Here is a 144,179-nt window from a genome sequence, read left to right as displayed (position 1 = left end):
TTTCTGTTTGCATTGGCAGAAAGTGGCCATATTCCAGATTTGAAACATCTGGCACTATCTCTTCTGAAAGCATGAATGAAAAGAAGGGCAATCCAAAACAGTCATGGGGGCTATGCTCCTCTGTCCTTGGAGTAGAACAGTGGGTCCCAGGCTCATTCTGGGTTCACATTATTAAACTGTAGATTCGGTTCAGCCTTAGATTCATGACTCAATATTCTAGGAAAACAGATTTCTGCTCATTTTAGAAAAGAACTTTCTCGTAACTGCATTTTGAGGAGGTAAACTTCATGCAAATTATCTGTAAGACTTCCTGTCTTCTCAATTTTTTTTTTTTACCAAATAGCCATTTAACTGGCCAAGGGATATCAAGAGAATGAACTTGAGAATATAAAAGTCGCATTTATTGGTTCTCACGAAGGAAGTTTAGCACAATATCCCAGAAGCTGATGCTTTAAATGTGCTTGGATAATAAAAATCCAAAGAGGAATGTTAAGACATTTTAGTCCTATTGCTAAGAGAGATTAACTTTGTTGTCTTGGACAAGATTCTTGGTTATTCTTTGACTTGATTTACCGAAATGTTATATAGTTATAAAAATCAATGGTTTTATCTCCCTTGTAGTAAATTACAATCTGAAAAATCCCCAAAACTGAAAAGGAAAACTGAGAGAAAGTACCCACTAGTCAAAAAAAGGAAAGAGGGAATTATTGAAGCACCTGGCAGCATTAAGCAATCATGACTCAAGGACCAGAGAAAATCACTGAGTCAAAAATGAACAATTTTTCACTTGAATAGACTTTTCCTGCTCTGTGGGCCTTGTTGTTTCACATTTCTAATCCTCTGAAATGTTACTGGATACATCAGATGGTGAGGATACAGATGTCACCAAGACACTGTGACCCCATTCTCATCTTGACCTATGTCCTAAAGTGCATTCAAAAGAGGGTGAGAGCTTGGTGTCTATACTTTGAAATGTGGCCTCTGTCTGGATTGATTTTTATGAGTGGCTCTTCTAAAGAAGATCCCAAAGAGACAGACCCTTTAGTGTTATTGAAGACATTTCTCTCTTCCAGAGCAAGTCTCTTAGCCTCTCTACATCTCAATGTTTTCATCTGTAAAATAAGAATAATATCACCTAACTTACTACAGTTGTAATGTTTAAGTGATAAGCTCAAGTAAGATAAAACAATTCTTGAAACCATGTTTTATGTTAGTGACATACTGCTGGCTACGTTAGTGACAGTAAATGCTATTACTACTTTTACATTCTCATCCATAGCCATAACTTGAACTTCCATGTGAACACCCATAATTCCCAATGACTGATCAGCCCTTCTGACCAAACTGCACTGTCACAGACTCTTCTGCCTCTCCATCCAAAATACTCAGTTCACAATTGTAACCCTCTCTATTTATTGAGTTCAATGTGTCTGTCCCAGCATATTCCCACAATTCTGCCCTGGCCAGGACTCTTCCTTTCTGTCCCCATTCACACCTCCTTTCTCTCTCTCCCCACCATCTGCAGCGGAGCACAATGACACATGCAATCCCATATCTATGTCTTGTCCATGCTGTTTCCCAAGCCTGGAATGCCCTTTTCTTGGTACACACAAATCCTATGCATTCTTCAAGGCCTTCAATTCCATTGCCCCTACAACTTTATCTTCTTGAGCTAACACATATCCATATCAATTTGGTACTATTTATAGCATCCTTATTTGTGTTTTCATTTGTTTTTCTGAATGAAAGTCTAATTTTCCTAACCAAGTTGGAGACTTCCTAAAAGTAGACTATGTCTAACGCTTCTTGCATATCTCCAACAGAGTCCCTCACCAAATCACACACAAACTGGGAACCCATAAGCACTACCTGACTTTAATCAAATCTCCAATTGAGTAAGTTCTTTCTGAAACAAGCTTAGAACATGCCACAAAAATGGCTACCGGAGTGGTAGAGATCATATTTGTAATTCACTAAAACCCCTCATAATATAACTACCACTTAATGACTTATCCCACGTGCTAGACCCCATACAAGGCCAGAACACAATTAATGCTCCCTGAAACCTACTACTATCTCCATTTTGCAGATGAAGAAACTTAGTATCTCAGTTAAGTAATCTTCCTCAGGAGATAGAACTTGAAGGCCATTACCTTCAAGCAGGTAGTTATACAGTTTTTCCTGCATTTAATTACATGCTGTATATACTCCTTTTATCCATCAGCAATGTAACAGAAACAGTCGGTCTTGTTTAATTTCTTATGTGAAATCTTTATAACTAGAAGTCACGAAATGGCAGTTCATGGCCAAATCTGGCCACCGAGGTTGTTTTGGCTCACACATTAAAAAAATATATATACTTTAATGGCAGACATTTTAAAGCTAATGATTTTACCTGAAAACCTGGATTCCTAGCTAACTTTGAGTGAATTAAATTTAGATCAAATATTTGATTATGAAAAAAATTAAGGTTCTAAAAAAAACAGGAATTGATACTTGCATACTCTTGGAACTGTGAAAGGCCTTTCTAATAAATATATGAAGTCCAAAGGTCATAAAAACTTTTGACATAAAAATTTAAAACACCTATATGGGAAAGAGAGAGGGAGAGAGAGGGAGAGAGAGAGGGAAAAAGGAAGAAGAGGAGAAGAAGAAAATGAGGACAAAAGACAAATTAGGAAACAAAATTTGCAATATGTATAGCAGACAAATGCTAAACTATCCCTAATATACAAGGAACTCATCAAAATCAGTAAGAAAATCATTAAATTCCCAACAGAAAGAGAAGACAGAATTAGGAATTCACAAAAGGAAAATACAAGTAGCTAAATAAACATATGAAAAGACGCTGAAACTTAATAACAATGAAAGAAATTCAAATCAAAACAACAAATGCAGTTTTCACCCATCACACTGGCACATGTTAAAAAGACTAATAAGATCCAGTCCTGGCAAAAGTGTAGGGAAATAGGCACTCTCCTACACTGATGGTGGAAATATAAAATGGTGCTATCTCATCGGAGGGCATTTGACAACAGTCCTTAAAATTTTTAATATGCCTTTCCTTTGACCTGACAATTCCGCTTCCAGGGATTTACTTTAGACACATTGCAAAGATGTGTGCATACAAATATTTATTGTAGAATATTTGTAAACAAATTTAAACGTCCAAATAAATAGAAATATTAGATAAATTATGGTATACCCATACAATGAAATACTAAGTAGTTCTACGGAAAAAGGAGATAAAGATATGAAAAGAATTATAAAAAAAAAAAAAAAAAGAAAGACAGACAAGAATTATAGAGTGTATTATTAGATGAAATGTTTGTGTGTATATTACAATCCTATTTTAAATAATTATATATTTATATGTGGGAAAAAGTCCAGAAGAATATACATAAACCATTAACAGCAATATTTTCTGGTGAGATTATTTTATACATTTCTGTATTGTTTGAACTTTTAACTAGGATATATTTCTTTTGTAAACTTCCTTCTCCACCACAAAAAAAAGTATAGATATATTTTATGGTTCCTTTAGTATCCACTTCTTCCTTATCTCTCTGTACGGAGTCATTCCAGGAGACCAGTATCAGGCCACGTGGAGAAGAAATTCTGTTCTTTTCTCTATTTCCCTCTCCATCCAAGGACCCCATGCACTTACAAATTTACCGTCCAGCAAACTGGTGGGGAAGAGGCTTTCTCCAGTCTTACATGCTCAGCCTTCACTTAGGCTCAAGGGGAATACAACCCAGTAGTATGTTCTTCAGGGACGAGCATAGTGTATGTCATGCAACCTTGGGTAAACTGCTTAATATTTCCTAACCTCATTTTCTTTCTCCATAAAGGAGTCATAATAGTGTCTACATTAGAGTGGCTTAGGGATTAAATGAGAATATAAATGGCTGGCATATGGTAAGCACCTGCTAAGTGGTAGTTGCTCTTATCATCACTATTATTATCAACTGTTCCTTTTAGGGTCAGGACTGTGCCTATGGTATTCACTGTACGTTTTATTTCATTCAGTTTTATACATAAATGGGCATCTAATAAATATTTCTTGACATGTATGGCCACAGAGCTCCAAATGATTCATGTTCATGTCAGTTCGAATGAATACTGAGTTATATTTTATAACTCAGATGGAGACTTATATTTTTCAGATGGAGACTCTGCTTTTACAGGCTGATCCTAAGAAATGTTGAACTTTTTCATTCAATCTAAGACTTCATACCAGAAATGCTAGAATTGCCCAGGACTGAGTAGCAGAGCTCTGAGAGTGAAGAGCTGGAATACAGAGAGGCAAAGGTAAATCTCTCTGCAGGCGGAGCAGCATAGAAGGGTAGAGAGGAAGAAACTGAGTTGCATAAACCCCAACCCAATCTTCCTTTCAGTTTACTCATCGTGATTTCACTAAAGATAAAAAGTAGACCTGTCTTTACTGACTAGCCTCCCCCAACTCCCCTGCCGCCCAAACAAAAATTAAACACAATCTTTTCAGGTTTGAAGTCTTAGAAGGTTTTTGTAGTTGATAATTCTTGTCAAAAGAATCTCAAAGAAAGATACAAGCAGTCTTAACAAGCCTCTTAAGAATTTGATTTAAAAAATATCTTCATGATTGTGTGCATGAGACACACCTTCTTGCATGACTAAAAAGATCTGTTACAGGGAAAAGAGATTGTTTTTGAGTGTGGGCAGGGGATTCCTGATATGATCAATCAAACCAGTAGAGTATGTTTTCTTGGATTTGTGATTTAAGTTGGAATTTCATTTCTTCCAGCGAATTTCCTTGCCTTTGTTGATTGCTTCTAATCTTAATGCCATTAAAAACTTGAGTTTTTTTTTTTTTAATATGATTCTGAATGTGGAAAAACAAATTGCTTGCTCATTCTCATTTTCAGTGATGGAAGGTATGAGTGCATTCATTGTGGTGCACACACCTCTCTTACTTTCAGGTTTTCCCTTGTTAAGATATGGAAAGTAATAAAGACAGTAATTTGAATAAAGGTGGGAAGACCAAGTCTTGGGCAAATTTCTCCACTGCTTTTGCTTAATTATCAAGTTGATGTGAATAAAAACTCCAGATTTTTAAGGTAAAATTAATACCAGGATTTCAGCATTTCTTTCCATTGTATCAACTCTCTAATCAACCTCCATCTTTCCCTCTTCAGAAGGGGAAATACATTTTTGTGGAAAAAAAAATCATTTTTTCGAGGGTTTAACTTCTAAAAACTCCATATCATGATCCTGTCAAAAACTGAGAGCTATGAATGAACTATGAATACTCCAGGGCAAAAGTCTGCATTTGATTTGAAGTAAACATATTTTTGGTTTTTTTTGTATGTGTATCTCAAAATTATTACAAATACCACCAGCACAAAAAATAACTGTTTGTTTTTGAATACATAATGCATGGTGGGTCCATTTAGTTTAATCCCCACATTCCACAGGTGAAGCAGCAGAGTGTGAAACAGCTCAAAAAGACTAGTGCACGGCACAGAGACACAGGGCACTGGAGTGAACTCTGTGGCTTGTTTCCCAAGCGCTGTGGCTTATCCTCCTCCACTAAGAAGGAGGCAGCTCAGTAGCGGCACTGATGGCAGGAGAAAGGTAGGCATTTGCTAAAGGCTTGGCTGGAAAAAAAGAATCTCTGCCACACTAGAAAATCTAGCCCAGAACCGTCCAAGAGGGCCAGGCAGACAGCGAGAGCTGAGGTCTAAAGATGGACTCAAATCAAAGAACCAGGAATCACGGGGCAAGAGCCAGTGAGTGGCACCAGTCAAAGAGGAGACCATCTGGATTAATTCCAAAGACCTGTGTGAATGGATCCTGCTTATTTAAGAGACCAGCGTAGGGCAAACAATCATATTAACTTCTACTTTTAAAAAGTATAAATATGCAACCTCATTTGAGCCCTAAATTACGGTGGACAATAATCTTAAAACTAACAGAAGGTGAATGAGCCCTTTCTTTCTGCTCATATAACCCATATGATTGGCTTTATCAGTTTAGAGGCTTTATCAGTCATAGTGCTAATTTTAGCAGTTAATTGTTTTAGCCCCACCTGCAAGTTATTAACAAGTCCAGTATCTCAATCTTGAGCCCTTCCCACTTCCTCAACCCTTAACTGACATGAATTGCCAAAAAAGCCAGGTGCCTACTCAGTTCAAAAAAAGTCAGTCTTGATTCCAAGCACTAGGTAGAAGAGACCCTTGCTTTGGCTGCTGCCATGGGTCCCACACAGGCCAAAGGACGTTGTCTCCTGGTGGACTGATGCTCTTGCTATCCCAGGCCATACCCAGGCTGAGGAGCTGCCATACTGGGCCTTAAGGAGAGAGACAGCCAGTCCACATGTTCACAGTCTTTGTTCCAAAGGCTGAGAGCTCTAGGCCACAGGGGGTCCCAGGAAGGCCTTCCAGCCTTAGCCATGTTGTACAGATCTCCTCCGTGCCCCCATGAATCCATCAGACCAGGTTCCTCATCTCTTACGGTATGCTCGCCTCTAGGCCATTATCCTTTCGAACTGCAGGAAAATCTGTCAGAACCATCCCAATCCATCAGGAAGTTTCTAATGAACTGACATTTAAAAGGCTTTCTACCTCCTTTTCTCCCAGGGCGTTGCTTGGCATCTATGCAAATTTACCTACCTTTTCTCCAGCAACCAGCCATGCACACCAAGGGGTCTTGAGAGATGTCTTACATTAGGATTCTGTTCCACCCTTCTCCTGGGGCAATGGGTGCCTGTGTACCTTTTGTTTGCCTAACCATTTGGGATCACTTAAATGACTATCCTGAAAAAGAAGACCCACGGTGCTCACCTACACCAGGGAAGTGCTGTCAGCTTTAAGCGCTGGCTGGAGTTCTTACATTTCTATCCCAGTAAGCACTTTGTTATACCTGGAACTCCAAATCTAAATTCATGGGAAGCAGAGTGGGTTTGGTACCGTATGCCACATTCATCTTGTAATTCAGGTGTGTCTGAGCATGTCTAGAAGGCTGGCAGGGTGGCCCACGATAGGTCTGTTTGCCTAAAGGACTGAAGAGCCTTCTGGGAAAGAAAGAACTCATCCAAACACACACAAGAGTCCACATCCTCAAGTTTGGCCCAAGAACAAAGGATCACAGTGGGCAATGGGGAGGGAAGAAAGTCAAGAGAGGGAGTAGACCAAGGTGTTTACTACTCAGATTGTCTTTCAATCCAACTCCCATGGACGTAATTCTATGTCCAAGGTGGAAAGGGTTGCAATAAAGCGTGAATAAAAACTAAAAGAGCTATTTCACTAAACTTTGTAGACCTTAAGAAACTCAAGGCAGCACTTTCCAGAGGAAATTCAGGAGACAAGACAGTTTTGTCCAGCATCACACAAATCAGAATTTTTGTCGAAGCCAATAGGACCTTGACAATATCGACAGCTTCAGGACACCACCACAGTGAGCCGGAGAAGAGGGCAGGAAGGAAAAGTGCCACGTGTGAGCAGAGAGTGAGTTAGCAAACACAAGTGACCTCCCTCCTGGCCTTTCAGAATCAGCCGGGAGGAATTTCTGTGTAGCAGGTAGAAGTGCAGCAAGAGAGATAATGTTTTGTGACTGTTCCTGTGCTTGTAACCCAGTCTGGGCTGGAAGACAAAGCCTAAAATACTGCTGAAGCGTGAAAGTTTGTTCCGTGGAAATGTGCCAGGTCTTCTGCATTCCATTTGCCTTCTATAGATAAAAATGTTTCAAAAACAATTTGACAGTAATCCTTATAAATGATAGCAGCTGCTTGGGGGCTGCAGGGAGGAGAAATCAATCTGGAAAATGGGCCTATATTGCTGGGTTAAAAATCAACCATTAGGAACGGAAAGATGACAATCATTTTGTCTTGCCCTTGGTAATACGTAGTCACGCTTGAGGCTCAAGGTTCTAACAGGTGCTCTCTGCTCCGAAATTTTTTACCATGTCGAAATGTCAACTTCTGGAAATATTTTCTTGCAAACTTCTCTTGAAAAGAGCCTGCACATCAAATCCTGAGCTTACGTGTTTTCATTGCTTATATGAAACCAAAGAATTTACCTATCTCTTTGTGATGATTTTGACCAATATTTTCCTTTTTTAAGAGCTGCTTGTTTGGGGATTTTGTTTTTTTTTGCTTTTTACTGAATAACCTTTTAGAAGATTCTCTACCTTTTCTTTATCTTATTTCTCTTTTATCTTTCTTTTGTAAGTGGAGGAGAGGAAGAAGAAACAGAAGAGTATCAGATATGAGGACTAACCAATGGTCTGTAAAGGGAAGGCTGAAACTGTTTTTCCCCCAAAAGAGAATACTCTTTATTGTTATTGTTATTATAAAGGTAATATTGCTTATGTCAAAAATTCAAAAAATAGATATAAAGGAAAAGTAAAAATTTACTATTCAGAAGATAATCTCTATTAATGTTCTAGTAAATGACTTACATGTGTCTCTCTATGTAGAATCATACATACAGACAGACAGAGAAGGAGAGAGAGTGCACAGGAGCCTTTCTAGGCCCTTCAAGAAAAGCCCAGTACTGCCCCTTGAACCAATGCCTAAACGTTGTCACCTAAGATAGGCAGACAGATAAGTAAACCTCGTGTTTCAAAATTACCCATAACGCAGCAGCTCCACAGATCAAATTAACCACACAGGATAGCCCTAAAGCTTGCTCAGGGAAATTGCCAGAACCACACTGTTATCTTGTTGCCAGAACGATTCAGAACATCTATGAGGAAACTCATAAACAATCGTTTTTGACGTACATAATCATCTGATAGGGACCACAGCTCCTGAGTGGCTCAAAATACCACAGAAGTGGGTGGGGAACAGTTCTACTCAGGAGAGTCCTTTAACTCATTTCCCTGTATCTGATAACTGCAGAAGGTCCAAGTTGTTTTAGTTTACCTTTATATTTGGAGAAGGCATCCCAGAGAGATTCTAATAAAACTTCTGGAATCCACGGGTTGCTGGTCTGCATCCAGGACAAACTGAGTTACTTTCCATCAAAGCAGGAATTTTAAAACAAAACAACATAAAATAAAACAAAAACTTTTATTAACAGGGGAAGAGGATTGGTGCTGGTATAATCCCCAACAAAGCTTTCAGTATAGGAGTGGTGTTCAATCTTAGTGGCAGAGTAGAAAGAGTTGGACTTTGGGGTCACATAGTTCTAAGTCAAATGCCACTCACTTTGAGCTGTGTAAGTCTATCTGATTCAATATTTGGGAGTAATAAGTACTTGTTTTTTTATCTGAAATGCAATTTTAACTGGTCATCCTGTATTTTTATTTGCTAAATCTGGTAACCCTACACTCACTCAATGTGTGTCAATGCACAAGCTACTTTCCTTCTCAGAATCTCCAGCTCTGTATATGTAAGGTACAGGATAACAATAACTAACTCACAGGTGATTGAGATGAACCTAGCATTCATTCAGTAGATATTTACTGACTGCCTACTGTGGAGAGGGCGCTGGCCTAGGCCAGGGAAATAGAGCCTGTCCTCCTGAAGATTACATTAATGGTTAACTGCACAATTGGTCACTTACCTTAAATTGTGATTAGCACAACAGAAAAGCAGAGGATGTTATGAGATGGAGATCTGTACCCTACAACTAGTCAGAGAAGCTTTCTCTGAAGAAATGACACTTTAACTTGGATGCATATATCCATATGTGTGTATTTATGGTACTCAAAACTCAGAATGTCCAAAACTGAACTCAGTATGCACCTTTCATCTCCTCCCCCAAACCTGTTTTTGTCCTAAGTCCTTATACTTCAGTTAAAGGGACACCACTCATAGGGTGCCCAGGCAAGAAACCTGGGAGTCATTCTGAACTCATTCCTGACACTCAGTCTCTATATCATTTCAATTATCAAGTTTTGCCAGTTTTATCTTCCAAACATTCCTCAAATCTGTACCCTATTCTCTGTCTGTACTATCACTGCCCTCGTTGTCTCTTGCATGGCTATTTTGATAGCTTCCTAACCAGTTAATAGGCTGCTAGTTCTGCTCCCTTTAAACCTATATTTTACACTTGAACTAGAAAAAGCTATTCTATTTCCCTGCTTAAAACATTTCAGCGACTTCCTTTTACCAAAAGTCCAAGCTCTATAACTTGGCAAATAGGGTCTTCATAAATCGGTTCCCACACAAGCCTACACTGTCTTGTATCAACATTTGTATCCTAGTAACACTGAACTACTTAGTTTCCCGCACATCGCATAATGTTTCCTGTCTATGCCTTTCTTCAATCTATAATCTCCGCCTGGTACTCTCTTCCCTCCTTAATCAACTCTAACTATCCTTCAAGACTGTGCTCTATTGTCCTCTCTTCCAGGAATTCTTCTCCAGAAGACTTCTCAATCACCTAAGAGTTATTGTTATCCTGAACCATACATATGTAGAGCTGGAAATGTGAGCTAAGTGTCAAGTGGATAGACCATGCCAGCGGCCTGCTAATTGCACTAACCCCACTGGGAAAGTCTCAGACTGTCTGATACCCCTTCTGAGAGAGGCTTTTTGGTCTGAGTCACCATATTTATTAACACAGGATTCACCACCATGTTTATGGTTGATTGCACCAGGAACAACCAGCAGATTCAAAGACAGTCATCAATAGACTGGCCCTTACCCACGAGGCCTGTCATATGAGTTCTACTTAACCTAGTACTGTGCTCAGCAGGAATGAGGATGGGCCAGTCTAGTCTGCATCACTCCCTTGGGGAGTTTGAACTGAGAACACTCAGCATCAGAACCAGCAGACAACAGTATGGATGGAAGCCAAGAGACACCGAAAGGGGGCAAGAAACAGAAGCCATAGTAGAGTAGAAGCCATGACTGAACAGAAGCTATAAGGAGATTAAGGTCAGTTAACTGTTAGCAGCAGAAGACATAAAAACAGAGATAAGAAGTAGCCTACCAGATGGAGGTTGGTCTGCTACGGAGCAGCTGATACCTGCTACTGAGAGAAAGATAAAATTGCTAGCCGCTGGAGTAAGCACTGTACCCTGAATGAGCTTTCCACGCCTGTTCTTGAGGTTTGACTGAGTAGCTGCAGGATGATGTTCAAGTCTTCATTAGACTGCAATGCCCAAGTGCTCCTGATATGCTGTATGCCCTTATCTCCTGAGGAAACCTACACACATTCCGTGCAACTTGGAAGGGCTGGAGTAACCCAGCACCCTTTGCTGGCTGTCCCAGCACTCTGAATAGCCTATGAGAGCCTATACATTTTCCCACTATAAGAATACTGATGGCAGTTCTGGTCCTACCCAAAAGGGCTCACCTGAGAAAAAAGGTGTCATTTCCAAAATGATAAAAGAGTCAAATCAGCAGTAAGATATAACAATTATAAGAATATAAAACGTAAGACAAAACTACTCTCATACCCTATTGGCGTATTTTAAATAAATACAGGTCTTTAGAGTACAATCTGACAATACCTATCAGGAACAGCCAGACACCTTACTATGGGTTGAATTGTGTCCCCCTAAAAAGATATGTTGAAGTCCTAACGCTGGCACCTGTGAATGTGACCTTATTTAGAAATAGGGTCTTTTCAGATGTAATTAGTTAAGATGAGATCATACTGGATCAGGGTGGGCCCTAAGTCCAATGACTGGTGTCCTTCAAGAAGGCCGTGTGCAGACACAGAGAAGAGAGTACCATGTGAACACAGAGGCAGAGACTAGAGTGATGTATCCTTACGCTGAGGAATTCCAAAGACTGCCAGCAACCACCAGAAGCTAGATGAGGGACAAGGAACAGATTCTTCCTCAGGCTTAACTCTGCCAAAATCTTGATTTTGGACATCTAAACTCTAGAATAATAAATTTTTGTTGTTTTAAGTCAACAAGTGGGTGGCATTTTGTTACAGCAGCGCTAGGAAACTCAACACACGTCCCAACCCCTAAACAAAAAGAAACCCATCTGGAGGAGCTTTTTCAAAGAAATGGTTTAAAATATGGAAGTATTTGTATCATGAACATGTCCATCATGGTGTTAATTATAAGTGGGAAAAAACAGGAAACAATAAAAAATACCGTAATCCGAAATGGCTAAGTAAATTATGCTCATGAAAACTATATATCATACAAAATGCTTTTGATGGTTAATTTTTTGTGTCAACTTGACTGGGCTGTGGGTGTACAGATATTTGCTGCCCGTTATTCTCAGTGTTGTCTGTGAGTGTGTTTCTGGATGAGATCAACCTTTGAATCAGTAGACTGAATAAAGCAGAATGCCCTCCCTAGTGTGACTTAGGCCTCATCCAATCAATTGACAACCTAAACAGGACAAAAAGGCTGAGTACGAGGGAACTCCTCCTGCCTGACTGCTTGCGTGGAACATTGGTCTGTTCCAGCCTTCAGACTTGGACGGAAACATTGGCTCTTCTTGGTCTCCAGCTTGCTGGCTGCAGCTCTTGGGACTTCCCAGCCTCAATAATTGGGTGAGCCAATTCTCTCTCTCTCTCTCATTCATTCACTTTATATAATATATATATTTATACATATAACGAATATATATATTCATACATATAACGAATATATATATTCTGTTTCTCCGGAGAGCCCTGATTAACACAATGCTTATGATGTAATGATTTGTGAAAAAAATTCCAGGAAAATTTTATGTACTGTATGATTACAGGTATGTAAACTATGGCAATCTAAAAGATTGGAAAGAGATATATAAATGTTATTAATGGTTAGGTCAGGTGAAGGCCTTAAAGGAGAATTTTATTTTCTCTTTTTCAAAATGTTAGTAATGTGTTCAGATTTCTCAGATAATTAAAAAAAACATTTTAAAATGGTCAACTGTATTATTATTGTCAAAAGACTAGATAGGATAATTTACATATGAAATTTCATAAAGAATGTGACAAACATTCATACTCTAGATTTTCCAAGCTTTATTATTTCTACTTCAATTCCTACATTGATGGACTATATTTTTCAAACTTTATGTTGAATATTTTGACTTAACTGACTGTCCATTGCTTCTTCTGAGGACCTATAAGAGATGAAGAAGTGTGGAAGATTTGAACTTTCCACTGAGGATACTGTCATTAGGAGCTAGGACAAAGTGTATCTCTCTTTGTGAAATACCGGTTCTATGAGCACAAGTCTATTTTGTTCATCATTGTTCCCAGCCCCTAACTCAGTTCCTGGCACATGGGGAGTGCTCAATAACTATTTGTGAGCTGAAAGAACAAATGAATAATTGAAGGAATGAACTTTAGATAATAAAAGCTGGGTGCCTCTCAGCCCATGCAGTATTTTTCTTAGATTAGGTTTTCTGATTTCACTGGTCTCTTTCTCTTTTCTTCCTTTACCTTCCTTTATGTCTCGGTTCCTATCTTTTTCCTCTACTTAGGATGATCTTCACTTTTATTTTAGCTATTCTTTTACGGTAAGTTGCCTCACAGAGTTTTGGAAAGTAGAGTGAATGTAAAATAAATAGTGTTTTAAAATAATTAATTGTAAGTACTAATTATTTTAAATTGTAAACTCTATGTTTAAGTACTAAGCTATATGGTACAATTAATTTTTTAAAACGTTATACCATAATAAACTAAAATCTCTTTGAGATCAGAAAACTGGCCTGATAATTCTTTATATGTTTTATAGCATTTGGCAGAGGACAGTGAACATTTCATATGCTTTATTTTATTTTTAATATACCTGCTATTTAAATGCTATAAATACTATTAAAATTGTTCAGAAAAAGTATGGATTATTATCAAGGAAATGATTAAATTTGATACAGTCATTTGATATTACAAAATCATTTTAAAAGATGTTTTAAAAATATTTATTTGCCTGAGAAAATAGTTATAATATAATGTTGGGTGAAAAAAGCAGAATACAAAATCATGTATACGGTTATCATCCCAACTTTGCCAGGGCCATGAACACACATAAATTGAGAGAGACAGAGAAAGAAGTGGGAGACTGGAAAGAATGCATCAAACTGATAGGACTAATAATTGCTGAACATATGGGACTACAGATAATTTTTGTCTTCCTTGTACTTTTTATATTTTTCAAAATCGCTACAATGAACATGCATTATTTTTTAATCAGGAGGAAAAAACCCATCACTTTAAAAACAAAAGCTCTGGACTCCACTGCTGGATACATGGGATTCAGAGGTGCATTTGTGTGAAAAGATCTGGGTTGGGCTCTTTCCAGAGACAGCAAAATAACATATTGACTTTCAAGATTTCCTTCCCTTTCCCCTTTGTAGCATCTTTAAGATTCATTCCTGAGATAACCTATTCAGGGATTCAGGAATCTGTTTTTAAATCAAGGACACCTGATTTTCTCTCCTGTACTAGATAGTACTGAGAGACTGTTAGGACACCAACAGCTGTTGAAGGATCCAGGAAACACACGGCTGCTTCTGCGTATAGCAAACAGATATATGCCCAGCACTGGGATGGAAAAAAAAAAAAAAAAAACCCTTATAAGAATTCTACCATTCCAAACAATCCATGCCTATTTTAAACTTACGTCTCTTGGCCAAAACCTGAAGTGTCTGGAGAAGAGCACAGGGCATCTTGGATATGTGTAAAAGGCTGTCACCACTTAGCTTCTTTGGCTCTGGACACTTCCAACTACGTAATCCTCATTGCCTTGGAAGCTGTATCTGTTCATAAGAGTTGTGTGTGGACTCTGATGTTGACTTTCTACCTGTATATGACTTCTCTGTATGAATGTCCACTTTCCAACAAAAAATGAAAATACATACCATTTTCCCTCAAGCTCCAGCTGTGAAAAACCATTAGCAAGTTCCCTAGACTCAGAAATCTAGAATAGTTTTCTATTTCTCTTTGCCTTAGAACAGGACTATTAGTGTGTGCATGTGATGCTGGTGGGCAGGGATGGAATTCCATGACAAGATTTACGAAGAAGGCTCAGAAGGAAAGTTGTTATGGAAGAGAGTGATGCTCTGTTCTGAAATAGAAAAGAATAAGAACTGAAGGCAACAAAAGACAATTACCTCTTATTTGCTGCCTTGGTTCCAAGTAGCTCTAGGATTCCAAGAGGGTTTGACTATTGCTGAGTCATGGAAGGGTTTCAATCTTTCCTCTCTGTTCAGAGTAGGGCTAGCTTGGGAATGGTGGAGGTATGGGAAGTAGGTCTTCCAGTCTTGCCCTATTCTGCATCCAGCTCTTAGATGCTGTGGGAACAAAGCAGGACTTAATGAAGGCCAAAATGAAGTCCCCTTTGCTATAATCCTTTTTCCCTCTACTGTAGCCTCTTCACACCCACTGTCCAGTGAAATATAGAGATAACAAGAGAGAAGATAAGAGAGTTGAAGCTAAGAAGAGGATAGCTCTTGAGGCTTAGGCAAGGAGGCAAGGTCCTCTCCAAAGTCTGTCAGAGCTTGCCAATCCTAAAAGAACAAAGGCAACTTTGGGGGGCAGAGGAGGAAAGGGAGGCTCAAAGAATCCCTTATTCCCCACATGGACACTGGGAGGAGTTATGAGAATAGATCATGTGGCTATTTATGGGGTAACAAGAAACAAGGTCCACCACAGCTTCCTGCAGCATCAATTGTGATTCAACTTCCCAATCAACTGGACTCCTATGGATGGGGACTCAGAAGCTGAGCTAAAAACCACAAGGTAGCAGGAGGCCATGGATAGCATACATTCTCCCAAGTCCAGGAGAGCTGTCACAGGTAGACTGCCTGAAGCATTCTGATAGCATGGGGCAGCTAGATTGGGCCTGTCTAGATCCTTATGCCTATCAGCAGATATAAACTCATTTCTAGCTTCTGGAAGAAAATAAATTACTCTGTACTAAACTGTATATGCTTACGTACTTTATCCAGTGGTCAGTATGCAGCAGACATTGTGTTTGGCTTACCCCGACCCCTTCTCCACAGTCACCTACCAGTTGGGGGTGGCCATGGGTCATTAGTTCTGGCTGATAGTATGTAAGTAAGATCACCCTTCCCTCTTCTTCCTGCTTAAAATATAAACTTGATATCTGGAATGCAGCGACCATTTTGTCACCATGAGTTGACAGATGTATATAAAAAAGGCTGAGAATCAGACATTAACCTTGACATTGTCAAGCTACTGAGCCAAAACAGCAAGTACATATGACCAGATTTCTTATATGACACAAATAATACCCTATTTTTTTTTAAGCCACTATATTGGGGGTTATGCTACTTTCAACCTTGAAGCTTTTCTAAATGATACAGGGAGTCTACCTAGCTTTATTGAATTATTAAAGTGTTAGTTGTCAACAATAACTTAAGCCAAAAGAGAGATAACAAATACATAGCTTTGTCAATCAATTTTTCTGCCAATATCTACTCATACATGCAGAAGGTCAGTGAAAGCCAATCACGATAAGACTATCGCCCTTGGAACTGGTTAACTGGGGGATGGGCAGGCCTAAGACAATTGAGATCAAGGACCTACTTGAGTTTCTCGGAAAAGGAGCTAGTTTCACTCTCCTGCTGGATATAAACAAGGAAGTGCATTATTCTAGTTGCTGCTGGCAGCCATATTATGTTCGTGAGAGTAACTAGTCTTAGTAGGAAGCCAACACTGTGGCAGCAGAGAATATGGATCCTTGATGACCTCTCTAAGGTGCTGAATCAGTTGGCTCTGGAGTCTACCCTACTTTTAGACTTCCTAATATACGAAATACATGTCATTGGTATGCAGGCCAATTCGAAGTAGGGCTTCTGTTACTTAAAGCTGGAGGTATCCTATCTGATACAGAGTTTGGTACATGCAACTAAAGTGCTACAAGTCTCAGACTCTAAAATGTGATGTGGAATTTGTCGAGTAGAGAATGTGGGAATAACGGCAACGGGCACCCTGATATTGTTCCTCACTGAGAGGTTCCAGAACCTTGCTTGGGAAAAAGTTGGTAAAACTCTTTTACCTTGGGGGCAGACATGCCTACTAAAGCTACAGTATCCAGGGAAATGATAGGAAAAATTAGAATGGATCAGCTGCTTCTTTCTGCCTTGGTAAAACTCTACAAGAAAGAGAGAAGTAGGGACTAAAGGTGGCCCATCTGATGGCAGAGAAAGAAGAAAACAAGAGAGGCCTTTTCTGTCTATGGCCTATAATCTAAGTTTGTTGAGAGTCCAATAATTTTGAGCTTTGCAGGCTGAAAACAGACAAACCAAAACAACACCAAAGATGTTTCTGCAGGGAGAAGGGAGAGTGGAGTATGCACATTCATAGAAAAGGTTTGAGAATCTCCCAGAAACTCTAGGCAGAATGATTGAAGATTTTTCCTTATTGAAGCCAATCCGAAAAGACTGGGAGAGGTGGCTGTTTCTTCAAATGTGCAGACACCAATGCAAAGCTATAAGAAACACAAAGATTCAGGGAAATATGACACAACCAAAGGAACAAAATATATCTCCAGTAACCAACCCTAAAGAAATGGAGATCTATGTTTTTCTTGACAAATAATTCAAAGTAATCATCTTAAAGAAGTTCAGTGAGTTACAAAAGAACACAGATAGACAACTACAGTAAGTCCCCAACATACGAACCTTCAAGTTGTGAACTTTCAAAGATGTGAACATGTTTTCGTGTGAATCATGTAAGTTAGTTCACTTGTCTGGCATACATTGTCAAGTGTGTGCATCCTCTACAAGTGGTTGTGCTTTTTTGTACTTTACTGTACACTACTGTATAGAGTACAATAGTACAGATGCTTTTTATTTCTTTTCCTTGCCTAATTGCTCTGGCTAGAATTTTCAGTACTATGTTGAATAGAAGTGGCAAGAGTGGGCATCCCTGCCATAGCTAATATCATACTCAACAGGATGTCTGGAAGCAAGTGTAAAAGCAGCAGTATATAGCTGATTGTGTTAGTTGGGTATGTAGGCTAACTCTGTTGGACTTACAAACAAATTGGACTTATGAACTCGCTCTCAGAATGGAACTCAATCGTATGTAGGGGGCTTACTGTAAATGAAACCAGGAAAACAATACCTGAAAACGTGAGAATATCAACAATGGTAAAAAAAAAACCAAAAAATAAAACTGTAAAAAAGAATCAAACAGAAATTCTGGAGCTCAAGAATTAGATAATTACACTGAAAAATTCAATACAGAGCTTCAGTATCAGACATGATCAAGTAGACGAATCAGTGAACCTGAAGACAAGTCATTTGAAATCACTCAGAGAAACACAAAGAAAAAATAATGAAAGAGTGAAGAAAGCCTAAGGAACCTATGGGACATCATCAAATGAACCTATATGCACATTACAGAGTATAAGAAGGAGAAGAGAAAAAACAGGGACAGAAAGCTTATTTAAAGAAATAATGAATAAATTTACCTCAACATAATAAAGGCCATATATGATAAGCCCATAACTAATATCATACTCAACAGTGAAAAACTGAAATCTTTTCCTCTAAGATCACTAACAAGACAAGGATGCCCACTCTTGCCACTTCTATTCAACATAGTACTGAAAGTTCTAGCCAGAGCAATTAGGCAAGGAAAAGAAATAAAAAGCATCTAAATAGGAAATGAAGAAGTAAAATTATCTCTCTTTGCAGATGACATAATATGTAGAAAACCCTAAACACTCCACAAAATAACCGTTAGAACTAATAAATTCATGAAAGTTGCAGGATACAAAATCGGCATACAAAAATCAGTTCCATTTCTATGCACTATCAATGAGCTATCTGAAAAAGAAATTAAGAAAAAAATCCCATTTACAATAGTGTCAAAAGGAATAAAATACTTAGGAATAAACTTAACCACAGAGGTGAAAGACTTGAAAACTACAGAACATTGGTAAAATAAATTAAAGAAGACACAAATAAATGAAAAGGCATTCTATTTTCATGGACTGGAAGACTTAATATTATTTAATGTCCACAGTATCCAAAGTGATCTATAGATTTAATGTTATCCCCATCAAAATCCCAATGACATTTTTTATAGAAATAGAAAAAAAATATTAAAATTCATTTGGAACCATTAAAGTCCCCAAATAGCTAAAGCAATCTTGAGAAAGAAGAACAAAGATGGAGCCATCATACTTCCTGATTTCAAAATATATTACAAAGCTACAGTAATTAAAACAGTATGATACTGGTATAAAGACAGACATATAAATCAATGGAACAGAATAGAAAGCCAAGAAATAAACCCACGCAAATACAATTACTTTTCAGCAAAGGTGCCAGTAATACACAATGGGGAAGAATAATCTTGTCAACAAATTATGTAGGGAAAACTGAATATCCACAGGCAAAAGAATGTGATTGGACCCTTATATTAAACCACATGCAAACATCAACTCAAAATGGATTAAAGACTTAAATGTAAGACCTGAAGCTGTAAAACTCCTAGAAGAAAACATAGAGGAAAAGCTTCTTGACACTGATCTTGGCAATGGTTTTTGGATACGACACCAATCGCACAGTCAACAAAAGCAAAAATTGACAAGTGGGACTACACCAAAACTAAAAAGCTTTTGCAAAGCAAAGAACAATCAGCAGAATGAAAGGCAACCTACAGAATGAGAGAAAATACCTGCAAACCATACACCTGATAAGGGGTTAATATCCAAAATATATAAGGAACTCCTACAACTCAATAATAATAAAACAAAACAATGCAATTAAAACACAAGCAAAAAACCTGAACAGACATTTCTTCAGAGAAGACCATACAAATGGCCAACATATAGGTAAAAAGAATCTCAACTAATTATTAGGGAATTGCAAATCAAAATCACAATTAGGTATCATCTCACACCTGTTAGGATGGTTATTATTTAAAAAAAAAGATAATAAATGATGGTTAGAATGTGGAGAAATTGAAACCCTTGTGCACCATTGGTGACAATGTAAAATGGTGTACTTGCTATGGAAAACAGTATGGTGGTTCCTCAAAAAATTAAAAATAAACTATCATATGATCCAGCAATTCCACCTCTGGGCATATGCAAAAGAGCTGAAATCAGGATACTGAAGAAATATCTGCATACTCATGTTCACTGCAGCATTATTCACAATAACCGAGATATGAAAAAAACCTAAATATCCATCAACAAATGAATGGATAAAGAAAATGTGGTGTATATATATATATATATATATATATATATATATATATATATATATATATATATATATATATATATATAAAATGGAGTATTATTCAACCTTAAAAAAGAAGGAAATCCTGCCATACGCAATAACATGGATGAATCTCGAGAACATTATGCTAAGTGAAATAACCCAGTTACAGAGGGATAAATACTGTACTACTCCACTTCTATGAGGCATCTAAAATAGTTAAACTCATAGGAACAGAGTAGAATGGTGGCTGTCAGGGGCTGGAGGGAGGGGGAAATGGGAAGTTGTTCAATGAGTATAAAGTTTAATTTGTGCAGGATGGGTAAGCTCTAGAGATCTGCCGTGCAACACAGTGCATACTGTTAACAATAATACACTGTGTGCTTAAAAATTTGTTAACAGGGTAGATCACGTGTTAAGTGTTATTACAGCAAAAAGGGGGGTATAACATATATGTTTATTACCTCGATTGTGGTGATGCTTTCATGGGTATTCCTATATCCAAACTCATCACACTGTATACACTAAATATGTGTGGTTTTTCTGCATATCAATTATGCCCCAATAAAGTTGTAAAAAAATAAGTTAGTAATTCCTGACAGCATTTGTATTCTTCAAAATTGGGTTCAGATATGGTTGAACTATCTCTTTAACATGGTCAACTATAAAATGTAAAATAAATTTTCCAATTTAATAAAGCGTTTGCTCATGAAACAATGCCCCTAGTTATGGAAGGTTTTTGCAGACAGAATTAAAATATGATGGCTATTTCTATGAATGTTAACTCATGGAATATCTAAATCTCTCTTATATGACATGGGTTTGTGGTTTCATCTTTGTTTTTCCATCTTAGATCTCATACTGACTTAAGATTGGGGAGAGTCGCTTTTTTCTTAGAAAGTGAATCTTTCTGAGGATGAACAACTTGAGTAGGGGGAATTGGGTTTACTCCCAAGCTCACTAATGTCAATTTCCCCCCGACCCTAGGCTCTCCTGCTATCTCTCTGGAGAAATAGAGGAAATATCATGTTGGATAATTTAGATTGAATAATAAAGTAAATTTTGAGAAAGTGGGAGCTTAACCAATTTCCACTAACTTAATTTAGTAAACTTAATGTCTTATCTACTCTGTGTAGTTACTGACTTATTTACAACTTGGCCAGACATTTTAAGCCCAGTATATATGGCCAAACAACACTGAAATCCAGTAGAATGGTTAGGAGATGGATATTTGAAGGAATGTAAAAGATTTTAGAATTTCTTGCCAAAATGCTACAAAGACTGCAGACATTCATGGGTGAAAGTAGATTATAAAAAATTGGTTTGCCTCTGTTTTGATGAAATGGAGACAGCATTTCAGCCTGGAAACACACTATTACAAAGAAGTGGGAAAGTAGTAAATGAGATTTCTCTCTGAAGCTATCATTCTTGTGTGTCACTGAAAGCACAAACTTTAGTCTATGTAAATTGAGCAATTTGAAAACAGGTCTCTTGGCAATGTTAATACAACCTTCGATTAATAAACATTATTCCCCTTTATCCATGAATCCAGTCTTATCAATCCACTCTGGAATTAGTGTTTTAGGAAATTATCAATAAAAATATTTTCAATATTATTTAAATTGTAAACTTCATGAATTCAAGAAAGAACAGGTATGAAAAAATAAACCCAAGGAGAAAGCTCACAACTGAAATGACTATTTGAGAAGTTTTCCTTTGACTATTATCTGCTCAGCAGGGCAGAAACGAGAGTCTCTCACTCAGCTCTCTGATTTAAGACAACAGCTCTTTTAGTTCTTTTTGGCCAGAAAATTAGCAAGAGGTAGATTAATAGAAAGTGCAAAGTTAGGGAATAGACTGTATGTCATACGAAATGGTTATGGTAATTGCGAAATAAAAACTTTATCTACCCCAGTATAAATACACATCACATTTTTTTCTCCAAATATATGGCATAATCACAAAGAGAAAACCATAAAAGCATGTCGTTTTCACCATAAAGAGTAGCATCAGGATGGAAGCGTTCCATGGAAAGCCCAACTTTTCCTCATTTCAGATTATAGATAAATATCAAAAGAAAAACATGGAACACACACTTGACTATACATAGCGTAAATGAACAAAGGGAGGATCTTTGCTTTTATATGACTCTCTCAAAACTGTTCAGAGGACAGATTCTTCTGCTCCCTTAGAATTCAGTCACTCATTTAGAGACGCAGTAACTCTTTCCATCCAGAATACTACAAAATACCCACTGAAGGGTGTTTTTGGCCTTCATGAGAAAAAAAAGTGAGTAATTTCCTTGCTTACCCATGATAAAATAGTTGTGTCAGCACTTCAGTAATCCACGTTTCTCCCCCACTCCAACGTTCCCTACCAAACTTTCAACACTCTTGCTGATTCCACATTATACGATAGCACTGCTTCATTGTGAATCTCTCAGTGACAAATAGCACATGGCAGATTTACATACAAACCTGACGCTGTACCTCCTGCTCACAAATCGGCAAATAAAATTCAGATTTTATTTTTATTGAGTTAATCAAGGCATTTCTCAAGGAAATGATATGTTGTCTTCCCAAGCTATGTTCAGGCTCCCTACAGAGTGTTTCTGCGAAAGTTTGATATGAGAAAACAAGTCATTTTTTTTTGGCTTAGCTCCTCCAATTTCTCCTCCATACTACTACTAGAGGAATCTTTATAAAATGGAAACATAAAATCTATCAATATCTTTCCAATGTACTCAGGAAACATCCTACTTCCTCAGAAAGGTTTACTGTAAATATTTATGGAGTGACATCTCTGTGTCAGATACTGTTACAGGCCCTGGGGGTAGTAATAGGCAAAACAACCAAACAAAAATCCCTGCCTTCACAGAGTTTACATTATAGTGGAAGGACACAGACTATATTTAATGAATAAACAAGAAAATAATGCAGTGTCCTGGAAGGCGATAATAAGCTGCAGAAGGGGAAAAAACAGGGAAGGGAGATAGCTAGCTCCTGGGAGATCAGTATCAGTAACATGAACAGAAAAGGTCTCTCTGAGAGGAAGATATACGAGAAAAGAATTGAAGAAGATGAGGGAAGTCAAGAGGATATTGGGGTAGAGAGCATTTCAAGCAGAGGGAACAGCAAACACAACGGCCCTGAAGCTGTCACAGGCTGTTTTGTTCAGGGAATAGAAAGGAGAACAGTGTGACTGGAGGTAAGAGAGAGGAGTGGAAGATGACATTATTGAGGTCAGACGAGGGGGCCTTGTAAGCCAATTAATAACTTTGGCTTTTACTTTCGGTGAGCCGAGAAGCCTCTTGAAGGTTTTGGTCAGCACGATGTAATTTGATTTAGATTTTAGAAAGATCATGTTGTCTCCTGTGTGAAAAGAGGCTTACAGTATAAGGGGCAAGAACTGGAAGAAGAGGCATCAATTAGGAAAATTATTGAAATATTCAAACGAAAGATAATAATGGCTTAGACTAGAGTGGTTGAGATAGCTGTGGCTTCAGTGGTGGATCAAGGATGAATTCTGAGGAAGAACCAACAAGATTTTTTGACAGATTGAATACGGGGTACAAGAGAAAGAAAACAAAGATGATTGCATAGTTTTTTGTTGTTGTTTTGAGCAGTTCATACTGTATGGAACTCCCATTAGCTAGTGAGAGGGAAAGCCATGGAATCACCTTTTCTGGAACTATTGCCACATTTCTATAGCATTGGTTGGTACAGTTATTCATACTAAAATATATTTTTCAAGCATTCAAATATACTGATGTGTTGGAGGATGCCATTTTCATTTACTACTCAAAGAGAAAGCATTACCACTTCTACAATATTCGGGACTTAATTAGGTTATGATAATTGGCAATAGGGGTAGTGATTGAATGCCATGTGTTATCTTTCACCATTTAACAATAAAGACAATTTAAAACTTTAGCCCATTTCATTTTTCTTAATTGTAATCATATAGTTGTTTTACATTACATTGGTTATATATGTAATTCTTAGAGATACATATAGTTTCATTTGAAGACACTATTTCAGTTTAGCCACAAACCAAAAGCATACTGCATATGTTTCAACCACAATTATGAAGCTAGCAAAAAATTTTTAACAGCTTTGAACTATAATTTACATACCATAAGTGTACATTTCAGTGGTTTTCAGTATATTCACAAAGTTGTGCAACCATCACCACTATCTAATTTTAGAACATTTTCATCATCCCCCAAAAGAAACTCCATAACCCCTTAGCAATCACTCCCCATTCTCCCTTATTCCAGCCTCTAGAAACTACTAATCTACTTTCTGACATGATGGATTTGCTTTTTCTGGACATTTCATATAAATAAAATCATACAATATTTGGCGTTTTGTGATCAGTTGCTTGAAATAAGCATAATGTTTTCAAGGTTCATCTATGTTGTAGACTGTATCAGTACTTCAGTATTTATTGCCAAATAATGTTCCACTGTGTGGGTATACCACATTTTATTTATCCATTCGTCAGCTGATCGGCATTTAGGTTGCTTCCACTTTTTGGTTATTTTGATTAATGCTGCTATGAACATTTGTGTACAAGTTTTTATGTAGATATATTCCCATTTTTCTTGAGCATATACCTAGGAGTGGAATTGTTGGGTCATATGGTACTCTAGTATTTTGAGGAGCTGCCAAACTGTTTTCCAAAGCAGCTGGACCATTACTTTACATTCCCACCAGCAATGCATCATGGTTCCAATTTCTTCACATCCTTGCAAACACATTATTGTCTTTTTTATTTCAGTTATACTAATTGGTATGAAGAGGCATCTCATTGTGGTTTTGGTTTGCTTTTCCCTAATGATTAATGATATTCAGTATCTTTTCATGTGCTCTTTTGGCCATGTATACATCTTTTTTGAAGAAATTTCAAATCATTTGGTCACTTTTAAATTGGGTTATTTGTCCTTTTATTGTTGAGTTGCAAGAGTTCTTTATACATTCTGGATATAAATCACTTACAAATGTATGATTTGCAATTATTTTCTCCCATTCTGTGGATCGTCTTTTCACTTTCTTTATGGTGTTCTTTGAAGCACAGAAGTTTTAAATTTCGATGAAGTATAATTTATTATATTCTTTTGTTGGTTTTGTTTTTAGTGACATAGCTAAGAAACCACTGTTTAATTCAAAGTCTAGAATATTTACCCCTATGTTTTATTCTATGAGTCTTGTAATTTGAGCTCTAAAATTTAGTTTTATGATACATTTTGAGTTAATGTCTGTATGTGGTATGACGTTGGGGTACAACTTCATTCTTTCACATGTAGAAATCCAGTTGTACCAGCACCAGCTGTTGAAAAGACTATTATTCTTCCTCCACTGAACTGTCTTGGCAACCTTGTCAAAAATCAATTGACTAAAAATCAAGAGTATATTTTGGAACTCTCAATTCTAGTCCATTGATCTCTATGTCTATTCTTATGCCAGTAGAAGCTAGCATAAATTTTATACTTGGCAAGTACCTACCTACCGGTCCCCTTGCATTTACTGTATTACATTGGAGCATCCCTATATATGTCTGTTTTTCTACTAAAATATAAAATTCTTTAGGCTAGGGATAGCAACCTATTTTTGTACTCTCATAGCCCATGATGATGTTCGATAATGTACCTTAAATATTTTGCAGTCAAAAAAAACCCCCAATAGGATTGTCTAATAAGAACAAGGCCTAATGTACTCATACAGTGCTGTTAGGGGCATAGAATGAGAAACCCAAAACAACAGTGACTTAAACAAGATATATTTCTCTCTCACATAAAACAATTCAGCAACTAGGCAATCAGAGTTGATTTGGTAGCTCCATGAAAATATTGGTATCCTAGCTCTCAGCTCTAACATCCCTAGAGTGTGGTTCCCTGTCTTTAGGTCCAGAAGAGTCGCTAGAGCGCTGCCATTATATCTGCATGGCCACACCTCATTGCAAAGGAAAACTAGGGAATGTGGTCTTTACTGGGGAGCGGTACTGTAACCAGCTAAAACTCAGGATTCTTATTCTAAGCAAGAAGGAAGAATAGATATTAGGAGAAAATTAGCATTCTCTACAACAGAAATAACAGGATAACTTTTTAAAATCCCTTTGTGCCTGAAGAAAGTAAGGTATTTAGGAAGCTCCAAAGTTAATTCAGTGTCTCATAGCTGCCCCTGTAGGAATGGACTGAGATACACCTGGGATGGATGTTGCTTGTTCTTCCTTTTTTCAGGCTCTGATGCCCTAGCCATCTGGGACCCTCATGTGGTCCTACCCTCACCATTGTGGTGTGGCACTTGAATTTATATTCCCTAGGAAATAGTATCATAACAATCTAAATTTAAATCATCCCTAAATGCCTAGTCAATCAAATTAAATTTCTTAGTGCTCCATTTCCCCCCAAACGTACTCTAGTGTAGAGAACAATGAATTAATATCTTGAAATCTAGGGAATACTAGGATTTCATTACATTTATTCTTCTAAGTAGTACATGAGCACGTCAAAAGAACTTTCAGTGATATTTCAACCACACAAAAGTAGTTCTAATAGTTGGGATTTTAACCACCACAGCCAGCATAGCCAACCACAGAGAGAACGCTGGATTAAAAGAGTGTATTATCTTGGATTACATAGTCTACCTGTGAGGTATAATAAAATACCTTTTCTCTTCTGTATATTCTACACAGAAAACATAAGTTACCTTTTGCCTCACCTCAAGAATATTCTTTGTACTTTTATGCTGCCTCTTACCATGTTTATAGGTAATTCTAGGTCAATGATTCTTCACTTATGGAAGAAGTAAAATTCTTAGGCATTATGTTACTACCTGCTATATTCAAAACACTTCATCATTACTCTGGTCCATGAAGCAGCCAACCTGCTGCTACTCCTTCTTTTAGGAACTGTACCTGCATCTTACCTGAGCGAGTATCCACCGCTGAGAATTCTTCATGGTTTTGCTTCCCCCCAAACATACCCAAACTCAGAATAAAAATTTAAGGATGCCCCTTATACCCACATCTAGGGTGCTTCCAGATGGTCCATGGGTTGCCCCAAGGGTTTACCCCCTCCCCTTAGGAAAGAAGGGATGCTAGAAATAACTGGGTTTTTGGTATACTCCATATTTTAATATTAGCTCAATGGTTTTGTAAGAACTGCCCTATACTGCTGACTCACAATGTGAGAAATCTATAAAAAGTGAGAGAGAGGAGGGGGGAATCTCAATTTCTCCAGGTTAATTTGCAGAGGAAAAGTGTTATTAATACAAATATTCTCAATGACTGTGTGCCTTCAGTATAGTTAGAAGCTTCCTCATATTTGTGAGCAAGGGCTGACATAATGATTGTCAACAAACTTACAAGATTTTCCTCCTAGGTTAAAGTAACCTCGTCTATTGGTGATGATTATGCCTCACAATTTATGAATCAGATTAAAACACCCCAGAGATTTGCCAGTGCCTGTAAGTTCCATAATACATTCTTACCCCATGGATGAAGTTTGCCAGAATTCTTAATAGGAAATAAATACAGATATATGTCTATATGTATACATACATACAAGTACACACACACACACACACACACACAGAAGTCTATGTGGGTTAATCTATAAACAACGTTTGGCCTAAGAGGTGAAATGAACTCTACCAGAATCCTAATATCATTTGGTGAGTAGCCAAGAATTATTTGCCTAATATTGTCAAAGATAGAGAAGAGAATTAAGAATAAATTACATATTTATAAATTTTAAAAAGTTATATGGGGACTTCCCTGGTGGCACAGTGGATAAGGATCCGCCTGCCAATGCAGGGGACCCGGGTTCGATCCCTGGTCTAGGAAGATGCCGCAGAGCAACTAAGCCCGTGCGCCACAACTACTGAGCCTGCAACCTAGAGCCTGCGAGCCACAACTACTGAAGCCCGCGCGGCAAGAGCCCATGCTCTGCAACAAGTGAAGCCACCGCAATGAGAAGCCCGCGCACCACAATGAAGAGTAGCCCCCGCTTGCTGCAACTAGAGAAAGCCTGCGCGCAGCGACGAAGACCCAAGGCAGCCAAAAATAAATAAATAATAAATAAAATAAATAAATTTAAAAAATAAAAAATAATAAAAATACAAAATTATATGAGGCAAGCTTGACTCTAAAATCAGCCACGTAAGTAACTACTTCTAGAATCTCTACCAGTATAAAAAGCCAAGTAACCATGAGGTGGTGTGAAAGCTTTCCTTTTGTTCCCTGTAACAGAAGATACAGATGCATCTTATTTACAGAGGCTGGCTCCTCCTTCCATTCGCTATGATTTGCATGAGTGAGGCCTGATACAGTGTTGATTTGTTTGACTCCCTCCTCTTCTCTAGCATTACTGTCTTCTATAATAATTTTTTTTTATTTGATCTGCAGACGTGTGAAGACATGCTCTCATTTGCTTTTGCTAAAATATCAAATTTGTTTCTATCTTAAACATTTGTAATGGAAATCTTTCCTAAAAATATTACATATACTCTGACTTCCTAAACAAAGCAGATTTTAACAAGGCAAAACATAATTTCAACATTTTTTGAAGAGGCAGGTCATCACTGTGAATATCAGTCATTATATTCTGCTATCATACAGGGTTATCGGCGTGCATGGGGGTTACTGGATACTAAACGTACTAAGGTTTCAGAAGGCTGTGCTTTTCTTTGGTCCCCATATTTCCTTCATTTTTAATACTTGTTTTCTGTATTTATAGTTACCTCCTATGCCTCATCCTTTTAAACTGTCAGCAATCATTTATTCTGTGGGCAGCCTGATTCCCACAATTGTTTCTAATCTAACCTGCTCTTGAAAACAAATAAAAAAGCTGGCTAGAACTGGGCCTAAAGAAAGCATGAGCATAGAGCAGAAATGTTAAAAACTTGGCACACAAGCCATGACTCCACATTCCAGAGCCCACTGCAGACTAAATATCCATGTGCACTTCTCCACTGAGAACAGAATTGTTCTCAATACAGCACTCCAAGCAGACACTGTTAATATTTCAGCACATCAGAGGACTTTTTAAAATTAACTTTCAGAGTTTTGGTTGTTTTAGAGGAATGAGGTTGTTTTTCAACTCAGATCAGGATAGGTCAATTTTGATGGTGAAGGATAGCAGAATATTTCACCCCAAAATACGCCCTTTTGGCCGTAAGAATTATTTTTAGTTGATTATTTTGAGAAACTACAGACACAGGAGCATCTCTGAAAACAGAGTAGAAGTTACCCTTTTGTAAGAGAGATCTACATTTATAAAGGAAATTTACTTTAGAGAGGGGTCTGTACCAGGAAGAAAGCTCTTACCAAAGATAACTTTTTTTTGGACTGTTCGTTTATCTGCTTTTATTTTAGTTTTTTTAACCCACTTTATTCCCAAAGATAACTTTCTAACTTGAGAGACTTATCTGCGTGGCAGGGCAACCTTTGCTTACCAAACATTTCCTCTTTTCACTTTCCCAAGAAACGCCTTACCCTCTTTGAAGCCCCAGACCCCTATCCAGTTCCTCAGCTCAGGATGGTATCTAAGCCTCAATCATCTGACTGCCTTTTGCGTCTCAGATCTTTATCTCCTGTAGGAGCCTCCTACAGGGCTCCTGTAGGTACATACGTATGTACTTAACAATTGTTTATTTTTTCTCCTATTAATCTGTCTTTTATTACAGGGTGGGGGGGTGTCTCAGCAGAGCACCTAGAAGGATAAAGGAAAAATGTTCCTCCTCTACAATGGACAGAGATCTCTTTAGACAGGACTGACATATTATGGAATAATATCTACATTATACTTTACCTCTAGTAACCCTATAGAATGATTAAAAATTATTTGGTTAATTAGATTTTACCTGAGTTTAATCTGGGCATTGCTGGAACGGTAAAAATTTCCACCTCTTTCTTTTTCAACCTTCATATTAGGCAGATTGATAAACCTGGATGATATCAAAACAGTGTGCAAAGCAAATGCCATCATTTAAAGAAATATCTTAGTAGAAAAGGGAGAGGGTGTAGCATACCAGAAACAGGTCATGGGACTACTCATTCATTCAAAGTTATCAGATTAGTGTTGTGTGCTTTCATTTATGCTATTTTGTCATTCACGCAAGAGTCCACTTAGGTCCATATTGTCATTTTAGAAATGAAAAAACAGGCTCAGAGAGGATAAGAAATTTGTTCAAGGTCACACAGCCAGTGAGTGATAAAGAGGACTGGCACTCAGGTCCACCTGATTCCCAATTCCAAATATGAAACTGAATGTATTAGTAAAACCTCCAACTGGCATACGTTTCACCATTCCCGCTCCTTTCTCCCTCTTGATCCACGCTTATTTGATAATATGGAAACTATGTAATTGGTACAGAAATATAGGCTTATACCACTGATAAGGAGTGCTAAATTGTTAAGAACTTTCTGAATAAGTATCAAAAGCCTTAAAATATTCATACACTTTGACACAGTAATTCCCATTCTAGGATTTTATCCTAAAAGGAAAATCAGAAATTTGCACAAATATTTATGTGCAAAAGAGTTTAGTGAATTACAGTACTATTCATAATTGTGAATGTTTGTAATTAATGTAAATTCCAATAATAAAATAGTCACACAACAGAATAAAAATAATGTTTTGGAATACTTAATATGTGAGATATTTATAACACACGATTAAGAGAAATAAGCATGTAAAACCATACCACAGAAAAAAGATCAGATGGACATAAAGACCAGTATGTGATAACAATAGTTATATCTACCTGGTAAGATTACAGTTGATTTTTAATTTTTTTCAGTTTCCTTTTATTTTCCAAATTTTCTATAATGAATATGTATTATTTTGTAATTAGATCATGTTACAATTTTTAAATAAAAAATCAGGTTATAATCTTTAAAAAAATATATTAGTTAGTGTTAAAAACAATACAACAGGCCCAAAATGGAATCGTTTATGCTAAGTCCCACATCACTAAACCAAGACTTAATTACAGTTTTGGCTCTCCCAGATATTCCAATCAAGAATTGCCTAATCAGCATAAATTAGGTAATCTGCCTGACAGACCCCTGCAATCCCCTAAAGGAAAGTAACCTTGCAGTAACCAATCCACTTTTTTGCCTAGTGTAACTTCCTTGCTCCCATTCCCTTCTGGCTATTTTCATTTTGTACAGCTCCCCAGAGTTCCCTTCTATCTGCTAGATTGGATGCTGCCTGATTCGAATTGACTTTTGCTCAAACTCTCAAAATTTTTAGTATGCCTCAGTTTATCTTTCAACATTAGGAATGATGGAACAATGGACTGTCAATGATACATCCAAAGCTTCTGTAGAAGAGGAAAGAACCAATAGTTAACAGAGAACTTAAATGTAAATAATAACTTTATTTTTACAATGATTTTAATGAAGGCATTTATCTCCACAGAGGAGAAAGCTAATATTTATTTGTAAGTTGCAAGTTTAATTCTTAATGTACAAAGAAAATAAAGGTCTTCATGAAATACATGCAGCCAGAAAATTTCTTTCCTTAACTATTTTGCTGTGAAATGAGATAAATGGATGTGAAAGTCCTTTATGAACTTGAAGTGCTTTACAAATCTATTACTATTACCATCAGAAGACTGTCATGTTCTACCTCTAGTAACTGCTGTGTGACTTGTCATAGGGATCATATATTTACACAAAAAATTATTTCCAAAGGTTGTGAAGATACTCCCAATTCTCATCACATTTAAGTAGTAAGCTGTCTCCTGGTTGACAAATGCAGACAATTGCCTTGTGTGATATCCCCACGTCAGCCTTAGAACACTGCACTCCTAAAAGGACAATGCAGCTTAAATCCACATTGGATACAATCATTTTCTTACTTTAGATATGGGAGAAGTGTCAGGAAACATCAAATGCTCCAGTGCTTTTAAAAGACCCCAGAAAGAGATTAAAAAACATGAGCAAAACCCAGCTTTTGTAGCTACTGTATGAATTCAGCTGCTCTAAATTCTTAGAAATCCTAAAGCTGCTCAGAGAAGGTGTTGGTTAAGTGAAGGTGGATGGTGGATGATGCCTCACTTGATTCATCAGCTATCACTGAGAATGAGTGAGATGGAAAATGGGCACAATTCATCTTTTTCTATGTAGCATAATGGGCCTATAATTTGGTATCACTATTTAACACAGGAAATACATAAGATTAGAGACGAGGAAGCCTTGGGTTTTTGCTCTAACTTCACCACTAATTTAAGAATGTGATCTTGGGTAAGTCACTTAACCTCTAAAAACATCAAATTTCTTATCAGCAAAGGTGACTCAATTAGATAATGAATTTGAAAACACTTTGCAAAATTAAAAGTACCAAGGAAATAATTCTTCCATTCCAAAAGCTTATGAACATCATTAAAATTTACCACACAGAAGAGCACACACAAACGAGACTTAACTGTGATCGACAGACAGATTTACAGAAGCGGTATCACATTAAGGAGGACCGCAGGTCTAATAAAGACAAACAATGGGCACCAACCTATGCCTGAGGAAATCTGGATTTTCACAGGAAACACAGAGCTCCTAGTGAAATGTTCTCTAGGTGGTATGGAGATGATCCAACAATATGTCCTAACTTCAAAAGGAGAGAACTGTATCTTGAAAAACCAAGAGGCCTTTAGAGAGACCGACAAGAGATGCATTAATACAGGCATCAAGCTCCAGATCAAATTAAAGTTTTACAGAGCTGTGAAAGAGGTCCAGAAAGAAGAAATTCTTGCAGGAGGTGGAGTCCTTGAAAGTTAGCTTTGATGGACAGATGATTAGGCAACTGACTGACCAACCTCTCTGGGAGGCAGCTTTAGCGACTTGGGCTATTCCTGAGTCTAAGAGGCAGACTCACAAACAATGCTAAGCAACTAAAAGAGCTTCTTATTGAATAGTAAAATTTATTTTCAAAGGGGAAGTAGGGGGTGTGACACATGTGGTAGTTAGCAGTCTACTACTGACTCTATCACCACTATAGCCAGAGAAGTCCGCTGATGCGGCAGACATGTTAGAAAGTGAAAGTTTGCCACAGCATACGATTGCCGTAGCTTTCTTCCCAAGCATTTCAAGAAAGAAGTTATAAGGCCAACTCCCATAATGATGCCTGTTACACAGTAAGGACAAGCCAGGGGCCTAGGAATTCAATTTTCCACAGGGTCCCGTCAATGTAGCCATATACTGACCCACTCTCTCATGGAAATAGCCGGAGAAATATAAATATCAAGACTATGAGCACATCACAGGCCTCACTGGAAAAGCCCCACACAGAAAAATGTGTGGGTGTGAATTTTTCCATTCTGGAAGGGTAAAGGCCTGAGCTGATGATGCTGGGATGAGACACTGAAGTCTTTAGAGAAGTGAAACAAGTGTAATAAAGTTGACACACAGATTACCAAATAGCCTTTCCCTTATAACTAATGTTAAATTTGTGGTTTTGATTTGAAAGGTACAGAGAGACATTCTGCAGTTTTTTAGAAAAAAAAAAAAAAAAAGGAAAAGATCATCATCATTGGTCTCTAATCTTTTCTAAAAGAAAAAATTATTTGTCTCTGATCTGGCTTTTTCTTCACTTTTTTCCCCTTGAGGAACTGTAACTCTTATTTTTAAATTTTAGGAAGATGTTTTATATTCTTCTGAATATTGCCTAATGCATAGATAAAAAGTACTGAAACATTTCTGTTCTTTTTATATACAATTAAGTGTTCCTTAGAATGTGTAACCTGGACTTCCCTGGCAGTCCAGTGGTTAAGACTCTGTGCTTCCACCGCAGGGGGCACGAGTTCAATCCCTGGTCGGGGAATTAAGACCCTGCATGCCTCGCAACGTGGCCAAAAGAAAAAAAAAAAGTAAATTATGCTCAAAGAATGTGTAACCTTTCCTGCCTACCCACCCTCATCTTAATCCTAAATTTACATATCTACATTTTAACCATGCTGTCAAAATTCGGTTTAAAGTCATGTTTCTTCTTCAAAATTCTTTATATTCACTTTTAAAAAAAATTAATTAATTAATTTGTTTATTTTTGGCTGTGTTGGGTCTTCGTTTCTGTGCGAGGGCTTTCTCTAGCTGCGGCGAGTGGGGGCCACTCTTCATCGCGGTGTGCGGGCCGATCACTGTCACAGCCTCTTTGGTTGCGGAGCAAGGTTCCAGATGCGCAGGCTCAGTAGTTTGTGGCTCACGGGCCCAGCTGCTCTGCAGCATGTGGGATCTTCCCAGACCAGGGCTCGAACCCGTGTCCCCTGCATTGGCAGGCAGATTCTCAACCACTGTGCCACCAGGGAAGCCCCTATATTCACTTTTCTTGAGGCAGCAATCACCTATTACCTGGGATTACACCTGTCTGTGTATGACTGCTCTATTACACGTCAGGTTGTTTGAGAAAGAACACAAATGGTAAGAATGTGGGCTTTGAAGTAAGAATATTCTGGTTTCAAATCTTGTTCTGCCCTAAACTGGCAGTAAGGGCTAAATAACCTAGAACAAATTATTTAACTTCTCTGATCTTCAGTTGTCTAATCTACAAAATGGTACCATCACTTCACAGGTAAGGCTTAAACTAGACTGTGTGCCTGTGCATTATTTTTTCTTTCTATATACCTGACAGCATAATAGGTGCTAGATAAATATCTGTTTAAAGAATAGACAAGAAATGAATAAGGTAGTAAGAACGGAGAAGTTACAAGAAATGTCTTTGAAGAAGGATTTCCTCAATTTTCCCCAGTTTAAATTAGCAGTATATATCTGTACCATCATTCAGGCAGTTAGTGCATTACACTGAGGACAAATGAACACAATCCTAAGTATCCTACCCGATATAATGACTACAAAAATATTGATCTGGTGTTATTTAATAACTATTTTTGTTACACTCATAGTGTTACAGATGCTTTAGAAGCTAAATCTAAATCTATTAAAGAGTGAAAACATAAAAAACTAGAAACTTGTGGATTGGTTTATATATGGCACACATAAAGTCTATTATAAAACTGGCATCAATACCCTTGGATTGAAACCCTTTTCTGAGTATTTGTTTGTCACAAGTTTTTTGCAGTACTTTATTTTTTCATAAAGGTGCTCCAAGAATTGTAATGGATACCCCTCTTGGTAACTTCTATTGATTGAGTTCTGGCTTCTGTATTTTAAGAGTCATGTTGGAATAACTGAGCCCAAATACCCCTGCTCTGAGGACTGCTCTCACTCCACAAGACACACACACACACACACACACACACACACACGCACACCCATACACATTCCATGGCTCACCATGGCCTCCTGGACTGCTTATTACCCTGCCTTCTGCACCCCCAGCCACAATAATTAGGCCAGTATTGGTACACCACGAGCTAGCCACATCACCTTTCTCCTAAAGAATGTATGAATGGTATCCAGAAATTCCAGTTAGTGAGCTTCCTATAAATAAACTTGGGGATCCCTATTGTTATGCTCATTTTCTGCCTTATATTTAAAGAAATATAAGCAATCTGTTCAACAGAGAGAGAGAAAGAAATGAAATGGACATAAGAGGGAGAAAAATATAAGAGCTCAGGTGGCCCCTGAGAGACTTGAGAAGAAGAAAAAGCATCCTTGATTCTGGCAACATTCCAACTCTCATTATATCCCCTTGATGCCCATCAAAAATAATAAAGGAGCAAAAATAAATCTGTAAAACAAATGACTAAAAAAAACTCCCATTAGCATTAGTAGTGCCCTTGTATGCAAACTCTTTTCTGAGTTTGTTTGTTAAACACCGTACCACTCAAAAAAAAAAAAAAAAAAAAAAAAAGGACAACAGACATTGAGATTTAAACAGATACAAGAAACATGTTAAAATTAAAACAGCATAAAACAGTGCCTCAAGCTCAGTATTTTATGTATTCTAATTTTAATACCTCTCTAGCTGATTGTATAAGAAGTAATCTAGCATGTTGTATGCATTAGCTCAGTCATCGTGGAGATAAAAAGGTAAAGCCATCCTGAAACAGGAAACCAATATTCTTCCTGTTTAATCAACAAATCTAAAAATTTATTCTTTTCAACTATTTATTCTTGCTCTTGTCCACCACAACATGGTGTTCCACACAGTTTTATGACAAAGAGAAATTTTTCATGAGCCTCTTTTGTATCCCCACCCCCTTAAAGAAAGAGGGAGGAAAAACTGTTTCACACAGAAGGCGTTAGTTGTATGAATTAGAACTGCCACCTTAGTGTGGGCTAATGTAACCAAGAGGGATTTCACCTACATCCATTCAGTCAGTTTATGGGGGTTTAAAGAAATTCCAAAGAGTCATCAGAAGAGGAAAAATAAAGGTAATGCTTTCTGCCACACAGGTAGAATCTTTGAAAGTATGTGTAATATGTAAAACATTTTGACACCCCCATCATATTTTTCCAGAATTAACAGTATAAATTGCTTCTCTTGTTCAAGAGCTTCCTATCAGCCTCTCTAATCACTACTCACAGTAACCTCAACTCCTGCCACAATGTACAAGATGCAACTCTTGTCTTGCATTGCACTAACTCTTGCACTTGTGGCAAACGGTGCACCTACTTCAAGCTCTACGGAGAACACAAAGGAACAAGTGAAGTCACTGCTGCTGGATTTACAGTTGCTTTTGAAGGAAATTAATGTAAGTTTATTCCCTTTCTTACTCAAATTATTACATTTAATTTTTCTAAGTGGAGTTTGTTTTTTTTAATAACAATCTGTTATGCTTTCTCAGAATTACGAGAACCTCAAGCTCTTCAGGATGCTCACATTTAACTTTTACATGCCCAAGAAGGTAAGTACAACTTTCTACATTCATTTACATTTTAATAGAATTGAAAGTAATGTGAAAATTTACACACTAACTGGATTAGTAGCACTTCATCTGAGAAGAATTAGTAACCTCAGCATCTTTTTTAAAAAAACCAAGTTTGATAATGGGCTTCTGAAAAATGGCTTTGCCAATATTTTTTTTTTATACGTACTTATGTGTGTTTTGGGGTAGAGGGAATGGGAAGAAAAGAATAATATTCTACTTTATTGCTTGGACAGTTTTAAAAAAGATTGTGTTGACCTACTGTTTTATTTAAAAATATAAAACTCTAGAGATACTTGATCATATCACTTTACCATTAAATTAGCAAAACTGGTATCAGAGGGCCCACATTAAAAAAAATCCTTTACTGTTTTAGGAAAGATTCCTAAGGATCTATCTTTGAGAGGCAGCATAGCAGTCATCCGTAGCACAGATTCTAGGGCAGATTATTTAAACTGAAATCTCAGCTCTGCCATGTCCAAGCTTTTGTAACCTTGGGCAAGTTACCCTCTTTGTGATTCAGATTCTTACTTACTTATGTAAATGATAATTATATATACTTCATATAGTTTTGTGAGGATTAAGGAGTAAATGTAAAGCACTCAGAACAGTATCTGGCATATGGTAAACACCATATAAGCATTAGTTATTAGAAGTAATAATAAAGACAAAATTCTTCCTGGAGAGTATAAAGTAAAATTTTGGACTTTCACATCTTTCATGTCAATAGACCTAGAGACTTCTGATGCTATATGACTTACGTTCCAAGACTAAAAGCTTCATTTGGTCGTTTGGGGATTCAGACAGTTAGCTAAGCATCACCTAAGCTCCTAGAGCTACGCCAGGCATGTAAAGTCTCCTAGTAGTCATGCCAGTCAACAGATAATGGGCGAAATCTGAGGCTAAAAAGAGCTTGTCCCTGGGTGAACAGCCCAGAAAAAAAATGGGATTTAAGGGTCATGAATGCAATCCCACTGACCCACTTCTTATAAATTTGAGGAAATTATACATCAAACTACCCCTTTAAAAGATAAAAAGGAGATAACTTAGAGATGCTCCTCCAACTTAATCAGAGTCACGTAACTCTTGCCTCCAGCAGCGTAAAGACACTAGACTGTTTTCTGAAGGAAAGAGCTCCAAGTTGTTCATGCCAAAAGCTTACGCCCTGAACTTGTAGAACTTATAGTAGCAAGTTTAAAGGGCGTTAGATGAAAATGTCATAAGATGTATGCGGTGTATTCCTACCTATCCCTTTAAAAAGTGTTCGAAAGATAACACCAGATGATGTGCATAATTTAGAGGGTGGTGGAATTCTTTGAAATCTAGCAGTTTCTAAATGACAAGGCAAAATCTATTTGAAACTAAAAGTAATGTGATAAACGCCACTCATTTGTTCATTTTACAACCATTCATGTTTGCAAAAGAATTTAGAGAGCTATAAAAACATTTAATTCAAAGGTTGTTATGCTAATGTTATAAAGAAAAAGAACTGAAATTTAACCCTGGCTCCACCTAGTCATATGGCCTCGGGGAAGACACTGAAATTCTGAGATTTAGTTTCCTTATTTGTAATATGGAGATAACACACTGCATTACCTATCTCAAAAGGTGGCTGTGAGACTTGGGCTTCTTTAGGACAAAACACTCTGAAATTATAATGTACCACAGAAGTTTGAAATATTATCATTATATATAGAAGGGTGTTATGTGTGTGTGTGTTTTTGTGTGTGTATATGTCTAAATTAGGAGGCCCATCCAAAAATCCTTCAAATATTGTAAGCTTTTACTTGATTTGGACAAATCATTTTTAAAAATGTATCTTAATGTACTTATTATAGAAAAGTAAAAAACTAAGATGCAGTTATATGTGCCTTGCTATATTGACCCATTACTAAATAGCTACAACTAACTAATCCATAAAATGTTGGAACTGTGACAGATGGCATCCAAGAGCTCCCTCTGTCCCTAACATTCTATGATTCTCAACTCTTAGATTATTAAATATTAGAATCATAGATTGTGATCCTATACTTCCACATTATGACTACTCTGGTTCTAATAATTTCTCTGCAGACTGGAAAAGAATTCAACCTATATTGGTGATTTACATTTGGGTGCAGAAATGTTGACTTTTTTGCAAAGCCAAATTAAGCTGAAATTAATGACTCATTATTTGTTAACTAACAGTTAATGCTAACTATGGGCAGCTGAACTCTCATTTTTCCAGTCTTATAATGTTGGTCCATCTTTATAGTAATGATGAAAACAGAGAGAATGGTAAAAACTATATACTGCCTCTGTTAATAAAATAAATTTTGATATTAACTTCTGATTCTGACCTTTAGTCAGGGCAAATTGACCTGATAATTACTTTTATTATTATTCAAGGCTACAGAATTGAAACATCTTCAGTGTCTAGCAGAAGAACTCAAGCCTCTGGAGGATGTGCTAAATGTTGCTCAAAGCAAAACCCAGAACTCGACAGATATCAAGGATTTAATGGACAATATCAATAGAATAGTTTTGACACTAAAGGTAAGCTATTACCTTATTTGCTCTCCTGGAAATAAAATAAATGGAAGGGCGTTTTAACGTGGTAAAACATTTTTGGTATTTGTGAAGTACTCATGCATTTTAAGTCCACTGTGAACATAACTCATTTTTATATTAGGTGGAGCTGGGAAGTGTAAGCTAGAGGGCTTCCACCTACCATCCATTCAGGGACAAGACCCCACTGCTGCACTCTGTCACCCCTCACATGAACACAAAATTGGGAGTGGAAGAAGACACTGAATTGAATTTCACAGAAAGCAGACAGGTTTCATTATATATTTTTTAATTCCTTCAGGTCATTTTCCAGAATAGCTAATTCTGATTACCTGAAAGACTTTTTAAATGAGATTTTCCTATCATCTGGTGGAAGAACCAAGAGATTTGTCTAAAAAAAAAAAATGGCAACCAGTAAAATGGCCAATGGACCAGATAATTAACTTTTTATTTAGAAGTAATACTCACTTTCAGGACCTCAAGTATTTTTAAATGCATAGGAAGCATGAAACATACAAGGAACTTGGGTGATGTGAGAAATTCATGGCTCTCTTTTCTCATCCATCTGCCAAAGTACAAAAATTCATGAATTAATAGATATCCTAAATAAACAGCATAATTTTAATTACAGTAGAACCAACTTTCTAAAAGTATGTAACTCTAGTTGTTTCCAAATAAGAGTCACTTTATTAGTAGACAGTCTCTTTCTATTTAATTTAAAAAAATACATTGAGATCAATGTCATCTACCCATTGATAGACTCAGTTTACCATCCATGCCAAGAATTTTGCTCTAAAATTCTTGACCAACATCAGAAAAACTCATTCTAAATTCTAGATGCAAAATTAATATAAAATTACATGAAAATCAGAAAAAGCAAGATACTTTAAAAAATCTAAACCCCCAAAAGGTTACAGTATTTAAATAATTATATGTAAGAGGGTATATAACACTGCAATAGTTTGTTTAAAGGGAATACTTTATCTCACTTGATTTATGTTTTCAGGATAGGAATTACTTAAAATCTGAAAAAGCCCCCTCTTTTAATCTCACCATATATCAAAATATTTTCTTCTTAGCTTGTCAGCCAGAGGCAGAGTTGAAACAGTTCCTATCAGCAGAGGAGGTTAATTTCTAAAAAGTCAGTCCACAAAATTTCTAATGTTTAGACTTCTAAAAATTGGGAAATTTATCTGCACTGATACTGAAGTGGGGTGGGATTCGTTATGAGTATTTTTGAAAATGTTCTTCATACAAATTTCCCCCCAAAGCTTATCCTAACTTACTCTGGGCTCGTTCCATCTTGCTTTGGGGAAACTATGAGGAGATTCACTCAAGCAGACTAATAGGAGATTTAAGGTTTAGAAATGAAGAAAGTATAATGTGCTTATCATTGTATACATGTAACCTATATTTAGATATAGATATAATTCGAGAGGAAAAGAGGCTTAACAACTTTAATTCTGCATGCAGCACTTAATGAAGTATTTGTCTAAAACTGTTTAAAAATGTTATTGTGCAAAATTCAGGAAAAAAAAATCTTGTGTTCATTAAGAGTGACAACTAACAAATGAGGAAAATTTTAGCTTTTATGTCACTATCACTGGGTATCATAGCATATAATTTTGGCACATCATTTTGATCATTTCAAGAAAATGTGAATGGTTAATATGTTTAACATACTTGAAAATAAAGGCCATAAGTCTATAAGACTTCAACTGAAAATAATTATATATAAGATAAACTACCCTGAACTAAAACAAAATTAAAATGTTTTCTTTTACAGGGATCTGAAACAAGATTCACATGTGAATATGACGATGAGACAGTAACCGCTGTAGAATTTCTGGAAAAATGGATTACCTTTTGTCAAAGCATCTACTCAACAATGACTTGATAATTAAGTGCCTCCCATTTTAAATGTATCAGGCTTTCTATTTATTTAAATATTTATATTTATTTTTTGATGTATGCTTTTCTACCTTTTGTAACTATTAGCCTTCAGATGATAAATATGGATCTTTTAAGATTCTTTTTGTAAGCCCTACGGGCTTAAATTATTTATCTTATTTATTTTTATGTTGAATTGTTAAAGATAATGTCTATATAGGTCAGTTAATAAAATTATTTAATAAAAACAAGCCCAGATATTTGTTATTCCGGGAATAGCACAGAGTGAGCACTAAAATATTTCTGAATTACTCATGTAAACTCACAAGATGGTTAAGATGCTTACAAAAGTCACTCTTCCCCTGAAGAGGTATGTGGAATACAGAAATGGGTTTCTCAAAGCTCTTGCTTTCTCCTTTCATGAGTTGATTAGACTCTTAATTCTAATCTGAGACTACCCCATCAAATTATACTATTTTCCTTCTCCAGGTCATGCCTTAAATTTAAATAAGATGCCAAAACAAAAACATTCTTGAAACCCTTTGTATAATTGGTGTGTCTTTCTATCCATTCTCCAACATCTTATACCTTGCTCTCTGCCCTCAGGAGGCTCACCTGTTTGACCTATATCAAAGCTCTCCCCTGCCCTTTGGCTTTCCATTGGGTCCTGCCACTGGGGAACCCTGGTAGGTTGTCTGAGGGACAGAAGAGATTCCCCTGACTTTCCCTATGGAGTAGCCACTGGATGGTTGTGCCTCTCGACCAAAGAACCCAGGTTTTCTCAAGGTGGCTCTCTTGAGACTTTTTCCTTCTGAGTTCTGCTAACCTTTCCCTCCACTCCTCCCTTCCAGCCTAAAGATGGTAGCACTTATACTATTACCAGCGCCAGGGTACTATACTATCCCTCGCAGTTTCCCTGTATGCTGACCACAGCTTTGTAAATTGTCTCTTTATTAGGTTCTCCTTGAATTATTCTGAGTATGCCATCTGTTTTCTGACTCAGACACAGTAGTTGTACCAGAAATAGCCCTAAGAAATAGATCCTCAAAATAGAATTCTGGGACCAGGTTGTTCATATATTCAAGGAATACAACAAAATAAGGACATGAGAAATCTATGGGATGTAGCATCCTGATTTTTCAAATTATCATCAGTGGTAGCACAGGATGAAATGCAGATAGAGAGCAAGATGTGAGATGAAATGACTGTGACATTTAATTGCTACAGCAGTAATAGTTATAAAAATTGTGATTATCACCTGTATTCTTCTGACGGTCTCAGACAGAGAATGAAGGGAAAAAATTAAAGTTATGAACACACAATTAAAGACATTCATGGGCAACCAGAAGTCCTCATTGGCAGTTGTGAAGGAGTTCATCTCTTGTAATCATAGGGCGTATATGGCAGAGAACAAAGCAAAGAGTCTGATGTAAGGTCTGCAAAGAGCTAGTGCCACTTAAAAGCTTAAGCCCTCCAGGTCTCCTACAGTAAGGATGGGGAAGGAGTGGGGCTCTGAGATATGGGATGTGGATGTTCTGCCAGACATAGAGACTGAGAACCTTAAACATCTGTCTTTCCTGTTGACAGAGGCAACTCCTTTTCTTTAATAGAATCCGTTCTGAGGAAAAACGACTCCTTTACTTAAAAACCTTCCAATGACTCACAAATTGAGGACAATTTTCCTCAGAACACACCTCTACCATCTTTCCTTGCCTCCATGTCTAAAATGGGAGTTAAGATCTCAACATTCTGGGGCAATGAGATACAAAGTGTTTAGACCAATGGGGATGAAAAATAAGTCATGTTTGGGCTACTTTAATTGTGATGAATGCAACTCCCTGGGACTCCGAATTTAATGATAACTTGCAAATGGCATTAACAGCTGGTTGAGTAAATGCTAGGACTCTACAGTGGCCTCTTTTAATGATGTTGAAATGCCAGAGCTTCTTGGTAGAAGATGGAGTCCAAAGGACCAGGGAACTGGAAATGCTGAAATGGATCCATTAGGTACAGTCTTCTCATCTTGCCCAGGAAGACTTTACGAAGTACACTGCTGAGAGGGACACTAGCATCCACCAGAGTTCTGTTGTGTTTTCATTAGGCCAGAAATGACAGACCGTGCTGCAATGGAACTGGTTTCCCTGATCTCACTGGGGAATAACGTAATCCTGGAATGATAAAGGCCAGGTGACAGCACTTAGCCCTCAAAGACAAAATGGAAGCAATCACCACAATAAACCACAGGGCAGAGTGCTAATCAAAGTGTTTTATCCAAAAAAGATCTTAAATGGTGGCTACCTGATTGCAAGATCCCTAAAAATTAGAAGATTCTAATTCTGTTGGGCAGAAATGAATTTTGAATCACCGTAATTGGAATTCATGACCTGTTCCAAGTTCCTGGATTTAAGCCACTTCATATACCTGGTATTCCTGCCTCAGAAGGGGGATGGATGCAGGATCCCTTGAAGGAAGGATCCTGTAATATGGCCACAGATATATACTGCAAAAATTTCCCCAAGCCATTTTGGAAGAGATATTTACCAGGGAGACAACTGGCTGAAGAATGGGAACTATCAAGATATTCTGGGGGCTATTAGATAATGGCCCTGAAGGACCCTATAATTCTGAAACTCCACTGTGAGGCACCAGTCAGAATGGGGACTTAGCCTGCTGGAAGATTAGTCCAAGTCCCTCTCAGGAGGGCCCAAAGGGATCACAGATCCTCCTGTAGCACACCCCCATAGTGGCCAAGGAGCTGCACTGTTCAGGACTCCCTTCAAGAGAACGTATTCTCCAGGGAGCAGAGTTGACTGACAGTCTCTAGCTATTGCCATTTGCATTTACATAACATGGGCAACAGAATACATTAACGGTCTTGTCCCAGGGATATATCAATTTTACTGCTCTCTATCCTAATTAGTCTGGACAGTACTTGATCATCTTACTATTTCAAAGAATATCATGCGGGTCCATTACATTGACGCTTTTATGCTAACTGGATTTGTTGACAAGTAACAAGTAGGAGTAGTGCCTGAGTAAGGCAAATGTGGGTTAGAAGAAGGGTGACAAGTTCAGGGATGTGTCACAAATATGAAGTTTCTAAGGGTCCAGTAGTTTCATGCATGTTAGGAGGTTCCTCTACAGTGGAGGGCAAGATGCTGTGCCTTGAAAGGCCAATTACAAAGAGGTACAAAGCTTGGCGAGCCTCTGGGATTTGAAAGAACGCTACATATGCTACTCTGACCCATTTTTGAAGGGTAACTCATAAGGCTGTCAGTTTTCAGTGAGGCCCACAGCAAGAAAGGGCTACACAGCAGGCCCAGGCCTCAATACAAATTCTTCAGCCACATGAAATTTATGACCCAGCCGACCCAGTGTTATTCAAAGTGTTTGTAATAGAGATGTTAAAAGCCTGTAGAAAGTCCCCAAAAGATAATGACCACACAGTCCTAGAGTTTTCAGAAAAGACCACACCCTACACTGCAGATAAGTCTCCATTTAAAAGCAGCTCCTGGCTTGTTACAAAACCCTGGTAGAGACAAATGTCTGACCATAGGACACCAAAAGATTATGCAACCTGAACTGCCCATCATGAACTAGTTATTAACTGATGTACTGAAACATAATATTGGGCAACAGAGCACATTTCACTACAAAATACAAGTGAATGGGTATAAACAGGTCCAAGAGGGACAAGTCAACTTTATCAGCAGGCAGTTTAGATTCTCATGGTATGTGGCTTAACCCCGCTCCCTCAGCCTACTCCTTCGGCTTCTTGCGGAGTTCCCTACTACAAGAGAGAAAATTGAGGGCCTGGTTCACAAATGGATCTGCACCAGATGTGGGTATCAGCCAGAATGGATGATCACAGAGTAATAACCCTATTCAGATTTGTACATTTGGTTACCCATTTCATACTGAAGGAGAAATAGACAGAGGTTTAGATCTAGAATAGACTGATTTATGGGAAGTGACACATGAGACTGCCAGATGATTGGGGGTATGAGAAAGAAAATGGAAAATTGGTGAGAGGGAGGTCTGAAAAAGATGTATGTGAATGGGCAGAGAATCTGAAGATATTAATGTCCCACTGTAAAGAAGGCTCTCATTATTCAGGTGGACAAGATGACCCTTCCTGAGGATGCCAGCCAGCCTCTTTCTCTGGTCAATCCAGTGCTTATTCAATAGGCTCATGAACAAAATGGCCACGGTAGCAAGTATGGAGATATGCATGAGCCCAACAAAACGGTCTTTCACTCACAAATACTGATCTGGCTACTGCCACTGCTGAGTGCCCAACCTCCCCAAAGCATAAGCCAATGCTGAGCTTTCAATATGGCACCATTTCCCTGAGGAACCAGCTGGGATTGATTATACTGGACCTCTTTCACTGGGGCATGAACAATGTTTTGTCCTCAAAAGGATAGATCCATGTTCTAAACACAGATTTTCCTTCTCTGCCTCAAGTGTTCTGCAGCACCACTGTTACTAGATTTACAGAATGCCTTATCCATCACAACACTGCCTCCAACCAAAGAATATAGTTTATGGCAAAAGAAGTGTGGCAATAGGATCATGAGCATGGATTTCACTTATCTCACTACATGCTCTATCATTCAGAGGCAACTGGCTTGGTAAGACAGTGAAGTGGCCTGTTGAAAGTTCAGTTATGAACCTGCTTGGAAACAGTATTATGAGGATCAAGTGCAGAATGCTCTATCTGTGTTAAATCAGCAGCCAAAATATGGTACAGTTTCCCCCAGAGCCAGAGTGCACAGGTCTGGGAATCAAGAAGTACAAGTAATGGTAAGCCATCTATTATACTAAATGACTCACATGAAAAATTTTTTTTACCTCCCATTAATAAAACCTTAGCTTGGTTAATTGGTCCTAGTGCTCAGTGAGACATGTGTCTACCAGGAACATTAACTTCTATCAGAAAACTGATTACCTGGGAGCTGAGACTACCTTTTGAGTATTTGGGGGCTTTTCATGCAGCTGAACCAACAGGTACATATTGTACTGGCAGAGTAGTTGATTTTGCTGACAAGGGGAAATTGAATTCCTGCTACAGAACAGACGTGACTGCTACACAATAGGTAACACTGTATTTGGAACCCAGGAAACTCAGCGGGGCACCTTTTAGCTCTCTCTTTCCAATTGTACTGATCAATGGAAAACCGTACCAATCCTCAAAATGCAAGAGCACCAAAGATTCAGATTCCATAGAATTGAGATCTGGAGTCTACCACCAGTCAAAGAATTCCGCCCAGCCAAAGTAATGGCAGAGGATAAAGGGGAACATGCAAAGAGTATTGAAAGAAGGCAGCTATGATTACCAACTTTCATGACTGTGAACTTTCATGACTACCAACTTTCTTGGCTATTGACCAGAGACCCAGGTAGTTATTTTACTTGTTTTTCTTTTTGGGACTTCATATAGTCTCACTTTCTTTATGTGAAAAACACTGGTGGTGTGCCTAATATTTTAAGTTTCAGGAACGTATCACTGAACGGAAATTACCCCACAATGATACCAAAATTGATGGAATTTCAAGTGTCTCCTTTGCTTGAGATACAAACTTTTCTCCCAAATGAAGAAAGTGAGTTTATGTTAAGGAACAAAGGAAAGGGGTGAACTGTGCCAGATATTTCCATTTTCCCCTTGACAACTTGACATCCTCTTTACCCTAAGCTGACTTACATACATTAATGTGCTTTCCTGCCTTCTGGTTTCTAGTTGAGTTTGGCCAAATCCCTGGTAAGAGTTGGATGAAGGATCACCTCAGGATGGCCTCAGGATGGCTGACCAAAGGTCATACACCTCTCAAAATAGCCCTTTCTTTATGACCCTGACCTTCATTTTTCTAGTAATCTCCTCCTCCCTTCAAGCCTAAGTGTGGTACCAGTTCCCCTGTGTGAGGACAGCAAGCAGCGCAGGCAGGTCTTACAGGTTATATTCCTCATGAGAAAGAATGTGGACAACAGACATCCTGGCTTTTTTGCTGAGAGTATTTTCCAAATTATGGCACAGGGAAATAGAACTCAAGTGGCAGACCTATGAGGAAATAAAAGTAGGAGTTCAGGGTTGTCAAAGTGAATGGGATTTGAGAAGCAAAACAGAGGGAACTGTGGAAAAGAACCCCATCCATATATCTACATACAAATTCCCTTCAAGGGTTGATCTGTCACCTGCACATGCATAGGTTATGACACCTTCCAACAACCAAAAGAAATGGCAGAGAAAAAGCAGGTATGAGGCAAATGAGCTGTGTGGTGCTGAGGAGACACAGACTGGAGTTTAAGCTCTGCCATGGGGGAAGGGTCTAGTAAACACATCAGGATTTAAGATAAGAGAAAAGAAGGGGCAAGGCCCTAGGTAAATGAGCCTTAGAATAAGGCCATCTGAAATAAACCAGCTCTCACAAAGCCTAAAACCAGGATTCAACACGATGAAAGGTATCCACCAGAGTCTACTTGCCTTCTCAAGACAACATAATCTGCTTTAAAGATAACATCATCAAATCCACATCCAGAGCCTTTACAATATTTCATCCACATGTGGCATCAAAAAATTATGAGGCATGCTAACACACACACACATTCAAAATTACGAGGTAAAAACCAATAAAAATCTTCAACGAAGAATTCAGATATAGGTATAAGTCACAGACTTCAAAATAACTGGTTAATATGTTGAAGAAAATAGGGCATTAGTTCTAAAATATAGATGAAACTATAATGAATTTTTGCAGAAAGTTGAAATATATTTTTAAAAAATCTAATGAACATTCTAGAACTGAGAAATACAGTATCTGAAATTAAGAAATCACTAGATGTGTTTAAAAGCATACTGGACATAGCAGAAGACTGGAATAGTGATCCAAAGACAGGCCAATAAAAAAATAACCAAACTGAAGACCAGAGGAAAAAAGGAAGTAGAAACAAAAAGAACATAAGAAACAAGTGGAACACAGCAAAAAGATCTAACATACAGGTAACTGGAATCATAAAAGGAAAGGGAAAAAAGAGGAATAAGCTATATTTGAAGGTATAAAGGCTAATAATTTTCATAAACAATTAAAAGACATTTACCTACAGATTAATGAAGCTCAGTAAAACCCAAGCAGGATAAATACAAAACAACAAAAAACACCCATACAAAACCCTCAAATCCACACCTAGGGAAATCACAGTCAAACTGTTGAAAAGCAAAGACAAAAAGCAGCCAGTGGGGAAAAAGGCAATGCCTTCAGCAGAACAATAATAAAATTGTTGGCTAATTTTTCAACAACACTTACGGAAGCTGGAAAACAATGGGATGACATATGGGTGATAAAACAAAACACATGATCATCTAGAATTCTCTTCAGAATTTGTTAGAAATTTAGGTGAAATAGACATTTCAGACAAAATTCTGAGAAAACTAGTCAAAAGCAGACCTGAACTATAAGTACTTCTAAAGGAACAACTTCAGGTTCAAGAGAATAATCCCAGATGGAAGCACACAACTGCAAAAAAAAGAAATGAGTACCACACTGGGTAAATAGTGGCTAATTAAGATGACAACATGTCTTGTGGCATTTTAACATATGTATAAGTAAAATATTTGACAGCAAAAGAACTAAGGGCAAAAGATAGTAAGTGGCATTAAAATGTTACATTAAAAACTTGCATTGTTTAGGAAGTGCTAAAAGAATAAAGTTTAAGTAGACTGTAGTAAGTCAAATTTGTGTATTATAACATACAGCAACCTCTAAAAGAATAGTATAACTAAAAAGTAATACAGGAGAAAATATAATATTAAAAATACACCTAAAATGATAAGATAAAAAGAATAAAGGGAAGCTATAGGAACAAAGAATGAGACAAACAGAAAACAAATAGCAAGAAGAAAGACTTAAACCAAATTCTATCAATAATCTCATTAAATATAAATGAACAAAAACTTCAATTAAAAAAAAAAGATTGTAAGATACAATAAAAACCAATCCCAATTAATGGATTGGGAGTTTGGGGTTAGCAGATGCAAACTATTATATACAGAATGGATAAACAGTAAGGTCCTACTGTACAGCACAGGGAACTATATTCACCATCCTGTGATAAACCATAATGGAAAAGAAAATAAAAAAGGAACGTTGGGCTTCCCTGGTGGTGCAGTGGTTGAGAATCTGCCTGCCAATGCAGGGGACACGCGTTCGAGCCCTGGTTTGGGAAGATCCCACATGCCATGGAGCGGCTGGGCCCGTGAGCCACAACTACTGAGCCTGCGCATCTGGAGCCTGTGCTCCGCTACAAGAGAGGCCGCGATAGTGAGAGGCCCACGCACCGCGACGAAGAGTGGCCCCCGCTTGCCACAACTAGAGAAAGCCCTTGCACAGAAACGAAGACCCAACACAGCCAAAAATAAAATAAATAATTTAATTAAGAAAATTTAAAAAAAAGGAACGTAAAAAACAAAGTTGATTCTAATATTTAAATTTTTAAAAAAGATATAAAGTAATATAAAAGTAATCATTTAGATATAAAAGATATAAAAGTAATCATTTTAATAAACATGTATTGACTACTTGTTTAAAAAAAACCCAACTATACACTGCTGTTTATTAAAAAAATACTTTAAATAAAAAGACAAAAAAGGTTAAATGTATAAGGATGAAAAGAAATTATAATACAAACACTAATCAAAAACAAACAAAAAAATCCCCCAAAATACAGAGGTAGCTTTATTAATTTTAAAAAGGGGACATTAAAGCAAGAGTTATAATCAGAGATAAAGAAGGGAATTTCATAATGATAAAAGAGTTCATTCCACAAGAAGATGTAACAATTCTAAATTTGATTCATCTAATAATTCCATAGCTTCAAAATATATAGAAGACTTCTGCTTCCAGCCTTGACAGTATAACTGGTACCAGACTAACCCTTCTCTTATAAATAAGCATTAAAGTGGGGCATTAAAGAACAAGCAGCAGAAAATGTGACACCTAAGGAACTGGCCATAATAAAAGGTAAGCCCTACACAGAGCAGAGCAACCTCACAGAGCTAAAGAATCAGAGAGTTTCAAGATTACTGAAGCAAATGAAATTTGTGGCACAGCATACTGGAAATAAGACAGAGGTACAGAGAAGGAGCTACAGAAACATGTAGAGAAAATTCATTCATTCACTCATTCATTCATTCATTCTTTTGCTGAATACTAAGCTGTGCCTATTTTAGGGGTGAGAGTCCACAAGACTGGACAAAGAGGAACTAAAAGGGAAAGAAATGTATACTGAAAAACTGTTACCTAAACAATCACTGAAACTTACATAGGATTAGAAGAAGCTCAAATTCCAACAACCCAGAGTACAGAAACCTTGTTGAAAAGCTTAGAAGCCCTAGAAAGTGCCTCAGAAGCTGGACTAATCTAGCCCTAGTGTAAAGGCTACTCTAAACTTGTCCTAATAAAGCTTAAAAGCAAGGCTTGAAAGACTCAAGATTATCCACAAATAAATTAATTCCATTCTAGAACAAAATTCAACACTGTCTAAAATAAGCCAACAAAATGCAGAAACTCAACAATGAAGCATCAATAATGTCCAGCACAAACCAAAACTGACCAGGCATGTGAAAAAGTAGGAAAAGGTGACCTACAACCAAGAGGAAAAAATAGCTCAATAGAAACAGAAAAAACATGACAGAGGCAATGGAATTAGCTATTATAAATATGTTTAAGACTTAAAAGACAAGCTGAACACAATGAGGAGACAAACAGGGAATCCAACAGAGAAATGGAAACTATAAAAATGAAAACTAAAACTGTTGGGGGGAGGAGAGAAGATGGTGGAAGAGTAAGACGCGGAGATCACCTTCCTTCCCACAGATACAGTAGAAATACATCTATACGTGGAACTGCTCCTACAGAACACCCACTGAACGCTGGCAGAAAACGTCCGACCTCCAAAAAGGCAAGAAACTCCCCCCGTACTTGGGTAGGGCAAAAGAAAAAAGAAATAACAGAGACAAAAGAATAGGGACAGCACCTGCACCAGTGGGAGGGAACCGTGAAGGAGGAAAGATTTCCACGCACTAGGAAGCCCCTTCGCGGGCAGAGACTGCGGGTTGCAGAGGGGGGAAGCTTCGGAGCCACGGAGGAGAGCGCAGCCACAGGTGTGCGGAGGGCAAAGCGGAGAGGTTCCCGCACGGAGGAGCGGTGCCGACCAGCACTCACCAGCCCGAGAGGCTCGTCTGCTCAGCCGCCGGGGCGGGCGGGGCTGGGAGCTGAGGCTCGGCTTCGGTCGGATCGCAGGGAGAGGACTGGGGCTGGCGGCGTGAACACAGCCTGAAGGGGTTAGCGCACCACAGCTGGCTGGGAGGGAGACCGGGAAAAGGTCTGCAGCTGCCGAAGAGGCAAGAGACTTTTTCTTGCCTCTTTGTTTCGCTGCGCGCAAGGAGAGGGGATTCAGAGCGTCGCCTAAACGAACTCCAGAGAAGGGCGCGAGCCGCGGCGATCAGCGCGGACCCCAGAGACGGGCGTGAGACGCTGGGGCTACTGCTGCCGCCTCCAAAAAGCCTGTGTGTGAGCACAGGTCACTCTCCACACCGCCCCTCCCGGTAGCTTGTGCAGCCCGCCACTGCCAGGGTCCCGTGATCCGGGGACAACTTCCCCGGGAGAACGCACGGCGCGCCTCAGGCTGGTGCAACGTCACGCTGGCCTCGGCCGCCGCAGGCTCGCCCCGCCTCCTCTGTACGGCTCGCTCCCCCCGGCCTGAGTGAGCCAGAGCCCCCGAAGCAGCTGCTCCTTTAACCCCGTTCTGTCTGGGCGGGGAATAGACGCCCTCAGGCGACCTACACGCAGAGGCGGGTCCAAATCCAAAGCTGAACCCCAGGAGCTGTGTGAACAGGGAAGAGAAGGGGAAATCTCTCCCAGCAGCCTCAGAAGCAGCGGATTAAAACTCCACAAACAACTTGATGTGCCTGCATCTGTTGAATACCTGAATAGACAACGAATCATCCCAAATTCAGGAGGTGGACTTTGGGAGCAGGATATATTAATTTTTCCCCTTTTCCTTTTTTTTGTGAGTGTATATGTATATGCTTCTGGGTGAGATTTTGTCTGTATAGCTTTGCTTTACAATAGCTTTATTTTACTTCACTATATTATAGCCTCTTTCTTTCTTTCTTTCTATTTTTTCTCCCTTTTACTCTGAGCCGTGTGGACGAAAGGCTCTTGGTGCTCCAGCCAGGCATCAGGGCCGTGCCTCTGAGGTGGGAGAGCCAACTTCAGGACACTGGTCCACAAGAGACCTCCCAGCTCCACGTAATACCAAACGGCAAAAATCTCTCAGAGATCTCCATCTCAACATCAAGACCCAGCAACACTCAATGACCAGCAAGCTACAGTGCTGAACACCCTATGCCAAACAACTAGCAAGACAGGAACACAGCCACATCCATTAGCAGAGAGGCTGCCTAAAATCATAATAAGGCCACAGACACCCCAAAATACACCACAAGACGTGGACGTGCCCACCAGAAAGACAAGATCCAGCCTCATCCACCAGAACTCAGGCACTAGTTCCCTCCACCAGGAAGCCTTCACAACCCACTGAACCAACCTTAGCCACTGGGGACAGATACCAAAAACAACGGGAACTACGAACCTGCAGCCTGTGAAAAGGAGACCCCAAACACAGTAAGATAAGCAAAATGAGACGACAGAAAAACACACAGCAGATGAAGGAACAGGGTCAAAACACACCAGACCTAACAAATGAAGAGGAAATAGGTAGTCTACCTGAAAAAGAATTCAGAATAATGATAGTAAGGATGATCCAAAATCTGGGAAATAGAATAGACAAAATGCAAGGAACATTTAACAAGGATGTAGAAGAACTAAAGAAGAACCAAGCAACGATGAAAAACACAATAAATGAAATTAAAAATACTCTAGATGGGATCAATAGCAGAATAACTGAGGCAGAAGAAAGGATAAGTGACCTGGAAGATAAAATGGTGGAAATAACTACTGCAGAGCAGGATAAAGAAAAAAGAATGAAAAGAACTGAGGACAGTCTCAGAGACCTCTGGGACAACATTAAACGCACCAACATTCGAATTATAGGGGTCCCAGAAGAAGAAGAGAAAAAGAAAGGGACTGAGAAAATATTTGAAGAGATTATAGTTGAAAACTTCCCTAATATGGGAAAGGAAATAGTTAACCAAGTCCTGGAAGCACAGAGAGTCCCATACAGGATAAACCCAAGGAGAAACACACCAAGACACATATTAATCAAACTGTCAAAAATTAAATATAAGGAAAACATATTAAAGGCAGCAAGGGAAAAAAAACAAATAACACACAAGGGAATCCCCATAAGGTTAACATCTGATCTTTCAGCAGAAACTCTGCAAGCCAGAAGGGAGTGGCAGGATATACTTAAAGTGATGAAAGGGAAGAAACTACAACCAAGATTACTCTACCCAGCAAGGATCTCATTCAGATTTGATGGAGAAATTAAAACCTTTACAGACAAGCAAAAGCTGAGAGAGTTCAGCACCACCAAACCAGCTTTACAACAAATGCTAAAGGAACTTCTCTAGGCAAGAAACACAAGAGAAGGAAAACACCTACAATAACAAACCCAAAACATTTAAGAAAATGGGAATAGGAACATACATATCGATAATTACCTTGAATGTAAATGGATTAAATGCTCCCACCAAAAGACACAGGCTGGCTGAATGGATACAAAAACAAGACCCATATATATGCTGTCTACAAGAGACCCACTTCAGACCTAGAGACACATACAGACTGAAAGTGAGGGGATGGAAAAAGATATTCCATGCAAATGGAAATCAAAAGAAAGCTGGAGTAGCCATTCTCATATCAGACAAAATAGACTTTAAAAGACTATTACAAGAGACAAAGAAGGACACTATATAATGATCAAGGGATCGATCCAAGAGGAAGGTATTACAATTGTAAATATTTATGCACCCAACATAGGAGCACCTCAATACATAAGGCAAATACTAACAGCCATAAAAGGGGAAATCGACAGCAACACAATCATAGTAGGGGACTTTAACACCCCACTTTCACCAATGGACAGATCATCCAAAATGAAAATAAATAAGGAAACACAAGCTTTAAATGATACATTAAACAAGATGGACTTAATTGATATTTATAGGACATTCCACCCAAAAACCCAGAATACACATTTTTCTCAAGTGCTCATGGAACATTCTCCAGGATAGATCATATCTTGGGTCACAAATCAAGCCTTGGTAAATTTAAGAAAATTGAAATCGTATCAAGTATCTTTTCCGACCACAACGCTATGAGACTAGATATCAATTACAGGAAAAGACCTGTAAAAAATACAAACACATGGAGGCTACACAATACACTACTTAATAACGAAGTGATCACTGAAGAAATCAAAGGGGAAATCAAAAAATACCTAGAAACAAATGACAATGGAGATACGACGACCCAAAACCTATGGGACGCAGCAAAAGCAGTGCTAAGAGGGAAGTTTATAGCAATACAAGCCTACCTCAAGAAACAGGAAACATCTCGAATAAACAACCTAACCTTGCACCTAAAGCAATTAGAGAAACAAGAACAAAAAACCCCCAAAGCCAGCAGAAGGAAAGAAATCATAAAGATTAGGTCAGAAATAAATGAAAAAGAAATGAAGGAAACAATAGCAAAAATCAATGAAACTAAAAGCTGGTTCTTTGAGAAGATAAACAAAATTGATAAACCATTAGCCAGACTCATCAAGAGAAAAAGGGAGAAGATTCAAATCAGTAGAATTAGAAATGAAAAAGGAGAAGTAACCACTGACACTGAAGAAATACAAAAGATCATGAGAGATTACTACAAGCAACTCTATGCCAATAAAATGGACAACCTGGAAGAAATGGACAGATTCTTAGAAATGCACAACCTGCCGAGACTGAACCAGGAAGAAATAGAAAATATGAACAGACCAATCACAAGCACTGAAATTGAAACTGTGATTAAAAACCTTCCAACAAACAAAAGCTCAGGACCAGATGGCTTCACAGGCGAATTCTATCAAACATTTAGAGAAGAGCTAACACCTATCCTTCTCAAACTCTTCCAAAATATTGCAGAGGGAGGAACACTCGCCAACTCATTCTACGAGGCCACCATCACCCTGATACCAAAACCACACAAAGATGTCACAAAGAAAGAAAACTACAGGCCAATATCGCTGATGAACATAGATGCAAAAATCCTCAACAAAATACTAGCAAACAGAATCCAACAGCACATTACAAGGATCATACACCATGATCAAGTGGGGTTTATCCCAGGAATGCAAGGATTCTTCAACATACGCAAATCAATCAATGTGATACACCATATTAACAAATTGAAGGAGAAAAACCATATGATCATCTCAATAGATGCAGAGAAAGCTTTCGACAAAATTCAACACCCATTTATGATAAAAGCCCTGCAGAAAGTAGGAATAGAGGGAACTTTCCTCAACATAATAAAGGCCATATATGACAAACCCACAGCCAACATTGTCCTCAATGGTGAAAAACTGAAACCATTTCCACTAAGATCAGGAACAAGACAAGGTTGCCCACTCTCACCACTATTATTCAACATAGTTTTGGAAGTGTTAGCCACAGCAATCAGAGAAGACAAAGAAATAAAACGAATCCAAATCGGAAAAGAAGAAGTAAAGCTGTCACTATTTGCAGATGACATGATACTATACATAGAGAATCCTAAAGATGCTACCAGAAAACTCCTAGAGCTAATCAATGAATTTGGTAAAGTAGCAGGATACAAAATTAATGCACAGAAATCTCTTGCATTTCTATACACTAATGACGAAAAATCTGAAAGTGAAATTAAGAAAACACTCCCGTTTACCACTGCAACAAAAAGAATAAAATATCTAGGAATAAACCTACCTAAGGAGACAAAAGACCTGTATGCAGAAAATTATAAGACACTGATGAAAGAAATTAAAGATGATACAAATAGATGGAGAGATATACCATGTTCCTGGATTGGAAGAATCAACATTGTGAAAATGACTCTACTACCCAAAGCAATCTACAGATTCAATGCAATCCCTATCAAACTACCACTGGCATTTTTCACAGAACTAGAACAAAAAATTTCACAATTTGTATGGAAACACAAAAGACCCCGAATAGCCAAAGCAATCTTGAGAACGAAAAATGGAGCTGGGGGAATCAGGCTCCCTGACTTCAGACTATATTACAAAGCTTCAGTAATCAAGACGGTTTGGTACTGGCACAAAAACAGAAATACAGATCAATGGAACAGGATAGAAAGCCCAGAGATAAACCCACACACATATCGTCACCTTATCTTTGATAAAGGAGGCAAGCATATACAGTGGAGAAAAGACAGCCTCTTCAATAAGTGGTGCTGGGAAAATTGGACAGCTACATGTAAAAGTATGAAATTAGAACACTCCCTGACACCATGTACAAAAATAAACTCAAAATGGATTAGAGACCTAAGTGTAAGGGCAGACACTATCAAACTCTTAGAGGAAAACATAGGCAGAACACTCTATGACATACATCACAGCAAGATTCTTTTTGACCCAGCTCCCAGAGAAATGGAAATAAGAACACAAATAAACAAATGGGACCTAATGAAACTTAAAAGCTTTTGCACAGCAAAGGAAACCATAAACAAGACCAAAAGACAACCCTCAGAATGGGAGAAAATATTTGCAAATGAAGCAACTGACAAAGGATTAATCTCCAAGATTTACAAGCAGCTCATGCAGCTCAATAACAAAAAAACGAACAACCCAATCCAAAAATGGGCAGAAGACTTGGGTAGACATTTCTACAAACAAGATATACAGATGGCCTACAGACACATGAAAGAATGCTCAACATCATTAATCATTAGAGAAATGCAAATCAAAACTACAATGAGATATCATCTCACACCAGTCAGAATGGCCATCATCAAAAAATCTAGGAACAATAAATGCTGGAGAGGGTGTGGAGGAAAGGGAACCCTCTTGCACTGTTGGTGGGAATGTAAATTGATACAGCCACTATGGAGAACGGTATGGAGGTTCCTTAAAAAACTACAAATAGAACTACCATACGACCCAGCAATCCCACTACTGGGCATATACCCTGAGAAAACCATAGGTCAAAAAGAGTCATGTACCAAAATGTTCATTGCAGCTCTATTTACAATAGCCAGGACATGGAAGCAACCTAAATGTCCATCGACAGATGAATGGATAAAGAAGATGTGGCACATATATACAATGGAATATTACTCAGCCATAAAAAGAAATGAAATGGAGGTATTTGTAATGAGGTGGATGGAGTTAAGAGTCTGTCATACAGAGTGAAGTAAGTCAGAAAGGGAAAAACAAATACAGTATGCTAACACATATATACGGAATCTAAGGGGAAAAAAAAGGCCATGAAGAACCTAGTGGCAAGACGGGAATAAAGACACAGACCTACTAGAGAATAGACTTGAGGATATGGGGAGGGGGTGGGGTGAGATGTGACAGGGGAAGAGAGTGTCATGGACATATATACGCTACCAAATGTAAAATAGATAACTAGTGGGAAGCAGCCGCATAGCACAGGGAGATCAGCTCGGTGCTTTGTGACCACCTAGAGGGGTGGGATGGGGAGGGTGGGAGGGAGGGAGATGCAAGAGGGAAGAGAAATGGGAACATATTGTATATGTATAACTGATTCACTTTGTTATAAAGCAGAAGCTAACACACCATTGTAAGGCAATTATACTTCAATAAAGATGTTTAAAAAACAAAAAAAAACAACAAAAAAAACTAAAACTGTTAAAAAAAACTATAAAAATGAACCAAAGTCCTAGAACAGAAATTCTATTAACTGAAAAATATATGAAATTAAAAATTCACCAGATGGGCTTAACAAGAGATTAGGCACTGAAGAAGATCAATGAACTTAAACATACTATCCTAGAGAAACTATGAAACTAGAGAACAAAGAAAAAAGTAAACAAACTCAATGATTGCTGGATAATATCAAGTGGTTTAACATATACATAAATAGGAATACCAGAAAAAGAGGGCAGGAAAAATTTTTAAAGAAATAGTGGTCTAAAATAATGGAAATTGAATCTATAATTTAAAACATTTCCATAGGGGGAGACCTTCAAGATGGCAGAGGAGACATGGAGATCGCCTTCCTCCCCACAAATACATCAAAAATACATCTACATGTGGAACAACTCCTACAGAACACCTACTGAACGCTGGCAGAAGACCTCAGACTTCCCACAAGTCAAGAAACTCCCCACGTACCTGGGTAGGGCAAAAGAAAAAAAGAAAAAACAGAGACAAAAGAATAGGGATGGGACCTGCACCAGTGGGAGGGAGCTGTGAAAGAAGGAAGGTTTCCACACACTAGGAAGCTCCTTCTCTGGTGGAGACGGGGGTGGCGGGGGAGAAGCTTCGGAGCCACGGAGGAGAGAGCAGCAACAGGGGTGCAGAGGGCAAAGTGGAGAGATTCCCGCACAGAGGATTGGTGCCGACCAGCACTCACCAGCCTGAGAGGCTTGTCTGCTCACCCGCTGGCCGGGGTGGGTGGGGCCTGGGAGCTGAGGCTCCGACTTCGAAGGTCAGATCCCAGGGAGAGGACTGGGGTTGGCTGCGTGAACACAGCCTGAAGGGGGCAAGTGCGCCACAGCTGGCTGGGAGGGAGTCTGGGAAAAAGTCTGGACCTGCCTAAAAGGCAAGGGACCATTGTTTCGGGGTGTGCGAGGAGAGGGGATTCAGAGCACCGCCTAAACAAGCTCCCGAGATGGGCAGGAGCCGTGGCTATCAGCACGGACACCAGAGAAGGGCATAAAATGCTAAGACTGCTGCTGCAAGAACAGGTCACTATCCACACCTCCCCTTCCGGGAGCCTGTGCAGCCCGCCACTGCCAGAGTCCTGTGATCCAGGGACAACTTCACCGGGAGAACACACGGCGCGCCTCAGGTTGGTGCAACATCACGCCGGCCTCTGCCGCTGCAGGCTCGCCCCGCATTCCATACCCCTCCCTCCCCCCGGCCTGAGTGAGCCAGATCCCCCAATCAGCTGCTCCTTTAAACCCGTCCTGTCTGGGCGGGAACAGACGCCCTCAGGCGACCTACACGAAGAGGTGGGTCCAAATCCAAAGCTGAACCCCGGGAGTTGTGCGAACAAAGAAGAGAAAGGGAAATTTCTCCCAGCAGCCTCAGGAGCAGCGGATTAAATCTCCACAATCAACTTGATGTACCCTGCATCTCTGGAATACCTCAATAGACAACGAATCATCCCAAAATTGAGGCGGTGGACTTTGGGAGCAACAATATATATATATTTTTCCTTTCTTTTTGTGAGTGTGTATGTGCATGCTTCTTTGTGTGATTTTGTCTTGTATAGCTTTGCTTTTACCATTTGTCCTAGGGTTCTGTCTGTTTCTTGTTTTTTTCTGTATCATTTTTAGTGTTTGTTATGATTGGTGGCTTTGTTTTTTGGTTTGGTTGCTCTCTTCTTTCATTTTTTAAAAATTTTCAATAATTATTTTTTACTATTTACTTTAATAACTTTATTTTATTTTTTTCTTTCTTTCTTTTTTTCTCTCTTTTCTTCTGAGCCATGTGGCTGACAGGGTCTTGGTGCTCCGGCCGTGTGTCAGGCCTGTGCCTCTGAGGTGGGAGAGCCGAGTTCAGGACATTGGTCCGCCAGAGATCTCCTGGCTCCACGTAATATTAAATGGTGAAAGCTCTCCCAGAGATCTCCATCTCAATGCTAAGACCCAGCTCCACTCAACGAACAGCAAGCTACAGTGCTGGACACCCTATACCAAACAACTGGCAGGACAGGAACACAACCTCACCCACTAGCGGAGAGGCTGCCTAAAATCATAATAAGGTCACAGACACCCCAAAACACATCAATGGAGGCAAGTACTGCCCACCAGAAAGACAAGATCCAGCCTCATCTGCCAGAACACAGGCACTAGTCCCCTCCACCAGGAAGCCTACACAACCCACTGAACCAACCTTAGCCACTGGGGGCAGACACCAAAAAAAAAGGGAACTAGGAACCTGCAGCCTGTGAAAAGTAGACCCAAACACAGTAAGTTCAGCAAAATGAGAAGACAGAGAAACACAGCAGATGAAGGAGCAAGGTAAAAACCCACCAGACCAAAGAAATGAAGAGGAAACAGGCAGTCTACCTGAAAAAGAATACAGAGTAATGATAGTAAAGATATCCAAAGTCTTGGAAATAGAACGGAGAAAATACAAGACATGTTTAACAGGACCTAGAAGAACTAAAGAGCAAACAATGATGAACAACAAAATAAATGAAATTAAAAATTCTCTAGAAGGAATCAATAGCAGAATAACTAAGGCAGAAGAACAAATAAGTGACCTGGAAGACAAAATAGTGGACATAACTACTGCAGAGCAGAATAAAGAAAAAAGAATGAAAAGAATTGAGGACAGTCTCAGAGACATCTGGGACAACATTAAACGCACCAACATTCGAATTAGAGGGGTCCCAGAAGAAGAAGAGAAAAAGAAAGGGACTGAGAAAATATTTGAAGAGATTATAGTTGAAAACTTCCCTAATATGGGAAAGGAAATAGTTAATCAAGTCCAGGAAGTGCAGAGAGTCCCATACAGGATAAATCCAAGGAGAAACATGCCAAGACACATATTATATCAAACTATCAAAAATTAAATACAAAGAAAAAATATTAAAAGCAACAAGGGAAAAACAACAAATAACATACAAGGGAATCCCCATAAGGTTAACAGCTGATCTTTCAGCAGAAACTCTGCAAGCCAGAAGGGACTGGCAGGACATTATTTAAAGTGATGAAAGGGAAGAAACTACAACCAAGGTTACTCTACCCAGCAAGGATCTCATTCAGATTCGACAGAGAAATTAAAACCTTTACAGACAAGCAAAAGCTAAGAGAATTCAGCACCACCAAACCAGCTTTACAACAAAGGCTAAAGGAACTTCTCTAGGCAGGAAACACAAGAGAAGGAAAAGACCTACAACAACAAACCCAAAACAATTAAGAAAATGGTAATAGGAACATACATATTGATAACTACCTTAAACGTAAATGGATTAAATGCTCCCACCAAAAGACACAGGCTGGCTGAATGGATACAGAAACAAGACCCATATATATGCTGTCTACAAGAGACCCACTTCAGACCTAGAGACACACACAGACTGAAAGTGAGGGGATGGAAAAAGATATTCCATGCAAATGGAAATCAAAAGAAAGCTGGAGTAGCAATTCTCAGACAAAATAGACTTTAAAATAAAGACTACTACAAGAGACAAAGAAGGACACTACATAATGATCAAGGGATCAATCTAAGAAGAAGATATAACAATTGTAAATATTTATGCACCCAACATAAGAGCACCTCAATACATAAGGCAAATACTAACAGCCATAAAAGGGGAAATCGACAGTAACACAGTCATAGTAGGGGACTTTAACACCCCACTTTCACCAATGGACAGACCATCCAAAATGAAAATTAATGAGGAAACACAAGCTTTAAATGACACACTAAACAAGATGGACTTAATTGATAATTACAGGACATTCCATCCAAAAACAAGAGAATACACTTTCTTCTCAAGTGTTCATGGAACATTCTCCAAGATAGATCATATCTTGGGTCACAAATCAAGCCTTGGTAAATTTAAGAAAATTAAAATCATATCAAGTAACTTTTCTGACCAAAACGCTATGAGACTAGATATCAATTACAGGAAAAAATCTGTAAAAAATACAAATACATGGAGGCTAAACAATACGATACTTAATAACCAAGAGATCACTGAAGAAATCAAAGAGGAAATCAGAAAATACCTGGAAGCAAATGACAATGAAAACACGACGACCCAAAACCTACGGGATGCAGCAAAAGCACTTCTAAGAGGGAAGTTTAGAGCAATACAATCCTAGCTCAAGAAACAGAAAACATCTCAAATAAACAACCTAACCTTACACCTAAAGCAATTAGAGAAACAAGAACAAAAAAACCCCAAAGTTAGCAGGAGGAAAGAAGTCATAAAGATCAGATCAGAAATAAATGAAAAAGAAATGAAGGAAACAATAGCAAAGATCAATAAAACTAAAAGCTGGTTCTTTCAGAAGATAAACAAAATTGGTAAACCATTAGCCAGACTCATCAAGAAAAAAAGGGAGAAGACTCAAATCAACAGAATTAGAAATGAAAAAGGAGAAGTAACAACTGACACTGCAGAAATACAAAGGATCACGAGAGATTACTACAAGCAACTATATGCCAATAAAATGGACAACCTGGAAGAAATGGACACATTCTTAGAAAAGCACAACCTTCGGAGACTGAACCAGGAAGAAATAGAAAATATAAACAGACCAATCACAAGCACTGAAACTGAGACTGTGATTAAAAATCTTCCAACAAAGAAAAGCCCAGGACCAGATGGCTTCACAGGCAAATTCTATCAAACATTTAGAGAAGGGCTAACACCTATCCTTCTCAAACTCTTCCAAAATACAGTAGAGGGAGGAACACTCCCAAACTCATTCTAGGAGGGCACCATCACCCTGATACCAAACCCAGACAAAGATGTCACAAAGAGAAAACTACAGGCCAATATCACAGATGAACACAGATGCAAAAATCCTCAACAGAATACTAGCAAACAGAATCCAACAGCACATTAAAAGGATCATACACCATGATCAAGTGGGGTTTATCCCGGGAATGCAAGGATTCTTCAGTATATGCAAATCAATCAATGTGATACACCATATTAACAAACTGAAGGATAAAAACATTATGATCATCTCAATAGATGCAGAAAAAGCTTTTGACAAAATTAAACATCCATTTATGATAAAAACCCTCCAGAAAGTAGGCATAGAGGGAACTTACCTCAACATAATAAAGGCCATATATGAGAAACCCACAGCCAACATCATTCTGAATGGTGAAAAACTGAAACCATTTCCACTAAGATCAGGAACAAGACAAGGTTGCCCACTCTCACCAGTATTATTCAACATAGTTTTGGAAGTTTTAGTCACAGCAATCAGAGAAGAAAAAGAAATAAAAGGAATAAATAAAGCTGTCAGTGTTTGCAGACGACATGATACTATACATAGAGAATCCTAAAGATGCTACCAGAAAACTACTAGAGCTAAACAATGAATCTGGTAAAGTAGCAGGATACAAAATGAATGCACAGAAATCTCTTGCATTCCTATACACTAATGATGAAAAATCTGAAAGAGAAATTAAGGAGACACTCCCATTTACCACTGCAACAAAAAGAATAAAATACCTAGGAATAAACCTACCTAAGGAGACAAAAGACCTGTGTGCAGAAAACTATAAGACACTGATGAAAGAAATTAAAGATGATACAAACAGATGGAGAGATATACCATGTTCTTGGATTGGAAGAATCAACACTGTGAAAATGACTCTACTACCCAAAGCAATCTACAGATTTAATGCAATCCCTATCAAACCACCAATGGAATTTTTCACAGAACTAGAACAAAAAAAATTTCACAATTTGTACGGAAATACAAAAGACCCCGAATAGCCAAAGCAATCTTGAGAAAGAAAAACAGAGCTGGAGGAATCAGGCTCCCAGACTTCAGACTATACTACAAAAAAGCTACAGTAATCAAGACACTATGGTACTGGCACAAAAACAGAAATATAGATCAATGGAACAGGATAGAAAGCCCAGAGGTAAACCCACACACATATGGTCACCTTATTTTTGATAAAGGAGGCAAGAATATACAGTGGAGAAAAGACAGCCTCTTCAATAAGTGGTGCTGGGAAAACTGGACAGCTACATGTAAAAGAATGAAATAAGAACACTCCCTAACAGCATACACAAAAATAAACTCAAAATGGATTAAAGACCTAAATGTAAGGCCAGACACCATAAAACTCTTAGGGGAAAACATAGGCAGAACCCTCTATGACATAAATCACAGCAAGATCCTTTTTGACCCACCTCCTAGAGAAATGGAAATAAAAACAAAAATAAACAAATGGGACCTAATGAAACTTAAAAGCTTTTGCACAGCAAAAGAAAGCATAAACAAGACAAAAAGACAGCCCTCAGAATGGGAGAAAATATTTGCAAATGAATCAACTGACAAAGGTCTAATCTCCAAAATTTACAAGCAGCTCATGCAGCTCAATATCAAAAAAACAAACAACCCAATCCAAAAATGGGCAGAAGACCTATACAGACATTTCTCCAAAGAAGATATACAGATTGCCAACAAACACATGAACGGATGCTCAACATCACTAATCATTAGAGAAATGCAAATCAAAACTACAATGAGGTATCACCTCACACCGGTAAGAATGGCCATCATCAAAAAATATACAAGCAATAAATGCTGGAGAGAGTGTGGAGAAAAGGGAACCCTCTTGCACTGTTGGTGGGAATGTAAATTGATACAGCCACTACGGAGAACAGTGTGGAGGTTCCTTAAAAAACTAAAAATAGAACTACCATACGACCAAGCGATCCCACTACTGAGCATATACCCTGAGAAAACCATAATTCAAAAAGAGTCATGTACCACAATGTTCATTGCAGCTCTATTTACAATAGCCAGGTCATGGAAGCAACCTAAATGCCCATTGACAGATGAATGTATAAAGAATATGTGGCACAATGGAATATTACTCAGCCACAAAAAGAAACGAAATTGAGTTATTTGTAGTGAGGTGGATGGACTTAGCGTGTTTCATACCGAGTGAAGTAAGTCAGGAAGAGAAAAACAAATACCGTACGCTAACACATATATATGGAATCTAAAAAAAAAAAAGGTTATGAAGAACCTAGGGGCAGGACAGGAATGATGACGCAGATATAGAGAATGGACCTGAGAACACGGGGACGGGGAAGGGCAAGCTGGGACGAAGTGAGAGAGTGGCATGAACTAATATATACGCTATTAGTGGCATGGACTAATATATACGCTATCTATGTAAAACAGCTAGCTAGTGGGAAGCAGCCGCATAGCACAGGGAGATCAGCTCGGTGATTTGTGACCACATAGAGGGGTGGGATAGGAAGGGTGGGAGGGAGACGCAAGAGGGAGGAGATATGGGGATATATGTATATGTATAACTGATTCACTTTGTTATAAAGCAGAAACTAACACACCATTGTAAAGCAATTATACTCCAACAAGGATGTTTAAAAAAAAAAAAAAATTCCCATAAAGATGGTCCAAAATAATGGAACTTGAATCTATAATTTAAAACATTCCCATAAAGGAAACTCCAGGCCTAAATCGCCTTTCTGTTATAGTCTTCCAAATATTAAAAAAAGAAATACTATCAATTTTACAGAAGCAATTTGAAAGAGTAGAAAAAGAAGGGACACTTCAAAAATCACTCTATTAGGCCAGCATAACGTTGACACCAAACTAACATTATAAGAAAGAGGAAATATAGGCCAATAACTCTGGTAAACATAATTGCAAAAAACAGAACTTTAGCAAATAAAAACCAATGTTATATATGAAAGGTAATATATGTGAAGAAATTGGATTTATTCCAGGAATGTAAAATGGGCTTGATGTTTTTTAAAAAATGTAATTAATTCATCATATACAGAGAAAAAACCAAATCGATATAGACTACATGAATCAACTCAATTGGTGTATAAAAATCAGTTAAGAAACTTAAGAATTAACGGCGCTCAGAAGACTAAAAATAGAAGGGAATTTCCTTAATCTGAGTATCTTTGTCACAAAACCACAGCCAATATGTTAATGATGAAATGTGGGACACCTTTCTCCTAAGTTTGGGACTAAGACAAGGGTGTCCATTACCATTTCTAGTCAATGGTATAGTGGAGGTTCTAACAAATGTAATAAGACAAGGAAAAGAAGTAAAAGATTAGAAGGGAAGAAGTAAAATTACTTTTCACAGATGTGACTGTACAAATAGAATGTCCAAAAGGATCCGCAACTACAAACTATTAGAATTAATGGGTGAACATAGTAAGATTAATAACAAGATTAATATACAAAAATGCCAAATGTGTTTTTATATGCCAGAATCAAACAGAGAATATTTTAAAACAATACCATTTGCAACAGCACCAAAATACATCAAATAACTGGGAATAAATGTCATGAAATATATATACCTCTATCTTGAAAAGAAACATTACTGAGAGAAATTAAGACCTAGATAAATGAAAGGATCTACCATGTTTGTGAATTTAAGACTCAGTGTAAGATGTTAATTCTCCCTAATTTGATCTACAGAGTTAACTCAATCTATTCAAAATTCCAGAAGATTTTAAACGTATATATGTTTGTGGTGGAGGGGTGGTATGAAACCAAAAAAGTGAAGCTTAAATTTACATGGAAATACAAAGAATGTAAACTAGCCAAGACATTCTTGAAGAAAAACAAAGCTGCAGGGCTCCTATTGCCAACTATCAAGACTTAGTAAAAAGCTCATAATAAATAAGCATGGTTGACATACGGACAGAGCAGAGGAAAAGAAAAAGTCTGACATATATAAGGTTACCTCAAATGTACAACTTAATTCAGTGGGGAAATAACAGTCTTTTCAATAAATGCTTCCCGGTTAACTAGATAGATTTAAAAAAAAAAAATCCTTGAGCATTATGTCTGAATAAAGGGAAAATAAGTGTTGATAGAATGAGGAGAAACTGATACCTCTGTGCACTGCTTGCGGGAATGCAAAGTGAGACAGCCATATTGGAAAACATGGTAGTTCCTCAAAAATTAAACACAGAATTACCATATGATCTAACAATTCCACTTCTAGGTATATGTCTAAAAGAATTGAAAGCAGGGACTCAAACGTACTTGTTCTCTCATGTTCAGAGCAGCATGAATTACTATAGCCCAAAGGCAGAAATAAGCCAAATATCTATCAACAGATGAGAGGATAAACAACAACAACAAAAAATGCAGTATACCCATACAATGGAATAATATTCGGCCTAAAAAGGTAACTCTGATATATGCTACAGCTTGAATGAACTTGAAAACACTATGCTAAGTGAAATAAACTGGACAAGACAGTACAAATATTTATGATTCCACTTATATGAGGTACCTAGAATAGGCAAAATCATACAGACAGAAAATAGGTGCGTGCTTACCTGTGGGTTGGGAGAAGGAGGGAGTGGGGAGTTACTGTTTAATGGGTATGGAGTTTCTGTTTAGAATGATACAAAAGTTCTGGAAATAGATAATGGTGATGGCTGCAAAACACTGTGAATGTACTTAATACCACTGAATTGTACACCTAAAAATGGTTAAAACAGCAAATTTTGTTATATATTTTATCACAATAAAAAATGCATTAATGTTCTCTGAATCTATAATAGCCAAAATTGGAAACAACCCAAATGGGTTCACCTTAATGGGTGAAGGGATAAACAAACTGTGGTAATATATAAAATGAAATATTATTCAGCAATAAAAAGAGAACAAACTATTGATACCCACAACAATCTGGACTGATCTCAAGGTCACTCTAATGAGTGAAAAAAGCCATTTTCCAAATATTATACTATATGATTTCACTAATATAACATTTCAAAATGACAAAATTATATACAGAGAGAGAACAGATTGCCAGATGTTGTAGGAGAAGGTTTGACTATAAAGCCTGAGGGAGTTCCCTTGTGGTGGTAGTTATATTAATGTATACATATGAAAATATTTCATAAAACTGTATACATCAAAAAGGAGTACATATAAAAACTGAAGTTCTGTGGTCTAGTTAATTATACTGTGCCTAAGTGCCTGGTTTTCATAATGTTCTATAATTATGTAAATGTACCACTGAAGGAAGGTGGGTGATGGGTACAAAGGACCTCTCTGTACTGTTTCTGCAACTTCTTATGAGCGTATAATTATTTCGAAAAAGGTTTTTAAAATTCTGAGAGAAAATAACTTTTAAGTTTTTTTAGTAAAAAAAAGAGTAACACATTAAACTTGGTGTCGTATACCTTCTTAATTCAGAAAGTCCTTGGCTTTTAAAAGTAGAAGTCATCTTAGTAAGTGCAGTTATACAGGAAGTGTAGTCATTAAAATTCTAGCAGTAAATGATCAAATAAGATAATTCATCTATAACAGCATATATCTAAGGGACTCAGAGATGCCCCCAGTTTCTGAAGTAGTAAATTTAGTTGTCTCTAGACGTGTCTACACATATCTGCATCTTTCATTCTTGGGAAAAAATATAAAAACTTAGTTTTCAATAAGTAAATATTTATTAACTAATTACTTAAAGTCACTGCCTAGGAGGCTATAAGAAAAAAATGAACAAATTTACAATTTAGTAACAGTGATAAGAAGTAAAGATAAATGTGTTAAGAGAGGGATGGATATATGGGAGTTCAGAGATAGGAAGGATATTTACAACTAGGAGGTTTCAGAGAAAATTTAATGGAAAAGTTACATTGGAGCTGTCCTTAAAATAGGAAGAATTTGGATAAAGATGGAGAGGAGAAGCTCCAATTCAAGACGGCAATGTAGCAAGTTCCTGAACTCACCTCCTCCCATGGACACACCTAATCTACAGCTATATATGGAATAATTTCCTCTGGAAACAAAACTAAAAACCAGCAAAACCAGTTTGCCCCTTCACATTGGGCAAATGAGAGGGACATCACATCAAAGTGGATAGGAAAGCCTAAGACACAATCTCACCATAAATCCCATCTACTGTGAGGTGACCCACAACCAGGAGGGAACTCAAAACCTGGAGCTTCTCACTAAGCAACAGAGGGCTCATAATACCACACACTGGACTCCAACTTTTAAGGCCAGCACCTGAGAAACAGTCCTCCAAACACCTGGCTTTGAAGACCAATGAGGCTTGCACCCATGAGACTTGGAGAGCTGTGTCAAACTGAGGGCTTGTATACAGACTCACCTGCCCCAGGGCCCAATGTAGAAGCAGTCCTTTGAAAAGTGCCCAGACTTTATGTAAAGGAGATTCATTTCCTAATTTTAAAGCACTGGTCTGAGGGGCAGGGGCCTGTTGGTATACTCTCCAGGAACAGAGGCTGGTGGGCACCATCTTCCTGCTTTCATTCTGCTTTGCTAAAGCCAGAGGGCACCATCTTCCCACTCACACTCTCCCTCTGCCGTGCTTCAGAACACCAGTATCTCCTGGAGGGGAGACTCTACACACACCTGCTGCCCTGGTTTTTTTTTTTGTTTTTTTTTTTTAAACATCTTTATTGGAGTATAATTGCTTTACAATGGTGTGTTTCTGATTTATAACAAAGTGAATCAGCTATACATATACATATATCCCCATATCTCCTCCCTCTTGCGTCTCCCTCCCACCCTCCCTATCCCACCCCTCTAGGTGGTCACAAAGCACTGAGCTGATCTCCCTGTGCTATGCGGCTGCTTCCCACTAGCTATCTATTTTATATTTGGTAGTGTATATATGTCCATGCCACTCTCTCACTTTGTTCACCCTGGTTTTTTTATATCTGGTGACCCAGTTTTTGTGGCTGCCACCCAGGGGATGCCCCTTGATCACCTGTCTCTAGAGACCAGGGGCCTGTATTCCTGTGTCTTACAGGACTGTAACAATCAGAGAGAGTTCTTGCAAGTCTATCACTCCCAGGGCACTGCGCATGTAGCAGACTGAAACACACCCCCACTCTTTCTGAGAAAGAGGCCTATTTCCTTGTCCATGAGCTTTAGTCTGAGGGTCAGGCTTCTGGTTTGACACACTTATAGGGACCTACAGAGTTGCTCTCAGAGAATGCCAGTGGATGCAATCTTCGTGCTCTCCCTCTACCTCACTTCAGCTCATTGGTATCTTATAGAAAGGAGCTTATAGCCTTCTCTGATGTTCTGGTTTTGTAACTGCTGCCCTGGACTGCCTGGCTCTGGTGGCCAGGGGGGCTTGCATTCTTGGGTACCACAGGACTGTAACACTGGAGAGACAGTTCTTGGCAGCCTCCCCCTCAGGGCACTACACAGACAGCAGACTGAAATACACGCCCAGACTTACTGTGAAAGAGGGACTTGCTAGTCGTGGACCTTTGGCCTTAGGGGCAGGCTTCAAGTTTGGCACACATCTAGAGGATATGAAGGTGCTCTCAGGGAACACAGGCTGGGAAAAATCATCTTTGCACTCTTCCTCTGCCTTGCCACCGTTCAACGGTACCTCCCAGAAAGGAGCTTATACACTTGTCTGAAGCCCTGATTTTTGTGAATGCTGACCAGGGGATACCTCCAGATTGTCTGGCTCAGGGGGACCAGTGGGGCTTAGGCTTGTGATCCCATAGAACTATATATATTTGTATACTTTAACAGCTGCTGCCTGAGGGTCTCGCTTCCAATCAACCTAGATTCTAGATGCTGAATTCTTCCCCTTTGGGACACGAGCTGGTCTTGGCACACCCTCAACTACTGGGAGCTATTAAAAATAAAAAAACACTGCTTGGACGATCAAGATCAAAACTCTTAACAAACATAACATATTAATATATGTAGAACAATTTAAACTACAACTCTCAAAATAATTCATTTAAAGATTTTAAATGGTAATACCAATCTTCCAGGAGTAGTATACCTTTTTAACCTCTACCATCATGTAACAATAAAAACTATAGCTTCTAAGAAAATAATCCAGATTTAAAATATCACAAAGAAAGGGAATTCAGGCTCAGCAGACTTTTTAACAACAGAAACATGTATGTTATTTCCAGGAACAAATACTGTTTTGGTAGTCAGGATGCTCCTTTGACACTACTAAAACTATTACACTAAACAAAAATACTTTTGACATCTATTATAACACAAGAAGTGACAGAGTAGAAAGTTGTATTTTAAATCAACTTAATTTATAGTATGTACCAGGATCAAAAGATTTCTAAAGAGGAAATTCGCATGCTTCCTGTTTACTTAACAATATTCTTTCTCCTTTCTCACATCAAAGAAAAGTTATCTTTATCTAGGAACCATCAATTTCAGCTCATTCTCAAAGAAAATAAACTTGCATTTGAAAGTCACAGTGATCGTTCATTAACTGTTATTATGAAGCTTGACAACACTCATATCCACTCTGCAACAATATTTTTAAAGTATCTGTACCTATTTCATGTACATATTATCCTTAAATTATTTTTCACAAGTTTCATCTAAGGCTTCCTTAAAATAATGCTCAGTCATGTCACTACCTCATGTGCAAAATGAAATATTATTATCTAAATATACCTCTCAACTAAAAAATTGTAAGTTCCTATAACAGATATAATTAAACGGCTATTCTACCTCAATAGGCAATGATGTAATACATGATCAACACCATCACATTTTTCGTTAAAAAGTTTAGAATACTGCTTTCTAACCTTTTTCAAACCATGGCACAGATAAGAAACTGGCATTACTGGACATGGGGGTAAATAACAGGCTGCCTAAGGACACAGTTGACTGTCCAGGCTTCAGTTGTCTCCGGGCCTGGGCTCAACTCCTTTCACAAGCACCCCCAAATCACAACTATTTACACAACAATCATCAATGAAAAAGACTGGAACCTACCAGAAAAGATCTTCTACAACTTAAGATGTAAAGAAGGAACCACAACAGGATGGGTAGGAGGGGCAGATTCACGATATAGTCAGGTCACATGCCTGGGTGGGCAACCACAGTGGCAGAGGTTCTCCCACAGGAGTGAGAGGTCCAAGCCCCACGTCAAACACCCCAACCCAGGAGTCCTGCACCAGGAAGATGAGCCCCCAAAGTATTTGGCTTTGAAAGGCAGTGGGACTTAATTTCGGGAGTCCCAGAGGACTGGGGGAAATAGAGATCTCACTTAAAGAGCACACACAAAATCTCACACACTCCAGGACAAAAGCAGTAATTTGATAGGAGCCTGGGTAAGACCTACCTGCTGCTCTTGGAGAGTCTCCTGGAGATGCAGGAGGCAAGTATGGCTCACCCTGGGGACACAGATGCTAGCAGCAGCCATGCTTGGGAGCTCCTTCTACCAAGTGACACTGGTGCTGGCGGGTGCCACTGTGGAATCATCCCTCTAGCTTATTAGCCCCAGGACCCAGCCCTGCCCTGGCCCAACAGCTGGTAGCTGCCAGTGCTGGAATGCTCTAGGCCAAGCAGTTAAGTGGACAGGGACACACCCTACCCCTCAGCATATAGGCTGCCTTAAGACCCACTGAGCCCACAGCTGCCTCTGGTCACAGCCCTGCACACCAGAGGGCCCAGGACCCAGCTCCACCTATCAGTGGGCAAGCACCAGCCCCAGAATCCCCTGGGCCCTGGCCATGCCCCCAGGAAGTCTGCTCTAGCCTCTGGATTAGCCTCACCTACCAGGCAAGAAAACCACAATCCTACAGCCTGTGGACCCAGCCTGCCATCAGCAGGCCAGACCCTGTCCTGGGACCAGCTGGGCAACAGCCTTACCCACTAGTAGGCCAGCACAAGCTTCAGGACACCCCAGACCCCTTACCAAACTGTGTCAGGAACCAGTCTCCCCCACCAGCCATCTGACACCAGCACTGGGACCCCTAGGTCCTGCAACCAGACTCCAGGTCCTGGCTCTGCCTGCCAGTAGTCCGGCTCTAACCCAAGGACCTTGTTTCACCCACTAGTGGGCAGGCAACAGCCTCAGAGTCTTCTGGACCCTGCCTCTGCCCACCAGTAAGGCAGCACTAGTCCTGAGGTTCCCTGCGGCTCTGCAGTCAGCCACCTCCTTGTGAGCCAGCCCCACCAACCAGCAGCCAGCAGCCTGTGCACAAGGCAAGACCTGGCAACCAACTGGGGACCAACAGAGCCTAAAAGACTGCCCACTAGTCAGGCCCTTCACAACGGAAGGACTCTGTAGCCCTCATAAAGGGAACCCCTAGAGATATAGTTCAGATGATGAGAGGGGAGTGTGTTGCTGGGATGCATAGGACGCCTCATACAAAGGGAACTTCTCTAAAGTCAGGAAACATAACTAATCTACCAGATACATAAAAATACAGATAGCAACTTAGGCAAACTGAGGTGACAGAGGACCATGTCCCAGAAGAAGAACTAAGTGAAGTGGAGTTAGGCAACCTACCCGAAGAAGAGTTGAGGGTAGGGATCGTAAAGATGATCAAACAACTTGGGAGAAGAATGGATGCATAGAGCGAGAAGTTCAAAGTTTTTAAAAAAGAGTTAGAAAATATAAAGAACCACCAAAAAGAGAAGAAAAATACAGCAACTGAAATGAAAAATACATCAGAAGACTAAATGATACAGAGGAATGGATCAGTGAGCTAGAAGACAGAGTAGTTAAAAATCATTGATACTGAATAGAAAAAAGAAAAAAGACTGAAAATAAGGACAGCTTAAGAGACCTCTGGGACAACATCAAGCACACTAATATTTGCATTATAGGGGGTCCCAAAAGAAGAAGAGAGGGAACGAAGCCGAGAATATACTTAAAGACATAATAGCTAAAAACTTCCCTAATCTGGGAAAGGAAACAGACATCCAAGTCCATAAAGCACAGAGAATCCCACACAGGATTAACCCAAAGAGGAAGACACCAAGACACACTGTAATTAAAATGGCAAAAATTAAAGGTAAAGAGAGAATATTAAAAGCAGCAAGGGAAAAGCAACAAATAACATATAAGGGAACTCCGATAAGGCTATCAGTTGACTTTTTAGCGGAAACTCTGCAAGCTAGAAGGGAGTGGCACAATATATTTTAAGTGATAAAAGGAAAGAACCTACAATCAAGAATACTCTACCTGGCAAGGCTCTCACTCAGATATGATGGACAGATCAGAAGTTTTACAGATAAGAAAAAGGTAAAAGAATTCAGTACCACCAAACCAGCTTTACCAAAATTGTTAAAGGAACTTCTTTAAGTGAAAAAGAAAAGGTCACAACTGGAAACAGGAACATTAAGAAATGAAAAAGCTCATCAGTTAAGGTAAACATACAGTAAACGTAAGAAATGATCCATACACAAAGCTAGTAGACAGGTTAAAAGACAGAAGTAGTAAAATCATCTATATCCACAATAAGCAGTTAATGGATACACAAAACAATTAGATGTAAAATATGATATAAAAGGCAGTAATCGTGATGGGAGGTGAGAACAAATGCAGAGTTATTAATATGCATTTGAAATTAAGAGACCAGCAACTTAACTTTGTTATAAAGCAGAAACTAACACACCATTGTAAAGCAATTATACTCCAATAAAGATGTTAAGAAAAAAAGACACCAGCAACTTAAAACCATCATGTATATATATAGATTGTTATATAAAAACTGCATGATAATCACAAACCAAAAATCTGTAATAGATACACATGCAAGAAAAGAAAAAGGAATTCAAATGTAACACTAAAGATAGTCATCAAATCACGAGAGAGCAAAAGAAATAACAGCAATAACCAATAACAGCAGCAAAATGAGACTGTGGGAAACTCTGCAAACAAAGAACCCAGTTTTTTCAAGATCTAAATTAAAAGAAAAAAATGAGAGGGCATCTACAGATTACGAGATACTTAACAAAAATTCGAATTTCAATACATGGATGTAATTTTGATCTTGATTCCAACAATATATACAACATTTATGAGATGAGAGAATTACTATTAATTCTTATGGTATACTAATTGAATTGTGGTTATACACACACAGGGGTGTGTGTGTGTGTGTGTGTGTGTGTGTATTAAAGAGCCCTCATATTTTACAGATACATATCAAAGTATTTCCAGATGAAATAACATGTCTGATATTTGCTCTAACATAATCTACTTTGGAGAGGTATATATGAAACAAGATTGTTTTAATAATCATGCCATGATTTATTAATACAGGTGTGATGGGTACTACTCTCTCTACTTCTGTATGTCTGAAATTTTCCATAAGTAAACAAAGAAAATGTTGTGAAATGCTGTTTTACTGTAGGTCACTTCCGTACACAAAATCTTTCAAGGACTCCCTTCTGCCTACCAAACTGAGAACATCTGCTAGACTCATTTCTCAAATCTTCCATCCAGTGTTCTATACTGGCCTCAAACACTGTAACATTTCCCCTCTAATCTTTGCTTCATAATTTCTAAGTGGAATGCATTCTCTCTCTCATTTCAACCTTCTAAATTTTACCCATCTTTCAGTGCTTGCTTCAGGTAACATAACAGAACCTTGGAGCCAAAAGAGGACTTTAAACTAGTTTCATGGGTTTTTGAACACTTTAGAAGTAGAGGTTTAGAAGTCTAAATTTAGAAGTTTGCTTTTCCCAACAGAACTTTAAAAATAAATGGAACTTTGAAGAAAATGTTTTTCCTGTATTGAAAAATAGCTTACCCCTAATCCTTCTACATAAAAGTATTTCATAATTATCTACCTTTCTTATAAAAATCTTTGAAAAATATCTGCCACAAATAACGTATTTATCATGCTTACAAATATTGTGTTCAGCATGCTTATAAATTAAATATTACATATGATTTATATTAAAAAGTTTGCTTTTCTTAAAGCAAAATATTTTGTACAACCCCAATACATTATATATAGAAGAGATAATAAGCATTTCCACTTCTGATGAAGGGCAGCCTGAAGTCCTTTCTATTAAGCTTCCAACCCTGAACAAAGAATAACAACCACAAGTACCAATTTCATCCTTGCAAAGATAAAAAACTGAGCTAAAAGAAATTAAATAATTTACAATTGTCAAGAGTCATAACAGCCAATGTTGGGTTTCACATCTATATCCTGCCCCTTCTGCTAAATGACTGCCTTCTACTAAATGCCATCTCCTTTACCCTTTATATAGCTTATCCCTCTCTAGAATATAATCTTTCTCTAAATCACAACACCATATGTAAGTTGACATAATACATACACAGAGACACTCAGTGACCACTTGTTGAATAAATAAGTGGCACTTACTAGATTCTGTCTATAAAACAGCTGGGTATATTTGTTTTACCTTACCCTTAAAATTAAAAATTTCTTGAGGAAATAAATTGTCTAACATATGACCTTTCACTAGTTAGGCAAAGCTTTCAGAGGCAAATATTAACCACTTGGTGCTCTTCCTTAATTTTGTGTCAGTCAAAAGCAAAATACCCACAAATGTGAAGAGCCAAGAGAAGATGAAAGGTGTTGTATTTTTAGAGGCAATTTACTATCAAAGAGAGGTAAAGTAATAGAAATAAAGGCTGGAAATTAGCTGTAGATGGAATCAACCCAGATAAGAGACTAAAATGATTTTAGAAGGAAATACCAATTTAGAGAAATAAGCACTAGATATCATCTAATTGATGGAAATGGAACGTATTAATAATACTATATTTATGTTGAACCACATGAAACTGCCCATATTTGACCATTTTTGACCTACTTCCCCCCCATAAAAATGGCAATTTCACATGGTTCAACCTACTGATAAGTATAAAATCTAGTCTACTGAAAGACATGTAAGTATGTCTTTCCAGAATGACTTCAATGTTCATCAACTAAACTCTACCATACTTTTAGAACAGACATAAAACAAATCCAAAAACACAAAAACCCTACATTAACCTTATCAGAGATTATAATAGTTCATATGGGTTGGAGTTGGAGTGAGACTTACTAATTTAATAAAGATCCAAGCTAAGAGGAACAAAGTCTGAGAGCCAATGTTTAATTCATCTGTGATTTAAACTAAGGAAGAGATCGAAGAGGCTAAAGTATGGCACAAACTCCCAACTTCAATAAAGATACATATCCTAACCCAAGAGTAACTAAACTTTTTCTTTCATCTAACTGTATAAACAAATACAAATATAAAGCTAAATAATCTTTTATTGATCTATTATTAGAAATCCCAACCAATCTAAATTATAAAGAATAACATTTGGATGGATCTTACAGAATACCTGAAAATAGGCAATCTTAAAGCATTTACGATAATCCTCTATTAATCAGAATAACTAATGTATCAAATTATTCCCTAACATGATTAATATTTTTCTGCATTTACATGTTCAGTTTGCATTCAAGAGCTTCTCTGACATGAGAAATGATGTTTTAGTTACTGTTTCTTACTATGGTTATTGGCAAATATTAGACATTCAAATGTCTGTTGATTTAATCAACAAATGAGTAAGAATTATTATTTATATTCTTGAATTCCAATTTTTAATTAAGAAAAAAACTTGAGTGAGATATCAGGACACAATGCTGAATATCTTTGCTGAACAAATAACTTTAAAGCAAAAACTTAAAAGAAAATGAATATTCTTTTAAATTACAAAAGGGTAATGGCTTTATAATGTCTATAAAAATAAATACAAAATAGCTAAATAATGAAGCAGGTAATTATTTTTTCAAAAACTAAAAAACATTTAAAACCCTAATGTTTCAACGTAAATTGACGTGAATATTTACAAAATTTCAGCAATCTCTGAACACTGCTGTTGCATGACTCTGATTTTAAAAGCCGAAAACCACCAGTATTTAAAAAAACAATTTAGTAGTCAAAACACACGAAAAAAAAAAAAAGATTTTTAACATGACAATGGATTGCTTAATTCACATACTAAATTGCTCTATACAGGGAGATTTCACAATCCAGGAGCCATAGCCATGCTGCTGTAGGTAGGATTTCAACAAAGTTTTAGCTTCTTGATAGGATCCAGACATATGCTACAGAAAGAAAAAAATATTGAATTATAGAATATAGGCAGAATTAGGCTTATGAAAAGTAAGTAGCCCTAATCTTCTTTCTTTAGTTTGACATTTTAAAAATTAAGAAAAATCTTTTTGATTTCCCATTTTCCTCAGTATTGTTTTTGAAACTAAAAATTTTCCTTCCCAACACTCCTAAAAGACAAGTTTTCTTCTTTAATTTTTAATTAGAAGAGTAATCATACTCATTACAGAAAACTTGAAAAATAGAGAAAACAGAAGTAAATAAAAATCACCTGTAATCCCCAAACTATAGATAACCATCATTAATATTTTGGTTTATTTCCTTTCATTATTTTTAAATGAACATACTTTAAAAAAAACAGCTATACTTAGGTAATATATGTATACCATAAATTCACCCACTAGTAAGTATTCAGTTTGATTTTTTTTTACTAAATTTATATATGTGTGCAACCATCACTGTCCAGTTGTAAAACAATTCCATCACCTGCAAAAAGTTCCATTGTGCTCTATATTTCCAGCCCCAGTCCTAGGCAATCAAGAATCTACTTTCTGTCTCTAGTTTTGCTTTTTCAAGAAATTTCATTAAAAGTGATTAACACAGCATGTACTCTTTTGTGTCAGATTTCCTTCGGTTAGCATACCATTTTCAGATTCATTCATGTTGTTTGATGTATCAGTTTGTTCCTCTTTATTGTTGATTAGTATTACATCATATGGATATACCACATTGTTTATGCATTCACCAGCTGATGAACATTTGAACTGTTTCCAGGTTTGGCTACTATAAATAATGATGCTGTGAACATTTATGTAGAGGCTTGTGTGGATATAAGTTTTTGTTTCTCCTGGATAGATACCAATGGAAGTGCTGGATCACATGGTAAGTATATGTTTGTCTCCATAACAAACTGCCAAACTGTTTTCCAAAGTGCTTTATACCATTTTAACATTCCCGTCAGCAGTGCAACAGGTTTCTAGTTTCTCCACAAAAACACCCGGTGTAGTTAGTCTTTTGGATTTTAGTAGGTGTGCAGTGGTATCTCACTGTGGTTTGATTTTGCATCTTCCTAATGAGTAATCAGGCTGAGTATCTTTTATATGTGTATTAGCCATTTGTATATATTATTTGCCACTTTGAAAAACTGGGTTGTTTGCCCACTTAATAATGAGTTATAAGAGTTCTTTATCTAGTCTAGATCTAAGAACTTTGTCAAGGGTATCATTTGCAAGTATTTTCTTCCATTCTGTGGCTTGTATCTTCGTTTTCTTAATCCAAGTTTTAAATTCTGGAATCCATCAATTTTTTTTTTTATGGATTGTGCTTTTGGTGTCATATCTAAGAAAAATTTGCCTAACCTAGGAAGACAAATGTTTCCTCACATTTTCTTTGGAAGTTTTTATAGTTTTTACTTCTTTTAGTTCTATGATCCATTTTGAAGTTTTTTTAAGACTGATATAAGTCTAAGTTAATTTTTTGGCTTGCCCACAGATACCCAACTGTTCCAGCACCATTTGTTGAAAAGATTGTTCTTTCTCCCATTAAATTACTTTGTACCTTTGTACAAAATCAATTGCTCCTAAGTGTGTGGGCGTATTTCTGGTCTCATTTTGTTCCATTGATCTATATGTCTATCATTACATCAATACATTGTCTTGATTACTGTGGCTTTATGGTAAGTTGTTGAAACTAGGTAGGGTAACTCTACCAATTTTGTTCTTTTAAAAAATTGTTTTGGTTCTTCTATGTTCTTTGGATTTTACGTAACAATTTTAGAATCAGCTTGTCAATTTCTACACAAAAGCTTACTGGGATTTTGATAGAACTTGCACTGAATCCATAGATTATTTAGGAGAGAAGTGACATTCTAAAAATACTGAGTTTTCCAACCTATGAAATGGTACATCTCTCCACTTACTTAGGTCTTTTTAAATTTCTCTCAGCAATGTTTCATCATTTTTGGTGTACAGGTATTACCTTCTTTTGTTAAATTTATTCCTAAGTTTATTTTTATGCTCCTGTGGATGAAATTTTTTTTCTCAAGTTTAATTCTGGAGTGTTCAGTCCTAGTATATAAATATACAATTTATTTTTCTATATTGTTCTTATACTGTGTGCTAAACTCACATGATATAGTTGTTTTTGGTAGATTCCACAGGATATTTTAGAAATAAGGACAGTTTTTCTACTTCCTTTCCAGTCTGGATGCCTTTTATTCCTTTTTCTTGCCTTGCTCCTCTACCTAGGACGTATAGATCATGCTGTCTAGAAGTGGTGAGAGCAATCCTTGGGGGAAGGGGAAACAGTATTCAGCCTTTCAGCATTGTCAGGTAACTGTAGTTTTTCATTGATGCCCTCTATCTGGTTGAGGACGTTCACTTCTATTTCTTATTTGTTCAGTGTTTTTATTGTGAATAGGTGTTGGATTTTGTCAAATGCATTATGTACATCTACTGAGATAAGTATGTGGGTTTTGAACTTGAATATATTCACATAATACATCAAATGATTTTCTGATGTTAAATCACCCTTGCATCCTGGAATAAACCTCCTTGGTCATGGTGTATAATCTGTTTTATATGTTGCTGGATTTGGTTTGTAAATATCTTACGAAGAATTTTTGCATTTATGTTCCTAAGAGATACTGATTTGTAGTTTTCACTTCCTGGATGTTTCTGCCCACTTTTGGTATCAGGGTTATTATACTGGCCTCATAAAATGAGTTGGGAAGCATTCTCTCCTCCTTTACTTTATTAAACAGTTTTTGTAGGATTTATGTTAATTTTTGCTGTTATGTTTGGTAAAATTCACCAGCGAAGCCATAACTGCACTGGTGCTTTTCTTTAAGTAAAGAATTTTAATTAATAATTCAATTTTTTTTTACTTTAGTTCAATTCAGATGTTCTGTTTAGTCAAGTTTTGTAAGTTGTCTTTCTAGGAATGCATGCATTTCATCTAACTTGTCTAATTTGTTGACAAAAGGTTGTTTATAGTATTTCCTTATAATTATTTTAGCTCTTTGGGGTCTTCAGTGACGACTCCTCTTTCATCAAGATTTTGGTCACTTGCGTTGTCTCTTATTTCTCAGTTATTTCTTAGTTCTTTAGTCTAGCTAAAGTATCATTTTTTTGGTTCATTTTTTTCAATGAACCAACTTTTGATTTCATTGATTTTTCTACTGATTTTCCTTTTATCTCATTAATTTCCAACCCATCCCATATTATTTCTTCTCTCTTTTTTTTTTTTAATTTGCTCTTCTAACTTCTTGAGGTGGAAGGTTAAATAACTGATTTTATGGTTCTCTTCCTTTCTAATATAAGCATTTAAAGCTATGCATTTCTAAGCATTGCTTTGATTGTATTCTCTAAATTTTAATATGTTGTATTTTCATTTTCATTCAGTTTGAGATATTTCTTAATTTCCCTTGTAATTTCTTCTTTGACTAGTGGATTAGAAGTTGTTTAATTTCCAAATGTATAATTATTTCTAGATTTCATTCTGTTGTTGATTTCTAATTTAATTCCATAGTAGTTAGAACATACTTTGTATGATTTTAATCCTTTTAAACTTATTGAGACTTGCTTTATGGCCTATATGGCCTATAGTGGAGAATGCCCCATGTGTATTTGAAAAGAATGTATATTCTGCTGTTGTGTATAGTGTTTAGTCTGGTTGGTTTGTAGTGTTATTCAAGCCTTCTATATTCTTACTGATTTTCTGTCTAGTTGAACTACCAATTACTGAGAGAGGAACATTAAAACCTCCAACTATAATTGTAGATTGTCCATTTCACCTTTAAATGCTGTCATTTTTTGCTTATGTATTTTTGGGTTCTGCTGTTATACCCATATACTTATATAATTGTTGTATGTTCCTAATGTATTAACCTTTTACCACTATAACACATTACCCTTTGTCTCTAGTAACATTGCTCATCTTGAAGTGTACTTGTTTGATATTAATATAAACACTCCAGCTCTCTTACTGCTATTGTTTGGCTGGTATGTCTTTTTTTTCCATCCTTTTACTTTCAATCTGTTTGTGTCTTTGAATTTAATGTGCCTCTTACAGACAGTATACAGTTGAATCTCGCTTTTTAGCCCAATCTGACAAATCTCCGTTTTTTTTCTGGAGCATTTAGAATATTCAAATTTAATGTAATTATTGATATAGTGGATTTATGTCTGCCATTTCACTTTATTTTCCAAGTCCTGTGTCCTTCATTTCTCTGCTTCTTTACTGCCTTCTAGTCCTTTTAAAAATGCATTTTTAGTACACCATTGTAATTCCTCTGTTGATGTTTTAGCTGTACTTTTCCAGCTATTCTCTTCATGGTTACTTTAGGAATTACAATATGCCTCTTTCTCTTACCATAGTCTGCTTCAGATTCATACTGACTTAATCCTGCCAATATACAGCAACTTTGTTCCAATATTGATCCATTTCTTTCTCTGTCCTTTATTATTGCCATTTATACTCCACTTACATACAATATAAAATTCAGTAATACAGTGCTAAAATAATTTTAAACAACTTTGGTTTTTTAAAGAAAATAAGAGAAAAAATACACACATCTTTTATATCTACCCACATAATTACTGTTTATAGTATTCTTTATTCCTTCCTGTATCATCTGGTATAATTTCTTCCAAGCCTCAAGGACTTCCTTTGGAATTCCTTCTAGAGAAGTTCTGCTAACAACAAATTTTCTTAATTTTTGTCTACCTGGCAACGTTTTTATTTTGCTTTTGTTTTTAAAGGAATCCTGTACCCATTAGCAGTCACTCCTCATTCTCTCCTCCCCACAGCCCCTGGAAATCAGTAATCTACTTTCTGTTTCTATGAATTTGCCTATTATAGACATTTCATATAAATGGAATCATACATGCAGCCTTTTGTGGCTGGCTTCTTTCACTTAACATTTTCAAGGTTGACCCACACTGTAGAATGTATCAGTACTTCAGAGTTCCTTTTACGGACGAATGGTAGTCCATAGTATGGACATGCCACATTTTGTTTATCCATTCATCAGTGGATGAACATTTGGATTGTTTCTACCTTTTCTGTATTATGAATACTGTTACAGACATTTATGTATAAGTTTTGGTGTAGATAAGTGTTTTCAACTCTTTTATGCATATACTTAGGAGTGAAATTCCTGGGTTACATGATAACTCATATTTAACTTTTTGAGGAACTGTTAAATTGTTTTCCAAAGTAGATGTACCATTTTATATTCCTATCAGCAATGCATGATAGTTCCAATTTTTTCACATTCTTGACAACACCTGTTAATGTCATTCTTTATTACAGCTATATCCTAATGTGTGTAAAGTAGTATATCACTGTGGTCTTCATTCGCATTTTCCTAATGACTATGTTGAACACCATATGCTTATTGGCCATTTTAAAATTTTCTTTGTGGAAATGTCTGTTCAAATCCTTTGCTCATTCAACAAATTTGGTCATCTGTCTTTTTATTATTGAGTTGCAAAAGTTTTTTGTGTATTCTGGATACAAGCCCCTTATTAAATATATGATTTGCAAATTTCCTAATGATAATTTTTGAAATGCAAAAGTTTTAATTTTAATGAAGTTTAAAATACTATTTTTTTTTCTTCTGGATTGTGTTTTTGTTATATCTAAGAAGGCTTTTTTCTTATTTAGGGATACACATATTTTCTCCTATGTTTTTCTCTGAGTTTTATAGTTTTAGCTCTTATGTAGGTCTATCCATTTTGAATTCATTTTTGTATATGGTATGACGTAGAAGTCCAAGTTCATTCTTTTCCATGGGGATATTCAGTTGTCCTAGGACTACTCACTGAAAAGACTGTTTTTTCCCACTGAATGATCTTGGCACTCTTGTTAAAAGTCAATTGACCATAATTGCCAGGGTTTACTTCTGGACTGTCAATTATATTTCATTGATCTATATGTTTATACTAATACCAGTATTATACTATCTTGATTATTATGGCTTTGTAGTATGCTTTGAAATCAAGAAGTGTGAATCCTCCAACTTTGTTCTTTTTCAAGATTGCTTTGGCTCTTCTGGGTTTGCTTCCATTACTGCTAATGAGAAATCAGCCTTAAAATGTATTGGTCTATGGTTGATAACTATTTTCTCTCTTGCTGCTTTCAAGATTTTCTCTTTGTCTCGGTCTTAAGCAGTTTGACTATGATGTATCTAGGTGTGAATCTTTATTTTTTTCTTTCTTGGGGTTTCTTGAGCTTCTTGGATCTGTTAATATTTTTCCTCAAATATGGGGATTTTTAAAAGTAATTTCTTCAAATGTTTTTCCTGATCCCTTTTCTCTCTCCTTTTCTTCCAGGATTCCTAGCATTGGGTTGGCCAAAAGGTTCATTTGGTTTTTTCCGTAAGATGGCTCTAGTATCACTTAGCTGTCTTTAACTTCATTCAAAACAATTTTGTTAGATTGTATGTGACAGCTGTCATATCACTGTGCATTTAAAAAAAGACTTATCAAAATTGGTGAATTTTTGTGTAGCCATTTTAATACTGAAGATGGAAGAAAAAAGCAACATTTTCAGCATATTATGCTTTATTATTTCAAGAAAGGTAAAACACAGCCAAAATGAACAAAAAGATTTGTGCAGTGTACAGAGAAGGTGCTGTGACTGATCAAACGTGTCAAAAGTGGTTTTTGAAGTGTGGTGCTGGAGATTTCTTGCTGGAGGATGCTCCACGGTCGGGTAGACCAGTTGAAGTTGACAGTGATCAAATCAAGACATTAACTGAGAACAATCAACGTTATACCACGTGGGAGACAGCCAACATACTCAAAATATCCAAATCAAGTGCTGAAAACCATTTGCACCAGCTTGGTTATGTTAATCACTTTGATATTTGGGTTCCACATAAGTTAAGCCAAAAAAAACCTTCTTGACTGTATTTCCACATGTGATTCTCTATTTAAGTGTAATGAAAACATTCCGTTTTTAAAACAAATTGTGACGGGTGATGAAAATTGTATACTGTACAATAATGTGGAACGGAAGAGATCGTGGGGCAAGTGAAATGAACCACCACCAACCACACCAAAGGTCGGTCTTCATCCAAAGAAGTTGATGTTGTGTATATGCTGGGATTGGAAGGGAGTCCTCCATTATGAGCTCCTTTCAGAAAACCAAACGATTAATTACAACAAGTACTGCGCCCAATTAGACCAACTGAAAGCGGCACTAGATGAAAAGCATCCAGAATTAGGCAACAGAAAATGCATCATCTTCCATCAGAATAACGCAAGACAGCATGTTTCCTTGATGACCAGGCAAAAGCTGTTACACCTTGGCTGGGAAGTTCTGATTCATCTGCTGTATTTACCAGACATTGTACCTTTGGATTTCCATTTATTTCGCTCTTTACAAAATTCTCTTAATGGAAAAAATTTCAATTCCCTGGAAGACTGTAAAAGGTACACAGAGCAGTTCTTTACTCGAAAAGAAAAAGTTTTGGGAAGATGGAATTATGAAGTTGCCTGAAAAATGGCAGAAGGTAGTGGAACAAAGGGTAAATACGTTGTTCAATCAAGTTCTTGGTGAAAATGAAAAATGTGTCTTTTATTTTTACTTAAAAAACGGAGGCAACCCAACATAAGTTGGTACACTTAATACTGTTCCACAAATCTTTGAAGCTCTGTTCATTTTTCTTTAACCTGTTTCATTCTGTCCTTTAAAATAATTTCTTTTGATCTATCTTCAAAGTCCACTGATATTTTTTCTGCAATCTCAAATGTACTGTTGAACCCATCTAGAGAATTATTCATTTCAGTTAGTATATATTGTTTCAATCCTAGCATATTCATTTGGGGTTTTTCTTTTTGTAGTTTCTATTTCTCTACCGAGAATACCTATTTACTGAAACATTGTTATATTTTCCTTTAATTACTTGAACATATTTATAATAGCTGCTTTGAAGCCTTTGCTATATTCAACATTGGGATCCACTCAGAACCAGTTTCTACTGAATGTTATTTTTCCTGAGTATAGGTTTTACTCTCCTGTTTTTTACATATTCCATAATTTTTGGTTGAAAGAGACTTTTTTAGATAATATATTGTAGCAACTCCGGATTCTGTTTTTGTTTTTTTTTTTTTTTTAAGTTTGCTGCAATTGTGAGATCTGTTTTCCCCATGGTGTGTATTGTCTCTTTCCAGTTTTGTTATGTTTTAGCCTGGCTTCCTAGTGGTTACCCTGTATCTGCAAAGCTTAGTGATAAACAAATAGCTTAGTGATAAGGAAAAGATTTCAGCAGACATTATGCTCAAACACCTTAAACCTAAAAGGCTTCCACCTTTTTCTGATCAATTCATTTGGGGAGGGGTGGGTGGTACAGTGTATTTAATGTTGCAGGCAGTTCTATTTCACACTTTCACTCTTTACTGGGTTCTCCTGAGTCTCCATTGCACATGAGTGTAATTTCTCAGTCAGCCAAGGATATATAGAGAATTTCTCTCAACCCTTCCATGGCTCTTTCACTTCCAAGATCTACCTGTTAAGTTACTAATTGGTATACCACTTGCCCCAAGGACTGCAACCTTGGGCCAGCGAAGTTACTGATTTTCTCCATTTTTTTCCTCTACCAGGTTTGGCACATTTAGCTGAAAAAATCACAAATTTTCACCCTCTGCCACAAATCAAGTTCATCCCCTCTTGCAGAAAATCTACTACTTTTGGTGGCATTCTCAATCTGATAAAACTACAGTTCTTGCCGTTCAAACTAGCAGAGAGGAAGGAGACAGAACAGGAACAGCTTTGGGCAAAGGTGCCACAAATTCTTGCTGTTCTTACCCAAAGTTCTAAAAGTTTTACAAGAATATACACTTTTCAGTGTGTTTTCTGCCTTTAGTTAATTACCAGAGTTGTGAAAAGGGGTTTTTTCCCCCGATAATTTTGTCCAGTTTTATATTTTTTACAGAGATGACTTGCAACCTCTTTATGCCCAAACCAGAAATTGTCTAGGTAAGCTTTTATACTTAAAAATGTTTGTATACACAAACAAACCTATAGTAAATATTAATTGCTTTACAGGATGAAATTATACAGTTTGAGTATTAAGATATTGGTGAAATTAAGAGACTTTCACATAATACTATATTATTACTGAAACTGAAATTAGGTTATCAAAAACAGTTTGTATTTAATAATTTGATAACATGGATACATCATATTATGAAATGGCTCAGGTCATAGTATGTTGAATGAAAAAATCAGATTAACAAGCATATATAATATAAGCTTAGTATTTTAAAATATATGCATACACAAAAATATAAATACATGACAAGAAACTGAAATAACATGCTTACATTACAAGATTAGGAGTATTATATTTGAGTAGTAGGTGGATTTACAAGTAATATTTCCCTTCTGTACTTAAAAAGAAAATTCTAAATTCTCTACTCAGACATGAATTATGTTTGTAATACTAAAAGAAGAATATATATTTTTAAAGATAGAAAAAGGCTATCTACATCACTTAAGCCCAAATCACAAACTCAAATTAAAGGTGTTTCACAATTTTAAGACAGGCAAGTTAATTTATATGAATATACTAATATATCATTTTAGAATACTTAAATACTATAGTTAACATAGTTAATATCATATACATAAGAAATTTTATTACCATTTTGTTCCTCTGGGTACGACAGTAGGTTTTGATCAATATTGTCAAAGTAGGTACACACCATACTGAGGTAGCTACTTTAAGGGGCAACTCTTATTTACATATCCAATTTCCAGCATGTTCACTTAAAAATTAATTTTACCACTACATGGCAATCTCTTATTTTCAGGAACTATTTACCCAACTTTTGCTATGTATCATCATCGTTATAAAATTACCACATTATTATTGTCTTAAATTTTTATTTCAGTGATTAGCTTCATTCCTTTAAAGACTTACCTTAGCTGCATGATATGTACTAGCTTCAAGTAAATCTTCTTTTTTAGCTTCTTTGGCAAGCAGGTTAAATCGACTTAACATTGCAGCCTTACAAAGACGACTTGCCATTGACACACCACTTTTAAATGGGGAACTGAAGTAGAAAAGAATGAAACATTCACTAATCATTATTCAGTGATTTATGTTGGCACTTGTAGGGATTAAAACCAACACAGAATCTACAAATATCTCAATTATGTGCAGTGTATATAGTGAAATTTTTTTACATAAAATTATTCTGAATATTTAACTTTCTGAAGCTAATTTCTTTTATGAAATTATAGTTTAAGTTATCAGAGTATTGCATTAAAAATTAAAGCAGAAGATTGATATTTGGAACATTTCTTTTGTTTGAAGCAAAATTAATCTATGGTGATCCAAATTAAAACAGTGGTTCTACCAAGGATTGACTAGAAGAGGGCATAGAAGTATTTTCTGAAATCAAGAAAATGTCCTGTATTCTGACTGAGGTAATGGTTACACAGGCATATATATATACATAAACTCATGAAATTGTACAGTACATTTCACTCTTTGTAAATTTTGACTCACTAAAAAAGTAAAATATACACACTCACCTCACCACTCTCCATATATATGTATGTATGTATGCACATGTAGATACGTATTCTATGTTTCTAATAGAAGTGGGTCCACAGATCATGAGCTTTCTTGCTATTGTAACTCTTTCCCTTCATTATATCTTCTCATTAGTTGTTCTTGTGATAGATTACAAAAATTGCCAAAATCCTTTATTCCTCCCTGTCTCCATGCTGTTTACAATGTAACTTTTCAGATTCTCCCATCACTAACTATGGTTGATTGCTCCTCCCCGTGAATTTGGGCTGGCCCTGTGACTTGTTTTGGTGAATAAAATAGACTACGTGCCAGTTCCAAGCCTGGGCCTCAAGAGGCTCTGTGTTCTCATTCTCTCAGGACCCCTTACTCTGCCATGTGAGCCTCCTAAGACTGGTCTACTAGAAGACGAGAGAACACATGGACCAGAGCCCAGCTGTCCCTCTAAGATCAGCCAAGATGCCCTACAGCTGACCTAGAGTGGACCCCAGACACATGGGAGAGCCCTACCAAATCTAGCTCAGTTGACCTAAGGACTTGAACAGCAATAAATGGCTGTTGTTTTAAGCAACTAAGTTTTGAGATAGTTTATATGCAGTAATAGTTAACATACATGCTTATTAATGAAATGTACTAATCTCTATATATTAATTTTCCACCATCATACCTTTTTTTGGTGGTGGTTTTTTAGATGATCCTCTTGGGCTTTTCAGGTATAAAATGATACCATATGCAAAGAGTCGTAATTTTACCTCCTCCTTTCCAATATTTTATATCTCTCATTTCTTTCTTTTGTTCAAATGCATTAAATAACATGTTAAATAACAGCAATAACAGTAAACAATCATGTCTTGTTTCAGATGTTAGTAGAAATGACTCTGAGATTTCATCATTAATCATGATGGCACTTTTGGACTAATAAAGATATATTTTACCCTTAACAAAAATATCTATTCCTTTTTTATTGAGTATCTTTATCTAGAATAGTTGTAGAGCTGTATTACATGTCTTCTTAGAATTTATAAAAATGAATATATGGTATTTTTCCCTAGGTCAATTAATATGACAAATTACATTACTACGAGTTTCTAATTTAGTATTATTTTCATTATGTTATTCTCACATTTCTAGAAAAAATGCCGTTTGGTATTATTGTATAAAATATATTATTTTAAGGTTCTGCTTCCTAATATTTTATTTAGCAATTTTGCTTGGATATAAAAGTGAGCTTGGTCTGTAACTTTTGTGGTAGGGGGGCAGCAATCTTCTATTAGGTTTAAGTATCAATGATACACTCGCTTCATAAAAGCATTTGAATGTTTTCTATCTTTTTAGATAGCATTGGAAGTTTCTGCTATTTAAAGGTTTATAAAATTAATCCGAACCACCTCAGAATGGTGCTTTCTTTGAAAAAGAGGTAGGGCACCTTCTTGGTAACTTTCTCAAGAAAATAATGTTAGATTTTTTTCCCTCTTCTGTACCAATTTTAGAAAAATTTTTTCCTAGAAATATATGCATTTCACCCAGATTTTCAAATATATTTGCATGGTAGAGCAAAGAAGTTTCTTATGACTTCCTTTAATTTTCTCTGTAATTACTCCCTTATCATTAGTATATATGAGATTACCTACTGATTTTTTTTTCACAGAATCAGTTTTTTTATGATCATTTCTAACTTCTTCAGTTCTCTAGCTCTTTAATTTACATTTCTAGTTTTATGAACTTCTTCATTCTGTTTATTTTCATTATTTGTTGCTATAAGCATCTAAAGAATTGGCTTTTCCATTCACTTTGCTTTAGCTATATATCCTACAAGTTCTGAAATGCAATGCACTAAACATCCTTGTTTTCTAAATATTCTAATATTTTCTAAATATTCTAAATATCCTGTATTCTAAATATTCTGTGGTTTCATTTTATATTTCCTCTTTGAGCCAAAAGTTGGAGAACTTCTTTTTCCCAATGAAAGTGGTTTTTAAATATTCTGATTTTGTTATTTACAGTTTGATTGCATCATAATCAGAGAACACTGTCTACATCACTTTTACTTCTTCGAATTTCAGGTTTTCTTTGTGGCCTAACATATGGTCAATTTTTGTTAATGTTCTGCAGGTTCTTGAAAAGCAGGTATATTTTATATTTTATGGTACAGAGTTTTAAAGAAATTAATCAAATCTACCTTATTGTTATTTAAGACTGTTATATTCTTGCTTATTGTTTTGTTTACTCAACCTACTATGAACTGAAAGGGGTGAATTATTGCCTCAACTCATAGTGTATTTCTATTTATCCTCTTATTTTCTGTAATTTCTGCCTTATGAAGGTTGATACTATGTTATTTGTTGCAGTTACTCAGAACTGTTCTTCTTCGTGGATTATATTGCTAAAGTGTTCTTTGCCTTATGTAATGCTTTGGGGATGAATAATCAGATCATATCTCCTTTCTTTGTGTTTGCAATCACCTGGCAAGCACTTAGCCATAATAAATGAGTTAAGCTCATTTTACATTAATTTCATCTTTGTTATACTATTATTTTGTTTTCAGTAAACAGTTTTTTTATTATTATTTTTTTGGCCTTGCCATGTGGCATATGGGGTATATTAGTTCCCTGACCAGGGATCAAACCCATGCCCCCCATATTGGAAGCATGGAGTCTTAACCACTGCAGCACCAGGGAAGCCCCTCAGTAAACAGTTTTTTAATGTCTTCCACAGAAGACCTGTTTTGTTTGTATGTGTGTAGTCTGTTATTAACAGAAATACACTTCTTTATGCTGACTCAATGCATAAGTAGTATAATTCATCCTAGTTGAAATAATCAATAGTATGCTTGACTGAGTTCATACCAAGAAACATTTGTATGTGATCTTAATTTAAGATTAATTTGTCTTTCACAAAGAAAGCAAATTTAGGCACTTAAACTTTTAACATTATTCATTACCACATTATAAATGTATGTTCACACCAAAAGGAGGATTTTAATTTTACCTGATAATCAATATCAGGGATATTACAAAGAAATGTCTAAAAGGCATAATGTATTATGGCTAAGAACAAAAGCTTTGTAAATAAAATCCCAGATCAGAATCCTAGTTGTGTCACTTAATAGTTGGGTGACTTTAAGCAAGATATTTAAACTAGCTTGAATCTCAGTTTCTTTACCTGTAAAAAAAAACAACAATATCACCTAACCCACAGGGTTTTTATAAGAAAGCAGTATAACATAGTACAATAGTTCTCACACTCAAGTGTACATAAATAATATTTGGGAAAGTCGTCAAAAATACAGATTCCGGAGCCCTAAATCCAGACATTCAGATTCAGTAGGAAAAACTGAATTTTTAAAACAAATACATTATATAATTCTAATGCTAATGATCACTAGAGAAACAAAGGATCTGGAGACTGATTTTGAATACTGGCTCCACCACTTACTACGTAACTTTGGTAAATTATAGAACTTCTCCAGGCCTGTGTTCTCATCAGGAAAAAAAAAGTTTTTTAATTAGTACAATGCCTGCAACATAGTCACACTTGATAACTATTATTATTATTAATCACAATTCAAAAAATTGTATTCAAAAAACAAGACAGTTTTTAAAAATCATATTAAAATGTATTGTTTTGCTTAATATGTGATTTTTGAAGAAATTAGTGACGCTAACCTTTCGGTGATCTTCCCACTTAGGCCATCCACGATCTCCAAAGAAATGTCCCCTTGTGCCCAATTCAGACTCAGGAATTTATATTCCAAGTTTGTTTGAAATGGATATGCAGAAGGTACTAAACTAATATGAGGTCTGTTGACCAAGTAAAACATTGGAAGTTTTGAAGTGAGTGCATCATCAACACGTTGCTTTATAGCAATTTCTAAGCCTCTAGTATCGCTGCAATTCCCATCACCTAGAAAGCAAAGCAAAAACAAAGTACTCAGAAGTTCAATATGAAAAGACTATACCGAAAAAAAGGATATAAATAAAAGTTTAATTGTAAATAGTTCACTTCTTTATCCTGTATCTTGCAACCTTCTCTTTCCTACTTCTACTCTTAGTAGCTACTTCTATACTCTTTACCAGAATCAAGACAAGGTAATAATAGTCAGAATTTCCATTCAAAAAAGAATTTTCCACAGGAAATAATGAATTGACATTCCAGTGAATAAAAGCAAAAAGCCAGACCTGACAAGAAACAAATCAGTACTTTTACAGGGTTCTGCCAGAGAGAACTGGCTCATTCTGTCTTGATTTCTAAGATTACAACATGAAACCAGCACATAATGTAGCAGATATATGTAGCTGAGAAATAGTTGGTTAAAGTATGTTATTTTTCCACATCTGAGAGCCACAGATTGCAACTGTTCCAATACCACATGGTTTAGTTTCACAACACGAAGTAATTAAAAGAATGACCATTTCTGATTATAACTGTGGCCAATGCCAAAAGCTTTGAGTTCTCAGTTAAAATTACTGTTGAAGAAGACAGCTCACTCAAGAAGATGATTAGTATAAAAAAATGGGCTGCATCAAACTTAAAACAGAAGTTAGGGAACAGTCATTCCTATTTAAAAATTAATAATTCCGAAGCAGATCTCTTTCCTCCTTAGAGGGTCTGAAGTTCTCACAACAAGAGAATCTTTATATACCACTAGACATATTTCACAGATAAAGTTTTGTTTTCACATCACTGGAACTGTTGAGATGGCTACGGGGCTTACACTCACTATGATTATTTGGGAACTAGAAAATGATGTAAAAAGAAAATGAGTTGCTTCTGACACTCTTTTTCTAAGCACTCCTTTGAATGTTCCAAATCAAGAGATACTGACTAATGCAGGCTAGTTAAGATATACTTAGACATAGGAAAAAAAGTTAAGAAGAAATAAGGTCTGTGGAATAGTCATTGTACCTATAATGAACAGAAAACATGGATTAAAAAAAAAATGTTACGTATTACACACTGTACTACAGACTAAATGTGTCCCCACAAAATTCATATACTGAAACCTGATCCCCAATGTGATGGTATTTGGAGGTGATGCCTTTGCAAGGTGATTAAGTTATGAGAGTCGGAGCTCTCATGAATGGAATTGGTGCCCTTATGATAAAAGAGCCCCTAACCCCTCCCACCGTAGGAGGAAATACTGAGAAGACAGTCATCTATGAAGCAGAAAGCAGGTCCTCAGCAGACACTGAATCTCTCAGCCCTTTGATCTTGAACTTCCCAGCCCCCAGAACCGTGAGAAATAAATTGTTTATTGTTTAATCCACCCAGTCTATGGTATTTTTTTGTTTTTTGGTAGCAGCCCAAACAGACTAAGACATACTGTAATAAGATAATGACATTGGTTGTGCCTAAAACAGCAAGATAACATTTGGAAAACGAAAACAAAAAAACCTACCAGTAACCCCACGTTAAGATTCTCTAAACATCAAATTGTTTCACCTAGATGTTTTAATGTGGTGGTATAAAATTTAATAGAAAAAAATCAAGTATATTAATATTTTATTACAAATTTTACTTTCTCCATTTATATATGTATGCTTTAATTATTAACTATATCTGAGGTATGATTTTGATTATATCTTGAGGCTAAATCTTGTTCCCAGGAAAATATATCTCTAAAATTATATCACATAATTTTGATTTGATTCATCTAAAATGATTTGAAATAATAACATAAAATTCAAAGATTAAAGGCAAAGGTTAAATCTTAGCAAAGACTATAGCAAACCTGACCTGAGAACTTTTCTGCATCAAAAGGTCTCAGTTGGGCTTGATATATATACACTAATATGTATAAAATGGATAACTAATAAGAACCTGCTGTATAAAAAAATAAATAAAATTAAATTAAAAAAAAAAAAAAAGAAAAGTTCTCAGGACCTTAGTCTACCGTAAGTTAATATAAGTGAATAGAAACAGCTGCTGAAACAGGTAATGAAGGCATACCTCAATTTATTGCACTTTGCTTTATTGCACTTTGCAGATATTATGATTTTTACAAATTGAAGGTTTCTGGCAACCCTGTGTTGTCAGATGATGTTTAGCCTTTTTCAGCAATAAAGTACTTTTACTTCTGATTCTTTTTTTTTTTTTTTTAATTTTTTTTAAATTAATTAATTTATTTTTTATTTTATGGCTGTGTTGGGTCTTCGTTTCTATGCGAGGGCTTTCTCTAGTTGTGGCAAGCGGGGGCCACTCTTCATCACGGTGCGCGGGCCTCTCACTATCGCGGCCTCTCTTTGTTGCGGAGCACAGGCTCCAGATGCGCAGGCTCAGTAATTGTGGCTCACGGGCCCAGTTGCTCCGCGGCATGTGGGATCTTCCCAGACCAGGGCTCGAACCCGTGTGCCCTGCATTGGCAGGCAGATTCTCAACCACTGCGCCACCAGGGAAGCCCCATAAAGTACTTTTAAATTAAGGTATGTACGCTTGCTTTTTTTTAGACATAACGCTATTGCACACTTAACAGACTATAGTATAGTGTAAACATAACTTTTACGTGCACTGGGAAACCAAAAACTTCATGTGACTCACTTTATTGTGATATTCACTTTATTGTGGTGGCCTGGAACTGAACCCACAATATCTTTGAGGTGTGCCCATACAAACTGAAGCTGCATTAATAAAAATACAGTCTCTAAGTCAAAGAATTCAGCATTATTATAGAACTATGCACTACTCATATCATATCTGAAACATCATATTTAGTCTGAGGCATTACATTTTAATACCGCCACCCACAAATTACAGAACGTCTAGAGAAAACAAATCATGCTCCTGTGAAACACAAATGATGTCTAGATAGGAGAAGACATGAAGGCAGAAGCGTCTTATCTTTGTATTCTTAATTCTCATTCTATATTTTATGTGAATGGTGCCCCTGAGAGTTATGTAACAGTGCACAGCACCTAGCGTATAGTAGGTGGCTCAATAAACACCTGATGAAAAAGGAACATAAAAGATTAGATTATCAGAGAGCAGTAATCATCAATTCTGGATACACATTAGAATCAGTAAGGATGGGGATATTAACACCAATGCCATTCCCATATTATTTTAAAAGCTATCCAGGTGAACCTGAAATGCAACAAGAGTAAAGAATAATAGTTAAAATTTATTTTTCAAGCATTCCAGGTGGCAGAATTAGTATTAAGAAGAAAAATAAAAGCACTTTAAAAAATAAAACATGCTGACTCAAAGCATTTATCCATGAAACATTTACTGACTTCCTGGTACAAACCAGACCAAGATGAGGGTCGCAAAGCACCTGCCTTTCAAGAGTGTCAAGTTTAACAGACACAATAGTGAGATTCTAGTCACTGGCTAGGCTCAGACAAAGCTGTCAAAGCTCAATTTAATACAAAAGGCAGAAGCATGAGAAGTTATGAAAACTGAGTATGAGTCCAGGCTCTGCCAGTAGGCAAACTGAATGATTTTGGGCATGTATTTTATTAACATTCTAAACCTCCTATTACTGACCTGAAAAAAAAAAAAAAAAGAAAGAAAGAAATGAACAACAGAATCTCTAAGGTTATCACATGCTTCTTAAAAGTTCATTAACTATGTTGAAAATAGATTCCTTCACTAAGAGGGAATCAGAATTTAGTATTCCCTATAATGGAACTGTGCAATTCAAATCAGCGTATGAAAAGGACTCCTGAATGGAAACACCTCTGGATAAACATTCTTGAGGTATTTATTCAGATAACTTTATCTTAACAGGATAACAAATTTGCAAATACACCTTAAAAAGCTTGAAAACTAATATAAATCCAGCTCTTTTAATAACCAAGCAAAATGATTGTTTTTCCAGATTACTCTGGATTATTTTCTATACAAATAATAGTGCCTTTTTACACTGCAAGCTTAACACCTTTTTCTTAAAAAAGAAAGACTATCACCATAAAATGACAAAATGAATTATCTGAGAACATCTACAGTATAAAATTAGTTTCCGAAAACTTTCTGAAAAATTAAATGAAGTCTTATAATAATCTCTCCATTTTTAATTGATCTATTAAAATAACTTAGGTTTTTAAGAATCAAAATAAAGAATTGCAAAAGATTTCATAAGACTTAAGAGAAAAGGGGACAAGGTCATTATCATCAAATAATTAGATTTAATCTGTATTGTCATTTAGTTCAGAATTAAAGGGAAACAAATTTCAATTCTAAACAGTAATTTTTAAAAACAATTGGAGCAATCAATAATGGAATAGATTGTCTTTAAATCTTATACTCCACATTACTGGATCCTTTTAAGGTAGGGTTAGATGATCCTCTATCAGAAATGGCATAAAAAGAGTTTGTGAAGACATACAGATGGCCACGAGGCACATGAAAAGATGCTCAACATCGCTAATTATTAGAGAAATGCAAATCAAAACTACAATGAGATATCACCTCACACCAGTCAAAATGGCCATCATCAAAAAATGGGAATTGTGATTAAAAATCTTCCAAACAAACAAAAGTCCAGGACCAGATGGCTTCACGGGTGAATTCTATCAAACATTTAGAGAAGAGCTAACACCCATCCTTCTCAAACTCTTCCAAAATATTGCAGAGGAAGGAACACTCCCAAACTCATTCTATGAGGCCACCATCACCCTGATACCAAAACCAGACAAAGACACTACAAAAAAAGAGAATTACAGACCAATATCACTGATGAATATAGATGCAAAAATCCTCAACAAAATACTAGCAAACAGAATCCAACAACACATTAAAAGGATCATACACCACGATTAAGTGGGATTTATCCCAGGGATGCAAGGATTCTTCAATATACGCAAATCAATCAATGTGATACACCATATTAACAAATTGAAGAATAAAAACCATATGATCATCTCAATAGATGCAGAAAAAGCTTTTGACAAAATTCAACACCCATTTATGATAAAAACTCTACAGAAAGTGGGCATAGAGGGAACCTACCTCAACATAATAAAGGCCATATATGACAAACCCACAGCAAACATCATTCTCAACGGTGAAAAACTGAAAGCATTTCCTCTAAGATCAGGAACAAGACAAGGATGTCCACTTTCACCACTATTATTCAACATAGTTCTGGAAGTCCTAGCCACAGCAATCAGAGAAGAAAAAGAAATAAAAGGAATACAAATTGGAAAAGAAGAAGTAAAACTGTCACTGTTTGCAGATGACATGATACTATACATAGAGAATCCTAAAACTACCACCAGAAAACTGCTAGAGCTAATTAATGAATTTGGTAAAGTTGCAGGATACAAAATTGATGCACAGAAATCTCTTGCATTCCTATACACTACTGATGAAAAATCTGAAAGAGAAATTATGGAAACACTCCCATTTACCATTGCAACAAAAAGAATAAAATACCTAGGAATAAACCTACCTAGGGAGACAAAAGACCTGTATGCAGAAAACTATAAGACACTAATGAAAGAAATTAAAGATGATACCAACAGATGGAGAGATATACCATGTTCTTGGATTGGAAGAATCAACATTGTGAAAATGACTATACTACCCAAAGCAATCTACAGATTCAATGCAATCCCTATCGAATTACCAATGGCATTTTTTACGGAACTAGAACAAATCATCTTAAAATTTGTATGGAGACACAAAAGACCCCGAATAGCCAAAGCAGTCTTGAGGCAAAAAAATGGAGCTGGAGGAATCAGACTCCCTGACTTCAGACTATACTACAAAGCTACAGTAATCAAGACAATATGGTACTGGCACAAAAATAGAAACATAGATCAATGGAACAAGATAGAAAGCCCAGAGATAAACCCACGCACCTATGGTCAACTAATCTATGACAAAGGAGGCAAAGATATACAATGGAGAAAAGACAGTCTCTTCAGTAAGTGGTGCTGGGAAAACTGGACAGCTACATGTAAAAGAATGAAATTAGAATACTCCCTAACACCATACACAAAAATAAACTCCAAATGGATTAGAGACCTAAATGTAAGACTGGACACTATAAAACTCTCAGAGGAAAACATAGGAAGAACACTCTTTGACATAAATCACAGCAAGATCTTTTTTGATCCACCTCCTAGAGTAATGGAAATAAAAACAAAAATAAACAAATGGGACCTAATGAAACTTCAAAGCTTTTGCACAGCAAAGGAAACCATAAACAAGACGAAAAGACAACCCTCAGAATGGGAGAAAATATTTGCAAACCAATCAACAGACAAAGGATTAATCTCCAAAATATATGAACAGCTCATTCAGCTCAATATTAAAGAAACAAACACCCCAATCCAAAAATGGGCAGAAGACCTAAATAGACATTTCTCCAAAGGAGACATACAGAAGGCCAAAAGGTACATGAAAAGATGCTCAACATCACTAATTATTAGAGAAATGAAAATCAAAACTACAATGAGGTATCACCTCACACCAGTTAGAATGGGCATCATCAGAAAATCTACAAACAACAAATGCTGGAGAGGGTGTGGAGAAAAGGGAACCCTCTTGCACTGTTGGTGGGAATGTAAATTGATACAGCCACTATGGAGAACAATATGGAGGTTCCTTAAAAAACTAAAAATAGAATTACCATATGACCCAGCAATCCCACTACTGGGCATATACCCAGAGAAAACCGTAATTCAAAAAGACACATGCACCCCAATGTTCATTGCAGCACTATTTACAATAGCCAGGTCATGGAAGCAACCTAAATGCCCATCAACAGACGAATGGATAAAGAAGTAGGGTACATATATACAATGGAATATTACTCAGCCATAAAAAGGAATGAAATTGAGTCATTTGTTGAGACGTGGATGGATCTAGAGACTGTCATACAGAGTGAAGTAAGTCAGAAAGAGAAAAACCAATATCGTATATTAACACATGTATGTGGAACCTAGAAAAATGGTACAGATGAACCAGGTTGCAGGGCAGAAGTTGAGACACAGATGTAGAGAACAAACATATGGACACCAAGGGGGGAAAACTGCGATGGGGTGGGGATGGTGGTGTGCTGAATTGGGCGATTGGGATTGACATGTATACAGTGATGTGTATAAAATTGATGACTGATTAAAAAAAAAAGAAAAAAAAAGAGTTTGCATAATAAGTGATAAGCTGTACTACACGACTAGTTCAATAAACTCTTAAGATTCTTTTAGCTGTACATATCACACTTTTAAGTATACAGACACTTTGAGTATTTCTCAAAGTGAGCCATTCACATCATCTGTATCAGAATCATCTGGTGGTGCTCTTTTAAAACATATATTCCTGGGGCTATCCTCCAGACATACAGTAGAGATCTTAAGAGGCTGAGAAATCTGCATTTTTAGCAAACATTAAAATCTGTTTAGGTTATGCCAGAGAGAACACCAATTAATTAACTTTAGATATGTCCCATAAAGATGCAAAGAAAGAGAGCAGAAGCAATTTTACCAAGTTTTATAGTATTTTTATTGCTACCTAGTATTCCTACTGCTACGTGCAAGATGACAGGCAAAATGATGAGATCTAATTTTTAAGCCCCTGTCCAAACCACTAAATACTAAATAATTCTAAAAGAATCTATTTAAGATTCTACCCTTTTAAGAAACTAAATATAGTACGGAGTTATGTCATACAAAAGACAAACTGTAAAATATCTTTCTTCACGAAAGTCAAAGAAAGCCTTGCATGCCAAACTTGTGACTCTAGAGAATGCAGACATTTATTAGACATTTATCAAGAACAAAAATAGCCTTTCCTAAAGAAGATTGAGAAAAGTTTGAAATGTCTGACAGAGTATCTGAACTGACTAAAAGAAAACATCATAAAGCATAATTTTGGTATCCAAATTAAATCTAAGAAATAAATCATCTACTAGAATAAATATTTGGAAAAAGAGTTAGAAATAACCACTTTTTAGGGTGTGAGCAAACAGGCACTCTCAAATATTGCTAGTGAGAATATGATTTGGAGGGTAACTTGGTAATAGTTTTCAAAATTGCAAATGCATACCTCTTTGACCTGCAACTCTACTTCTAGGAATTCATTTTATAGATATATTTTACATGTGCCAATAACAAATGTAATAAGGTCATGATTCATGATAGTATTTGGTAGCTGCAAAAGATTAAAAACAATCTAAAGTTCCATCAGCCCACAACTGGTTAAATAAATTATAATACGTTTGTACAAAGAAATACCCTAGAGTTATGAATTATAATAATGAAAAATTCTTCATATACTCATATGGAAAAATTTCCAAGACACTTTGTTAAGTGAAAAGAGCAAGGTGCAGAAAAGTATGAATTGTATGATCCCACTGGTGTAAAATACAAAAAAAGTATGCATTTACTTTTATAAGCATAAATTATCTTTGGAAAGAAAAACAAACTAGTAACAATGGATGCCACAGAGGTAAAATGGGTTCCCAGGGCACTAGGATAGAAGGAAGACTTCACTGAATACCCTTTTGAATCTTTTGAATTGTGAACCAAGTAATAGGCTTCCTAAAAAAGAAAATAAGCTTAATATTAGAAAAATAAATAACTATTATTTCCTTTTTATCATTTATTAAAGCCAAACCAAACAAAAATGGCAAGAAAATACAATATTTTGTGTATACATGGAACTGAAAAAATACTGTCTATAGGAGAAATTCCTAAAGAAATGGGTATAAAATATATAGAACAACAGCAACAAAAAACCACAAGGATAAAAGAAACAGCACTTTCTAAAAGTAAAACTACTACTCATGTGAGGATCCAAAGCTTGCATATGGGCCATCATTACCAAAAATTAGCAGTAAACAAAGAACACCCAAGTAATGGTAGTATTTAAATTGTTTCCCAAGGGTAACTGAAGCTTTGAAACTCGTAGGGCTTTATGAAAACTATAGAATTGAGTGCCCAAAATGTCTGTCAGTGGGATAATATCTGGAAAACCATTCAAATATAAATACAGCATTCTATAATAGCCCCTACCAAAGAAAGAAATAAATTACTAGTTCACATTACTTGTGTTCTAGTTACTTCCCACTCACTTCACAAATCAAAAGGATCCAAATCATAACCAAATGTATAAAAAAAGCATAAAAGTAAGAAAGAACCAAAATGGGCATTTAATATTTTTTAGTTCAGGAATAACTAAATATAAGCTTTTAAATTTGATAGGTTCAAAGAAGCATCTTCTTCCAAAAGAAAGGGAAAAATCGAATACTGTACAAAAGTATACATTTAAGACAGAATACATGTAATTGCCTAATGTAAAATATTAATTCTTATTAGCCTCCTGATAAGATGGCAAAAGTCATATTATACTAAATGTGATGACCAGTTACCATGAAATGAAAACCTCAACAAAACAGTGGATCTGAATTTTACCTTAAGTAAAGCTTCATGCATGCAAATTCTGATTTTACACTGGTAAATAAAATATAGTGAAATGACTTAGTGAAAGAGGCCAAGAGGTACTGTAATCCGACTCACCAACAAGTATATTGTTGATATAAACTGGCTGTATAAACTGACTCAGCAATGCTCCCTGTACACCAAGCACTCCCCATCTCGTCAGTTTGTCACTTGAGGCCATGCTGCTTACTCTATTAACAACATCTGCAGGGCAGTAGACAGTCAGATGAATTTTGCCTTCAACAGCCACATGGAGACTCAGCTCTTCATTGGCTTCAAATGCAGACACAGAATGTGGATTAAGACGCCTAGAGAAAGAAAAGAAAGTTTCTTCCTTTAAAAACCAAAGCCCCGAGCTCATCTCCCTGTGCTATGCGGCCACCTAGAGGGGTGGGATAGGGAGGGTGGGAGGGAGACGCAAGAGGGAGGAGATATGGGGATATATGTATATGTATAACTGATTCACTTTGTTATGAAGCAGAAACTAACACACCATTGTAAAGCAATTATACTCCAATAAAGATGTTAAAAAAAAAAACAAAAAAAAAAAACCCCAAAGCCGACAAAGTAAAATCTGCATGTACCTAAGAACTGTGCTCAAACGTATTTAACTTGCCAGTGTACATTTAATTCCAGTAACAGAAATAGATGCAAACCCAAAGCAAGGTAGGATGGAGTGACTTCGTTCCACAAAATTAAAACCAAACAGAAATTAACCATATTTAGAGCTTCCAGCAAGGATAAATTTCATATTATTGCCATTCTTTGTGTCCCTTAAAATCAAATGAAAACCTAATTTTTGTCCCTGCCATAGTTTGTGAGTTATTTCCTTTCTCCATATGAAAATTTTTAAACACTACAAAATTAGAGAATGAAAAAAAGAAAACTGAAAATTTATATTCAAGATTCACCTCCAATAAAATATGTTAAAACAATAAAATCTAAAATTATTTTTCTTGAGGTTTCTCTCAAGAGAAACACTCACTCTTGCTTTCAAAGGTGTTACGGGGAGGCTTTTAAACAAACTATAAACCGCAGTTATCTCTAGATGGTTGGACTTGAAGTGAATTTTACTTTCTTTTTGTGTTTGCCTGTGTTGTTCAAACTTCATGCTAACTGATGCTACCCATTCATCAAGATAATGAAGTTTTGGCCACAGACTTACCAGAAGAATAGACTGCATTCCTTAACTCTTGTGTTAGTATGTGAAGAGTGTATAAATCCATACTTGCTAAAGTTTATGAAGTATTACAACTAGAAAGGAATAGAAGATTTTCAACAGCATCAAAAGGAGAGCGGTGAAGTACATGGAATATTTAAGTAGTAGTAATGGATCAGACTGAGTGGAGGGGAAGGAGAAAGAATTTGTGGTCTCTTGCAGCCTACAAATAACCTCAAGGCTGGAGGAAGAATATGGATAGATATGAATATACTTGCTCTTTTGCTGTATGGATTCAGAATGCATGATATGGCCATCCTAGATGCTTTTAAAAACAGCTTCCATAATACTTACAATTGTGACTTAATCTGGGCTGATCCTTTAGGCAACTGGTTCATATAGAGATAAATGTTGATATTCTGCTTGAGAGTGAGTAGATTAGAAGCTGGTTCTGTACAAAATATTGATTTTTCCATCATAGCAGGATTTTTGCTGTAGAAGAGTAGAAGTTGTCTATAAAAGTACCTAAAATTAATGAGACAGAACTTTATCAAGTAAGAAAATTTAAAAATGAAGTATCTTAAACAAACATTATATTCATGTTATGAACAATGTCCCTATATGTCAAAAGTTTTGATATTGATAGGAACTTGTAAAATAATCTCAGCCTTACTTAATGAAGAATTAAATCCCTTGAGAAGTTTTCAGTTCGAGCCCAGTCTGCCCGGTGATCTGCCTTAAAGCATCATTCCTCGACTACCACTCCACTCTCATTTCACATTAAAGTACTCAACTATCATTTTCTGCAAAAGACCCATTTCTCTACTGATTCCTCCCTTCTTTCTTAGACAGCTCTGCTCCCAGCCTCCTAGGTGAAATATCAATTTTCTGCTTTACTTCTATTTTCCCTTCCATGACAAAACAGGCAGACAAACAACAACTGTGGTTCCCGCTGCTTAGTGGTTCTGAAGACAAAAACACAAGAGCGTAGGAATAACATAACAAAGCCTGTAAGTTAAATTAAGAAGTGAAATAGATTTCCTGAAAGACAACTACTAATCAAATCAGAGGACAAATACTATTTTGCTTATTTAAAAAACCATGATTTTAATCCTATCATCAGAAATATATAATAAAATATTAAGCACCAGTATAAATGACAGTGCCAACCAAGCATGACAAGAAATAAACACAAAAGAGGTAGTTTTAAAGGGGTCAAATAATTCACTAAGCACCAAGGGGGATGGGAGGACAATGAGTTGCATTACCTTCACGGACTTCCCAAAAGCTTTCCTTTTAAGATTACAGGATTCTTTTCTTATTATTAGAGATATATACTTAAGTTTTTCAGATAAAATAATATGTCTAAATTTGTTTTAAAATACTCCAGCAAAAAAACACCACCAGCAAAAAGTGAGGGTGCATAAATTAAATAAGAACAACAGAATCCTAATAACTGGATATGCTAATAATTGGATATGATCATTGGGTATTGGTATCAGAATGCTGACAACTGAATGATGGAATTAATTATGATTCTCACTTTTGTTTGAAAAATTTGATTAAAAATGTTTTATAAAAAGTAAAACTTAATGACTTAAGAGAACAAAAGCTGGTAAATACTGCAGGAGGTAATGCTCATTTCCCACTTTTCATGTTTTTACAGAAAAGGAATTCCAAAGAGTAACATTCTTGGTTTATTTCTCTACTATCTGCTACTTATGCCTCTTATAAGGAGCAGAGTGACTGATAAGTTTGGAAAAAGAAACTAGGCATCCTCACTTCAGCCCCTTTCTCTCTTTCTCTCTGATATCTGCCAGCCTAAAAAATACTTTATCGACACTCTGCTATATGGTAAACTTTGTCCAGACCTCATGAGTGGAAACTCATTGATTTCTGCTTTTGGATAAGTATGGCTAATTCAGGGGTGAAATATTACCAAGCATACTTGGTCCAGATCTAAAGCTATACTCTCTAATTACTTTTATCAGTAATAAAGACAGTATTTTTATCTTAAAAAAAGGTTGTATGACTCTTAAAACTGAGTTCATAAGGTCTTGATAATAGAAGCCACTAAAATTCATAGGCTAGACACTGAAATTACTATAAGGTTTCCAAAAGTGACATGAAAATATCAGATGGCTTGGATAAGTAAGAGACTGCCATACCCTTGGCTCAATGATGAGTAAAATTCCATTTGTAAATAAAGACATATATATGTGATTGCTTTTGGCTAAGTGCATTAATATTTGATGGCATTAAATATATTTGTTAAATATTAACAGATATATTTATATATATTTAATATATTTAATTAAATATATTTGTTACCTTACCTAAGGAGAGATCTCCTTGCCGTAACAACAGCGTGAGTATCGTGCAACACTCTTCCATTTGGCTTAATGCACTGACTATAATTGTATTCACCTGTGCCTATAGCTACAACTTCGTGCTGTCCAGCTGAAAGAAAAGGTTAACAGTAGCAGGTTATTTTTACCTTCCTCTTCCCTATGTTCAACCTCCACCTCTTTCTTACCATTTTTTTTCCCATTTATATTCAACAAACTTTTATTTGAGCATCTAGTAAATGCCTGGTACAAAAAGAGAGTAGGTTAAATGAATTAATTATACCAGTAGTTCAATGAAGAAGTCTACCTTACTATTTTAAAGTTAGTAAAATATATTGACCAAAAAGTTGGAAAAGTAATTCTACAATTTCAAATAAGAGTTTGAGAGTCTTCTAAGAAGCAAAATTTAAAAAATACTTCAATAATATCTCAACTTAAAAGGCAGATTTTTATATTATACTTTGTCTACATTTCTCCTACAATCAATAGAATCATTTTTTGCTGTACCCCATTTGAGATTTCTTTGAAACTCTATGCTCAGAAGATAGTTTTTTCCTTTCACCTCCTAACTGTGTGGCCTTTCTATACCCTAGTCGCTAGATCGTTGTTCTTTTTTCTCTAAATATTCTTCTCTGAATACCTATCTCACGCTATTTTACCTCTGTGTCGATGATTTCAGAAAATCTCTAGTCTTAGTCTTTCAAAGTTCAGTTCCACATTAGCAACTACCTAAGAAAGGACTTCCATTAATTCCACAAAAATTGTTGCGGTCCTACCAAATACTAGGCAGTGAAATAGATGCTAGGAATAAAACACTGAACAAGACAGACCTTCATGAAGCTTCTAATAGGAGAGAAGAAAAAGACTAAAACCACAAATTGTAATAAAAGCTTTGAAGGAAACAGATACACGGCTAATTTAAAGAATATTAGGAGGAAAGATTACCTCATGAAGACCAGTTGCAGAATCCCTCCTTATGAAACTGAAATTTAAGTTTCATTATGAGGAGTGAGCAGCATTAAGGAGCAGGGTAAAGGATATTCCAGTAATGTCCAAGAAGCTGAATTAGGGGGTCTGTTACAGTAGTCCAGGTCAGAGATAATGACTTAAGACTCAAATGATGGAGGTTAAATGAAAAAAAAAAAAAAAAGATCAGATCTGAGATAGAGTTTGAGGATATAATAAACAGGACTTGAAGATAAATTTTAAGTTGTTAGGGGAAGGGATAAATAATGGATGACTTAGATTTTTAGCATGTGGATGGATGCCATTTACTGAGATAAAGGAAGCTGGAGGAGTAGGATTAGATGAGAAAAGTAAAAATGTTCTATTATCTCTAATGTATTGGGTTGGCCAAAAAGTTCTAGTATGGGCGTGGGGGATGGGGTGATATAAGGGAATCATATAGTGTCAGTGTAAGTTCTGGAATGGTGATGTATGTTCTGAGTTATAATGGGCAGTAGTGTAGCCAAGAGCTCAGCTTCTTTCTCTGTAACTCAAACTGCAATGTTTCAGGGAGATACTAGAGTTTGATAATGTAGGAAAAAGAGGGAATAACCAAAAGAAGAAATACACGAAGATGTAAGAGGAAATGGCAGGGAAGCCTACCCTGTCCTCCACTGGGCTCACAGCCACCACACAGGGTCTGGTCTTACAGCCAACTGGGTCAGGGGCCAGCCCTGCCTACCCGCATGCCCAGAGTAGTAGGCCCCACCACAACAGAAGGGCACACACATTCCAAATAGAGGGCACCTCTAGAGTATACAGCCCTGGTGACCAGAGAAGAATGTGTTGCTGGGCCCCATAGGATGTTTCCTACAAAAGGCTACTTCTCCAAGAGGGGGAAATGTAACTGAACTACCTAACACATAGAAATGAACACATAGAGAATTGGGCAATACGAAGAGACAGAGAATTATGTTCCAAACGAAGGAATAAGATATAACCTCACAAAAAGAACTAAATGAAGTGGAGATAAGCAATCTATTTGATTAAAGAGTTCAAGATAATGATCATAAACATGTTCACTGAAAACAGGAGAAGAATGGATGAACACAGAGGTAGAAAATATAAAGAACCACCAAACAGAGCTGAGGAATTCAATAACTAAAATTAAAAATACACTAAAAAAAATCAACAGAAGATTAGCTAGTACAGAGGAATGAATCAGTGATCTGGAAGACAGAGTGGTGGAAATCACCTAAGCTAAAGAGAAAAAAAAAAGAATTTAAAAAATGAGGATAGTGTAAGACACCTCTGAAACAATACCAAGCATACTAACATGTGCATTATAGGGGTCCCAGAAGGAGAAGAGAGACAGAAAGGGGCAGAGAACTTATTTGAAGAAATAGTAGCTAAAAACTTCTCTAACCTGGGGAAGAAAATAGAAATCCAGGTCCAGGAGTCATACAGTCCCAAAAAGATGAACTGAAAGAGGTTCAAACCAAGACACATTATAATTAAAAAGGCAAATATTAAAGATAAAGGAAGAGAATAGCAGAAAGAGAAAGGCAACTAGTTACATACAAGGGAACTCCTATAAGACTTTGAGCTGACTGTTCAGCAGAAACTTTGCAGGCCAGAAGGGAGTGGCACAATATATTCAAAGCAATGAAAGGAAAAAAACCTACAATGAAAGGAAAAAACCTACAGTAGAGGATACTCTACCTGACCAGGTTATCATTTAGATTTGAAGGAAAGCAAAGATTTTACAGATAAGCAAAAGCTAAAACAGTTCAGCACCACAAAATCAGCTTTACAAGAAATGTTAAAGGGACTGCTCTAAACAGAAAAGATCACAATTAGAAATATGAAAATTACGAAAGGAAAAAGTTCACTGGTAAAGGCAAACATACAGTAAAGTTGATAGATCAGCCACTTATAAAATTAGTAGGAAGGTTAAAAAACAAAAGCAGTAAAATCATCTATAGCCACAACAAGTAGTTAAGGGATACACACGCCAAAAAGATGTAAAATACATTAACCTTTGGGGGGAGTAAAAATACAGGGTGATAAGAATGCATTTGAACTTGAGAGATCATCAACTTAAAATAATCACTCATATATATATATATATATATATATATATATATACACATATATATATATATATATACACCTTATGGTAGACATAAACGAAAAACCTATAATACAGATGCACACACAAAAGAGGGAAAGGAATCCAAACACAACCACTAAAGACAGTCATCAAATCACAAGGGAAGAGAGCAAAAGAAGAAAGGGACAAAAAAGAACTACAAAAATAACCTGAAAACAAGTTAACAAAATGGTAATAAGTATATATCTATCAATAATTACTTTAAATGTAAATGAACTAAAAGCTCCAATCAAAAGACATAAAGTGGCTGAATAAGAAAACAAGATCCACATACATACTGCCTACAAGAGACTCACTTCAGATCTAAAGACACACACAGATTGAAAGTGAAGGGGACAAAGGTATTCCATGCAAACAGAATGAAAAGAAAGCTGGAATAGCAATACTTATTATCAGACAAAACAGACTTTAAAATAAAGACAGTAAAAAGACAAAAGAGGACACTACACAATGATAAAGGGATCAATCCTAAAAGTATATATAACAATTGTAAATGTAAAGCACTCAACATAGGAGGACCTAGATATATAAAGCAAATATTAATAAACGTAACAGGAGAAATTGACAATAATACAGTAATAGTAGGGGACTACACCCCACTTACATCAATGGCCAGACCATCCAGACACAAAATCAATTAGAAAACGTCGGTTTTGGATGACACATCAGACCAGATGGAATTAAACATATATGGAACATTTCATTCAAAAGAGCAGAATACACATTCTTTTCAAGTGCACATGGAACATTCTCCAGGACAGATCACATGTTATGCCACAAAATAAGTCTCAGTAAATTTAAGAATACTGAAATCATATAAGGCATCTTTTCCGACCACAACGCTATGAAAGTGGAAATCAATCACAAGAAAAAAAAGCACAAAAAAACACAAACAGGTGGAGTCTAAACAACATGCTACTAAACAATCAATGGATCACTGAAGATATCAAAAAGGAAATAAAAAAATACCGGGACACAAATGAAACTGCAAGCACAATGACCCAAAACCTATGGGATATAGCAAAAGCATATGTAAGAAGGAAATTAAAGCAAGTCTACTTCAGGGCTTCCCTGGTGGTGCAGTGGTTTAGAATCCACCTGCCAATGCAGGGGACACTGGTTTGAGCCCTGGTCTGGGAAGATCCCACATGCCATAGAGCAACTAAGCCTGTGTGCCACAACTACTGAGCCTGAACGCTAGAGCCCGTGAGCCAGAACCACCGAGCCTGTGTGCCACAACTACTGAAGCCCGCACACCTAAAGCCCATGCTCCGCAACAAGAGAAGCCACTGCAATGAGAAGCCCATACACTGCAATGAAGAGTAGCCCCCACTCGACGCAACTAGAGAGGGCTGGAGTGCAGCAACAAAGACCCAATGCAGCCATACATACATACATACATAAAATAAAACTATAAAACTTCTAAAAAAATTAGAAAAAAACAAGTCTACTTCAGGAAACAAGAAAAATCTCAAATAAATCATCTAACCTTACCCCTAAAAGAACAAGAAAAATAGATATAACCAAAACCTAAAGATAGAAGAAAAGAAATCATAAAGACCAGAGCAGAAATAAATGAAATAGAGACTAAAAAAAAAAAACAATAGAAAAGATCAATGAAACTAAGAGTTGGTTCTCTGAAAAGAAACAAAATTGACAAACCTTTAGCCAGATACATCAAGAAAAAGAGAGAAGGCCCACATAAATAAAACTGGAAATGAAAAAAGGGAAGTTACAACTGGCAGCACAGAAATACCAAGAATCATAAGCGATTACTCTGAACAATTACATGCCAATAAAATGAACAACCTACAAGAAACAGATAAATTCCTAGAAACATACAATCTCCCAAGACTGAACCAGGAAGAAACAGAAAATATGAACAGACCAATTACTAGTAATGAAATGGAATCAGTAATTAAAAAACTCCCAACATACAAAAGTCCAGGACCAGACGGCTTCACAGGTGACTTCCACCAAACATTCAGAGAAGAGTTAATACCTATTCTTCTCAAACCATTCCAAAAAATTGAAGAGGAGGGGTCACTTCCAAACTCATTCTATAAGGCCAGCATTACCCTGATACCAAAACCAGACAAAGATACCACAAAAAAAGAAAATTACAGACAAATACGCCTAAACACAGATGCAAAAAAATCTTCAGCTAAATATTAGCAAACCAAATTCAACAATACATTGAAAGAAGGATCATACACCATAATCAAGTGGGATTTATTCCGGGGATGCTAGGATGGTTTAATATACACAAATCAATCAATGTGACACACCACATTAACAAACTGAAAATTAAAAAGCATATGATCATCTCAATAGATGCAGAAAAAGCTTTCAGCAAAATTCAACATCCATTTATGATTAAAAAAATAAACTCTCAACAAAGTGGGTAGCAACGGAACATACCTCAACATAATAAAGGCCATATATGACAAACCCACAGCCAACATCGTACTCAATGGTGAAAAGCTGAAAGCATTTCTTCTTATATCAGAGGAATAAGATAAGGATACCCACCCTCACTACTTTTATTCAACACAGTATTGGAAGCCCTAGCCACAGCAATCAGACAAGAAAAAGAAATAAAAGGAAAACAAATTGGATCAGAAGAAGGAAAACTGTCACTGTTTGCAGATGACATACTAAATATAGAAATCCTTAAAGACTCCACCAAAAAACTATTACAACTAATAAATGAATTCAGTAAAGTTGCATGATACAAAATTAATATATAGAAATCTACTGCATTTCTATACACTAATAATGAACTATCAAAAAGACAAATTAAAAAAGCAATCCCATTTAAAATTGCATCAGAAAGAATAAAATACATAGGAATAAATCTAACCAAGGAAGTAAAAGACATACTTAGAAAACTGTAAAACGTTAATGAAAGAATTGAAGTTGACAACAAATAAATGGAAAGATATACCGTGCTCAAGGACTGGAAGAAGTAATATTCTTAAAATGACCATACTACCCAAGGCAATCTACAGACTCAATGCAATCCCTATCAAAATATCAACAGCATTTTTCACAGAACTGGAACAAGTAATTGTACAATCTGTATGGAAACACAAAAACACCCAAATAGCCAAAGTGATCTTGAGAGAGAATGAGAAAGCATGGAGGTATCATGCTCCATGATTTCTAACTAAAGTTGACCCTTGAACAATCATATATATCTTCTCCCCACCTAGGTCACAACAAATCCTTAAGAATAAGAACCAAATATCAAGTTGTTTTTATATCATCTATAATATCTTATTCAGAGATGAATATAAAATTCAAACGTGTTTAATGAATGATCAATCTAGAACATTACAGGATAAATAAAAGATAAAATGTAATTGGAATCACATCATAATATTCACAGGAAAAAACATAGATTCATGATTTTTCACTTTAATCTTTTATTCTTTGAAAGTGAAGAAAATATGTTAATTTTTATAGAGTCCCTCTCAATATTTGTTATAATGAGGTTAGATTTCAAGCTGGTAGTGACTCCAACACAGTTACTGATTAAAATATTAGGTTATTTTACCATTCTGCAGTTCTCTATTGGTTCCTGTTCAGTATACTTTATCTCTACCTTTGAGAATCTTTGTGTTTAATGACCCACACCTACTAGAAAAGGCCACTTCAAATAAATGCAGCACCACTGTCAACAGGGGCAAAGATAGTTAATTAAAATATTACTATAGCATAGTTCAGATCATTAAGTTACTTAATAGTTTTTGTACAAATGAACACATCCCAAGTACTTGCACTTACCTCTTTCAATTATAAAAGCAGCTAATGAGTTGCTACATTTCAGATACTCTGAATGATTAGAAATTAGTTGATAAAATGTTTCTTTAACAATCTGTGAAATCTTTGCGAACTGAATATGTCTCCCTTCTAGAAAAAAAAATCAAATGCAACATGAATTTGAGGAACACTGTGCTTTCTCCCAGAGGTCTCTATTATTCCTCTTATAACCTTTCAATTGAATGAGTTAATTTATAGAGATATGTAAGCAAATTTATAATTTATGTCATGATTGAGATTTTAAAGTATTCCATTCTAAAAGAACACAAGTTATTGAGCTTTTTGGATAGATTCTTGTAAAAAGATGTGCAAGTATTACATATTAGAGGATTACTAATTTATAATTGATAAAACATTCAAAAGTCACACAGGACACAAGACAATTCTCTGTTGTATGGGACTGTCCCACATTGCCTGACAAGCAACATCTCAATGAATGCCAGCAGTCTTCCCCAATCATTGTGACAATCAAAATATACTCCTAAGTATTTGCCCCACTGAGAACCACTGCAAAGCACTAAACACTTAGACTCTTGATATAGTTCCACGTTCCCACTAAAAAAAAAGTCCCAAACTTTGAAAGGAGATAGTCTGAAGTAATCAGGATTACCATAGAACAGTTATAACCAAGAATATACATCAAAAGTCACCCATGGACCTTTTAAAAAAACTGAAAGACTTGAGGTTCTGAGATAGGGCCCTGACCATCTGTTGCTTTGTGTATGTATGCTTGTATATCCCCAGGGAAGAATCATTATTCTAGAGAATGAGAGGTTGCAGAATCACGTAATATAGTATTTCTCAAAGTTTAGTTGTTTACTAAACACTGATAGTTCCCGTTAGTTGCATGATAGTTGCTAAGTAGTCTATCAAGTGGTTCGCAGTCCATTATATCTTCAGAAGAAAAAAGTAAATGAAACAATTTTGCTCTCATACCTTGCATATATATGAATTGTATAACTATATTTTTCACAGAAATTCTTTTTACCTGCTTAATAATTATATTAAAAAGGCACATAAATGATAAAAATTTAACGTTAGTAGTCTCAGATAATACAACTCATTTCAGCTAGGCCATTTACAAGTTTTTACTTATATTCGTCAAACTTGAATTTTTCTTTGTTAATACTGTTTAATGCTCTTTAGCAAAAACATGTAAAGTCACATCAACAAAGAGTTAAAGAACATCATAAACACAATCAGAAGAATGAACTACTTGCTATATTCTTTTATCTAACCACAAAGCATACAATGCGAAGGTGCAAATTATTATAATTGCATGCTAGCATATATTTCATTTAATTTAGTAAAACTACCGTGTGGTGTAAAAATTAGCTTTTGGTGTTTATGCGGTAAAAATATGACTGAGAAGCACTCAACAACTTGGCTCAGCTTATTACCAAAAACTTATGATACAGGAGAAGCATATTCATTTGATGATATTATAAAGTGAAACGTTTTTTTCCCACTGTAACAGCAATATAAGAGATGTACATTCAGAAGTCTCCCTCTCCAAATGCAACCACTATTACCAGTATGGATATTTTGATAAACAAAAAATACATCTAAACATACTCTACTTTAAAAAATAAAAACTGGGGCATGCTAAAATCCACTTTGCATTTACTGTAAGTTCCCTACATACGAACCTTCAAGTTGTGAACTTTCAAAGATGTGAACATGTTTTCGTGTGAATCATGTAAGTTAGTTCACGTGTCTGTCATTACATTGTCACATGTGTGCATCCTCTACAAGTGGTTGTGCTTTTGTGTACTTTACTGTACAGTACTGTATACAGTAGTACAGTATCTTTATTTCAAGCCTAGGATGCCTGGAAGCAAGTATAAAAGCAGCGGTGATGCAGCTGATACTACTGTACTTTTCAAGGTACTGTATAGTAAGATTAAAAATGTTTTATTTTTTGTGTTTGTTTTTTATGTATTATTTGTGTGAAAAGTATTATAAACCTATTACAGTACAGTACTATATAGCCGATTGTGTTATTTGGGTACCTAGGCTAACTTTGTTGGACTTATGAACAAACTGGACTTACAAACATGCTCTCGGAATGGAACTCGTTTGTATGTAAGGGACTTACTGTACTTGGTCTTGGGCATCATTCAGAGGTAGATATTAGTGCTACCCTCCTTCTTCTTAATGGTTCCACAGAATGAATGCACTGTAATTTATTTAATCATGTCCTATATAGTTAGCAATTATTTTGTGCAATGATATAGAACAGAAAAATACACTGCAATTAGTACTGACAGATCAAGAATTATGTGTGTGGCAAGAGAATATTTTGCTGCATATTAAAAACGTTGCACCTGAATATCATAAAGAATGTTTGGAAGTTAACAACATACTGATATAGCTCTTGATCTTAACTGATGTTGAAGGAAATAACAAATGTTGTGAATATAATCAAATCTTAGTTACTAAATGTATCTCTTACTAGCATGCATATGAAGGAATAAGGAGCAAGTGCAATACTATTTTTCCTATACATGTGCGCTGGTTGCTGAGGAAATAAAATGTTCTCCTAAACTATTGGAAGTGAAGGGTGACATAAAAACATGACATACATGATGCTAACACCATTTCTTTGATTTCCAGTCGCTAATTTCAAGTGATCTTTAGTATCATAAGTAACCTGAACCTATCTTCAGAGCCAAAATATCACTATATTAAATGAAGATACACTCCAGTAAAAATATGGCAAAGTAGACAGGCTGCGAAATGGTGATGCCCTCCGTAACTAGCCCAACAGGACCTGTTCAGATTTTTATGTATCTCAAATCTTTTTTTCTTCAAAAGTGATAACATCCAACTCCCGTGTTTACCTATAAGCCTGATAATGATGTCTGTTCTCCGTTTCCTGACTAAACGAAAACTGTCAATTTTTAACTTTTTAACTCTTTACCTGAGCCTACCAAACCTGACTCTACTAATGTATTTCCTTAAACATACGGTTAACCACATACTCTTTCTTCCGCATAGATTGATCTGTTTTCTCAGGGTAACAGTAGTCTATATTATTTGCCAACCCTGGATTCTTTCTAACTATTCATTAAAAATGTCCACAGAGGCTGAAAAGAAAGACTAGAGTCCCTTCTCATATTAAGAAATCATTGCTGTTGGACTGATCACTCACTGTCCTTCTGTTCATCAATTCCTATGACTGTTAGGGTAAATGACTATATTTGACTGACTACGTTTAACTATTGGTAGACTTTGCCTTTTGAATGCGCCTATTTTCCCTGGTCTGGTCGTTTTACTCCAAACAAGCACACAAATGGAGCTTTTTTCTGTCTCAGAAAGACAATGGAAAACCAAACCTGAAAAGGCATAAATCCTAATCCTCAGACCTGGAAAAGACAAAGAAAGAAACGCTGTTCTTCACTTTAGTTGTACAAATACTCTAAACTTTAAAGTCTGAAGTGTTACTACTATGTAGGCAATGTAGAAATTAAGGATAATTTCCTGCCTTTCAGGGGATTCACAATCTAATGGGAAAAGTATATAATAATCCACATAATGTTGAATATAATAAAATGTTAAAATAATAGTAGTTACTATTTAGTGAGCACCTACTGTGTGCCAGGCACTGATCAAGTTTTTTTTTACATGCATAATTTAATCCTCACAATAATCCTATGAGATAATTATTATTGTAGCCATTTTATAGATAGAGAAATTAAGGTGCACAGAGAGGTAACTGGTCCTAGGTCACATAACTAGTAATTTCAATTGCAGTTGTAGTTTTCTTTGGGCTTGAGTGACAAATAACTAACATTAAAAGAAAGTGAATAGATTACTTGAAATGAATACCCCAACCATCAAGCACCAGAAAGCCACTGGATTTCATTAATGACCTGCCCACTGAAGCAAAGAGTTCTCAAAAAAGCAGTTATATGATATTGATAAGCCATCTCTTTATAGGAAAAAAACCACTTCTTCAATAGTTCCTCTCCAATTTTATTATTTCTCTCATTTTTAGCAGAGTATGGAAGGAAATACTCATCTTTGAAGAAGTGTGACAGGTTTGAATAATAAAATACTAATGTACATTTTCATACCTATGCATATTTTAATTATATGCTGTTATAATTTTTAATTGGGTTAATCTTCTTTAAAATTTATCATAGGGCTTCCCTGGTGGCGCAGTGGTTGAGAATCTGCCTGCCAATGCAGGGGACACGGATTCCAGCCCTGGTCTGGGAAGATCCCACATGCCGCAGAGCAACTAGGCCCATGAGCCACAACTACTGAGCCTGCGCGTCTGGAGCCTGTGCTCCGCACCAAGAGAGGCCGCGACAGTGAGAGGCCCGCGCACCACGACGAAGAGTGGCCCCCGCTCGCCGCAACTAGAGAAAGCCCTCGCACAGAAACGAAGACCCAACACAGCCAAAAATAAATAAATAAATTAATTAATTAAAAAAAAAATTATAATAAAGGACTTTCCTACCATAATGTACTTTTGAAACATATACTGGTTCAGGTGAAACAATAGGTTCTGCAGGGATAGGAGGGGGACCTATAAATAAAACAAAAACATAAGGAAAAATGAAACATCAAATGTTCCAAAGAGCAGGTATCATACTACTCTGTAATAAAACAGCAATCCAAGAATGATTATCTTTTCTGTATACTTCTGCCAACTCTAGGCCATCTATTATCCATTAGCTCAGCCTTGCTAAATGTCTTTCCTATATTGAAATCAATTCTACAAACACCAAATACTTTTCTGGGTTCCCTATTTTTATGCTACTATATAGCTTGCTTTGTAATAGATTCAACATTCTGAAAATCGGTTAAAATGAAACCCTGTTCTAAATGCTTATGAACAATTTTACATTTACAATAATACTAGGTAAAACATTTAAACTTAATATTCTACCAAAAATTTAGTAAGTAAAAATTATCATTTTAATGCTATTTTATCAGAGTAGTTTGTAGGGGAATACTTCATTCAAAGTTTTCTAAGCTTTCAGTCCCATTCTTTGCAATAGCTTTCCAATTTGGTTCCCAAGTTGGGAAATCCACGAAAAACAAGAAAAGAACATGACACTAAACTAAAGGGATGACAAAAGATCAGGAAAGCTTAAATGAGAAGGGTTCAGGAGCAAAGGTTCAACTAAAGTAGTCAATATCTCTCAAGAAATCATTCATAAAGACAAAGAAAGAAAATAGAACTGCTACTCTGGACCTCATTTTGAGTAAAATGAGAAACTGGTTGTAACACAGAAATTAGCAAAGAAAGACTGACACTGTCATCTTGGGGTTCACATTAGTTAAGTAAATGTTGACTATAGTTAGATATATACACTCTGGACTTTAAATAAGCAGAACTTTAAAAACTCAGAGAAAGATTTGTTTCCATCTATTCAGTGAGGATCAAGTGAAATGAAAACTAAAGATATTAAATCCTGTTTATCAAGCACAAATGCTTTCAATAAATAAGAAAATGTGACTGTACAAGTTGGTCTGCATTTTGAAACACCATATACAGACAGAATAATCTTGAAAAAGATGAACAAAGTTGGAGGACTCACACTTCCTGATTTCAAAACTTAATTACAAAAGTTACATTAATCAAAACAGTGTGGCAATGGCATAAAGACAGACACTTATAGATCTATGAAATAGAATCGAGAGCGCAGAAATAAATCCTTACAAAGGTGGTCAAATGATTCTCAACAAAAGTGTCAATACCATTCAGTAGGGGAAAGGACAGTCTTTTCTACAAATGATGCTGGAAAAACTAGATGATATCCACATGCAAAAGAATGAAGTTGGACCCTCAGCTAACCCTATATACAAAAATTAACACAATATGGATCAAAGACCCAAACATAAGAGCTACAACTATAAAACTCTTAGAAGAAAACATGGGCAAAAAGCTTCATGACATTGGATTTGGCAATGATTTCTTGGATCTGATGAAAGGCACAGGAAACAAAAAAAATAGGCAAATTGGACATTTTCAAAATTGAAAACTTCTGTGACTCAAAGGCCACTATTAACAGAGTAAAAATGCAAATCACAAAAGAGGAGCAAATATTTTAAAATCACATATCTGATAAGTGATTGTTATCCAGAATACACAGAAGACTCCTAAAACTCAAAAGAAAACCAAACAACCCAATTCAAAAATGGGCAAAGGACACAAGTATGACATTTCTCTAAAGAAGATATACAAGTGGGCAATAAGCACATGAAAAAAATGGTCAACATCACTAATAATTAGGGAAAGCAAATCAAAATCACAATGAGACATGATATCACACCCATTAGGATGGCTACTATCAAAAAAAATGAATAGCAAGTGTTGACAAGGATGTGGAAAAATTAGAACCCTTGTGCACTGCGGGTGGAATGTAAAATGGGGCAGCCATTATGGTAAACAATATGGCAGTTCTTCAAAAAAATTAAATACAAAATTACCATATGACCCAGCAATTCCACTGCTGGGTATAAAACCCGAACAATTGAAAGCAGGGTGTCAAAGAGATATTTGTACACCCAATGTTCATAGCAGCATTATTTACAATAGTCAAAAGGAGAAGCAACCCAAATGTCCATCAACAGATGAATGGATAAACAATATGTGGTATACACATACAATAGAATTATTATTCAGCCTTAAAAAGGAAGGAAATTCTGACGCATGCCACAACATGGACAAACTGGCTAAGTGAAATAATCCAGTCACAAAAGAAACACATACTGTATGATTCTACTTAAATGAGGTACCTAGAGTAGTCAAATTCATATAGACAGAAAGTAGAATGGTAATTGCCATGGGCTTGGTGGAGGGGGGAATGGGGGTAACTGTTTAATGAGTATAGAATTTCAGTTTTGCAAGATGAATAGTTATGGATATTGGATGCACAAAAAAGTGAATGTACTTAACACTACTGAACTGTACACTTAAAACGGTTAACTTGGTAATTTTTATGTTTTAAATACATGCATTACAAAAAGTTTACATTACTTTTACCACATTATTAAATGATTTTTTAAGGGATATTGAACTAAAATAAACACAGAGCCAGATTCTTAAATCACTGTGTCAAAAAGTGTTTAAAAAAAAAAAAAAAGTGTTAGATTTTCAAAACCTAACATAATATCATTAATCATACTGCTCTTGAAAAGAGAGCAAAAAAGTATTCATATGGTTAACAAAAAACTAAGAATATACTTTCAAAAACACCATGTACAATACATGAAAGAAGATATACATGAAATATAATTCTGATGAGTTCAGAATTTTGAAAAAATTAAAAATAAGTTTTTAAAATTTTACATTATAAATAGGGAGAAGGAGACTAGAAAAACAACTATAACATTAACAGCAAAGAAAAGAAATAAATACTCAATACTTATCTTCCATATCCCTTCACAAGAAAAATAAATAGTTAAGCTCAGTTGTCTAGGACAAACATTTTAAAGAAAACGTAGTTCATTATAAGGGAAAAGATGACCTAATTGAATTATTTCCAGGCTCTATGCCAAGAGAAAACCTTTTATTAAAGAACTCTTAGTCATCATTAAGGCACTATTGGAACTTTTTGAGAAAACAATGGTGAATATAAAAGTGGCATCAGTGGAGATGGGAAAATGTTACTTTAATTTTCACAAAAAGGGAAAAGATAAATGTTTAGAAACTAAAAATTGTGGCCCACAGGGCAAAAGATTTGCTAGCTGTAGATAAACATTTTGAAAACCCTTAGGGGAAATGCATTTTTCATGAGAAGCCAATCATAAATATCATTTTCTGATAATTAAATTAGATGCATGGGAAATTCTGTAGATATATTTTAACTTGATTTCAACGAAGTCTTTTAGTTCCTTGAGGGTAGAGAATAGGTCTTACTTGATTCTAGATTCCTAGTATTTACCACAGTCCCTGGAAGTTATCACAGTCCTAGTATTTACCATAGCACATCCTCAAAACATAGATTTATTGATTCAAATGCATGTGACGGTTGGAAAGAAACGGGGAAAATATTGCTGGGGACATACCTAGGTGGGTTGATAGCTTATAAAATAATCACATATAAAGAATTTCCATTGATAAACTGCCAGCATGGATAAGACACCAAAATTATCATACCCAGCCCTAAAAAATTAATTAATAAATCTAAAAAATAGTGAACAGAAATATGAAAATTAACAAAATACTTTCCTAAGTACTTATTTAATCCAAACTATGACAAACTATCACTATTTTGAAAACAATGAGAAAGACTACACATCAAAACTTAATAATGGTTTTAATTAAACAACAGAAAAATTAAAATATATGGAATAAGAACTGAACTTAAAGAACAAAATGACTTTAAGGAAAGTATTACAAGAGAAATATTAAAATTAATAGGTTATAAACAAACAAAAAAAGCCCAGTCATACGGTGATTTGAATTTAACTAGAATTTATTGTCACTGTTTAAATCAAATTTAAATGTTTTTCTTTACTAAAGTTGCCTCATTTATAGCTAAACCAAAATGTAATCTAACATGAATGAATACTGACAAAAACTGGTTACTATGCTAACATATATATTCCTCAAATTGATTAATATTTAATAAGAACCACTGTCATTTGATTATGTTACTGTTCACCAGGCACTGGTTATAAGCTTTGCATCCATTATTTACTGAATCCTAATGACAGCCATAGTAGGTATCTATCCTTGTCTCCATTTTTCAAATGATGAAACTTAGGCTTAGGAGGCAAACAACTTGTCTTGTCCAGGGTCAATACTCAATCCTGAGCGATCTAATTGTGGAGTTTACACTCTCAACCTATTTGCTATGTTACCTTAGGCCCTTATTTTCTCAACTAACCCTACCATTACCGAATTTAACATAGGCAAACTTAACAAAAATTGCATTAAAAACCTCTACGTGTGAAGTGCACAGTGTTAAGTTCATAATAAGAATCCAGTAAGTTACAGAGAAAGCTAAGTTTCAGGACTCAAACCCATCTACAATCTGACAAGTTGTCAGACAGTTCAGCAACATGTTTACATCTCTGGTGTTGAAATATACAAGAGCATTTTAACTACTATTAAATAAGTCAGCAATCAGCAATGGAAGAAAATTATTCAAATCCTGCTACTTCTATCTTGTAGTTGCCAAGTAACTCTTCATTAACATAAATCTTTCAGGTGACTCTTTCTGGAAAATGATACACTTTAAAAACACTACTTTATAATCAAGAATATTTACCTGATGTTTCTGAAATTCTTGGTTCAGTTTCAGCCAATTGTAGAAGCTCATCAAGAGCTAATTTTGCTGCATTTGATCTAGACTCCTTTTTATTTTGTCCCAGTCCAGTCTTGTATTGAATACCATCCACCACAGCACAAAAAGCAAAATATGGTCCCAAAACATTACCTTGAAAAATAACTCAGAATGAATGTTGTAATACTTCACAGTATGATCTTGCAAAAGATGTCTGTGACATAGGAAAACATCCCAGTACAACTGCAGAAAACTATCTCAGCCTATCAGTTATTCTGCAGAGCCAATACAGGTTAAAAGTAAAGCGGAGTGGGCCCCTGAACTAGTTCTGAGGAATCCTTCAAGCAGCCAGTTTGGCTCCAGATTCAGCATGAACAATAGGGCCAGCTTAGAGTACATGTCACACACAGAGTGACAGTGCCTTGTATAATGCCTGGCAATGGTAAGCATCCCAATATCTATCTAATGACCAATGAGAGGGAAGATGTGGAGCCTCTGGCAACATGTCTCTTCTTTCGAACTTCAACACCAATGAAGTTGAACAACTCCTACCCTCTGAGTGCCCTGATACTCTTATAAGCTCCGGAACAGAAGGAATCCCTTTGAAGAAATCTTACGTTTCTATCAGGGAGTCACAATAAGCAATCCAACCCATCATAGCCTTACGGTGTGTGTGGGGGATTTACAAGGAAAACCAAACAGTAAATAATAATAAAAAAAGATATGCTAAAGAACTAAACTGTCCAGTCATCCAAAATTACCGGAAAAATTACCTTTACACAGTTACATTTACCTAGTTTTCATATTTGCCTGATGAAAAATGAAATGGAACCATCTTCTAAATTTACAAGCCAAAGATTTTTCTGGTTCAAGTTTTACTCGGTATTCAGACTACAGGAGGCCTTTTTAAGTCTCCATTCCGGTTACAAATGGCTACATACAGTGTCACTCCATATAAGCCTCATTATTATTGTATTATCTTGTTTTCTTACATATTCCATTAACTGCTGGGTTTTTCTTTAAGATGTACATCAAGATTTTAGAAGCAACTCCAGACTGCATCAGGGTAAACTGTTTTCCTCCTAACATCTATGACCTCAGTTTCCCAAATTCCTTCCTTCATGATCACCTGGGTTCCAATCCAAATTTAGTAAACTTGAGACTACTTTATATTTTTAACAAGTGGCCCAGATGATTCTTATTTGTGAGATATTATGTGTCAAATTTGTTAATAAGTACTCTGCGTCAGAGTGCTGAGACTTTTAAGCTTCATCCTGTTTCTACCCCAAGTTCTCAAACTTGATCATCATCTAAATCCATACTAAAGAGCTTGTTAAAAAATACTGACACTCTGGTTTTTCTACCAAATCTACTGAATCAGATTATTCAGCTAGTACTATGCACATAAAATGAACACCATTAACAATCACTAGATTGTGTTTTTGAGTTTTTGCTTGGTTCAACGAAGAGCTGCCCTGATAAGTTTTTTTCATACTGTGACCAATAGTTTACATTTTCCAAGGGCAGTTTGAGAAGAACGGCAGAAAGCTAACTAATTACACCAAAATTCAGTCCATAGTATTGATCACATGAAGTTATCCAACTTACAGTGATAGGACCTAGGAAAACTTCACTTCATTATTAAGACCTATTTTTGTCACCTGTTAATTTTCCTAATCACTAGTCATAAGGTTAAGAAATCAGAAACCTCTTTCTATCTTTTACTAATCTGTACTCCTGTAGCCTTCCACAGGCCCAATCTGCTAACAGATTCTTTTGGCAGGGGACAGTTTAACAGAGAATGGAGAAATTTAGTCACAGACAAGTCTGCAGACAGAGAATCAATCAGGTAACTACTATTTTCCCTTATACTTTATAAAAATTAGGTTCTGAAGTATAAATTGCAGAAGCCAAATTTGATTATAATTTTTGTTAGGCATCATCATCACAGAATACTCATAAAATCATCAGAGTCCAAATATTCAACATCCCTACAAAAGTATATTTATGCTATAAGAAGTACTTACACTTGAAAGTAATCTACAAGGCTGATGAGATTTCCGTTAAACTAGCCATACACAAAAAATTAAAATTTAGTGATTTTAGAACTTTTGTATGAGTAAATTTAGAGGCTCAAAAGGCTAAAGAAGGGCTTCCCTGATGGCGCAGTGGTTGAGAGTCTGCCTGCCAATGCAAGGGACACGGGTTCGAGCCCTGGTCTGGGAAGATCCCACGTCACGGAGTGGCTGGGCCTGTGAGCCACAATTGCTGAGCCTGCGCGTCTGGAGCCTGTGCTCTGCAACAAGAGAGGCCGCGATAGTGAGAGGCCCGCGCACCGCGATGAGGAGTGGTCCCCGCTTGCCACAACTGGGGAAGGCCCTCGCACAGAAACGAAGACCCAGCACAGCCATAAATAATAAATAAATAAAAATTAAAAAAAAAAAAAGGCTAAAGCAGTATGAACATAAAAATTTCTTAAGTACCCTTGTCAAGACATACTAGCAATCATCTAATGCCGACATTAGGCAAATAAACAAGATAATCAAATTTTGTACCACTTATATACTCTGTTTTCAATAGGAAAATATTTTCTAGCACTGGAACAACCAGATACAACTTCGCACTTGCCTGCTGTTACTGTTTCCTTAAGGTCAAGCTGAACCCGCTGCATTTGCGCAAACTGATGCAAGGCTGATACAGGATTTATCTCTCCACGCTTGTATTTCATTATAAATTCCTTAGATATTTTTTTCGGAGGAAGGAGAGAATTTGAAATAGATGAAAGACCTTTGGAGAGCAATGGTTCTGGAAAATTACCTAAAAATAAATGTTTACGCTTGTCAACTTGGTTAAATTAAAAAGAATAAAACAAGCAAAAGCACCAAACACTTTCCTAAAATGGAAGGTGTTCCAGACACATTTAGTCACATGTGTTTTTCATTAACAATGAGTTTCTACTACTAAAGAAGTGTAACCTGTTATTGTATATATCTTTTAGAGTACTAAGACTATTTTGCAAAGTGCTATCATTGTCATATAATTAAGTGATATCAAAGAATCCTAGAATTTCAGTGATGTCAAGGTCTTCAGAGGCTCTCTAAGCCAGTTTTACCCATGATGTCACTAAGGCCTAAAATGTATTAAGACAGATGTGGGACTAGAACCTAGTTTCTGCTTCCCATTCACTATTTCATATTACCTTTCACGTTGAATTCAATCAAATTTTTAGTGTGTCTGTCCCTGCTTTACACTTAACACTCTGCTAAGTGATATGTGGAATAGAAACCAGTATAAATCCAGTCCTCTCTCCTGAAGGGAATGACACAGCCTCACCTCAAAAAGGCAAGACACACTGGAAGTGGTTGTACACCCAAGTGGTAAAGAACAATTAAGTCAGTAGCCAGGGGAAGGATTTCTACTGTGCTGGGAGTCAAATCCAAGTTTCAGTTGGGACATGGCCACAGGTAAATGGATATATATCCAGGAAACATTTAAACTGGGGGCTCAACAAAACTAACTGGCCATCTCAGAATCTTAAAGAACATAGGCGTTATTACAAGTGTAAAAGAGTTTGTACCCGTCACTTGCGTAACCTTGGATGCCATGTTCGACAGGCTGTAACTTTCCGAGGAACACCCTGTGGGTGTGGTTACCGTTTGGGCTGATGGCTGAACTGGCAAGTTCTTTTTCAGCATCTGGGCAAAGCTGGGGACCCGAGAACTCTGAAACCAGTCATCGTGGCCAGACATTTTCTCACCTACAAATTGGAAGAAAATTGTCAGAAGACAAAAAAAAAAAAGTACTACGTAAGCTAAAAATACTCTGAAATAAAAACCAACCACATTCCCATAAGCGGCCTTTATACACACTCACATGACAAGCGCTAAACCTCTAACTGACGTCACGACTGCTCTGTGCCTACACTTTTACGGGTGACATAACTGTCTCTCCTAAATCCCTCCCCAAAGCACTGCTACAAGGAGGAAAGAAGGGACGAGGTGGTCGGTGGTGAAAAGCCCTTCCTCGGGTGTCAGGGAAAACAACAACAACAAAAAGAATACATTTGAGACCCGCAGCGGCCCGCCCGTTGGCGGCCTCCCAAATCCCAGCCCAACTCCCACCCACCAAAATTGTCCTTCTAACCCTGCTGGCCAGACCCCTCCGGCGGGCAGCTCTGACCGAGCCGCAGGCCGGGGGCTCGCCGGCCGGCCGCCGCCGATGCCATGGCTTCTTCCTCCCTGCCTCAACCTCTCACTTCAGACCGCTCCGCCTGACAACCAGGCAGCCAGGGCTGCGTCTTTCAAAAGGCGGCCTCGCGGCGTCCCTGCAGGCCCGGGACCGACGCCCCCGCGCCCTGCCTCATCCAATCACCAACCGTCTCCTAGGCCCGCGCTTCCGCCCCCTGCGTCTGTGCCTGTGCCTGCGCCTGCGCATGCCCGCCGCGCTCCACGGCTTGCATCGCCAAGCGTCGGGACGCCGTGGAACGTCGTGCACGTTTAAGGCCGCGGGATGTGCGCCCCGCTCTCCGAGAGAAAGTGGGTAACCAGGCCCCCTGGCCGCCTTGACTGCTGGAGCACGCCGGTAACGTCGAGCAGTTCGGCCCCTTCACTCTCCTGCTCGACGCCCTCTACGCACACCTGCCCCCTACCCACTCCATCCTGACAGAGCACTGGAATGGGGCCTCCTTATCTAGGGTCCTTGGAGGCAGTCCTAGGGCTACCTGTGTGTGTGGGTAGTTTAAAGGAAACCCTTCGCTTTGTCCCCAGTTATACTCTGAGAAGGTCCGTGTGGACAGGGTTTGGCCTCACGGTGTCTTTATTGTTTACAGGAAAAAAACCACCCTGGACTCTTGCAGAAGCTTCACATGGGGCCAAGCCAGGAACAATCCTGAAAACAGGTATGGCAAACCCAGTGTACCTGTCCTCAATTCTTTGCTCTTGTGAAAATTGAAGGAGGCTCTGGTGGAGGTGTTGCTGAGAGACCGTTGAAAATATTTTAACTAGTATTTTACTAAACGAGTTTTGGCATGTAACTCATGGAATTGAGTGAGAGTGTTATAACAAAATTTAAATGCCCCTCTACTTCTTTACGTGGGAAAGGCTTCTCGAGGGTTAAATCACTTTAAAAGAAAATAGAAAAAATAACAGAATTGATGGTGTGCTACCTCATTATAGCAAGAAGTAATATCCATCCACAAATACATGGGTTAATTGGGAGAAAAAACAGCATCATTTCTCTCATTAAGTAGTGCATTTTCAATAAAAGCAGCATATTCTTTAGTGGTTATCAAAATGTGTTGATTATGACGTTTTGATCAAGTGCTCGTTGATAACTGTAATGATAACTCAGTCTAGGTTATTTTTCCTTTAATATTTAGAAACTTTTGCTTACAGGAGATTAAAAAGTTCAAATGTTGCCAAGAAGTGTGCCAAGGATGGTGAATAAAACTTCTAAGTACAAAAATATATAATTACATTAGGATCAATTTGAGTAAGGACACGGAGTGGAAATAGAAGCTAAAGAAGTAAAAGGAATGGTTAAAAATGACTCTTAAACATAAAGCATATGTATGTAATGTTTTATTTTGAAATAATTTTAGATTTACAGAACACTTGTAAAGATAGAGTTCCTCTATACTCTTCCATCCAGTTACCCCTAGTGTTAACATCTTACATAGCATAGTACATTTATCAAAACTAAGCAATTCACATTGGTACAAAACTACTAACTGTACTATATACTTTATTCGGATTTCATCAGGTTTTTAATTAATGTCCACATTCAACCCAGGATACCGCATTGCACTTAGCAGTCATGTCTCTTTTGTCTTCTGTGGTTTATGGTAGTTTCTCAGTCTTTCCTTGTTTTTTATGACTTTGATCCTTTTGAAGAGTACCAGTTGGATATTTTGTAGAATGGCCCTCAATTTACATTTGCCTGATGTTTTCTCATGCTTAAACAAGAGTTAAGGATATTTGGTAAGACTACTATGGAGGTGAAGTGCGCATCTTGTGGCATATCAAGGAGTACATGATATCAGCAACTATTAGTGGTGATGTTAACCTTGACGACTTCGTTAAGGTTGTGTCTGTCAGGTTTCTCCACTCTGAAGTTACTATTTTCCCTTTTCTGTACTCTGTTAGAAGGAAGTCCAGCATACACACGAGGGGAGGGAAATAGAGATACACCTCCTGGAGAGAGGAGTATCACAGTTTGTAGACATATGTTAAAACCACCATGTTAATAAATATTTTGAGGGAGATAATTTGAGGCTATGCAAATATCCTGTTTCACCCTGGAGTTTGACTAATTTTCATTTTGCCTGAAGGAGTTATTACTGCGGTATTCTTTTTTTTTTAAATAAGTTTTCTCAGTTAAATTTCTTCTTTTTTTATTAAAATATAATTGATACATAACATTATATTAGTTTCAGGTGTAAAACATATGATTTAGGGCTTCCCTGGTGACACAGTGGTTAAGAATCTGCCTGCCAATGCAGGGGACACGGGTTCAAGCCCTGGTCCGGGAAGATCCCACATGTCACGGAGCATCTAAGCCCGTGCGCCACAACTACTGAGCCTGTGCTCTAGAGCCCACGTGCCAGAACTCCTGAACCTGCGAGCCACAGTTACTGAAGCCTGTGAGCCTAGAACCCGTGCTCTGCAACAAGAGAAGCCACCGCAGTGAGAAGCCTGTGCACTGCAACGAAGGCCCAACACAGCCAAAAATAAATAAATTTATTAAAAAAAATACGATTTAGTGTATGTATATATTGCAGGTTGATCACCACAACAAGTCTAGTTAACATCACCACATACAGTTATAAATATTTTGTTTGTGATAAGAACTTTTAAGATCTACTATCTTAGCAAATATTGTGCATAACATCCCCAGGACTTATAACTGGAAGTTTGTACCTTTGACATCCCCACCCCTTGCCTCTGGCAACCACCCATCTGTACTCTGAATCTATTACTTCATTTTTTAAAAATTCTATATGTAAGTGAGATCATACAATATCTGTATTTCTCTGTCTTATTTCCCTTAGCATAATGCCTTCAAGGTCGATCCATATTGTTGCAAATGGCAAGATTTCCTTCTTTCTATGGGTGAATAATATTCAGTTGTGTGTATGTATTCATATGTGTGAGTGTGTGTGTGTGTATATATATATATATATATATATATATAATCTTTATCCATTTTACCATTGATGGACAGTTAGGTTGTTTCATGTCTTGGCTATTGTAAATAATGCTGCAGTGAACGTGGGGGTGCAGATATCTTTTCCAGTTACTTTATTCATTTCCTTAAGATAAATACCCAGTGGTGGAAATGCTAGATCATATGGTAGTTCTATGTTTAATTTTTTGTGGAACCTGTATACTGTTTTCCATTACCAGTGAAGGAATTTACATTCCCATTAACAGTGTATGGGAGTTCCCTTTTTCTCCACATCTTCACCTGGTATTTCTTTCTTTTTTTTTTTTTTTATTGGGGTATTGTTGTCTTACAATGTTGTGTTAGTTTCTACTGTACAGTGAAGTGGAGTTCCCTGTGCTATACAGCAGGTTCTCATCAGTTATCTATTTTACATATATTAGTGTATATATGTTAATCCCAATCTCCCAATTCATCCAACCCCCCGCATACCCCCTTGGTGTCCATACGTTTGTTCTCTACATCTATTCACCTGTCATTTCTTGTCTTTTAAATAATAGCTGTTATCAGATGTGAAGTAGTATTTCATTGTGGTTTTGATTTGCATTTCCTTGATGATTAGTGATGTTGAGCGTGTTTTCATGTACCCGTTGGCCATTTGTATACATTCTTTGGGGAAAATGTGTGTTCAAATCTTCTTCCCATTTTAAAAATCAGATTGTATGGGGTTTTGATATTGAGTTTTATGATCTCTTTATATATTTTGATATTAACCCCTTATCAGATATACAATTTGCAATTTTTCCCCTTTCCATAGGTTGCTTTTTCATTTTGTTAATGGTTTCCTTTCCTGTGCAGAAACTTTTTAGTTGAATATAGTCTCACTTGTTTATTTTTGCTTTTGTTGCCTTTGCTTTTGGTGTCAAATTCAAAAAATCATTACCAAGACCAAAGTCAAGGAGCTTACCACCTATGTTTTCTACTAGGAGTTTTATGGTTTCCAGTCTTATGTTCAAGTCTTTAATCCTTTTTGAGTTTATTTTTGTGTATGGTGTGAGATACTGGTCTAGCTTTATTTTTTTGCATGTGGCTGTCCAGTTTTATTGGAGAGACTAACCATTGTATATTCTTGGCTTTTTTATCATAAATTAATTGACCATATATGCGTGGGTTTATTTGTGGGCTCTCTGCTCTATTCTGTTGATCTGTGTGTCTGTTTTGTGCCAGTACCATACTGTTTTGACTACTGTAGTTTATTGTGTAGTTTGAAATCAAGAAGCATGATGCCTCTGGCTTTGTTCTGTCTCAAGATTGCTTTGGGTATTTGGGATCTTTTGTTGTTCCATACAAATTTTAGTATTGTTTGTTCTATTTCTTTGAAAAAATGCCATTGGAAATTTGAGAGGGATTGCACTGAATCTGTAGATTGCTTTGGGTAGTATGGACATATAAACAATATTAATTTTTCCAACCCATGAGAATGGAATGTTTTTCCATTTATTTGTGTCATCTTCAGTTTCTTTCATCAGCGTCTTACAGTTTTCAGTGTACAAGTTTTTCAGCTTCTTGGATAATTTCTTCCTAGGTATTTTACTCTTTTTTGATGCAATTGTAAATGGGATTGTTTTCTTAATTTCCCTTTCTGATAGTTCTTTTTTTTTAAATTTATTTATTTTATTTTTATTTTTGGCTGTGTTATATCTTCGTTGCTGCGCACAGGCTTTTCTCTAGTTGCGGCGAGCGGGGGCTACTCTTCGTTGCGGTGCGCGGGCTTCTCATTGTGGTGGCTTCTCTTGTTGTGCAGCATGGGCTCTAGGCATGCGGGCTTCAGTAGTTGCAGCACGCAGGCTCAGTAGTTGTGGCTCATGGGCTCTAGAGCACAGGCTCAGTAGTTGTGATGCATGGGCTTAGTTGCTCTGTGGCATGTGGGATCTTCCCGGACCAGGGCTTGAACCCGTGTCCCCTGCATTGGCAGGCAGATTCTTAACCACTGCACCACCAGGGAAGCCCCTGATAGTTCTTTATTAGTGTATATAAATGCACCAGATTTTTGTATGCTGATTTTGTATCCTGCAACTTCACTGAATTTGTAAATTTGGTCTAAGTCTTTAGGGTTTTCTATTTGTAATATGTCATTTGCAAATAGAGATCGTTTTAATTCTTTCATTCCAATTTGGATGCCTTTCATTTATTTTTATTGCCTCTAGCTAGGACTTCCAATACTATGTTGAATAAAAGTGGTAAGAGTGGGCGTCCTTGTCTTGTTCTTCATCTTAGAGGAAAACCTTTGAGCTTTTCACTGTTGAATATCATGTTACCTGTGGGCTTGTCATAAATGGCTTTTATTATCTTGAGGTATGTTCCCTCTATACCCAATTTGTTGAGAGTTTTTATCATAAATGGATGTTGAATTCTGCATATATTGAGACAATTATATTTATTCTTCTTTTTGTTAACTTGATATATCACATGGATTGATTTGCAGATGTTGAACCATCCTTGCATCCCTGTAATAAATCCCACCTGATCATGGTGCATGACCCTTCTTTTAATGTATTGTTGAATTCAGTTTGCTAATATTTTGTTGACGGTTTTTACTTCTGTGCTGATCAGGAATATTGACCTATTATTTTCTTTTCTTGTGCTGTCCTTGTCTGGTTTTGGTGTCAGGGTAGTGCTGGCCTCATAAAATGAGTTTCGGGATATTCCTTCCTCTTGCATTTTTGGGAAGAGATTGAGAAGGATTGGTATTAATTCTTTTTAAATGTTTGGTGGAATTCCCCAGTGAAGCTGTCTGGTCCTGGACTTTTGTCTGTTGGGAGGTTTTTGATTATTGATTCAGTCTCCTTACTAGTAATTGGTCTGTTCATATTTTCTACTTCTTCCTGATTCAGTCTTGGTAGGTTGTGTGTTTCCAGGAATTTATTTCTCCTAGGTGGTTCAATTTGTTGGTGTATAATTGTTCATAGTAGTAGCTTAGGATCACTTGTATTTCTGTAGTATCAGTTGTAATGTCTCCTCTTTCATTTATGATTTTATTTATTTGAGTCTTCTCTTTTTTTCTTGTTGACTCTAGCTAAAGGTTTTTCGATTTTGTTTATCTTTTCAGAGAGCCAGCTGTTAGTTTCACTGATCCTTTCTATTGTCTTTTTTTCCTCTTCCAGTTTTATTGAGATATAACTGGTATCCAGCACTGTATGAGTTTAAGGTGTACAGCATAATGATTTGACTTATATATGTCATGAAATGATTATCACTATAGGTTTATTGAACATCCATCATCTATATAGATATGAAATTAAAGAAAGAGAAAAAAATGTTTTCCTGTGATGAGAACTCAGAATTTACTCTCTTAACAACTTTCATACATAACATACAGCAGTGTTAATTATATTTATCATGTTGTACTTTACATCCCTAGTACTTATTTATCTTATAACTTGAGGTTTCTACCTTTTGACTGCCTTCGTCCAATTCCTCCTCCTCCTAATCCCTACTTCTGGTAACTATGAGTCTGGTCTCCTTTTCTATGAGTTTATTTGTTTTTGAAGTATAATTGACCAACAACATTGTGTTAGTTCCTGTTACAGAACATAGTGATTTGATCTTTCTACACAGTTCAAAATAATCACCACAATAAATCTAGTTACGATCTGTTACCGTAAAAAGATACTACAGAGTTATAGACTGTATTCCCCACACTATACATTTCATAACCTGTGACTCATTTATTTTACAACTGGAAGTTTGTACCTCTTAATCTCCCTCATTTATTTTTTTCCACCCCCTCCAGCCCCCCTCCGGCCCCCCTCCCACCTGGCAACCACCTGTTTGTTCTCTATATCTGTAACTATGTTGAGCTGCATTCCACAGGCCTGCAAGCCTTGTAATTGCCTAGCCTCAAGACTGAAGAAAGAGCCCATAGACAGCGATAGCGGCATTGGTGGTTTATTGGATAGGAGATCTTACACATCTGAAGCAAGGAGTTCCTGGAGCAGCACTCCACCATATATGGCAGACAGCAGGCAGGTCATAGCAGCTGTCATCGCTACTAGGGGAAGAGGGAGGTTACTAGTTGTAGGTGGAATTGACGTCAGGTTGGCTTATTGGTTACCAGGAAAACCAGCAAAGGGGCATGTCCCTCATAACCCCTTTGATAAACTAGGAGGGCAGAGCCTTTCTGATCTAAAGGTTAGAACAATCACTGTCTGAGGCTGGGGGCAACCATGTAGGCAGTTACTGATTAGGCTCTATGAATGAGAGAGAAGGTTAGTCATTTGAGTAGCATGTAGATAGAACACGTACTGGTTGAGCAAGGGATGTACAGAGAGCAAGAGAATCTCCATCTTGAGTGGCCTGATGGTATATTCTGTTTCTGTTATGTTTATTCATTTGTTTTTTTTTTTATATTTTACATATAAGTGAAATAATACAGTATTTTCTCTCTCTACGTGACTTATTTCACTTAGCAGAATACCTTCTTGGTCCATTCATGTTGTCGCATATGGCAAGTTTTCATTCTTTTTTTCTGCCTGAGTAATATTCCTCTGTGTGTGTGTATGTATATATACATATGTGTATGTTTGTGTACCACATCTTTGTCCATTCATCTTTGGTGGGTACTTAGGTGGCTTCCATATCTTAGCTATTGTAAATAATGCTGCTATGAACATATATTTTTCCTAATTGATGTTTTTGTTTTCCTTGGATAAATACCCAAGAGTGGAATTGCTGGATCATATGGTAGTTCTATTTTTAATTTTTTAAGGAATCTCCATACTGTTTTCATAGTGACTGAACCAATTTACATTCCCACCAACAGTGTATGAAGGTTCCCTTTTCCACATCCTTGCCAGTATTTGTTATTTGTTGTCTTTTTCACGATAGTCATTCTGACAAGTGTGAGGTGGCATCTCATTGTGGTTTTGATTTGCATTTCTTTGATGATTAGTGATGTTGAACAGCTTTTCAATTTTCTTTTGGCCATCTGTATGTCTTCTTTGGAAAAATGTCTGTTCAGATCCTCTGTCCATTTTTAATAGGGTTGTTTTTTTGATCTTGCGTTGTATGAGTTCTTTTATATTTTAGATCTTAACCCCTTATCAAATGTGTCATTTGCAAATATTTTTCTCCCATTCCGTAGGTGGCCTTTCATTTTGTTGATAGTTTCCTTTGCTCTGCAAAAGTTTTTTAGTTTGATGTAGTCCCGTTTGTTTATTATTGCTTTTGTCCCCTTGCTTGAGGAGACATATCCAAAAGAATATTACTAAGGCTGATGTCAAAGAGCTTACTGTGTGTTTACTTTTAGAAGTTTTATGGTATCTAATCTTATATTTATAAGTATTTAATCCATTTTGAATTTATTTTTGTGCATAGGGTGAGAGAGTAGCCCAGTTTGATTATTTGGCATGTAGCTGTCTAATATTCTCAAGACCATTTGTTGAAAAAGCTGTCTTTTCCCCACTGTATATTCTTGCCTCCTTTGTGGTAGATTAATTGCCCATATAAGTGTGGGTTTATTTCTGGGTTCTCTAGTCTGTTCCATTGATCTATGTGTCTCTTTATGTGCCAATACCAGACTGTTTTAATGACTGTATCTTTGTAGTATAATTTGAAATCAGGGAGCATGATACCTCCAGCTTTGTTCTTCTTTCTTAAGATTTTTTTTTTGGCTATTCAGGGTTTTTTTGTGTTTCCATACAAATTTTAGAATTATTTGTTCTAGTTCTGTGAAAAATGCCATTGATATCTCAAACTCTTGTGGCTAAGTAGTCTACTTTGTTCTTAGTGCCTCTCTGTAGTTGAGCGTGTGCCAAAATCTTTCAGTGTCCCAAAGGGGAGGATTTCAATCATTACCTAGACGCAGACTGACTGGAAGCTGGACCCTCAGGCAGCAGCTTTTAAAGTTTGAAGACTTTCAGGGGAAGACTCAGCAGTGGGCTTTTCTGTTTCATGGGAAGACTCAGCAGTGGGCTTTGCTGTTTGCTCCCTCTGCATTGAGTTCTGGGGTGACAGCTAATTAAGAACTTTTCTTTGTTTGCCTCCATCCCATTTAACCCACAAACCCAACCCCTACTAGCCACCAGAGTCAGGCTATCAAGAGCTGTGTCCTCTGGGTGGCAGCTACAAAAGCTGTGGTGCCAGGCATGTGCACAAGCTCCTTTCTCAGAGAGACACTGGTGACCTGACTTGGGGCAGAGGGAAGGCATGAAGATGGCACCCACCAGCCTCTCTGGTCTCTGGAGAGGTTTTCAATGGTCCCTTATATACTTGTTTAAGTTGAAGCCTGCTCCTCAGGCCACGGGTAGGAAGATAAATTAATAAGCTTCTTTCACAGAAAGACTGGGCATGTCAGTCTGCTGCTTCTCCACTGTGCCCTGGGGGAATAGCCAGTTAAGAACTCTGTTTTTTACAGTCCTGTGGGACTTACGAATATAAGCCTTTCTGTCCAGCAGAGCCAGCAGTCAAGGGGTGACACTTGCGTGATATGCACAAAAACTAGGGCACCAGATATGTACATTAACTCCTTTCTGGGAGATACCATGACCTGGAGTTAATGCAGAGGGAGAGCACAAAGGTGGCTTCTGTTATCTTTGGAGAATATTTCAGTAGGGGCCTAGAAATGTGTGTTACCTTAGATGCCTGCCCCTTAGACCAAAGCTTTAAGATAGGCAAATAGACCTCTTTTACAGAAAGACTGGGTGTTTCAGTCAGCTTCCTCAGCGCTGGGCCCAGGATGTCCTCAGAACTATTTCTCAGTTCAGAACTGTTTCTCAGTTCACTATAGCCTTGTGTGTTTTGTGGATGCAAGTCCTGTGTTGCTAGATGTTTTGGGGGCTCATCTCTCAGGTGCACGTCTTAAAAGTTGCCAGGTGTGGGGTTCAGACCCTTTGCTCCTCAGGGAGAAGCTTGGAGTTGTGAGTTTCCTTCTGATTGTGGGTCACCACACTAGGGATGGGGTTTTCAGCAAGGTTGTGTCTCAGCCTCTCCTACCTGTTCTGATGTGGGGTTTTTTGGTCGCCCATTGCGTAGGAGTCTCTCAGCTAGTTTTGTGGTTTCTTTCAGAGGAAATTGTTTTATATGTAGCTGTATATTCAGTGTGTCTGTGGGAGGAGGTGAGTTCGGGATCTTCCTACTTCACCATCTTGAACCATAACTTCTACTGTGGTGTTCTAATGGTGATTTTCTGTTTCTTTCATTCCTCTTACATTTGTTGTTTGGAATTCTTTTTAAGAAACATTTGTCCCCTTCCCTTACATACCAGTGTGGAGTCACTGATATTTATTTTATTATTTGGGTATAATCCATTACTGTTATTATTTGTCGTTCAGATTATTCCAGCATTGGGAGCTCTTTCATTGTTGGCTCCTGTGCCCTTTTGACATGTTCCCATTTTAAAGAAAGTATTTCCTTACTTTCTGGAAGATGTGCTTGTATTTTCCACGCTCTACACCTAAAATTGGCCATTTCTCCAGGAAGCCCTGGTTAATTTTTACTGGATAATGATAATGAGAAACTAAGATCTTGGAACTAGTTGTACTTGTTGCTTTAGAAGTGTCATTGCTTCTATGCTTGCACAGAAAACAGAACTAGTAAATATATTTATGTATGCTAACTCATATATGCAGACATATTTGTATTTTGGTATCTATACATAATGATGAGTTTATACCTTTGTCTGTAATCCAACACCACAACATTCATTCTAGCCTTCCCCCTCGCCTGTGTGTCTCTTCTTACTCTGACAATGAGAAATGTGGCTATGTCTACAGTTTATCTGTTGAGCACGTAAAGTAGTCGCAGATTTGTTAGCCAGTATCACTATGAGAAAAAAATTTACCGACTAAAGCACAGTGCTTAGTTCTTTTTTTTTTCTTTAGTCTTACATTATCTGGTCAGAACACTGTTTTCCAGAGTTACTTAGGTCAGTTGTTTTTCCATCCCCTTCAGTGAGGTCATGTCATGGTTTTATAACACAGTTATATTCATTTGTCACAGTCTGCATTTCATCCTGGCATCCCTGTTGGTCTTTTAAACTTGCATACAGTTAAGCTTACTTTCGTCAAGTACAGTTCTGTGGGTCTTGACAGATACATGGAGTCATATATTGACCACCTCAGTTCCATGCAGAATGGTTCCATCACCCTAAAATTTCCATATGTGACCCACCTCTGTTCCTTCCCTTTACTCCTGGAAATCACTGGTCTGTTTTCAGTATAGATTTTTTTTTTCCTTTTCTATAATGTCATACAAATGGTATCATACAATATGTAACCTTTTAGATCTGGCTTCTTTCATTTAGAAAAACACATTTAAGATTCAGCCAAGTTGTTAGGTGAATAAATAGCTTATTCCGTTTTGTTGCAGAGTAGTGTTCCATTGTATGCATATAACACTGTTTATCTGTTCACCTGTTGAAGGACATTTTGGTTGTTTCCAGTTTTTGGTAATTATGAATACAGCTACTTATCCTAAGTAGGATTGCTGGGTTATACAGTAAGTGTCCTAGTCTGTTTGGGCTGCTGTAACAAAAATACCATAGACTGGGTGGCTTAAATAACAGATATTTCTCATAGTTCTGGAGGGTTGCAAGTCCAGATTGCTGGCAGATTCCGTGTCTGATGAAAGATGCCGCTTCCTGGTTCATAGATGGCCATCTTCTTGCTGTGTCCTCACATGGCAGAAGGGACAAGAGAGCAATCTGGAGTCTCTTTCATAAGGGCACTAATCCCATTCATAAGGGCTCATGATCTAATCACCACTCAGAGGTCCCACCTCCAGTTACTGTCACATTGGGAATTAGGTGTCAAGATATGAATTTTAGGGAGACACCAACATTTGGTCCATAGCAGTAAACGTATACTTAAAATACTTAAATTTAGAAAAAACTGCCAGAATTTTCCAGAGTGACTATAACATTTTTGCAATCCCACCAACAATAAATAATTCCTATTGCTGTGCACTCTTACCAGCATTCGGTATTGTTAGTTTTTTTAACTATTATTTTAGCCATTATAGTAAGTCTTATGTAGTGGTATCTAATTGTGGTTTTAATATGCACTTCCCTAATGACTAATGATGTTGAGTATCTTTTCATATATCTTTGCCATTCTTTAGTTAAGTGTCTGTTCAAGTCTTTTGCCCATTTTCTAATTGGAAATTTTCTTATTAAGTTTGAAGAGTATTTGTATATTCTTTATACAGATCCTTCATTGGATGTGTGGTCTGCAGATATGTTCTCCCAGTTTGTGGCTTGAGTATTTATTCTCTTAAGTGTCCTTGTAGATCAGAAGTTTTTAATTTTGATCAAGTCCAATTTACAGGCATACCTTGGAGATATAGTATGTTCAGTTCCAGACCACTGAAATAAAGTGAGTATCATAGTAAAGCGAGTTACACGAATTTTTTTGTTTCCCAGTGCATATGAAAGATATGTTTACACTATACTGAAGCCTATTAAGTGTGCAATAGCATTATGTCTAAAAAAACAATGCACATACCTTAATTTAAAAATACTTAATTGGTGAAAAATTCTAACCACCATCTGATAATACAGGCTTGCCAAACATTCAATTTGTAAAAAAAAAAAAAATGCAGTATCTGCGAAGCACAATAAAGCAAAGCTCAGTAAAACGAGGTATGCCTATGTCAGTTTTTTCTTTTATGGATCATGCTGCTGATATTGTCTCTAAAATCCAAACCCAAGGTCACACATTTCCCCTATGTTTACTTCTAGACAGTTTTATAATTTTAAGTTAGGTGTATGATATATTTTTCCACTTGGAGTTAATGTTTTGTATAAGGTATTAGGATTATGTTGAGCTTCTTTTTTTTGTTTTTTATGCCTATGGACATCTAGTTACTCCAGCACCATTTGAGAAAACTATTTTTTTTCTATTGAGTTTCTTTTGCACCTTTGTCAAAAAACAATTTGGCATATTTATGTGAAGACTACTTTTCCTTAAAACACTGATTAGAACTTCCAGTAAGATATTGTATAGGGGCAGTGAAACATTGCTTTGTTCTGGATTTTAAAGGGAAAGAATTCATTCTCTCACCATTAACTATGCTGTCAGCTATAGGTTTTTCACAGATGTTCTTTATTAAGCTTAGGAAATTCTCTTCTGTTCCTAATTTGATGAAGATTTTTTTTTATTGTTAATGGATGTTGAACTTTCTTGAATGCTTTTTTGTACCTTTTGAGATCTTTTTCTTTTTTTTTCTGTTCAGGAAGCATTTTATTGTTGCTCCAAGTTTAAGAATTTTCACTGACAGAAAATCAACTTTTAGAAACTCTCCCGCATTGCTCTGCTCAGCTTCTGAATCTTGGGTTTTGCAGACATTCAACATATTTCTCTCCAATACGGACAATCATTTCACCCATGATTGATGGATCAGTCTTAACTTCCAATTTCAATACTTGGCCTTTACTTAGGAAGCTCTTCAGGACCGTTTTTAATTCAGTAAGAGTGGCTTCATCTAAAGAAGTTGCAGTGGTAACTGTGCAAGGTGCTTCTCCACGGTGGACACTCATTGTAGAAAAGGCAGAAATGACTCCAGCGATATTGTTCAAGCGACCATTTTCAGCAAGCAAATTGAGCAGGTTGGACATGAGGGGAGAAAACCTCTCTTTTGTTGTCATGTCATTTAGGCTTTTCACTTTAATGGAACGCTTTGCATAGGGATTCATAATAGAAGCAGCCGTTTTGGGTTCCTTCAAGATTTGTGCTATTCCTTTTCTACTTGCTTCAGTTTATCCTGTTTAAATGCAGCAGAATAAAGAGCAGTGGCATAGTGAACTTTGATGCCATATATCTGAACAGGTGGCCTCATCACAAGCTTGGCAAATGGCCTGACCACAGATGTGCTGAAGCATCGCACCTGCAGGGAGAGCCCAGACACTGCTGGGGTGGCCGTCTTCTTCTCGGTGGCTGTAGGTCAGAGATCTTTCTTTTAAAATTTAGTTTGTTAATACAGTGAATTACATTGACTGATTTTCAAATGTTGAACCATCCTTGAATTTCTGGGGTGAACTTCACTTGTGTGTTATGTATTATCCTTTCAATATATTGCTGTGTTCAATTAGCTACTATTTTGTTGAGGATTTTTGCATCTGTGTTCATGAGGAATATTGGGCTATAAGTGTTTCTTTGTTGTAATATCGTTGGTTTTAACGTTAGGATAATTTGGCCTTGTAGAATCAGTTGGGAAGTATTCAGTATTATTCTCCTTTCTGACAAAGATTAGGTAGAATTGGTATTATTTCTTCTCTGAATGTTCTGTATTTTACAGTAAATTTTTCAGAATTTTCAGAATTTTTTCAGTAAAACCATCTGGGACAGGAGTTTTCTTTTTTTGGGGGGTGGGGGGGAGAAGGTTTTAACCTACAAATTCAATATCTTTAATCAATATAGAAATATTTATGTTATCTATTTCTTAGGTGAGTTTTGGTATTTTGCACCTTTTAAGGGATTAGCGTATTACATCCAAGTTTTGTGTAATTGTGTCAAATACATGGCCATATAATTTTTTATTATTATTATCTTAATGTCTGTGAGATAAGTAGTGATATCCCCTCCTTTGTTCCTAATATTGGTAACTTGTGTCTTCTTCAGCCAGGCTAGAGGTTGATCAATTTTATTGATGTTTTCAAAGAAGCAGATTTTGGCTTTATTGATTTTTTTTCCTGTTATTTTTCTGTTTAAATTTTATTTATTTCTGCTCTAATCTTTATTATGCCCTTCCTTCTTCTTGCTTTGGATTTGTTATTCTTGCTCTCTAATTTCTTTATTCAAACATAGTTTACTGATTTCAGATCTTCTTTTCTAATATGAATATTTAATTCTATAAATTTCCCTCGAAGTACTGCTTTAGCTGCATCCCACAAATTTTGATACATTTTCATTTTCATTTAGTTTAACATATTTTAAAATTTCCCTTGGGACTTCCTCTGACTCATGGCTTACTTAGAAGTGTGTTGTTTAATTTCCAAATATTTCAGGATTTTTTTTCAGATATCTAGTTTAATTCTGTTATGGTTTAAGACATACTGTCTTTGTATGATTTCTATTTTATACTTGTTAAGGTTTGTCTTAAGGTTGAGTATGGTCTGTTTTGTGAATGTTCTGTTTGAACTTGGGAAGAATCTATATTCTGCTGTTGCTGGGTGTAGAGTGTTTTATAAATACCAACTAAGTCGAGTTGACTTTTAGTGTTGTCCAGGTCATCTATATTTCTACTGATTTTCCTCCTGCTGGTTCTATCAGTGACTAAGAGAGGCATCTTGATACCTCCAGCTATAGTTGTGAATATGTCTGTCTTTTCATTCCTATCAGTTTTTAGTTTTTACGTCACATATTTTAAAGTGTAGATGTATATACATATAGGATTATTATGTCATCCTGGATAATTGACCACTTTATGCCACATCACTGTTTGGTCTGATAATATAATATTCCTTGTTGTGTAGTTTATTTTTTATGAAGTTAATATATCTACTCCAGCTTTCTTTTAGTGTTTTCATGATATGTATCCTTTTGTTTTAAACCTATCTGTATCTGTATATATAAAGTGAATTTATTGTGGATAGTGTATGGTTAGGTTTTGTATTTTTATCCAATCCAATAATTTTTTTTTTTTTTACTGGTGTGTTAGGCAATTCACATTTAAAATGATTATTAACGTGGTTGGATTAAAATCTTTAATCTTAAGGCTAGATGTTTTCTGTTCCATTTTTTTTTTTGCTGACTTCTCTGGGTTTAATTGTACATTTTTTTATGATTCCATTTTATCTCCTCTGTTGACTTAATATTTACATGTCATTTAAGAACATTTTTAGTGGTTGCTCTGGAATTTACAGTAATATTTAAAAATAATCTGAGTCAACCTTCAAACAATATTATACCACTTAACATCTGTATATTAATCTTATAACAGTGTATTCCCAGTTCTTCCCTTATATGCTGTAAACACAATATATTGTTACAGCTTTTTTGCTTTACATAGTTAATTATCTTTTACAGCAATTAAAAACAAAGATATTTTTGTTATCCTCATTTACTTTCAACACTCTACATGTCTTTATATAGATCCAAGTTTCTGACTATTTCATATTCATTCGGAAGTGTTCCTGCCCCTTTTTCAGATGTAATATTGGGGCTAGTTCTCCCAGCGGTAGAACTTTCTTTCCTTTTTATTCTCCTCCAGTTTCAGTGGGTTTCCACCAGTTGCCTCAGGCAACAATTTTGTTGCCCTTCCCTCTGCAGATTAGACTTGTATTCCTTAGGAGATATAGAGGACATGGGTCTGGTCAGTTTCAGTGGTGGCTGTTCTTCCCAGTATCTAGCCAGCATCATGGGGGAAGCTTTTTCAGGACTCACCTTGATTTATCCTATGAGCATCTTGTGGGATTCCTGGAGAGAAAGCTTACAGGAAGGCACAAAAGCCCATAATCTGGTTCCCAGGGACATCACAGTCTTATTCTAGCCTATGCTTAGCCTATCTGATTAGTTAAAAATTACTGGCTGTTTCTTCTTATTAGCTTGTATGGCATTTGTGAGCATTTGGCCCAAGTAAGCAAATGCTCAGGTCCTGTTTGTCCTTATGCCTGTCTCTTCAGATTGTCTGTTAGTTGTTTACACTATGACCTCAGTTTTCTGATGGGTTCAAGAAAAATTGTTAATTTACAATGTGTCCAGCTTTTTTTTTTCCTAAGGGTGAGCACAGTGCTTTTTTCCAGTTCTCTGCCTCTCCAAGGTGAAACCTCAAGTTCTCTGATTACGTATTTTTAAATGAATAATTCTGGGCCTGAAACTCCTAGGATATATCTTGGATACATATAAGAAGAGTGATCTAACCCCCCCACTACCCTGATTCTGGTGATGCTGCACGTTAGAATGAGCTAAGGGGACTGTCATTTTACGTTGCCAAAGTTTACCCAGGTTGCCAAATACCTGTTGGCCGTTTCTTTATTGTTTCAGCCCCAGTCAGCATGTTCAGTTTTGCATGTGAGTGCTGTAGAGATACAGTGTGATGTTTTGGGCCCTATGTTTTAAAAAGTGATTAAAATTTTAACACAGCCAGAGTATGATAAATTTTAGGTGAGATTTACCTGACGTAGGCTCTGGGACAGATCATCCACATAATTTGCATAAAATTCCCAGTGAATTATACAGTAAAAGTTTAAGTAATTTAGTGTTTAAGGCATTTCAGTGTAACTTAAATGACCTTGTATTTCAAAACTATATGAGTGTTGCTTATGTGCTGATTTTAGTAAACTGCTTCAGATTTAATACTATATAAATATTGCTATTAGTTAACAAATGATTGATTGCCTAGTGTATAAATGAAAATACACCAGGTTTTTAAATCCTTGCTTTCACGTTTCTGACATACTGATGTAAAGTTAACTAAAACATCAGATGGCCAAAATATACTATATGACTTGAAGGACATCTTGGGAACTGTTGAACTGTAGTACTTTCATCCTTCATACTTGACATGACTCTCCCTTATTATTTGACAAGGAAAACTGGGAAATTGGGTGTGGTAGTGAATTCCCCATCTCATACCTGACACCATCATTAACCAAGTTGTTCAAGCCAAACACGCAGGAGCAAGGCCATAGTGTAAGGCTGTGAACAAGGACACCAAGCCAGGGGGGGACGTGGGGCTGAAGTATACCTTCAGTCTGCTAACCAAGCTGTATGCCTTGGTTTGGGTCTTCTATGGCCTGAAGAACAAATGTTCTTTCTAATTTCTAATCTCATTAACGTAATTTCCTTGGCCATGACCGGGAACTATCACTGACTCCTTTCTTTCCCTCCAGCCTTATTCCGCAGTTGGCTCTTTTGGTTCTGTCTCCATAATGCCCTGAATGAGTTCATTTCTTATCACTTCCACTACTGCCACCATTGTCCAAGCAACCATTGTTATCTCTTTCTGGGACTTTGCAGTAGCCTTCTGACAGGTCTTCCTTCTTCCAACTCTTGTCCCTTTAACCCACCAGTAAGCCATTTTCCATTTTACTTTCAAAAGAGTTTTTTAAAAATAGAAAAAATATATTATTTAGATCTGAGAAAGAAGTGGGTGAAGATAAACGTGTATATGAGAGGCAATGTTAAATAACGGTTTAGTAATTAGGTTTTTGGAGTTAGCACAGTGTTTTATTTATTTATTTTTAAATTAATTTTTGGCTGCGTTGGGTCTTCGTTGCTGCGCACGGGCTTTCTCTAGTTGCAGTGAGTGGGGGCTACT

General features: G+C 36.7%; 2 protein-coding genes and 1 pseudogene across 3 annotated transcripts; 1 reads left to right on the top strand and 2 right to left on the bottom strand.

Moving 5' to 3' along the window:
* Positions 1-36,606: 36,606 nt before the first annotated feature.
* IL2 (interleukin 2) lies at positions 36,607-41,371 on the top strand. Its single transcript, XM_068542334.1, has 4 exons — positions 36,607-36,753; positions 36,847-36,906; positions 39,316-39,462; positions 41,261-41,371. Exons 1-4 carry the CDS (start codon positions 36,607-36,609, stop codon positions 41,369-41,371), a joined length of 465 nt encoding a protein of 154 aa, XP_068398435.1.
* Positions 41,372-78,013: 36,642 nt separating this feature from the next.
* On the bottom strand, positions 78,014-125,512 carry ADAD1 (adenosine deaminase domain containing 1). Of its 2 annotated transcripts, none has more exons than XM_068542332.1 (11): positions 125,341-125,512; positions 124,392-124,580; positions 121,749-121,916; positions 116,981-117,049; positions 112,477-112,602; positions 105,558-105,681; positions 103,576-103,746; positions 102,141-102,370; positions 92,346-92,583; positions 88,066-88,198; positions 78,014-78,127 (listed from the first exon to the last, which is right to left on the bottom strand). In XM_068542332.1, the coding sequence occupies exons 1-11, from the start codon at positions 125,510-125,512 to the stop codon at positions 78,014-78,016; spliced, it is 1,734 nt and encodes a 577-aa protein (XP_068398433.1). The 2 variants fall into 2 exon arrangements, with proteins under 2 accessions (XP_068398433.1, XP_068398434.1); XM_068542333.1 differs by having other exon boundaries at positions 103,576-103,713.
* Positions 125,513-139,210: 13,698 nt separating this feature from the next.
* LOC137763539 (ATP synthase subunit O, mitochondrial pseudogene) lies at positions 139,211-141,206 on the bottom strand (annotated as a pseudogene).
* Between the last annotated feature and the right edge of the window lie 2,973 nt (positions 141,207-144,179).

The sequence above is a fragment of the Eschrichtius robustus genome, chromosome 4 (genome assembly GCF_028021215.1).
Source record: "Eschrichtius robustus isolate mEscRob2 chromosome 4, mEscRob2.pri, whole genome shotgun sequence".
In the NCBI taxonomy this organism is placed as follows: Eukaryota; Metazoa; Chordata; class Mammalia; order Artiodactyla; family Eschrichtiidae; genus Eschrichtius; species Eschrichtius robustus.
This window is presented reverse-complemented; position numbering and strand designations above follow the sequence as displayed.

What these genes read in the sequence shown, in the direction of transcription:
- ADAD1 (XM_068542332.1), bottom strand. Translation starts at nt 125,512, where the DNA reads ATGTCTGGCCACGATGACTGGTTTCAGAGTTCTCGGGTCCCCAGCTTT. An exon ending in GCCCAGATTAAGTCACAATT is followed by an intron (nt 102,371 to 103,575) that starts GTAAGTATTATG and finishes TTCTTTCTCTAG; the next exon opens with GCGTCTTAATCCACATTCTG. An exon ending in TATCAACAATATACTTGTTG is followed by an intron (nt 92,584 to 102,140) that starts GTGAGTCGGATT and finishes TTTGCTTTCTAG; the next exon opens with GTGATGGGAATTGCAGCGAT.
- IL2 (XM_068542334.1), top strand. Translation starts at nt 36,607, where the DNA reads ATGTACAAGATGCAACTCTTGTCTTGCATTGCACTAACTCTTGCACTT. An exon ending in TGCTTTTGAAGGAAATTAAT is followed by an intron (nt 36,754 to 36,846) that starts GTAAGTTTATTC and finishes ATGCTTTCTCAG; the next exon opens with AATTACGAGAACCTCAAGCT. An exon ending in ACTTTTACATGCCCAAGAAG is followed by an intron (nt 36,907 to 39,315) that starts GTAAGTACAACT and finishes TTATTATTCAAG; the next exon opens with GCTACAGAATTGAAACATCT.